Source organism: Dryobates pubescens, chromosome Z (genome assembly GCF_014839835.1).
Source record: "Dryobates pubescens isolate bDryPub1 chromosome Z, bDryPub1.pri, whole genome shotgun sequence".
NCBI lineage: Eukaryota > Metazoa > Chordata > Aves > Piciformes > Picidae > Dryobates > Dryobates pubescens.
In genome coordinates, this window is record NC_071657.1 from 40,153,036 (window position 1) to 40,297,214 (window position 144,179).

General features: G+C 44.9%; 1 protein-coding gene across 1 annotated transcript; it reads left to right on the plus strand.

Moving 5' to 3' along the window:
- Positions 1–25,569: 25,569 nt before the first annotated feature.
- Positions 25,570–118,779, plus strand: TRABD2A (TraB domain containing 2A). The gene is made up of 9 exons (XM_054178260.1): positions 25,570–25,668; positions 26,338–26,340; positions 32,510–33,070; positions 93,368–93,514; positions 95,578–95,752; positions 109,603–109,693; positions 113,763–113,767; positions 115,698–115,950; positions 118,599–118,779. The coding sequence occupies exons 1-9, from the start codon at positions 25,570–25,572 to the stop codon at positions 118,777–118,779; spliced, it is 1,515 nt and encodes a 504-aa protein (XP_054034235.1).
- Positions 118,780–144,179: the final 25,400 nt, after the last annotated feature.

Here is a 144,179-nt window from a genome sequence, read left to right on the forward strand (position 1 = left end):
GGAAGGTTCTACTTGTCATTCAGTATAAAATTACTTTGGAAACAAAAGGAGGAAACAAACAGTGTGAGGTTTATTGTCCTGTTGCAAGATGCAAATAAATGAGGAAAGAAACAGTCCTTAGTATGAAACCTTTGAGTTGTGACATAACACAAACAGAGCAAGGGGTGAGGTAAGGAGCAAAAATGGCTGTGCCCATTGAAAGAAGCATGCAGAAAGTGACCAGGCTGAAATTCAGCAGTTACCACAGGGCTGTTCACTGATCAGAAAACCTTAGGTGGGTATTGCAGTGCAGGCCCCTCAGACACAATAGGACAGACTACCCTGAAAGAGAGTGTGACTAGTACCTGCAAAGGTGGGCTTGGCACAGCTGTGACCCAAAGAGACACAGATGTGCTAGGATGGAAATGACTGACCACTGCAGGTCTCCTATAATGTGTAAGGGGGTTCTTTGAAATACAAAGGTTTGAGAAAATTCTGGCTCTGCTGGCCATTACAGAAAGTTTATACAAACTTAGAAGGCAAGAGAAGATGGGAGCAATGTCATTTTGTTCCTTGCTTTTACCAAGGTATTCTTACTGTACTGATACCTAATATAATTTCTGAGCAGGGCTCACCAGTAAGAACTATCCTGCTTACAAAATGTAGCCTAAGGTCAGGTGGGGTCTGGGAACTGATGGATGTCATTACATCCCTGTAGCAGAGAGATGGGCTCAGTCCCACCATTATTCATACAAGTGATGGGTTTGATCCTGGGCTGGTTGCTGGATGAGGTAGGTGAGCTTCCAGTGAGAGCAGTGGTGTCTCCTGTACAACAGAATCTGCCCAACTAATAGAAGTACGGACCTGAGAAAACATGTGGTATTGACACAAGCTACTGCAGATGGAAAAATGTTCACTAAGGCCCATGCAGCTCCTCACATAACTGCCCACTTCCAACACCATTCTCTCTGCTCACAATGGAATGGGAAGGGCAATCAGGAGAAAAAAAGGCATAATCCCATGGGCTGAGGCTGGTTATCTGGTGCAGCTGCAGCTGCTGTTGGGGTATGAGTAGCTGCAGTGCCAGCCAGTCTGTTTTTTGGCCCAGAGACCTTCCCTTCCCCCCGAGGGTGCTGAACAGTGATAAGAAGGGTTTGATAGGCCTAGGCCAGGTTCTGGCACATTGCAGTGGTTTGTGTCTCTTGGGAATTGCCAGGATGACAACACATTTTTTTCCAAATATTTTACTATTCATTAGCAACCTGCATGAAATGATAGAGTGTACCCTCAACAAGTTTGCTGGTGACACAAAACTGGAAAGGGTGTCTGACACACCAGAAGCCTGTGATGCCATTCAGCATGACCTGGACAGGCTGGAGATCTGAGCAGAGAATAACCTTATGAAGTTCAAGAAGGGCAAGTGTAGGGTACTGCACCTGGGGAGAAATAAGTCCATGTATCAGAACAGGTTAGGGCCTGACCTGTTGGAGACCAGCTCTGTGGAAAAAGACCTTGGAGTTCTGGTGGACAAGAGCCAGCAATCATAGAATCACAGAATCATAGAATCATAGAATTCACAGAATCAGAATCACAGAATCACCAAGGTTGGAAGAGACCTCAAAGATCATCAAGTCCAACCCATCACCACAGCCCCCATAACTAAACCATGGCACCAAGTGCCACCTCCAATCCCCTCTTGAACACCTCCAGGGATGGTGACTCCACCACCAGAATTGTTAGGGTTGGAAGGGACCTCAAGGATCAACTAGTTCCAGCCCCCTCCATCCCCCCCACCCCGGTCAGGGACATCTCACCATAGATCAGATTCTCAGAGCAACATCCAACCTGGCCTTAAAAACCTCCAGGCATGAGGCTTCTACCATCTCCCTGGGCAACCTGTCCAGTGTCTCACCACCCTCATGGGGAAAAACTTTTTCCTAACATTCAATCTGAATCTACCCATTTCTAGTTTTGTTTTATTCCCCCTAGTCCTGTCACTACCTGACACCCTAGAAAGTCCCTCACCAGCTTTCTTGTAGGCCCCCTACAGATACTGGGGGGCCACAATAAGGTCTCTTCAGAGCCTTCTCTTCTCCAGCTCCCTCAGTCTGTCCTCTAGGAGAGGTGCTCCAGCCCTCTGATCATCCTCATGGCCCTTCTCTGGACCTGTGCCAGCATGTCCAGATCCTTCCTGTAACAGGGGCTCCAGAACTGGACACGGTACTCCAGGTGGAGTCACACCACACCAGAGTAGAGAGGGAGAATCCCCTCCCTCGACCTGCTGGCTATGCTTCCCTTATGCAGCCCAGGATGTGATTGGCTCTCTGGGCTGCAAGTGCACACTGCTGGCTCATGTTGAGCTTCTCATCCACCAGCACCCCCAAGTCCTTTTCTTCAGGGCTGCTCTCCAGCCAGTCACTGCCCAGCCTATATCAGTGCTAGGGATTGCCTTGACCCAGATGCAGCACCTTGCATTTGGTCTTGTTGAACCTCATGAGGTTGGCTTGTGCCCACCTCTCCAGCCTGTCAAGGTCCCTCTGGATTTCATCCCTTCCCTCCAGTGTGTCTGCTGCACCACACAGCTTGGTGTCATCAGCAAACCTGCTGAGGGTGCAATCAATGCCACTGTCCATGTCACCAACATAGATGTTAAACAAGACTGGTCCCAGGACTGGTCCCTGAGGGACTCCACTTGTCACTGGCCTCCACTTGGACATGGGCCCATTGACAGCCATCCTTTGGGTGTGGCCATCAAGCCAGTTCTTTCTCCACTGAGTGGTCCACCCATCAAACCCATACTGCAGCAGCCCGGAGACCAGGATGTGGTGCAGGACAGGGTCAAAGGCTTTGCAGGACAGGGTCAAAGGAAAATGATGTCAGTTGCTTTGCCTTCCTCTATTAATGTTGTGACCTTGCCATAGAAGGCCACCAGGTTTGTCAGGCAGGATTTGCCCTTGCTGAAGCCACACTGATGGTGCTCAATCACCTCTTTGTTATTCTTCTGCCTCAGCAGTGCCTCCAGGAGGATCTGCTCCATGATCTTACCAGGCACAGAGGTGAGGCTGACTGGCCTATAGTTCCCTGGGTCATCCTTCTTTCCCTTTTTGAAAATGGGGGTTATGTTTCCCCTTTTCCAGTCAGTGGGGACCTCCCTGGCCTGCCATGACTTTTGGAATATAATAGAGAGTGGTTTAGCAACCTCACCCCCAGTTCCCTCAGCACCCATGGGTGTATCCCACCAGGTCCCATGGACTTGAACACTTTCAGGTTCTTCAGATGGTCACAAACCTGATCTTCACTCACAATGGGCAGTTCCTTCTTCCAGCCCCTGCCATTATCTTCCATTATTCTGGGAGTGTGGCTGGAGCCCTTGCCAGTGAAGACTGAGGTAAAGAAGTCATTGTGAACCTCAGCCTTCTCCATGTCACTTGTCACCAGCTCACCTGTTTCCTTTCTGAGGGGGCCCACACCTTCCCTAGGCTTCTTTTTACCATTCATATACCTATAGAAGTTCTTAACTGTTCCCCTTGATCTCCCTGGCTAGATTTAATTCTAACTGAGCTTTAGCTTTCCTAACCAGGTCTCTTGCTGCTCAGGCAGCTTCCTTATATGCCCCCATTCCAGCTGTCCTTTCTCCCACTCCCTGTAGAGTTTCTTTTTGTGTGACAGTGTGTCCAGGAGCTCCTTGTTCACCCAGGCAGGTCCTAGCATTCTTTCATGCTTTCCTCTTCGTGGGTATACCTTGCTCCTGGGCACAGATGTGACCATTTTAGGCTACACCTTTAAGAAGAGACAGTTACTGGAACACTCTGGCTGAATGTTTTGGTGTGAAAAGGAAAACAAAAGATAGTTCTAAATGAATTTAGAATGTCGTTGGTAGATCAGTGAGAATGCAACTTTAAATTTTAGTTTTAGTTCACTTTGTCTCAGTCAGTCTGTCTGTTTCAGTCTGCCTGGATGCTGCTTTTCTTTCTGTGCTTGGCTGACCTTGGACTAATGAGATAAGAAACTAATTCTTTTTTTTCTTCCCTTAGCATACGCTTTTAACTAACAGAATTTCCCCCTTAATAATTACTTCTCTCTCTCTAACCCTTTTTGGGATAAAAGGGAGGAAGGCAGGGAAAAGGTTTTTTTGGGGGGAACCCTCCTCACTGGAGGAGGGCAGGTTTTCTGTGTTACATTCTTTCCTGCATCATTTTGTATATACTGTGAATACTGTATATTGTGTATATATGCACTGCATTTCATCCAGCTTGTAAAATGTAGCTCTTATCCATTTTGCTTCTCTGACTGATTTAGCTGTGGTTTCTCTCTGTGTGTGTGTGGAGACCTTCTCTCACCACCACAATGGAGAAGGTGATCTTCGAACACTGACCAGCTGTCCTGGGCTGCTCTTCCCTCTACGGCTCTTTCCCACGATACTTTGGCAAGCAGATCCCCGCAGTGATCAAAGTCTGCATGCCTAAAGTCCAGGGCTGTAAGCTTGGGATACATCCTCCTAGTTTCCCTGAGGATCTTGCATTCTATTGCTTCATGGTCACTACAGCCAAGGTTATCCCTGAGCCTCCCATTGGTCACCAGCCCTTCACTATTGGTGAGAACAAGGTCCAGCATAGCACCTTTTCTTCTTGGTTCACAAAGCAGGCACTGATAACAGCTGTGACCATGAAGAAGAATGTGAAAATTGGACTCATCAAGTACTCAAACCCATGTAAAATAAATTCCAAATTTACTTATTTTTCTACCTGATATTGTTAAGCCTCTCCCATGCCTTTTCAGAAATCAGAAGTGATGGTGCATATATTGTCAATGACAAAGTTCAGTGCTTTCAGTATTGCTGTCAGGTAGTAGTTGTGCGTCATCTTAGCTGCAAGCCTAGGTGTAGATTCCCATTTTAATCCTCAGCCCCTTGGACATGCTTTCCAATAGGCTGCTTGAATCTCCCCACTGAATGAAGAAGCCAGTTTAGCAGCTGTAACTTTGATTTCAATCACAGCCCTCAGTGTTGACAGTAGACAAAGGTGTCTTTTGAACATCTAAAACAATGTTCACAGTATTTCAGAAATGGCTTCAGAGATTTTCCTTCCAAAGGAGCAACATGTACAATGCAGTTAACTGCAAAACTCCACCGTCCTAGCTGAGAGTCCTACTTTGCATTCTATAGGATACTGCTGCTGTGGCTGACCAGGAGTAAAACTTTTTTTTTTTTTTTTCCCCAGTAGAATTTATTTATTTTATGCAAATGACCAGCATCAGGAATATGTTTGACTGATGGAGAGCTACCAAATCCGAGTTGAAGCATCTGTGTGTTAGATGTCAGCATCACTGCTGATCCATCCACAAAACAGATCAGTTGTCTGTTGATTGACACACACTTGATTGGGCTGGGTAAGTGTCCTGAATGGCTCTTGAGTCAGACAATGATCCAGGTGGGTGTGCCTTTGGCCACGTTTGAAAAAGTGGTTTTCTACAGGTTGCAATACCAGGGTTTTACCCCTAGATCTGTGTTGCTACTGGCCATTATTGCCTCGGGAAAATCGATAAGTACCAGCCCAAAGAGCCAGAGGGTCGTCTTGCAGTTGTCCACCCTCTGGAAGGAAGCACGAGCTTCACCTGGAAGCTGAACTGTGTTTCAGTTTTGCCCAGACAGGACAACAAAGACCCCTTGCTGCTTCAGCGTTGTAAAGCCCAGAGGACAAACAGGCGTCTTGCTGGGCCGAGAGGCGAAACCCCAACGGAGCTGAGTCCCCGGGACAGTTTCGTTTGACTGGAGCAAGGAGCGAGCGCTACTACAAAGGATTACAGCCGAGAAACCTCCTCTCTACAAAGCTTTCAGCTACAGATCTTTTGGGAATAAAGCCTGCCTCAGCAATAAGCTGCAGACACCAACAGAAAGTGAAACGGTGCTCCTGCAGCCTCCACGTGGTCGACGTCATTTTGGTTTGTCTAGATCTTAACGTGTGCCACAAGGTATCAGAATCAGTGAGTAATTACAATATCTGATTTTTATAAGCATCTATTGAAGGTCTGTTGCCTCAGGGAATTCTGGAGGTCCCCCCCACATTGTGGTCAGTCGCCGGCTTCATTGCCGAGGTTCCTTTTCTTTGCAGTTTAAAGTGCTGTTGTTTCTGGATTTTTGTACATATTGTTTAAATTGTTACTTGTTCTTGCTGGTGAGGGATCTGTTCCACAACCAAACACCTCGAACCTGTAAATAGGTTTTAATTAGTTGCTTTTCCTTTTTCTTTTTTTTTTTTTTTTTTTTTGTATTTTTATGATTAACAAATTATTAATATTTTAATTAATCGCCCCGCTTATTGAACATTAAAATATCCTTTTATAGACCCCTTCCACAACAGTAACCAACCAGCAGGAAAAGAGAAACAGCATGGTTGGCCTTCATCCCTTTTTCTTTTTAGTTTTAAATTCTTTTTTTCTTTAAGTTTTTGAAGTTGTTTTCCTTATATGGTGCAGTTATGGTGTTGAATATAGGGAGTAAAACTCCACATTTCAATAAGAAAGGAACACAGCTGTCCCTGGCAAAAGCAACTGCATCTGTGATTACTATTGATGCCAAACCGAAAACTAAGAGCACAACATCTATTGTTTTGTATTAAACCAACCCTGTCTAGTATAAACTGTATTTAAGGACATGTAACAAAAGGTAGGTAGTTAAAAATGAAGTAAACTAATAGTGTTATAAAACCAAATAGCCAAAAGAAGTCCATATAAGGAAGAAGTGGAACAAGTTGCCTGAAGTCTTCTGTAACATTGAGGGCCATGACCACCTAAGGCCACCTGAGATGACTACAATGACTTCTGAAGATGAAAAGAGTGTGCTCATGGAAAAGGAGATTTATGCAAAGTCACTCTTGTAAATGATTTGCATAGAATAGGAAATCTAGTGAATATGTAATATTTTGATCCATATCATCAGAAGCTTGACACTTGCTACACACACAAGGTGGAGCTATTCTCCGTGCATCCTGGTGCCAGAATAAAAGAATGCCTGCTCATTAACATAAACCCAGGATTAAAGGGCTTTATTCCTGATTTCACTGACAGCAGCACAACAAATGTAAGTTAAACATGCCATAAAATCTTCCAGAAGATTTTTGGGTTCTCATCAGGAGCACTGAGAGGACTTTGGCTGTGTTTCTATAAGAGAGACTTGATTACTTCTAGGTCACTTCTCCTTTGGCTTTTAAATCACAGAGTCACAGAATGTTAGGGTTTAAAAAAGATCTGCAGAGATCACTGGGTCCAACCCCTCTGCCAAAGCAGGATCACTTAGGGTAGGCTGCAGAGGCTGCATCCGAATGGGTTTTGAAAGACTCCAGAGAAGGTGAACCCACAATCTGTCTGTTCCAGTGTTCTGTCACCCTCACCATAAAGTGTCTCCTTATGTTGAACTGGAACCTCCTGTGGTCTAGCTTGTACCCATTGTTCCTTGTCCTATCACTGGGCACGATCAAAAAGAGACCATTACTTTCAACTTGACATCTGCCCCTCAGATCTTTATAGATGGTGATGAGGTCCCCTCTCAGCCTTCTTTTCTCCAAACCAAACAGCCCCAGGTCTACCAGACTATATTTACAGGAGAGATGTTGAAGTCCTACAGTCATCCTCATAGCTGTTCATTGGACTCTTGTACTGGGGAGTCCAAAACTGGACAGAGTAATCCAGGTGTGGTCTCACCAGGAGTAGAGAGAGAGAAGAACCTCTTGACCTGCTGGACACACTTTTCTTAATACACCCCAGGATATCATTGGCCCTCATGACCACAAGGGCACATTGCTGTCCCATGGATAACTTACTGTCCACTAAGACTCCCAAGTTCTTTCTCCATTGAGCTGCTTTCCAGCAAGACAACCCCTAGCCTCTGCTGGTGCCTGGTGTTATTCCTCCTCAGATGCAGGACTCTGCATTTGTCCTTATTGAACTTCATGAGATTCACCATCGCTCAGCTCTCCAGCCTGTCCAGATCTCACTGGGTGGCTGCACAGCCTGACAGGGTGTCAGCCACCTCTCCAGTTTCATATCATCACTGAACTTGCTGAGGGTACATTCAATAACTGATACAGGTCATTGATGAAGATATCGAACAAAACTGGACCAAATACTGATCCCTGGGGAACACCGCTGTCCACAGGCTTCCAAATGGACTCTGTGACACTGATCACAGTACTATCAACTCTGTTGTTGAGCCAGTTACCAATCTACCTTATGGTCCAATCATCTAACCCACTTTTCTTGAGTTTACCTAGGACGATGTTATTGCAGATGGTATCAAAAAGCCTTGCTGAAGACAGACAGTTTCCACTGCTCTCCCTTTACCTATCTGTTTGGTCATGTCTTTGTAGAAGGCTATCAGATCGGTCAAGCAAAATTTCCCCTTAACATATCTATGCTGGCTACTCTTGATAACCCTCTTTTCTTTCATGTTAGAGATGGTTTCCTGAATGAGCTGCTCCATCACCCTTCCAGGGATGGAGGTGAAGCTGACTGGTTTGTAGTTGCCTGGGTTTTCTTTTTTGCCCTTTTTGAAGACTGGGGTGACATTGGTCCTCTTCCAGCCCTCAGACACCTCCCCTGTTCTCCATGATCTCTCAAAAATGATATAGAGAATGGTACAGCATGATGGTGAAGACAACTTATTGCTAGTTTAATGTGATGTATAAGGTGATGTGGCCTGGGTTTTTCTGTCATAGAAAGTGCTGTATCACTCAGTACTGCAAAGTCAGTCTGGACCTGAGGCTTATCTCTTGATTACCTCTACATACTTTATCACTGTGGGAAGTGATAGTAGCATGTTGCTGTGAGGTTTTCAGGCAGATGTGATCACCCAGACATGACACAAGCAGCAGATAATAAGTTAGAAGGTGCCAGCTTTATGAAGACATCTTTATGACTCTGAATTTTGTTGACATGCCAGCAGCCAAATCCTCTGCTGAGATCATGTCATGCTCTTATTCCTTATGCTGCTCTGCAAGCAATGTGAAAAGAGTCTTTCTGCACAGGCAGCAATGGTAAAAAACTGCTCAGAGAGAGAGAGAGATGAAGGCTTACTTTAACAGGACTCTGTGGCTATTATAGCTGACAAAAGAGATACATCACACAGCACCATCCCTTAATGATATTCCCTCTGCAATTCAAGGATTTCTTGTTAGCACACCAGTTCAAACTTCCTTGTATGCTTGTGATACCCGGCTAAGTGATTTGCAGACTGTGCTTTAATCCAGGTGGGAGAAGTGCCATTATTCAGCAAATGGCTGACCTAGCAGCTAAATCCTCTCTTTTATAGGCATCCCCTGTGTGAGATCACAGGTGTCAACATTGGAAATGAAATCTTCTCATCAAAGGCTGTGGCTCAGGTAAATGAGCCTGAGATGGAGGAAGAAATCTTCTTTGGAGGAAAGATCTTTCTGCATCAAAAAAACCAACAGGAAAACATAAATGGGGATCTCATCAATTTGAATAAACGCTTCAAGGGAGGATACAAATGAGTCAGAAATATTCTCTTCTCAGTGCTGTCAAGTGACAGCTCCTGAGGCAGAGGTAGTGCCAGAAGATGATTCCTTTCAGCCAAATATTTATTTCTGAAACAAAGGAATTTCTTCTCAGTTCTTGTCTCTGCTAAGTGGAATGGGCATTAGTAGCACCAGTAAAAACTGTATGAGTTCCAACAGACCTACAATCTCCACTTCCTAGGTAAGTTTTCTTGAAGAAATGCTCAGACTAGGAAAGGTGTGAAGAAAGTGTCATGTTGTCTCTGGGGAGGGAAAAACTGGTGGTCTAAATTTGCTGTGAAAATGCATTTTCTTTGAATTGGGATCAGGGATGATAAAAGGCTCTCTACTAAATATCAAAATACAGTTTCAGAGAAAGTGAACACCTAATCTGCAAGTACCTCTGCACAATGTTTCAGGTCAGTGAAAAAGTATCCAGAAGTCTGCAACCCATTTTTTGAAGCAGCCATCTCAGAAAGTGAGGTGGTAGGCAGAGAGGAACAGCCTTCTGTCTTCAAGGACTTTGAAAGAAGTTTTCCTCAGTTCCTTTGGGAAAAGACTCAGGAAAATGGAGCCATACAGGGGGTATCTGCCTTTTACCATTCCAGTATTCAATGTGCCATGAACAGCTGAGAGATTGCAACTGCCATTAGTTTTCCAATATCATTGGCCCATCTTCTTACTGTAAGCTGAAGTGTAATGTTTTAATGTAAGCTGAGCCTAATCTCTTTGTGAGAAAGACCTCAATATAGAATCAGATCCAGTAGTACCTCAGTAATGTTCATCTCAAGGGCAATGTTTGCAGGAAGAAGTGACCTCTTCTGTAACACTTGGTGATGTAACTAAGGTAAAAGGCATATGTTTAGCAGCACAGGCCTTCAAGTTGATTACCTGAGTAAATGTGGCTTGTCTACTGGAACATAAGAGGAAACTAGTATGAAGAGTTTCTGCGTATTTCTTACTATCAGTTGCAACTGGAGCATTCTCTCTTTTGCTAATATTTTAGTGAGTTTACTATAGAAATGGTAAGTTCTATAAATAGAGAAAGGTCTTGAATCTAATCCTAAAGATCCAAGGAAATATTCCTATCCTTTCTGTCAGGCTCCCCAGTTATGAAAGCAGTTTGTCCCTGCTAGGTCTGTAGGGCACCTACCATTAAGAACTCTCAGTTCTGCTTTCATAAGCACTGAATAATAACATTAGTGACAGTGGTGGCTGCCACAGATGCACCAGCACATTTGGTTCTGATGCTTTACCTTGGGGCATTTTTCATCCTCACTTAGCATAGCTCCATGACCCTGGCCACTGAAGCAGAACACTGGTCACACAGACAGGTCCAGACCTGACACAGCTACTTAAAGACAGCACCACAGGGAGATTCTACATAACCTGGTCCCTGCATATGCTGCAGTATTTTGCTTTGCAGCTCTACCAGCCTTTGAAATAATTTTCATCTGAGCACAATACTACATGCAATAGCACACACATCCCAATGTGTATCAAGAAACCTAAACTCCTGTGGCTTTCAAGCAAACTTGAACACCAATGTGTTGAGCTACATCCCTCAACTTCTCTTAAAACACAAACTGTAAACATGTGATCTGGTTTTCTTCACAGGGTGTTCTGTCAGCTACAGCAAGGTGACCATTCCCAAAAGCTGGTTAGACTTTTCTGACATATTGAGCAGTTTGCAAATACTCATTGCCTCACCTTTTCACTATTGACAATAAGACTTGCTGTCAGAAGCCAGGAGAGGCTTGTGAGGTTAGATGGGTGGGCTGGGTTCTTGTGAAATGCTGCTGGAGATCAGAGTCTGATCTGGACTGTCTAGGCACTATATTACTCTTAGAAGACAAGGGGCAAACCTACACTACCTCTCCATCCCTGCCCTGCAAAGTTTCTTGAAGGGGATCAGAGAAAGTAGGCTCACATAACTCTGATGGAATGGGGCAAGAAACTGATTTTGGGATAAGTGCTGTGGGGCTAGAAGGGTGTATTACAGTTGGGAGGATTTGACCCCTGAGCAGAAGTTGACAAGGCAATGGAGAGGAGCAATGGGGAGAATCCCAGGAAGAAGGATATAAATTATCCCATTTCCTCCACTCGGGTTTGGCCAAGGATTAATATCTCTGATTGCTTAGGAGGTACCCTGCAGTGCTTTTAATATCAGCAAGAGCCCGTGACTTGCTGTTGTCAAATTAAAAAAGCACACACTTCTAAGAGCACTTCTAAGCAAGCATCATAAATCACCACTACCCCAGGCTCAGGTCCAGGTAAATGATGTCAGTTGCTTTGCCTTCCTCTATTAATGTTGTGACCTTGCCATAGAAGGCCACCAGGTTTGCAGGCAGGATTTGCCCTTGGTGAAGCCACACTGATGGTGCTCAATCACCTCTTTGTTATTCTGCCTCAGCAGTGCCTCCAGGAGGATCTGCTCCATGATCTTACCAGGCACAGAGGTGAGGCTGACTGGCCTATAGTTCCCTGGGTCATCCTTCTTTCCCTTTTTGAAAATGAGGGTTATGTTTCCCCTTTTCCAGTCAGTGGGGACCTCCCTGGCCTGCCATGACTTTTGGAATATAATAGAGAGTGGTTTAGCAACCTCACCCCCAGTTCCCTCAGCACCCATGGGTGTATCCCACCAGGTCCCATGGACTTGAACACTTTCAGGTTCTTCAGATGGTCACAAACCTGATCTTCACTCACAATGGGCAGTTCCTTCTTCCAGCCCCTGCCATTATCTTCCATTATTCTGGGAGTGCAGCTGGAGCCCTTGCCAGTGAAGACTGAGGTAAAGAAGTCATTGAGAAAGATAATAAAAAGCATTTTTACAAATGTTTTAATGCTAAAAGAGGGGCAAGAAGAACCTTCACTCCTTATTGGACCTGGAGGCTAACACTGTAACTAAAGATAAGGAAAAGGCTGAGATCCTAAATACCTTCTTTGCCTCAATGTTTAACAGCAAGGCAGGAGTTCAGGACGAGTGGCCTCCTGAACTGGGTGATGGGGTCAGGGAGCAGTGTATTGCCCCAGAAATCCATGAGGAATTAGTTTGGGACCTGCTGAGCCACTTGGACACTCACAAATCCATGGGACAGGATGGGATCCATCCTAGGGTGCTGAGAGAGCTGGCAGATGAGCTGGCCAAGCCGCTCTCCATCATTTTCCTCCAGTCCTGGCTCACTGGAGAGGTCCCAGATGACTGGAAACTGGCCAGTGTGGTCCCCATCCACAAGAAGGGTCAGATGGAGGAACCTGGAAACTCCAGGCCAGTCAGCCTGACCTCAGTGCCAGGGAAAGTGATGGAACAGATTATCCTGGTGGCAATAACTGTGCACCTGAAGGATGGCCAAGGGCTCAGGTCCAGCCAACATGGATTTAGGAAGGGCAGGTCCTGCCTCTCCAACCTGATCTCCTTCTATGATCAGGTGACCCATCTGGTGGATGTGGGGAGGCCTGTGGATGTGGTCTACCTGGACTTCAGCAAAGCCCACCGCCCCCCACAGTAAACTGCTGTCTTAAGCTGTCAGCTCATGGTTTGGACAGCAACACTCTGTGCTGGGTTAGGAACTGGTTGGAGGGCCAAGCCCAGAGAGTGGTGGTGAATGGTGCCACATCCAGCTGGCGGCCAGTCACCAGTGGCGTCCCCCAGGGATCAGTGCTGGGCCCCATCCTCTTTAATATCTTCATTGATGATCTGGATGAGGGGATTGAGACAGTCATCAGCAAGTTTGCAGAGGACACCAAGTTGGGAGTGGATGTTGATCTGTTAGAGGGCAGAAGGGCTCTGCAGAGGGACCTCTTCTTGCTGCCCCTCTTAGCTTGACCGAATACTGAAAATTCAATTATCTCATGGTCGCTGGCCCCTAAACAGCCTCCGACCACCACATCACCCACCAGCCCTTCCCTGCTGGTGAAGAGGAGGTCAAGCATAGCCTTACCCCTGATAGGCACACGCAGCACCTGGGATAAGAAGCTGTCCTCCATGCACTCTAAGAACCTCCTAGACTGTCTCCTCTCTGCTGTGTTGAGATCCCAGCAGATGTTAGGCAGGTTGAAGTTGCCCATGAGAACTAGGTCAGGCGATGTTGAGACAGCCTTAAGCTGCCTATAGAATGATTCATCAACATCTTCATCCTGGTTGGGTGGTCTATAACAGACTCCAACCAGGATGTCAGCCCTGTTGGCCTTCCCTCTAATTCTCACCCATAGGCACTCAACCTGATGATCCCTGATCTCCATCTCAATGGCATCTAGTGCCTCCCTGATGTACAGGGCCACCCCTCCACCCCTTCTTCCTTGCCTGTCTCTCCTGAAGAGCCTGTAGCCATCAATTGCAGTGCTCCAGTCATGTGAGTCATCCCACCACATCTCTGTGATGGCAACTACATCATAACTTTCCTGATGCAGCAAGGCTTACAGCTCTTCCTGTTTGTTGCCCATACTTTGTGCATTAGTGTACATGCACTTCAACTGGGCTGCCAGTTTCACCGCTGGCTCTAGCTTATCACATGGCAGAGAAGCAGGAAACAAGCAGCATTCCTCTCGTCCAAGCAAGGCAGAAGTAAAAGATCCCAAATGGCTGCAGTGTCTTCCTTTTTATAGGTTTGCTGGACAGGGATGGGGAGTGGAACAGACTGACTCAATTCCCTGGGGGGAAAATGCCCTCCAAGGAGATCTAGGCTCTCACAAGCCCTTGCCCCCCATGTTTTCAGGATGGACGTAACCCATCACACATGGGTAACAAGGAAGAGACCAGCCTAGCAGAATATGTCCCATCCTGTAAGATGCACCTGCAGAAATCATGATGCCATCTTGTGGTCAGAATGTCTTTGTAAATTGGAAGAGCAGTGGGGGCAAAGAACAATGTATATCAAACCTGCAGAGAAAGAATACTGCAGTCAATGTTGAGTGGCCTTCAAAATTACACACACAAACTCACACTGCCTCCCTCCTCAGTACCTTGTGCAATTTGAGTCAGGAAAATAGCTCTGGTCCTTTGTGTGAAGTTTCAAAGAAGAAGATGAGATAAGCCTCTGTGTGTACTTCTGTCACTGTAAGAAAAACACCACAAACGCATGGCCTAGGGAGAATAATGGTGTAGCAACTAGCTCAACTACTTTTCAGCTGTGGGAATGAAGATATGTAGGAAATTCATGGACTCGCTGCTTTGGACCTTGCATTTTCCAGCTCTTGGAAAAGAGTCTCTGTCTGGCTGAAAGGAAGCTAGACAAGATCCACACACCTTTCCACTTCATGTTACAATTGGGCTTTTACACCAGGAAGTGTGACATGGCTCATCCTCGCGAATGCTTCTGTTTATAAAATAGGACTTTGGTTGAAAATAGTTGCAGGTAAAAATGGCAACTAGGTAGGAATCATGTCCACAACGGCAAGGCAAAGAAACAGGATGGAGTTGTTTTAGTGCATGGGCCTGAGGTTCAGGGAAGAATGACCTGGCATGCTAATGGTTTGGTACCAAGACCTGACTTGCTAATGGCATGCTACAGGTGGCTTGGTACCAGGACATTCACCTTCATATAATATTTAGTGGGGAGAAATAAAATTCCCATCTGACTGAAAGCAAAGCAAGTGCTGACCAAAAGAAAACTGCAATGAAAATAGAGCTAAAATAGAGCCTTAATTTCAGCTCTGCCACCATGATGGGCTGACAAGAAAGAAGAATCTCTGCAGCTGAGTAAAGGATAATCATTGGTTCATATACAGCTATGTGGTCTCTTGAAAGAGCTCAAGGCTAATAAAAAATGGTTTGAAACATTTTCAGTATGCTGTTTCTTTAATTTTCCTGGGACATGTTGCAGTGTGTGAAGCAAACTGCCTATGTAAATCTTTGAAGGACTTGAGACTTAAATGCCTTGAGTTAGAGGCAGTCATTTGCTGTGCACATCTACATAGCAAATAACCCAGCAGGATCACCAGTGGCTTACTGCTGTGTAAGGACACATGGAAGTGCTTCTCAAAAGTCAGGTTTGAATGGGTTGGCACAGGTACAGCAATTCTGTGGTGCCATGAATGCTTGACCTGAGCTCAACCACCCCAAGGGAAAATGCCACCCAACTGAAGTAATTATCAAAACTATGCTGTTTCCCCTCTGCTAGAGCTTCACTTCCATGGTGCATTCTATGGACCTGTTTCTGCCTTAGCAACTTCAGGAAGATGTTCACTGTGCATTTGTCTGTTACTTAAAAAAAAAAAAGTAATAAAAATCCAAAACAAAAGAGAAAGGCACCTAAGACAACACTTTGTCACAAGTTACTCTTGCCTGCACTATGTCTTCAAGCTGACAGCTGTGTTAATATTTTATATAACCAGTTAGAAAGTCAAGACAAACTGTTTTCTCTCAGAAAATTTCTCCCTCATTGTAGAAATCTTTAATTAGAGCTGCTAAAAAAAACCACCAAGATAGCTTTTCTCCCCTAAAGACATCCTGAAAAAACCCCACATGCTAATTTATTGGGTAAGCTGTATTTAAGGCATTGCCACCCCTTTAGATTTTCTTCAGTTTTTCCATAGCAAAGTTTTCCTGATGTTTTCTGGAAGACATTAGAAATATACCTATGTAAACCAAGAGATTTGCACATTGTGGATACCTCCTGGGGAATCTCAGATCTTCCAGCTATTTCCTAGATTGACACCTATGTGCAGAGGATCAGGGGCCACCTGGGTATACAGATCTGACTGCTCTTGAATCTTTCCTCCGACCCAGTGAAGAGCCTGAGAAAGAAGTGGGAAGGCAAGCTGCATCCCTTCTATTCAATGCCTAAGCGGCTATTTTACAGTCACTGGGGCTGAGGGCCATGTATAGGTTAACAATGGGGATATACTTCCCAGAGAATGAGGGGAACTAACCTTTGGGGACCTACATTTTCCTTCCTGCTCTGCAGAGCAGGTTTGGCCAACAGGCTTAATGTCTAGTATAGAATTTCAAGATGCAGCCTCGACACAGAAGGGCACCAAAATATCAGATGAGAGGGTAAGCTATGGGCTGATTGGGATGGAACATCCCTTTTCACAAAGAAAATCAGTACATCGGCCTACTTGAGCTTCATGATGGTGATGTGGCCTGTTTCTGCTTCTCCAGTTACACTATGAGGACAATGAGCTCAAGGACCTCTTTAAAATACCTACAGATATGAAGTATTTTCTATCTGCATGAGATATGGGGTCCCTACTTACCAGATTTAATTAAATAACACAGAAATCATATTTATTTGTGTTGCAGTTTGAGCTGGGTGCCCCCCTGGTGTGTTCACTTCCTGTGTCCAGAAGTCCAGCCCAGAGGGATGGACACAGGAAATTGTGTGTATTTCCTACCATAATTCTTTGCACCACTCTAAGATCCAGTGCGGGGTCTAGCGCTTTCTCTTTTCTTCCTCCTCCGCCAGCCGGTAACTGGGGGAGATGTCTGCTGGCGTTGGGCCTGCTAGGCCGTCCTGCTCAGACTGTGGCGGTGGCGGGTTCGGCCGTGCGCCCGGGACGGCGACGGCGGCCCGGCCGTGCACTCGGGCTGCGGTGGAGCCAGCCCTGTTCTCTTCCCCGACGTTTTCGGACGAGTTCCGAAAATGGCGCCTAGCACCTGGCTCCACCTCCCTTCTTCTCAGCAGGTTGTGGAGCAGCCCCTCCCCTCCCGGGGTGGGGCTGTGTACTTGGAGCTGCCACATCTGCGGTACGCGAACGCCCAGTGGAGGGGCGGTATACCTGTGGCATGCGTCTGTGGAGCCTCGGGCTGCGGCTGGAAGCGATCAGCGCTGGGCTTGGGATAGGTCCGTGCGGTTTTGAGAGAGGCTCAGCGTGCTGTTTTCCTGGAGGGGTGGAGAAGCAGCAGAGCCTGATTGTTCTGACTGGCTTGCCCCCAGGGGTGGAAATATGCCGCTGAGTAGATAGAGATGGGAATGAAGGTTTGGTTGAGAAGTTGTGAGGTTCTTTCCAGATGACCAGAATGTCCAACGGATCCATGAAGACCTTGCACCGCAGAAGAGTGAACTCTGCATCGCGGGAGGTTCCATTAGATGAGAGGAGAAGGACTGGAATGGACTGACACTTGAGCTTGAATGAGAGACTGTTTGAGTGGACACCCAGATGAAGATATGGACTTCGCCAGACATGTCATCAGAAGATTTCTGATTTGATGATGTGTTTAGGTGCAAAGATTATGGTATGAAATAAGGGGTGGCGTGTTGCAGTTTGAGCTGGGTGCCCCCCTGGTGTGTTCACTTCCTGTGTCCAGAAGTCCAGCCCAGAGGGATGGACACAGGAAATTGTGTGTATTTCCTACCATAATTCTTTGCACCACTCTAAGATCCAGTGCGGGGTCTAGCGCTTTCTCTTTTCTTCCTCCTCTGCCAGCCGGTAACTGGGGGAGATGTCTGCTGGCTTTGGGCCTGGCTAGGCCCAAGGCCACGGGGGGATGGGCAGTCTCAGGCCTGGCCAGCTGAGACTAGCCCAGCAGAGGGAGGGGGAAGAAGGAGCCCTGAGGGTCTCGGGTGTACCCTCAGGTGGGGATGGGATGCCTCTGGGTTTGTTTTGGAATCTTTCTTTGTCACTGCACTTTGAGTTTTCTGTAACATTCACTGCTTTCTGTTTAAACTTTCATCACTTTTGCAATCCGTTTGTCTGAGTGTTTTATTCCTGCCCGTGGTGGGGAGAGGGGGGGGCTGCCTCAACCCAGCACATTCTTGGTAGCAGAGGATGGTTGTTGTGGGGAGAGGGTCTCCCTCTAACCCCACCACAATTTGGATGAACATTTATTTTTTTCCTTCTAATATTATTATTTGATAGCTGAATAATTCACTTTATTTTTAGAATTTTGTTAGCATTTTGCTCTCACATTTTAAACAGTTTTGTATTTAGTTCTTACAAAGAATGCTTTTACACTGGGGAAAGGGGGTTGTAAATTGTGGGGATTGTGCCAGAAGATGAGCTGCTGGGGCAGATGGTTGGGCAGTGAACTTCTGGGTGAATTAAGGGAAAGAAAAGAGGGTGTATCATCTTTGGAAGAAAAGTGAGGTAACCCATGGAATGTTTAAGGATGTTGCTAGGTCATGCAGAAAAAAAATAGAGGGGCAAAAGCACATTTAGAGCTTAGACTGGCCACTGCTGTGAAGGACAACAAAAAATCCTTCTACAAATATATTGATAGCAAGAGGAGGGGCAAGGACAACCTCCACTCCTTGTTGGACATGGAGGGGAATGTAGCAATAAAAGATGAGGAAAAGGCAGAGGTACTTAACACCTCCTTTGCCTCAATTTTTAATAGCAGGATAGGTTTTCTTCCAGACAACTGGCCTGCAGAGCTGGCAGATGGAGTCACGGAGCAGTATAGTTCCCCTGTGATCCAGGAGGAAGTAGTTAGAGACCTCCTTAGCCGCTTGGATCCCCACAAGTCCATGGGACCAGATGGGATCCATCCTAGGGTGCTGAGAGAGCTGGCAGATGAGCTGGCCAAGCCGCTTTCCATCATTTTCCACCAGTCCTGGCTCACTGGAGACATCCCAGATGACTGGAAGGTGGCCAATGTGATGCCCATCCACAAGAAAGGCTGGAAGGAGGAGCCAGGGAATTCCAGACCTGTCAGCCTGAGCTCAGTGCCAGGCAAGATTATGGAACAGGTCATCTTGAGTGCAATAACACAGCACTTCCAGGATGGCCAAGGGATCAGGCCCAGACAGCATGGATTCAGGAAGGGCAGGTCCTGCCTGACAAACCTGATCTCCTTCTATGACCAGGTGATTGTCCCGAAGGGACAAAAAGCCTCAAAAGAGCTCTGAACCAGACAATGGGGCAGGAGCCAGCAGGTCTGATTTTTCAGGAAAATGCCCACGTTGCCCGGGCTTGTCTGAACATATCCTGGAGCCCAAGTATGGCCAGGTGTGTGTGCCTTTGGCCACCTTTGGAGAAAACCCCTTTCTATAGGTTACAGTGTAAGGGTTTTATTTCTCAGTCTGTGTTGTCACTGGCCATTATTGTCTCAGGAAATCTGTAAGTACCAGTCCAAAGAGCCAGAGCCTTGCCTTGCAATTGTCCACACTCTGGGAGAAATCACAAGCCTCGACTGGAATCCAAGCTGTGTTTCAGTGTCCCCAGACAGGACTGCAAAGACCCCTCACTGTCTTAGCATTGTAAAGCCCAGGAGCAGAGCAGAAGTGTCTTGCCAGGCCAAGAGACGGACCCCTGGAGGAGCTGAGTCCCCAGGACAGTTTCGTTTTATTGGAAGAAGGAACGAATGCTGCTGCAAAGAATTGCAGCAGAAGAACCCTTTTCCCGAAATGCTTTCAGCTACAAATCCTTTGGGAATAAATCCTGTCTCAGCAATAAGCTGCAGACGCCAACAGAAAGTGAAACTGTGCTCCTGCAGCTTCCACATAGCTGACGCCATTTTGGTTTTGTTTAAACCCCCCTGCATGCTGCAGGATACCACAAGCAGTGAATGATTATGAAATCTGATTTTTATAAGCATCTGTTGAAGGTCTGTTGCCCTGGGGAATTCTGGAGTTCTCCCCCGTTGCGGGCGATTGCCGGTTTCATTGCCGATGCTCCTTTCTCTTTACAGTTTAAAGTGCTGTTTCTCGTTTCTGCATTTTTGTACATATTGTTTAAGTTGTTACTTGTTCCTGCTGGTGAGACACCTGTTCCACAACTGAGTATTTTGAACCAGTAAATAGGTTGTATTAATATTTTCCATGAGATTTTTATGATTAATAAAGTTATTAATATTTTTATTAATAATTCCATCTATTGAATATTAATAGCCTTTCAACGATCATAACAGTGATCTGCCTGGTGGATGTGGGGAAGGCTCTGGATGTAGTCTACCTGGACTTCAGCAAGGCCTTTGACACTGCCCCCCACAGCAAACTCCTGGCCAAGCTGTCAACCTGTGGCTTGGACAGCAGCACTCTGCACTGGGTTAGGAACTGGCTGGAGGGTCGAGCCCAGAGAGTGGTGGTGAATGGTGCCACGTCCAGCTGGCAGCCAGTCACTAGTGGTGTGCCCCAAGGATCAGTGCTGGGCCCCATCCCGTTCAATAACTTTATTGATGATCTGGATGAGGGGATTGAGTCCATCATCAGTAAGTTTGCAGACAACACTAAGCTGGGGGCAGCTGTTGATCTGTTAGACAGTAGGATGGTTCTGCAGAGGGACCTTGACAGGCTGGACAGATGGGCAGAATCCAACAGGATGGCATTTAACACATCCAAGTGCCAGGTTCTACACACTGGCCATTACAACCCCATGCAGCGCTACAGGCTGGGGCCAAGGTGGCTGGAGAGCAGCCAGGCAGAAAGGGACCTGGGGGTACTGGTTGACAGCCAGCTGAACATGAGCCAGCAGTGTGCCCAGGTGGCCAAGAAGGCCAATGGTATCCTGGTCTGTATCAAGAACAGTGTGGCCAGCAGGAGCAGGGAGGTCATTCTGCCTCACAGCTGACCTGCCTGTTAATGAGGTATGAATATAATTCTGTCCTAAAGTCTGTGCAAATCTCTTTTGTGATAGCTTCTTTCACTCAGGGCTCACTGTGTTTGGCTGTATGGCGTGGCTCTCTTTTCCATTGTTAGGTAACAAATGCACATGCACAAGCTGGGGATTTGTCAGGAGCGTGTGCTGTTTGTGCACTGTCCTGCATGTCCACACAGATGCATGTTATCGAAATTAGAAAGTGCGGGAGTTCTGAACTGTGACCTTCTGCAGCTCTGTCAGCAGTAACACCCGCCTGAGGAGGAGTCTTATGCCTCTGACAGTGTCAAAGCCATTTCCACACAGTTGCTCCTATGGCCTGTGAAACTGACTCAAATTAAATAAACAAACACAAAAAGTGGCTATTTTTTACACACAGCCCAGGTCACTACTTGGGCTTCACCTGCAGGCATATCTAAAAGCGCGGGATGTGTGAATAAACTGCATGTGCGTGACATCTGCCTAAACTCTGCTGTAGTGACACTGTTGTAGATCACACGTCTTCAGTTACCTCAGATTAACTACCACCATGAGAACCCAGGTCACAGACTCTCTGAGGTCTAAGGTAATGGTTCAAAAAAGCCTTTATGTGTGTGCTTCATTTCACACTTTCTCTGCAATAAGCAAATGCTGAAGTTCTAGTGAAATAATTTTGCAAGGACTGGGATAAACGAATCCAAATCACTCTACAGACAGAATTTTATAAGATAAAAATGCTGGTTTTATCTCCTAAGTTTCGAATAGGTCTGGGATCACAGTATCACAGAATCACCAAGGTTGGAAGAGACCTCAAAGATCATCGAGTCCAACCTGTCACCACAGACCCCATGACTAGACCATGGCACCAAGTGCCATGTCCAATCCCCTCTTGAACACCTCCAGGGATGGTGACTCCACCACCTCCCTGGACAGCACATTCCAATGACGAATGACTCTCTCCATGAAGAACTTTCTCCTCACTTCGAGCCTAAACTTCCCCTGGCGCAGCTTGAGACTGTGTCCCCTTGTTCTGGTGCTGGTTGCCTGGGAGAAGAGACCAACCCCTTCCTGGCTACGACCACCTTTCAGGTAGTTGTAGAGAGCAATGAGGTCACCCCTGAGCCTCCTCTTTTCCAGGCTAAACAATCCCAGCTCCCTCAGCCTCTCCTCATAGGGCTTGCGCTCAAGGCCTCTCCCCAGCCTTGTTGCCCTTCTCTGGACACATTCAAGTATCTTGATGTCCTTCCTAAACTGAGGGGCCCAGAACTGGACACAGTACTCAAGGTGTGGCCTAACCAATGCAGAGTACAGGGGCTGTTTAGGCAGCTGTCAATCAGCAGCCCCAGGTCCCTCTCTGTTTAGCAGCTCTCCAGCCACTCTGACCCCAGCCTGTAGCTCTGCATGGGGTTGCCGTGGCCAAAGTGCAGCACCTGGCACCTGGACTTGTTGAATGCCATCCCACTGGACTCCGCCGATCTGTCCAGTGAGTTGAGGTCCCTCTGCAGAGCCATCCTACTGCCTAACAGATCAACATCTGTTCCCAACTTGGTGTCATCTGCAAGTTTGCTAATGACTGTCCCAATCCCCTCATCCAGATCACCAATGAAGATATTAAAGAGGATGGGGCCCAGCACTGATCCCTGGGGGATGCCACTGGTGACTGGCCGCCAGCTGGATGTGGCACCATTCAGCATCACTCTCTGGGCTCAGCCCTCCAGCCAGTTCCTAGCCCAGCGCAGAGTGCTGCTGTTCAAGCCACAAGCTGACAGCTTAGCCAGGAGTTTGCTGTGGGATGTGGCTTTCAACTGAAATATTGCAGTCAAATTATAAATTACTTTGAAAGTCTCTATTAAACATTCCCTTCATCCTTCCTTGTTCCCTATCTTCCATTAGCAATTCACCACAAAGAATGCATTTTGCACCAATTCGAAAGTAAAGCCAAGCAACATCTTAATCTGCAATGCCTGTATGCCTGTGACCTGCATATTTCAAAAAAGCATTATGTATTTTGCTACTTCAGAATCAAAAGCAACTAAAAATGGTCACAAAGGCTGGAATTGAGTCTGACAGCACACGTCTGTGCCATGAAGGATATTCTTATACTCTTTAGCTTGATGTATGTTACTCTATGAATGCTGTATGGCTTCCAGGTCCAGAAATAAATACAACTAAATGTGGGTGTGGTTTGATGCATTCCAGGGGAAAAACAAAACGTTGTTGATGCGTTTTATAACTGGCTGATAAAACTAACATTTGTATGCAAAAGCTGGTAAACTGACTGATTGGGAAACTCACTATTTGAACCCACACTGTCAATTCTGTGATATTTTTTTGCTGTTGTTGGTATGTTTATTGTTGTTTTGCTGTGGGTTTTGGATTTTTTTTTTTTTAATGATGAAGGAAGATGTCCCAACCTTACTTCTCTGATAGGTACAGCAGTATCTGGAGTGCTTGCCAATGTCAATGCTGTAAAACAGGAATAACTGAAATAGCTAGGGATTGTAACTGCTCTATGTAAATGCCATCTTCTTTGATAATGCTTTTTGTTGGCTTGAGCTAGCAAAAGAAGATGCATTTACTGTATTACCAGTATCTTTCTCCTCATCACAATTCACAGTATCCAGAAATACAGTAATGCACATAACAGAAGGCAAAACAATGAAGACTTTTGGCTCCAGCTACCTTCTTCTGAAGCCAGTTACTTTTGCACCACACACCCAGGCTCTCCTAGCAAAAGTGAAGAGCATCACCTTTGCTTGTTCTGAGTTGGTGAGAAGTCTGCCATTGACTTTGAATCAGAACTTAACCTCAGGAACAGAGATGTGGACGTCCAGGATTGAGAAAGATAAATTCAAAAGATACAACAAGGTAAAGCTAAAGAAACAATATCCAAGTCTTCAAAGAGCCTGAAACAGCTGGTTTGCAGCTTGCATGTTGCTTTGGCACAATATTTTCATACAAACAGGTGCAGATGGAATGGTCAACAGAATAAAAAAGTTGTAACAGGTAAAACTGAGCATCCAGTGTACCCAGCCTAGAGGCAAGGCAGGTCTAACAGCAAAATTTGCCACTGGGCTGCCTGAGGGTTTGGGAAGTTGGGGAGTTCTTTTTATCGCTGGCTTCTGCTTCTGCTTTTGCTTTTCTGTGAAACAGCTACAGTAATTGTACATTGCATTATTTCCATTAAATTCCTTATCTCAACCACAGGGCTTTTTAAAAATTATTTTTTAAAGTGTGTTACTTCTCCTGATCTTTGGGGTGGTAGGGCTTGCTTGAGACCAGACTGTGTTAAACCAGTACAATAAAGTGGCATGATTTCCAACCCCCACCCCCCCTTCATTTGCCCTCTACTGTCATTTTATTTACAGCTTCAACAGATTTTGGCTTCATCTCTGTTGAGAAGTTATTAAAACAACCACAGATAGTGCAGGAGGGAATTCACCACACAAGAGCACCATATACTGTGGTGGGCAACAGAGTTACTATTGGAATGGGCTGCCCAGGGAGGTGGTGGAGTCACCATCACTGGAGGTTTTAGGAAGAGACTTGATGGAGTACTTGGTGCCATGGTTTAGTTGATTAGATAGTGTCGGATGATAGGTTGGACTTGATCATCTCAAAGGTCTCTTCTAACCTGGTTAATTCTATTCTATTCTATTTCTATTCTATTCTATTCTATCCTATCCTATTCTATTCTATTTTATTCTAACTCAAAACCCCTAAAAGTGCTAACAATTTTGCTATATATGAATTGCACATATTAAATTAGTAGGAAAATCCTATTATGAGTATTTTCAAAGCTATTAAAAGTTTTGTTTTAATTTGCAGCTGACTAAAACCTGGCTTTGCTCATTATTTTTAAGACTGTGGTTAATAGCAGAATATACTTTTACAGAGTTTTACATTTCAGTCTCCTCAGCAAACATGGCTGAATTTGACAATGACAAACAGTAACACATTCTTCAGTGCCTTTTTGATCTTAAGCAGATCACACTGCTTGCACTGGCATCCTGAAAAAAACAAAAAGATACACGAATTAATCAAAATACTTCTTCAGTGTACAGCTGATGGGCAGTAACGAGACTTGAGTTGGGTCACAATTTTATACGCAGTCCATGAGAGCTGTAAATTGGGCAGAGACATACGGGCAGAGCAGGAATCAGGCTGGCGCAGGGAAGTAGAGGTAGCAAGAGCAGAGCAGGGCCGTCAAGGCAGAGAGCATACATGGATAGACAGGGCCGGGCGGCCTACGGCGCCCGCCGGCCCCTTCCCCGAAGGGGACGTCTCTGTTACCGCCTCATCGCCCGCCCCACCGCATGGGCTCTGCGGACTTCACGCCCTCCCCTTCCTTTCCCAGCGCCCCCGCCCGGCACAGGACCCTTTAAGAAGACGGGGCAGAAGCTGAAGGGGTTGGCTAGGGCATGGGGACCCTCCCGCAAGGGTTTCACGATCGGATCGAGCCGTAAAAAAACAACCCTAAACCAAAACGACATGTGGGGGCAAGACAAAAGGGAGGGAAATTAAAAAAAAAAAAAAGGGAGGTGTAGAAGCAGGAGAATAGAGGGGGAAAGTACGTTTAAAAAGGGAAGGCTTCAATAAATTGTGCCTAGTCTGGAAGCAAACAGGGATGGTGCATCCCGGCTGGCTTTGCCTGCTGCAGGGCTCCCTCCTCCTGCTGGCCAGAGCGCGGCACAGCCGCGACCCCGCCGGCGCCTGCCCGCCCCGCGTAAAGGTAAGCGCCGGTGCGGGTGGACTTTGTCGCCTACCGCGCCGAAATGCACAGTCCAACGCTGCTGGCAGCGCGGAAGCTGCTGCGGCCCTGCAGGTGTTGGGTACATCAGGATCACGGCGCCGGGGGCTCCCTGCCCCGTGATGAGAGGGTGGGGTGCGCGGGGCCGCCCGAGCTCCTCCCGCTTCGCGGCGAGCGCGGGGTGTGGGGTTCGGGCAGGCAGCGTCCCCGTCGGGGGTGGTGGCTGGAGAGGAGCCGGGGAAGATCATTCTTCGGATCCATGCGCCCAGTGGGACGACCTCCGCCGCGTGCTGGCGGGAGAGCGTGAAAGATCGCAGGACAAGCCCTAGCAGGACGTTTTACCTGTGCTGTGTGGGGCGAGCCGCACTGCTCGCAGCAGGACAAAGTTGCTTGGAGTGACTTGCTGCCAACATCCCTTCCTGGGGGCGTGGAGGGGTAGTGTTGGAGAGCAGAGTCAGACCGGCAAGTGGCTGTGCCCTGAAAGCGTAAGCGTGGTTCTGTTAGGACGTGCTCTGACCTTGTCATTCTGACTATAGTAACTGGGAGCAACGTGGGCTAACCTGGCTCTGCTAAGTACTACGTGAGGCTGAGGGTCTCTGCTGTAAGTTAGGGATAAGTTCTGGTCAGCGTGAAGCTTGTGACCAGGGTGTTATTTCTGTTAAAAAGAAGACATTGATAGAAAGTAGTTCTCACTGACTTTTTTAGATTAATGTACCAAAAAAAAACAACAACCATGTAGGAAAGGGCTTCCTGAACTTTGTGTTAAGGCACCTGTTGGTATTAACAGACCATCTGTGCTGTCTGTTGGCAGCTACTTGGACCTGGAAGCAGCTTGACTGGAAGAGCTGTGCATCCGAGACGTTCCTGGGACGTGTCTCACTATTTCATTTTATCTCCTGCCCCAGGCAGGATTACCTCATCCGGCACAGCTGTTAGGGAACTGGAAGCCCTGAGAAGCAAGTGCGGAAGTGCTACACTGGGGAGGTGCCAGAGCCTCAGTGGGCTGACTGCAGGGTATGTGCAAGGGTAAGTGTGAGAAAGTTCTGCACAAGTGAAATAGGTCTTTGCTGTGACCTTTTTGCTTTTTCTCACCTGCACATGCACCTCCATGTAACCCCTGGTCAAGGGGCCTTGTTGCTTTGAGCTGAGTACGCTGACCTCCCAGCAGCCATAGAGGCTAACATGTCTCCTGGGATTTAGGGCACTGTTCATTGAACCATGTAGCAAGCTACATGTGCCTCAATGGAGGTGCCTGTCTGAGCTTGGGTTAGAGTTTAATTCTGTTTTGGGAGGCTGTGCCTTACCAATTTGCTCAAGCTTTGAACCAGTTTGTCAACTGGATTTATAGGTGGCCAGCCATAAGCCTCTGATGTGGTGCCCCCTTCCCTTTGAGGGCATGAAGGGTAAAAGATGTGGGCTGTCAAGAAACTACTGCAAGCAGGTAGTGAGGAGAACAAGAAGGAAGGGAATAGCCCCTGAAAGCCTGAGCAGCAAAAGTCCTGCTTGTGAAAACAGGTAATTCACTGATTTGGTGGAACACAGACAGCTTTCCTTTGGAGCCATTGACTGGGACTTCTGCCAGTTACAAGAAAAACTGAAGGTTAAATATATTAATGGTGTCTCATTATCTGCTGATTACTCATCAAAATGTGAGACCACCTGCAATTCTAGCAATTCTAGTATTGACAGGCTGTCTTCTAGAATCGTTACAACAGTGGTAAATTTAAAGCCAGAATCCAGTGATTAACAGCAGCATTCTTATGGCTGTAACTGGTTAGTATTTTGTAATGTGTTGTTCCTGATAGGAGGCAAATTAATTGGAATAGCTACCTTCTCTGATATATATACTTCAGAAGTGTAAATAATCTATGTACTGAACTCTTGGCTTTTTAACCACTTTTTTTTCCCCCCATTTCTGACAAATGGAGACTGAATGTGTGTTATTTTAACAGTTGTAGCCAATGCAGTGTTTATCCCCAGGCAAGTTCTTACAGTCATAAGATGAGTTTAAAAGTGTCAGTAGTGTAGGTGGGCAGAAGAGAATAACTGTTGAAAATGTGCCTAGCATTTCTGTGTGCATTACCATAGAGGCATGGGGCACTTCACATTGTGAGTAAAGGCACAGTTTTTGCCTCAGCTGGGTATAAATGAACATGACAAGATATGACACCAGGATAGATAGAGGGACAGAGAAAGTCTTGCAGGGAGGGATGTAAGGCTGGAGCCACAGAGGACACCTACCTGCACAGCACGTTATGTACTTTGTGCTGGAAAATGTATAGTCTTCACAGATGAGACAGGCAGAAGGTGGAAGGAAGGAGAAGTGATATAGAAGGCAGCAGACCACATGTGGGTTTGTAGATTTCCCAGGTCTAGAGTTCACATCCAGTACCTCAGTTTTGGACAGCAGTTTTCCTTCTCCTCTGAGCCTCTGTTCCCTGTATTACCACAACCTTCTCTCTTGATTTACTCCCATGCTTTACTTCTAGATGTTTGGAGTGCTGCCATTTCTCCTGTTTTTTTCTTCCTCATTTTCTGGATGTTTACCATGATTTTATTCAACAGTAAGTAAATCATGTGGCCCAATCTGAACTAGTTTCTCAGACGAAAGGTGAAACTTTCTCTCATCGTCTTTAGGACTACTCTTCCAGCAGAATCAGCTCTTCCTGCTTCATCTGTACCCTATTGTGTATAAATATTGATGGAAAAGCAGGCTGCTCTTAAATTGAACAAAATCTGAGGCCTGGGTTATTTAACTCTTAGAAGAAGAAACCTATTGGAAAGACAATGAAAATGTCTCTTGATCTGAGCTTGTGTGCTACTGAGGCAGACAGGAGGAAGGCAGGTGCTCATGAGAGTTTCCAGCAGCCCCTGTTGGCAGCCAGTTAAGTGATTAGTGGGATGTGGCACTAACATGCTCTGTATTCAGTTACTGATGTGCAACATGTCACTTTATTCTGCCTATCTTAAAGATTTTGTTGTTGTTCTTGCCTAGCCCCTCTGTCATCTTCTGAGGAAAAAAACCCACAAACCTTGATATGTACTGTGCTTTTCCACGATTTTTACAATGCCTGACACTGTTGTCTCATCTTTTTGGGGGAGTGTTTTCTGGCTTTATGTCACCCTGTGCCTCGCATCTCATGGTGGGCAGTGGAATTTGTCCTCTGTGCAGCCCTCGTTGGAAAGGGAGGCTTTTCCAGTTTCATGGTAGGGAAAGGATCCCATAGGTCTCATAGTCTCGCACAGCTGTCACTCTGAGGACCTCCTTTTCCTTCTCTCTTATGCTACTCCTGGCTGGTGAAAGCCTTTCTCTCTCCTTTTTTGTTCCAAGCAATGTTTTTGTCTGGGCTGATACTCTGACTGGGTTCACAGCCACCTGTTTTTCACCTGGGGAGGTGAGGCAGGGCAGAAGGCACTGTACCATAGTGCTGAGCATTCAGAACCACCTTGCTCCAGGACTGCATAGTGGGAAGATAAACGTGAGGTACAGAGAAGTTGTGCTATTGGTAGTGGTGATGCTGTCTCAGGTCTTGATGTGGCAACAAATTGGGGGACCTTGTTCTCATGTGGGACTGCTCTTACACATCTCCTCCATTTTTAACCCTTCCTCTTAGTTTTTGCTATCACTAGTAATGCATTAAGTACCACCTGTAATTTGCAGACAGGAGACTGAAATGTGTGTCTTGGTCTATACATTGTTGTTGCAGTACTAAAATGAAATTCCTGGAGCTATACAACCCAGCTCTCTTAAGTCTCCAGGACACCACTTTTGACTGCAATTTACTGTTTTTAAAGCTCCCTTTTCTGAGGTAACAGCTACATAGAGAATCCTAGAACAAAGGAAGAGTGGCTTGTAGCACCTTTATCTACTGAATACTCTCAAGGGAGTGAGGTGAGAGAGAGGCACCGCCATTGACAGCATCTACTGTGATGCTGAATAAAATTGGGCACTGCTGTGCTATGTCACAGCCACACAGAGTAGTAGTGGGCTGTTTAGAGAGGTCAGGTGTGGAGCAGAGCAGTGCTGGAACTCCAGTCTCCACCTCCTGAAGGAAGAGGAGATGCTAAAGGAGTGTGAGGCCCTAGCATGTCCTGAGCAGCCATAGTGCCACCTTTTAGAGGGAACATGAGCTTTGTGACCTCCCATTGTAGCATCACCTGGTGATGATACCTAGCTGCTGGTACTGGAAACTGCTTCTGCAGAGTCTGAGGAGATTTCACATCAGTGGTGGGAAACTGAGGCCTGTTCTCTGGCCTCTCAAGACTGGCTCCAAGCAATTCTGAGAAGGGAAGCCTAAATGGTTCTTGGGGTGTATTGTCAAGTTCATGACTACTCCAGTTGAAGTGGAGGTACCAGAAAGAGTGCCCAGTTATTTTGTAAGGTCAGTCTCTAAGACTGTGAGAAGTTTTGCTAGGTCTCAGACTACTTTCTTCTGCTTGTGCTGCAGGATCTTTAAAGGATGACTTTATTTAATCTGAACCTGATGACTTGGTGTGATTTCTTTAGTGGCATCACTAATAACTGGTGGCATGGCTCTGCTTACAATATCTGATTGTGAGAGCTAGGGAGATTTGCAGAAGCAAAAAAGTGAAAATGCAATGCCAAACACCTTTGTATCAGGGCTGTGTGTAGTATTCCAGAGCAGTCCTGATCATCCATGTTAAAGCCTGGTATCAACCATCTGGACCTGAGCTTTCTGGCTGAGTTTATTTGGGAGCTGACTGGTGACCACTTGTTCCTTACAATTCCTTGGAGTTTTGGCTGTTCTTGTGCAATATCATTTGCATGACTGACTTGTAAAAGTGAGGCAGTGTTTATGTCCCAACCTTGTACCTATTGGGGGTGCCTCTTCAGTCTTTTTGCTTTCTTGTAGATAGAAAGCAGCACTTTTGGTCCATCCTCCTTGCTGGCTGACAACTACTTCCAGTTAATTTCTTGCCACAGTGGTATATCCTTCTATTTTTCTGTCCTGGTTAATGACTGGAATGTGTCGGCGTCCATCCTGCCACCTGAGCTACTGCACATTCCTCTGGATGTGGTAAATAGAATCTCTACCATGGCAGGAACCCCATTAGATTTTTCCTTCTTTCACTTGGTGTGTTCATTTTCCAGAGTTCTTCCTGGGTCTATGTCAGATTTTTATTTCCCTGTTGGCCTGCACCTTCTTTACCTCTTGGTACTGTATCATGTTTGCTTTCTCCTTTTCCCATAGTCTTCAGGAGAGTTTTTGTGGTCTGTAATGTTCCAAGGTCTGAGTTATCCTTCAGACTCTTGACATACTACAGAACTGTCTGAAGAGCTTTTTGGAATATTCTTTGTTGTGCCAGTAAGATGAGCTGGTGGCACTTTGCTGGAGTGCTGCATGATCTGTGGCCTGGGTTTGTTGGAGATTGCTGCTGCAGAAGGTTGTCTGGGATGACCCATTGCAGAACAGTCTGATCCTAAGTCTTTAGTATCAGAAATTTATAAGCAATGTGCTTCCCATAAAATCCTTCAAGCAGCCTGTTCTGCATTTAGCAGTCAGGAATTTTTGATCAGCACAGATACATGCTTAGCATCAGCTGAGGTTAGAGTTATCTGCTGATAAAGGCTTACCAGATGTTTGAGTGCATCTGGAAGCTGGTCTTATTAGACAAGTAAAGGCTACTTGTTCCTGTCTGCACAGACAGATATAAACTGTTTTTATTCATTAAGAGGTCCAGTAAGGACCACTGCACTAGCAAGCTGCATGTTGTGGATGATGGCTCTCATGCCTACTTTTGGTGTAAAGTGACTTGACAGGATCCATGCAGGATCTGTTTTTCCACATCTGCTTTCCTGTTCTGTGGGACTGCTTAGGGTTTGAGCACTGCCCTGTACTCATATTCCTAGGGGTGCTGTGATGCACATTTTTCAGTGTAACATAAAGTCTGATTCTGACTTCCTGATGGGTGTGGGGTTTGAGGATTTTTAAAGCTAGTCTGAAGGAAGACACATTTTACTCTTCCATGTTTGTGTATGCCCTGGCACTACAGGCTGAGTTTGGCCTGCAGAATCTCTTGCTGTATTTTCCAAGGTATTCCATGCACTTCTCTGCTACTTAAGATAAAAAGATGCCTGGGCAGTGAGGGATCTTGACTGTGTGTCTATCTACCATGTGCTACATCTCTGTAAAACTGTATTTCCACCTGCTCTGGCAAGTCTGCCTGCCAGCTGTGTTCTGTGTTACTCACTTATTTAGCATCCTGTTCAGTGCAGAAAGTTCTCTCGAGAGGCTGTGACTAAGTGTCACAGCAGTTTATTTGATGAAAGCTGTCCTAGTGTAGTGAAGTTAGAGGAGTAAAGATGAAGGTGATTGAAATCCTGCTGTCCTACTTTTCTTCAGAGAAGTGATGCCAGTTTCCAACCTAGTAAAAGGTAAAAGCTAGATAAGTGTCTTGCCTGTACCACAGGCTGCTTGGGCTGTTCTCTGCTGCTGGCTTTGTCAGCAAAGAGCTGGCTTATGAGCCAGGGTGTTGTTTGCCAGCAGATACCCAGCTTATGAGCCAGGGTGGTGTTTCTCTTGAGAAGACCCTAATGTTACCTTTCCTGAGGTGAAAGCCAAGGCCAATCTGCCTGTTTTTTTAATTAATAAAAATTAGATTTTGACCTCAAGACCTAAAATAAAGGATAGTTGAAGAGGAATCCCAAGCAAAGCCACTTTAGGAAAAGTCCATGCTGGCAAGCTGCTGAGCCATGTGAGCTGCTGGCTTGGCACCATGTTGTCCTTAAGCCCCATACTACAGTGGCCCAGCATAAATGTCTGTACTTACTCAGTTGTGTCTCCCTCTCTCTCAGCAAAGTGAGCTGAACTCCTTCCTATGGACCATCAAGAGAGATCCCCCGTCTTACTTCTTTGGCACCATCCACGTCCCATACACACGTGTCTGGGATTTTGTCCCAGAGAACTCCAAGAAGGCCTTTCATCAGAGCCACATCGTGTACTTTGAGCTGGACCTCACTGACCCCTACACCATCTCAGCTCTCACTAGCTGTCAGCTCCTGCCACAGGGCAAAAACCTTCAGGATGTGCTGCCCCATGACATATACCGCCGGCTCAAGAAGCACCTGGAGTATGTCAAGCTCATGATGCCATCTTGGATGACCCCGGACCAGCAGGGCAGAGGGCTGTATGCAGACTACCTCTTCAATGCCATTGCTGGCAACTGGGAACGGAAGAGGCCAGTGTGGGTGATGCTGATGGTGAACTCTCTGACAGAGGTAGACATCAAGTCGAGAGGCGTGCCTGTCCTAGATTTGTACCTGGCCCAGGAAGCAGAGCGGCTGAGGAAGCAAACAGGGGCTGTGGAGAAAGTAGAGGAGCAGTGCCACCCACTCAATGGGCTGAACTTCTCCCAGGTGAGACGGGGTGGTATGCAGGGTAACAGGCTGTCTGATTGGGTGGATATTGCAGGATCAAGAGCAGGAGCTGGGGTGTGATGTGCAGCCTTTATTTCTTGCAGACTAGTTTGAGCTTGAACACAAGAAGTTTGGACTTGTGTCTCTCCTGTGTAGGACCAAGGTTTAAGTGCATAAAGGCTGTTTAGCTGTCACCACTTGGTAGCCAGGACCCTGGCCAGATTGGCTTCTCCAAGTCTGGCTGCACCCAAAGGGTAGCTGTCCATGCGTCCATGTCCAAGAGGAGGTCAGTGAGAAGTGGAGTCCCTCAGGAATCAGTGCTGGGACCAGTCTTGTTTAAGAGCTTTGTTGGCAACATGGACAGTGGCATTGAGTGCACCCTCAGCAGGTTTGCTGATGACACCAAGCTGTGTGGTGCAGCAGACACACTGGAGGGCAGGGATCCATTCAGAGGGACCTTGACAGGCTGGAGAGGTGGGGCCCATGAGAATCTCATGAGGTTCAACAAGACCAAGTGCAAGGTCCTGCATCTGGGCCAGGGCAATCCCAGGCACTGATATAGGCTGGGCAGTGACCGGCTGGAGAGCAGCCCTGAAGAAAAGGACTTAGGGGTGCTGGTGGATGAGAAGCTCAACATGAGCCAGCAGTGTGCACTTCCAGCCCAGAAAGCCAATCACATCCTGGGCTGCATCAAGAGAAGCATAGCCAGCAGGTCGGGGGAGGGAATTCTTCCAGTCTGTTCCACTCTGGTGTGACTCCACCTGGAGTACTGTGTCCAGTTCTGGAGCCCCTGTTACAGGAAGGATCTGGAGGTGCTGGAGCGTGTCCAGAGAAGGGCTATGAGGATGATCAGAGGGCTGGAGCACCTCTCCTGTGAGGACAGACTGAAGGAGCTGGGGCTGTTCAGTCTGGAGAAGAAAAGGCTTCGAGAAGACCTTATTGTGGCCTTCCAGTATCTTAAGGGGGCCTACGAGAAAGCTGTTGAGGAACTTTTTAGGGTGTCAGTTAGTGACAGGACTAGGGGGAATGGAAAAAAAATAGAAATGGGTAGATTCAGATAGGATGTTAGGAGGATGTTTTTCACCATGAGGGCGATGAGACACTGGACGTAGTAGAAGCGCCATCCATTGAGGTTTTTAAGGCCAGGCTGAATGTGGCTCTGGGCAACCTGATCTAGTGGGAGGTGTCTCTGCTCATGTCAGCGGGGGTTGGAACTTAATGATCCTTGAGATCCCTTCCAATTCTATGATTCTATAAATAGCAGAGAACCCAAGAAAGAAAGAACAAGAGAGCTTTGCAAGGAGTAGTTCAGATCCAGACATGGAGCAAACTGAAGAGCAGTTGCTTGATGAAAGATCTGAGCAAGTTGGATGAGATGCTACTTGTAGTAACCTGATTGTGTCTTCTGCCCTGACAGTCTAACTTTGAGATGTATTTTCAGGAACAGCCCTCCCTCCTCCGGTGATGGGAACGTTAAGGTTTTCTACACATGAAGTGGAGCTGGAACAACTTTATTGATCCTATTTGCATCTTTGTCTGCTCGAATTTGTGACCCAGGTTTTTTTTGTTCTCATTCTGTGTTTGATGCACCTATAGTCTCCATGTCTAGACATCAGGAATGGGGAATGGGCTAGCTGGTGGGAACCAAAATGCCTAAGGGTTCATGTTTCTATTGTCAGAGTTTAATTAAGAACTTTTTCACTACTTGGAGAGTTCAAGCTTTTTCAGTCATTGAGTGCAGAAGGGTAGTTCACTTGCTGATCTACTGTCTCTGCATTCAGAAGGGTAGAGACTTAGTTTCAAACAGCCTGAAATCCGGGGTAGGCTTTGGAAATCCAAAGCTTCAGCTTTTGCTGTGGCACCAATTTACATTGGTCACATGTACCATTAGAAGCTCATTTTGCTCTTGTATATGCCCTTTGCTCAGCCGCCTTATATAGCAGAAACAGAAAACATCAAGCAGTAAATGTAGTTTCATCTCGCCTCCTAGCTCCCCTGGATGGTCTCTTGCCTTGCTGGCTCACAGTGTTGCAATGTGAACATGCCAATATACTTTTAAAACTATTTTTCCAGTTCAGGAGGGATGGACAGTGAGTTGAGGATGCTAGTGACTGGATTATCTGGCTGTTTTCTGATAGGTCAGCACTAGGTTGTTGGACTGGTCTGCAAATGCACTCCATGATACTTGAGATCTTTAGCTTTGGGAGAGAGTACCGTTACTGCAGAAGAGAATCACCTTGTCCTGGATTTGAACTGGCACCCTAAGACTGAATTATTTGTAGCTCACTGGGCCCATGATATCTGACATCATCATTAAAGGGATGGAACATATGGATGGGCTTGTGACTGAGGGGTGGATTTGTCCATGGACATGATTGCATAGGTTATATATATTATAAATTTGCTGACGACACCAAGCTGGGGGCAGGGGTTGATCTGCTGGAGGGTAGAGAGGCTCTGCAGAGGGACCTCGACAGGCTGGGCAGATGGGCAGAATCCAACAGCATGAGATTTAACACATCCAAGTGCCGGGTTCTGCACATTGGCCACAGCAACCCCATGCAGACCTACAGGCTGGGGTCAGAGTGGCTGGAGAGCAGTCAGGCTGAGAGGGACCTGGGGGTGCTGGTTGACGGTAGACTGAACATGAGCCTGCAGTGTGCCCAGGCAGCTAAGAGGGCCAAGGGCATCCTGGCCTGCATCAGGAACAGTGTGGCCAGCAGGAGCAGGGAGGTCATTCTGCCCCTGTACACTGCACTGGTTAGGCCGCACCACGAGTACTGTGTCCAGTTCTGGGCCCCTCAGTTTAGGAAGGATGTTGACTTGCTGGAACGAGTCCAGAGAAGAGCAACAAAGTTGGTGAGGGGTTTGGAACATAAGCCCTATGAGGAGAGGCTGAGGGAGCTGGGGTTGCTTAGCCTGAAGAAGAGGAGACTCAGGGGTGACCTTATTACTCTCTACAACTACCTGAAGGGAGGTTGTAGACAGACGGATGTTGGTCTCTTCTCCCAGGCAAGCAGTACCAGAACAAGAGGACACAGTCTCAGGCTGCGCCAGGGGAGGTTCAGGCTGGATGTTAGAAAAAAGTTCTATACAGAAAGAGTGATTGGCCATTGGAATGGGCTGCCTGGGGAGGTGGTGGAGTCGCCATCACTGGAGGTTTTTAGGAGAAGACTTGACGGGGTGCTTGGTGCCATGGGTTAGTTGCTTGGGTGGTGTTGGTTGATGGGTTGGACGCGATGATCTTGAAGGTCTCTTCCAACCTGGTTTATTCTATGTATTCTATGTATTCTATCTGTGAATGTGAAATATGTGCTGCAGTCAAACAAGCCAAGTGGTTAAAGCCTCTGTGCCATGAGGGTGATAGAATACAATGATGGCTGCCAGCTTTTCCATTGGACAGCAAGGCTGCAACCAGTCTCGACAGGCTAAAGCCTATAGCAGGACAGAAGAAGTGGATTGCATTACTATCACTCTGCCATCTAGTACTCCAAGTACTGCAACTGTAATGAGTGTAATCAGAACATTAGTGTTCTTTTTGTTAAATAAAGCAAAGGGAAGTCACTGAGCTATCCCTGTGGGGACATGCTTTCTACATATTAACTATTCCCTCATCTCCTCCCAGGCCTTGCAACATCTCTTGCATCATGGCAGTCATGCATATGCTTGGAGCACTGTCCTCATCTTTCCTTATTTATCTGAGTGTGTTTGTGGTTCTTTCATGTACAGTGGTTTTCTGAGAGCTCATACAAGGGAGATTAAGTCCTTCATGATCTCACTGCTTCTCAGGAAAGAGAGAGTGTTACCCTGTTTTTGTGGTCCAGTCCTTGTCTATGCTGTGGACAAGATGAACTGCAACTCAATAGACAATACTTGTTTTACCAAAAGATCAGATTTCACAGCACCTTTGACCTTTTCCCTGAAATATTTTGCTCCCCATCCTTTGTTTGCTCTGCAAAATCCATTAATGGTAGAGTTGGGGTTTGTTGGAGTAGTTTTGCTCTCTGTTTTGCTTATGTGTATGTTGAATGCTGTAGTGCAAGGAGCCTCCCCTGTGGAGGTTTTCAGTAACTTACCTACTTGTTTCTCTTCTGTCTTTACAATTTCAGGTCTACTAACCATCATTTGTTTCCCACGTCTTCGGTGTGTGACATATTGATTTTGTATTTCTCTAAATTCCTCCAACATTCAGAGGTCTGTGCATTGATGCTGTTACAGAGTAAACTTAAAGGTTGTAGAGCTTGTCCCAGTTTTTTCTAATACCCAATCTAAATCTTCCCTGGCATAGATTTTGGCTGTTTCCTCTTGTCCTGCCTCTTGTTACTTGGGAAAAGAGACCAACTGCCACCTTGCCACCTTTCAGTTATCTGTAGAGTGATGTCTCCCCTCAGCCTCCTTTTCTTCAGGCTAAATAACCCCTATTCCCTCAGTCATTCCTCATAAGACTTACTCTCTCCAGATTTGTTGCCCTTCTCTGGACACACTCCAGCACCTTAATGTCCATCTTGTAGTGGAGAGCTCAAAACTGAACACAGTATCCAACATACAACCTCACCAATACCAGTACAGAGGTGTTCATTCATCTGTCTTGTCCTGCTGGTCATGCTATAGAAGCCAGGATGCTGTTGATCTTCTTGGCCACCTGGGCACACTGCTCAGCTAACTGTTGGCCAATATCTCTGGTCCTTTTTTGCAGGGCAGCTTTCCAGCAACTCTTGCCCAAGTCTGTAGTGTCACACGGAGTAGTTGTGACCGAAGAACAGGACCTGGTGCTTAACCTTGTTCAACTTCCTACCATTGGCCTCAACCATGCCTGTCCAGAGCTCTTGGAAGAGATTTGCTATCCTCAACCAGATTGATACTCTTGCCCAACTTGGTGTTTTCTGCAGTCTTACTGGGGCTGCACTCAATTTCCTTGTCCAGATCATTGATGAAGATAACAAAGACATCTGGTCCCAAAAATGAGCCCTGGGGAGCATCACTTGTGATTGGCAGACAGATGGATTTAATTCCATTCACCGTAATTTTTTGGGACTGGCCATCCAGCAAAGTGTATACATATCTAAGCCATGAGCAGCCAGTTTCTCCAAGAGAGTGCTGTGGGACATGGTGTCAAAGATCTTACTGAGTGGTGGTGAATGGAGCCACATCCAGCTGGCGGCCAGTCACCAGTGGCGTCCCCCAGGGATCAGTGCTGGGCCCCATCCTCTTTAACATCTTCATTGATGATCTGGATGAGGGGATTGGGACAGTCATTAGCAAATTTGCAGATGACACCAAGTTAGGAGCAGATGTTAGTTAGAGGGTAGAAGGGCTCTGCAGAGGGACCTCGACCGACTGGACAAATGGGTGAAGTCCAATGGGATGGCATTTAACAAGTCCAAGTGCTGGGTGCTGCACTTTGGCCACGGCAACCCCATGCAGAGCTACAGGCTGGGGTCAGAGTGGCTGGAGAGCTGCCAAACAGAGAGGGACCTAGGGGTGCTGATCGACAGCCGCCTAAACATGAACCTGCAGTGTGCCCAGGTGGCCAAGAAGGCCAATGGCATCCTGGCCTGCATTAGGAATAGTGTGGCCAGCAGGAGCAGGGAGGTCATTGTGCCCCTGTACTCAGCATTGGTTAGGCCACACCTTGAGTACTGTGTCAAGTTCTGGGCCCCTCAGTTTAAGAAGGACATCGAGACACTTGAACGTGTCCAGAGAAGGGCAGCAAGGCTGGGGAGAGGCCTTGAGCACAAGCCCTATTAGGAGAGGCTGAGGGAGCTGGGATTGTTTAGCCTGGAGAAGAGGAGGCTCAGGAGTGATTGCCCTCATTGCCCTCTAAAACTACCTGAAAGGTGGTTGTAGCCAGGAAGGGGTTGGTCTCTTCTCCCAGGCAACCAGCACCAGAACAAGGGGACACAGTCTCAAGCTGTGCCAGGGGAAGTTTAGGCTCAAGGTGAGGAGAAAGTTCTTCACCGAGAGAGTCATTCGTCATTGGAATGGGCTGCCCAGGGAGGTGGTGGAGTCACCGTCCCTGGAGGTGTTCAAGAGGAGATTGGACATGGCACTCCGTGCCATGGTCTGGTCATGGGTTTTGTCGTGACAGGTTGGACTCGATGATCCTCGAGGTCTCTTCCAACCTTGGCAATACTGTGATACTGTAAATAGACAAAATCCACAGCTTCATCCACTAAGCAGGTCACCTTGTCATAGAAAGAGATCAGGTTAATCAAGCAGAACCTGCCTTTCACAAATCCATGCTGATTTTATCTGATCACCCAGTGCAATGGCACTCAGGATGCTCTGCTCCATAACCTTCCCCAGCAGGGTGACAGGCTTGCAGTTCCCCCGATCCTTCTAGCCCTCCATGTAGATGAATACCACATTTGCTAACCTCCAGTCAAGTGGGACCTTCTTGATTAGCCAGGATTGAGAATGGCTTGGTGAGCGCTTCCACCTGCTCCTGCAGTGCCCTTAGATGGAGCATATCTAGCCCCATAGACTTGTTTCTAAGTGGTGTACTAGGTCACTGACTGATTCCTCTAAGATTATGAGGGTTTCATTCTCTCCATCTCACTGGGCAGGTGGAGGAAGTATGTTCCCAAATTGGAACTGAATTGGATTTATCATAGAGGTGGCCCAAGTGAGCAGCTGAAAGAAAGCGTGTAACTTCTTTCTGAAGGTGTTGAGCTATACCAGCAGTGCTGATAGGGACAGTGTATTTATCTACCATGGCCTGGCTATGTATGCTATGCAGAACTCTCCTGGTTCCAAGCTCTGCTGAGAGCACTGGTAACTGATCGACTGCCCTCCTGACTGTCCTGCTCACTTTTGGGAGAGATGCCAGAACACTCTGGGCTGCTGAGCCAGTGTGGCTTTCATGCCTGTGTGTGCCGCACTCTCAAATTCAGCCACTCTTCCTGCCAAGCTGCCAGGTGGGATTGTGCTTCCAGGGGTGCAACAGCCCTTTTCCTTCCAAAGCCTGACCGTGGCATGCATGATAGTCCTGTATGCAGGACTGCACTTGCAGTCTGGTTCGTAGTGCATCTCCTGGTGTTGGTCTCCTGGGGCATGCAGTCTGTCTGGGTAGATGATCTGAGATTCGATCTGAAATAAATGGCAGTAAAAGTTGAAGTTCAGACACACTGGCAAGCTAGAAATAGGCTTGAAAGTTAATAAGGAGTAGGTAAGCTAACCTAAGCTTGACAGTGTCCCAGCTGGAGTACTCAGATGTTCACATTTCCTTCTTGTCCATGGAGTTTCAGGATATCCTCCAAAGTATAAACATACCAAATTCTTATGTAGGACCTGAAGTGGGTAGGTCTGGTAAAATGGTCTATAGGGAAATTTAGGGCTGATATTTCTATACTCAAGCAGCTGCAGGTGAAGTATGTCTATACATTCCTTTAGAGTGTGGTAAGTACCTGGTAGACAGTTAGTTCACCTTTCAGTCTTGCATTGGTGAAAGGTGACTAAGCAGGCACATTTCTCCTAGTCTGGCTGCTTGCTCCCAGCCTCTCACTAGTCTGTGTTCTGTGACAGTTTGTGCAAACTGTGCTGGCCCCTGCATGTCCAAAGTGCCTACAAAATGCAGCATATAAGGAGTGGTAGGAGCTGCTATGAAACATTACTGCTGAAATGTTTCATACCACACAGCCTGAGTCTGGGCTCCTGGATGGTTTCTGTTGCTCAGCCAGTGTACAGTAACTTATTAGGCTAGGGATTTCATCCTTGTATGAATTCATAAGGCCTGTTTATTAAGATAAATGGGTGGCTGTTAGAGCTGGAGTCTGGTAGGTTGAGTTGCATGTTTGGAATATTAAAAAGAAAAAACAAAATTGGCTAGAGCTGTGCTTTCTGGGAAGGATGAAATGCTTTTGGTAAGGCAAGGGAATAATATACAGAAAGCTCAAGGTTGTTGCTGATCAGCAAACAATACAAGGGACAGAAGTATTTACAATACAAGTTGCACAATACCTAGGTGAACAGATTGAAACTCTGCCAGGGTAGAAAAAAGGATGAAAATTGGATTTCCTTTTAGGTTTTTCAGTTATGTTTTTGCAGCACTGGAAGAAACCCATTCAGTAAAACACATAGGTATGTAACTCTAGACAGTATCACGGTAGGCTTGGAGAAATGTAATTTCAGACCTCATCCAGGTTAATAAAGATTGAATTGAACTGAACTGAAAACAGTGTTTGCTTAGGTTACAAGTCATTGTAACTGAACTTAATTTGCAATGTGAAAAGGGAATATAGTCCCAACCAATAACATGTATATTGGGTGCCTTAACCCAGTTTCCCCAAACTGAAATAATTACAGGTCAAATAAAGGGGGACAAAGAACTTCAGCATAAAAATGTGAATGGTAATTGAGAGTTGTTCAAGAATTGTATATTAGGTCCCTGAGAAACTACAATTCTGCGTTTGTAAAACTGAATTCTTTAGTTAAAATTCTTTGTTTAACAGAGGAGATGAAAGCAGGAATAAAAACATCAAGATACAACAAATGGAAAAATAGAGGATGTGACATGGACAAGTAATCTTCAAGGAAATGCAGGCAGTTGATGAGAGAACTGAACAATACCCATGAAGAGCTTTGGGCAATGGGTTTGGAACAATAAGAGGAGATTCTTTAATGCATTAGGGATTCATGGAATCCTACTACTGAACAGGTTTGCAAAACTGTTGCTAATGAAAAAGAAAAGGGCAGAAATAACTGGTAACTATTTCTTGATATTTGGAAAGGGAAAGACTGCATTCATAGCTTGGTCATAAGGCAATATTTTCTGCTCCCCTAAGAAATTACTTCTAATAATTAGGAAAAGTGTTAACTGTCAATGTTTTTTAAATGTACAAAACATTTAACAGTGCCTAATTAAAAGTCCAGAATATTTAGAGACTAAGTGGTAGAGCACTTTGAAGCATTAATGCAGGCACTCAAAATATGTCAGGGAAATAGAAAAAAACCTACTGTCATGCGTTGGCCGGGAAACGAAAATACAGCATAGCTGTAGTTTCTGCAGTTTTTTTTATATAAGCTTGCTTATGATACAGGCTTCTGTGCTGGTCACGTGGCTTGTTGATAACTTCTGCTTTGTTTTGGAAATACTTCATTTGTTTAGGAACATGCCGAAGCAGATAATGGCTATGTGTTTCTTTCTCCTGCTTGTAGGGCTGCTGCTTTGTGGGAGCTATGCTAGAGAGGTCATCATTTCTGTCTCCCCGCATGAAATGAATGCAGAGAATTTTATTATGCAGGCCCCCAAGATTTTGATCCATCCTTACGTGAGCTCTCTAGTATTGCTAATCAACATCACTGGCATGTTGCGGGTTTTGTAGAGCTTGATTCCATCATGGCATGAAAAGAGACAGTCTTTGGTTGGGGATATATTGAAGTGTGCCTTGAAGCTGTCAGTCCCTGGGTGGCAGGGTGTGTGGAAGGACTTGGGCAGATTTCTAGGACAGTTATCACCTCCCATAGTCTGGGACTTTACCCCAGAAGAGGCGAGCGATCCTACTAAACTGACTCGCCATCTGATACAAGGGTGCCTCACTTATCCCAGTGAGAACAAACAACTTCTGGCACTCTACTGGGGCCTGGCCTGTGCTTACCGAGCCACAGTTCAATACTCTATGAGGACTATGGCTGAGGCAGGCACCCAAACACTACCTGAGGACACCATGGTGGAGATGGGGACCCAAACAGCAACCAGAGAGATTGCCCCAGTCGTAAAAAAGAAGCAGTGGACAAGGAGGTCAACAGGTACCTCTCATTGATTGGTAGGGGATGAGGAAGATTATGATCAAGACGCTGGTCCATCAAGTGGGAAATCAGAGGAAGTGAGTGAGATTAAACAAGAAGCAGAGACTACTTGGTCCTTAACCTCAGCAGAACTGAGAGACAAATGCAAGGATTATAGTCGCCAGCCAGGAGAGCGAATTGCTGCTTGGCTGCTCTGGTGCTGGGATAATGGGGCTGACAGCCAACTGCTGGAAGGGAAAGAGGCCCAACAACTGGGACCCATTGCTAGAAACAGAGGTATTGAGAAAGGCATTGCAAAGGAGACAGGCATATGCAGCCTCTGGAGATGACTCCTGCTAAGTGTGAGGACCAGGTACCCATGCAAGGAGGACCTTACGAGTTCTCCAGGGAAGTGGAATACTGCAGATGAAGGAATCCAATACTTAAGAGAATTAGTGGTGTTGGAAGTTACCTATAGTGATTTAAATGATCAGAGTGTCTCCACAGATCCAGAAGATGTCCCATGCACATGGGACATGTGAAGGAAAATGATCCAAAGTGCTCCAGCATCGTATTCTAACAGCCTAGCAATGATGTACTATTTGGATGAGGACGCACGGTCTGTGGAGATTGTGTCAGCCTGGCTCCAGAATTTTGAAGATAACCTCTGTACTAACTCATTTCCACGCGCCAGTGCCTCATTGACCAGGTGTGCTCCAAGAAATCCGTCCCCTCCTGCCTCAGTCGGAGGGAAAGGGAGCCCCAGACGCACACCACGAGGAGTACTCTGGTTTTTCCTTCGTGACCAGGGGGAGGACATGAGGAAGCGGGATGCTGAACCCACTTATAAATTGGAAGCTCGGGTGCGTGAACTGAAAGGGAAAACAACAGCTAAAAAAGGATCATTTAAGAAAACAGCAAAGGTATCTGCTGTAAAAAGCCAAGAAAGTAATCAATGATCTCTCAGGGGTAAAAGAACTGAGGTTACACCCCTTGATCCCGATGAGGGGACCTCTGGCCAGCTACTACCCAAATCAGACAGTGAATGCTCTGATGATGACCAGGAGTAGAGGGTCCCTGCCTTTGGCCAGGAGGAGGAGAGGGATGACAGAGTGTACTGGACTGTGTGGATTTGATGGCCTGGCACATCAAAGCCACAGAAATACAAGGTGCTGGTAGACACAGGGGCACAGTGTACATTGATGCCATCAGGACACAGAGGTGCTGAATCTCTTTGGATTTCTGTAGTGACAGGAGGCTGCCAGGAGCTGTCTGTGTTAGAAGCCAATGTGAGGCTAACAGGGGACAAGTGGGAAAGACATCCCATTGTGACTGGCCCAGAGGCCCCTTGCATTCTTGGTATTGATTACCTTAAGAGAGGGTACTTCAAGGATTCAAAGGGTTATAGATGGGTTTTTGGTGTGGCCACAGTGAATACAGAGAAGATCAGACAGCTGTCTACTGTGCCTGGCCTTTCAGAAAGTCCCTTCGTTGTGGGATTGCTGCAGGTTGAAGAACAACAGGTGCCAATTGCTACTAGAACAGTGTACCGACAGCAGTATCGTACAAACCGAGACTCCCTGGGTCCCATTCATGAACTGATTCACCAGCTGGAGATCCAGCGAGTGATCAGCAAAACACACTCACCTTTTAACAGCCCCATATGGCCAGTGCCAAAATCTGATGGAGGATGGAGATTAACTGTGGACTATCGTGGCTTGAACGAAGTGATGCTACCACTGAGAGCTGCTGTACCAGGCATGCTAGAGCTCCAGTATGAGCTGGAGTCAAAGGCAGCTAAATGATATGCTACTATTGACATTGCCAACGTGTTCTTCTCAATTCCATTGGCAGCAGAGTGCAGGCCACAGTTTGCTTTCACCTGGAGAGGGGTTCAATACACATGGAATCGATTTCCCCAGGGGTGGAAGCATAGCTCCACCATTTGTCATGGACTAATCCAGAGTGAATTGGAAAAGGGTGAGGCCCCTGAACATCTACAGTACATTGATGACATCATTGTGTGGGGCAATAAAGCAAAGGAAGTGTTCAAGAAGGGAGAAAAAATCATTCAAATACTCTTAAAGGCTGGGTTTGCTATAAAGGAAAGCAAAGTCAAAGGACCTGTGCAAGAAATTCAGTTCTTGGGAATAAAGTGGCAGGATGGATGCCGTCATGTACCTATGGATGTGGTCAACAAGATAACAGCCATGTCTCCACCGTCCAACAAGAAAGAGACACAATCCTTTCTAGGCCTTGTGGGGTTCTGGAAAATGGATGTTCTAGGCTACAGTCAGCTTGTCAGCCCTCTCTATCGAGTAACTCGAAAGAAGAATCAATTTGAATGGGGTAGTGAGCAGCAACAAGCTTTTGAACAGATCAAGCAAGAGATAGCTCCTGCAGTGGCACTTGGGCCCATTCGCACAGGACCATCGGTGCAGAATATCCTTTATACCACAGCTGGGGAGCAGGGTCTCACTTGGAGTCTCTGGCAGAAGACACCAGCTGAAACCCGAGGTCGGCCATTGGGACTTTGGAGTAGAGGATATTGAGGATCAGAAGCCCTCTATACACCAACTGAGAAGGAGATCTTAGCAGCCTGTGAGGGAGTTGTTCAAGCTGCATCGGAAGTAGTGGGTACAGAAGCACCTCTTCTCTTAGCACCCAGGCTGCCTGTGGAGCATTGGATGTTCAGAAGAAACATCCCTTCTATTCATCATGCCACCAGAGCTACATGGAGTAAGTGGGTAGCACTGATTACACAGCGCGCTCAACTGGCAAAACCAAACCACCCAGGAATTCTGGAAGAGATTATGGACTGGCCAGAAGGCAGAGATTTTGGAGCATCGCCTGAGGAAGTGGTTCATGCCCAAGAGGCACCACCATACAACGAGTTACCTGAAGATGAAAGGCCTTATGCTCTGTTTACTGATGGATTGTGTCATGTAGTAGGAAACCATCAGAAGTGGAAAGCTGCTGTATGGAGTCCTACACGACAAGTTGTTGAGGCTACTGAAGGAGAAGGTGAATCGAGTCAATATGCAGAGGTGAAAGCCATCCAACTAGCTCTAGAAATTGCTGAAAGAGAAAAGTGGCCAGTAATTTATCTTTACACAGATTCTTGGATGGTGGCTAATGCCTTGTGGGGATGGCTACAGCAGTGGAAGAAGACCAATTGGCAACGCAGGGGCAAGCCTATTTGGGCTGCCTCATTGTGGCAGGACATTGCTGCTCGGGTGGAGAACATGACTCTGAGGGTACGTCATGTTGATGCTCATGTACCTAAAAGTCATGCTAATGAAGAACATCAAAACAATGAGCATGCAGACAAGGCTGCAAGGATTGATATAGCTCAAGTGGATCTAGACTGGGAACGAAAAGGTGAACTGTTTGTAGCTCGATGGGCCCATGAAACATCAGGACATCTAGGGAGAGATGCTACGTACAGGTGGGCTTGTGACTGAGGGTTGGACTTGACCATGGAAGCCATCACACAGGTCACACATGACTGTGAAACCTGTGCTGCAATCAAGAGGGCCACCAGAGCCAAGTCTCCCTGGAACAGAGGGCGGTGGCTGGGTTTTCACTATGGTGAGGCCTGGCAGATTGACTATATTGGACCGCTGCCACGAACATGCCAAGGCAAGCGTTACATCCTCACCATGGTAGAAGCAACTGCAAGCTGGTTAGAAACATACCCTGTAAATCATGCTACTGCCTGGAACACCGTCTTAGGCTTTGAAAGGCAAATCCTGTGGTGGCACGGTACCCCTGAACGGATAGAGTCTGACAACAGGACTCACTTCAGGAATAATGCCATCAGCTCCTGGGCCAAGAAACATGGCATCAAATGGGTGTATCACATTCCCTATCACCAACAAGCCTCTGGGAAGGTTGAAAGATATAATGGACTGTTACAGACTAGCTGAAAGCATTGGGTAATGGAGCATGGAGGCACTGGGAGGTAAATTTAGCAGAAGCCACTTGGTTAATTCTCAAGGACCTGCTAACCGTCCTGGTCCTGCCCAAACAGAACCCTTGCGCACTGTGGGGGGAGATAAAGTCCCTGTAGTACACATGGGAAAGTGGCTAGGAAAGGCAGTGTGGGTTGCTCCTCCCATGGGGAAAGGCAAACCCATTGTGGGATTGTCTTTGCTCAGGGGCCTGGATGTACTTGGTGGGTAATGAAAAGAAATGGGGAGACTCAGTGTGTGCCTCAAAGGGATCTAACACTGGGGGAAAGGTAATTTGAAATGTGAATAATGTGAGTTGCATGTTGCAGAAAGTAATGAAGTGAGAAGAACCCAGACTGATGAAGGTTTGAAAGGATCAAGAGTGACACAGTGGTTGAGACCAGCTGGAGTTGGTGTCCAAGAACAGAATATCCTGCTTCTCCTGTCTTGAATAATCCCAAGTGACATCTGAAGGAGCAGAAAAAATTTTCTGTAAGAGAGGACTGAGACATTGATAGAAGTCTCTATATGTTGGAGTATTGAGATAGTTTAAGTATGTAGATCAGGTTGTGAATGTAAGCAAGAATTTTTTTTTCTTTTGTTGTTTTAGTGTAAGAATCAGATGAGATGGTTAAATGTATTAAAATGTGTAGAACCTGAGCATGATGTAAATGGTATAGAATAAGGGGTGGAGATTGTATTGGGTTGAACAGAGCTGGAGTTAATTCTCCTCACAGCATCGTTCTAGTGCTGTGTTTTTTGCAGCAGTAGTTGATAACACAGCAGTGTTTTGGCTACGGCTAAATCCAGTATCCAAGCTGTGTCCTTTCAACATTTCCCTGCCCCAAGAGTACATTGAGGGGTGGGCAAAATCTTGGTAGGGGACACAGCTGAGCCAACTGACTCAGACTGGACAAAGACTGGCCATATGACATCAGCTCAGGTATAAGAAGGAAGTGAAAGAGGAAGTTTGGGGATTTGTCCATGGCGTTTATCCTCCCAAGGAACCACCAAGCTTAGAGAGCCCTGCTTCCTGAGACCGACCATCGTCCTGCTGATGGGAAGTAGAGACTAACATCTCTCTCTGTGCTTTCTTTTGCTTCCGTGTGGTCTATTTGCTGTTTGCTTATTAGTGTTATTAAATTGCTCCTATCTTATCCCCGGCTTCTGTTATGTTTTCTTTCCCTTCTTCCCCTGTTCACTTAAGAGGGGGAGTGATAGAGTGGCTTGGTGGGTATCTGGCCTCCAGGCCAGAGCCAAACCACCACAGCATTATTCCAGGATAATGAGTGCGTACCTTGTCAGGCTACCCTAACTTCAGTTTGCTCAAATTAAAATGGGCTGTTAGGCTCTGCAGCTGGTAAGGAGCTGAGAAAAGACAGGATGATGCTAACCATTTTGCCTTGCATGGGAAACTGGCCTTGTTAGACAAGCCTGATTCCACTTCTTGGTAAGAGTATGATTTTGATCAGAGTTGTTGTGTTTGTATAAATGGATATGAACCCTTCTGACTGTCCCAGTGACAGTCTGATACAGGAATACATGCTAGGCAGAATCAAAGTGGCTTATTATAAACAGCCCAGGTGGAGTCATCCTTCTCATAACTGGAGATGGAGTGTCATCCTGCACCAGAGAGGAACAAAGCTAGAGGATGCTTGTAAAGCAGTACTGAAGGTATCTGTTGCTGGTTCTAGATGACGTGGTAGCTTTGTCATGATATAAATACCAGATAATTGTTTGCACAAAAATGGAGGTCCTGCAGATTGAGATAAACAATGTGTCAGCTAGGGGAATAGAATAAACCAGGTTGGAAGAGACCTTCAAGATCATCACGTCCAACCTATCAAACAATCCAACCCACCTAATCAATTAAACCATGGCACCAAGCACCCCATCAAGTCTCCTCCTGAACACCTCCAATGATGGTGACTCCACCACCTCCTTGGGCAGCCCATTCCAATGGGCAATCACTCTCTCTGTATAGAACTTCTTCCTAACATCCAGCCTAAACCTCCCCTGGTGCAGCCTGAGACTGTGTCCTCTTGTTCTGGTGCTGGCTACCTGGGAGAGGAGACCAGCCCCTGACTGTCTACAACCTCGCTTCAGGTAGTTGTAGAGAGCAATAAGGTCACCCCTGAGCCTCCTCTTCTCCAGGCTAAGCAACCCCAGGTCCCTTAGCCTCTCCTCATAGGGCTTGTGTTCCAAACCCCTCACCAACTTCGTTGCCCTTCTCTGGACACATTCCAGCAAGTCAACATCCTTCCTAAACTGAAGGGCCCGGAACTGGACACAGGACTCAAGTTGTGGCCTAACCAGTGCAGTGTACAGGGGCAGAATGACCTCCCTGCTCCTGCTGGCCATACTGTTCCTGATACAGGCCAGGATGCCATTGGCCCTCTTGGCTGCCTGGGCACACTGTAGTCTCATGTTCAGCCTACCACCGACCAGCACCCCCAGGTCCCTCTCCACCTGGCCGCTCTCCAGCCACTCTGTACCAAGACTGATCAATTAAGTGGGTGGCAATTTTTTGGCCCATATTTAGAAGGTTAGAAGAGCTAGTGCGGTGGGAGAGGAAGTTGAAATAGCCGAGGGAAGAGGAGAAGTTGAGGGGGGTACTTTGTTTAGGGGGAGTGAGTGTGTGAGTTATGTTTGAGAGTTCTAGGGCTAGGATAATGCCCAATAGTCTGACCAGCAGAGCTGAGTCACCCGGAAAGCTGGGCTTGTCTAGTGCAAGGCTGTAAATCCCGGAGTGAAGCATGGAGGTCAAACTAGCAAGGCTAGAGGCCTTTCCTAGAATGTATAGATAGTGCAAAGGACTTGGACAATAACTAGATAACATGACTGCCAAGTCCAATACTGCACACAGTCTCAGGCTGCGCCAGGGGAGGTTTAGGCTGGATGTTAGGAGGAAGTTTTACACAGAGAGAGTGATTGCCCATTGGAATGGGCTGCCCGAGGAGGTGGTGGGGTCACTGTTGCTGGGGGTGTTCAGGGCAAGGCTTGACAGGATGCTTGGTTGCATGGTTTAGTTGATTAGGTGGTGTTGGATGATAGGTTGGACACAATGATCTTGGAGGTCTCTTCCAACCTGGTCTATTCTATTCTATTCTATTCTATTCTATTCTATTCTATTCTATTCTATTCTATTCTAGCTAAAAGGAAGTTGGCAGTCTTCAGGTGAGTGGTAGGAGCAGGGGAGAAATGTAGGCTGTGGAGCCCAGCATAGAAACATTGCTTAGTCCTGGGGTCAGCACTTCAGAGAGCATTGCAGAATTGGAGCAATGTCAGAAAAGAGCTACACAATTAATCTGAGACATAAAGACCATACCTATACATGAAGAAAGAAGTGTGATCTTCGAAGTTGTTTGTAGAGAAACCAGAAAGTCATTTTGTGAGCATACTTGGGTATCTAAGAAAGAGGGACAATGCAGGAAAACCCCCAAGTCCAGTGGCTGAGCTGCTGAGTTTGCACACTATCAGAATCAATATAATTGACTTCCAGTGAAGACAATTTGCCAGTTGAAAAGAGTTCATTAGGACCTGGTGGAATTGCCATCATTCAGGCTTTAAATTGCCACCAAATAGCTCTCTGAAACAGAAAAGATTGCTAGGTAGCATTCAAGGTCTGCTAATTCATGCATGGAATCAATGTACATTTTGTTCTGTCTTCTAAAATACCAACTTAGGGCAGTTTGAAGATGTTTTTTAATAGATGTTTTTGTGCATCAGGTTGAAGTTTCATTAAGTTTGTTGTCAGTGTCAATGTGACTTTCTTTATGCTAATCTGAAACCAGACTTGTCTTTTTTGACTATGAGGCACAGGACAAGAAAATGTTCTAAAACAAAGGTATTGTGACAGGGACAGGGAGGAGTAGGGGAGCAGCTGCAGGTCAGAGCTTTGTGCTTTCTGTTGCACATCCTTTCCAAATTATTTAGCCCTTTAGTAGTTGAGGAACACCACTACCAATTACAGGGGACTGTTGTGTACTTGAGGAGTTTCTGGAGGGGTTTGCTCGTCAGTTCCAAATGCCCTCAAGGCATCAGGCAAATGCATATATATGTGTGAGAGGGACCAAAAGACTTGTAGGACTGTATTCAGCACTGCAATACCTGCAGAGGAAGATTCCTGAGGAGTAGGTGCTAGCTCTTCTGGACTTGGTTTACCTGCTTAACAAGAAATTAAATGGAACTGTGAAGTCATAATCATGCCTGGAAGCCACATTCCTGCTCAGGCCAGTCAGGGGCTCAGTGCCTCTTTCATCTCACAAAGCCTCATGATTTAAATCTGTTCCCAGTAAAGAGCAAGGAATTGTACCCAAGACACAGCTGCTGTGGGGATGCATGGCAGGTGGGCACTGAGCACCCGGTCCTGCAAGTGTACAGTAAAGCATGTACTCACCTCATATTTACAGAAAGCCTTACTATAGCCTGTGCTGTCAAATGAAGGGCTAGGGTTTGGGTAAGTGATGACAGCCCTTGCCGTTGATTTCATCAGCTTGCTCGTGATTTGTGGTGGTGAGCACAAGGAGCATCAGGAAAATGAAGAGCAATTTACATAGCACTGTTGTGGCTAGAGCCCTTTAATCCAATGCTATCATGGAACACAAGACTCTTTCCAGTGGCAGGGAGCCTGTGATGGCACACATGTGGGAAAATGAGGCGTCAGTGATAAGTCACCCCTCTTGTTCATAGTTTCTGGGAAAGCTACAGCATGTCTGCACAGTAGCATTTGAGAATAATCCAGGTCCTTTGAGAATAATCCAGTTTCCTTTGCATAAAATTTGGTGGTTGTTACGACTTTAAGAGCTAAAATTTCCCAGGTGGATTCTGCTGTTTGCACTGGCATCCTGGCCAGCTGACCAGTGCAAGAGTTGGACCTCATTACTGCTCTTGCAAACCTGTTTTGAATGGCATTGTGGTGCCACTGTTACAGATAGCATGGTGGATGGGTGGTGATGTCTCTTGTGTCTTCCCTGTATTCAGTGGGGATTGGGAAACTGGCCAAATGCGTTGCCATGCTTGGTAATTATCAGGCTCATAGTATTTCCATATCCTTACAGTGTTTCGAAGACCAGTCTTGAAGATGTCCATTCTCTGTTGTGGTGGACTAGGGAAGCCGCATCATCTGCATAGCAGCTCATTGCCTGTGGCTTCCAGAAGTCCTAGAGAGAAGGCACTGGTTTCTTTTTGCAGTGCCGTTATGTGTGACTGTGCACTTGCAGTAGCTGAATTTGGAGGAAGCTGCATCTTTTAGTGGCTCAGGAGCCTAATTGGATTGGCTCAGGAGCCTAATTGAATCAGAGGCAGTATGACTGCATCAGGAGAGAGAGAGAGATCCAGATACTGTTGTTGTTAAGAGATGTGTTCTGGTCCATAACTGATACTTCCATATATACGTCTGGACAGAACCACCCTGCAGTATCTTTGCTGAGCTCAGTGCTGGTGATGTTTTTGGAGATGTGCTGGCATAAAGCAGGTTCACAGGCAATTCAGTGGAGTGATTATGGCATCTGCCTAGCCTATACAGCTGTGACCCCAGGTGCTGCATGTTCTTCTATTCTTGCTCTGAAGAGCTGCTGGAGATCTCTTGAGAGACTGTATATCCACATCTGTATGAAATGACCAAGTGCCAGTAGAGCTGACTCATGTTGCTAGATTTTCCTAAGCAGGCAGGTTTGCCTGTGATGTAGAGGTGGAGTGGTGGCTCCAGAACATGTCCCTCAAGTCAGAATAGGCTTAATGTAGGAAAGGTTATGAAAAGGAGTCCTACAGCTCTTGGGTATTCCTTTGCAGCCCCTGTGCAAGCCATACAGAAAGTGAGCTGCTTCAGATCTATTCTGAATTTTACAGAGAAGCTGCCCTAGCCTGTGATGCCATTTTATGTTCTTCCTTTGTGACTAGCTTTGGTGAAGCTTGGTCTGGCAAAGAGCTCTCTGTGCATACAAGCAAAGTTGGCCAAAGGTGAAGCAGGGTAGACAGTGGGAACTGGAAGGATACCCATAATCTTTTCTTAATGGATTTTATGAAAGGTCAGCTGCTGTTTTTTTTGATGCAAAGCTTGTGTAAGTCAGGAAAGAATCTCTGCAGATGTTAGTGGATTTATCCTTCAGTCTCTTTAGAAGCAATGGGAAAAGTCCTAGGAAAAGGTTCTGATGTTAATCTCTTTATATAAATATTGGGACGCACTGGCCTCATGGAGGATATCTTTCCCTGGAAAACACAGCTGGTATACACAGAATTTACAGCTGCTCCTCTGTGCAAGTGGTGGGGCTGACATTCTCTTTTTATCCTTCCCTGCACACTGCTTTCTTGAGATGTGTTCCACCAAAGAAAGCACCAAGTTCCTGTATCAAGCATGTTACATACATTTGTGTAGAGTAATATAGCAGAGTGCTCGTTCTGTAATCAAATGCCTTAGCCACTCTGGCTTATATCCTGAAGTTGCCTACTTGTTCAAATACTGAATGATTACAAATCAGCATTGATTTATTGCTTTTATTAGAAATAAACTAGTTTTTCACACCAAATTGTCTCTTTTTAGTGTTGATATGGGTATCCATGCATATAGGGCTGGCATTTAGAATGCAGACTGATTAACTGCAGTGCACTGTAACCAGCCCAGATGATCTCAGCTCAGTAGGAAACTGTTGCAAGTGGCCCTCCTGTCTTCCCGCTGTTTTAGGTCATAGAATGCTAGGGGTTGGTAGGAACATCCAGAGATCTGAGTCCAACCCTGCTTCAAAGCAGGAATGCTTAGGACAGGTCACACAGGATCAACCCCTAACCTGTCCTGGTGCATGGTGTTCTTCCTCCCCAGGTACAGGACTCTACACTAATCTGTGCTGAACTTCATCAGGTTCCACTTTGCCCAGCTCTTCAGGCTGTCCAGGTCTCACTGAATGGCAGCACAGCCTAAGGGGCTGTCAGCCATTCCTCCCAGTTTCATATCATCAGCCAATTTGCTGAGAATACGCTCTGTTCCTTCATCTAGGTCATTATTGAATATGTTGAACAAGACTGACCCAGCACTCGCCCCTGGGGAACGCCACTAGCTACAAGTCTCAATTTGGACACTGCAGCATTGACTTGTAGACACTGATGACACTTGTAGACACTCTCAGCCTTCTCTTCTCCAGACTAAACAGCCTCAGGTCTCTTAGTCTTCACAACGCTCACAATCCTCTAGGCTCTGTTGTTTAGCCAGGTCTCAATCCATCTCACCGTCCACTCTTCTAAGCCACACTTGGTGAGCTTTCTCACAAGGATGTTATGGGTTATAGTGTCAAAAGCCTTGCTAAAGTCAAGGAAGACAACATTCATTGCTCTCCCTGTGTATACCCCGTTCAGTAACACCATGTACAAGGCTATCACATTAGTCACACGTGACCTCCCCTTGGTAAATCCATATTAGCTGCTCCTGGTAAGCTTATTCTCCTCCATGTGCTTAGAGATGACCTCCAGAATGAGCTGCTCCATCCCTGCTCCAGGGATGGAATTGCATTTCCAGCTCTATCATTTTTTCCCCCTACTGTCCCTAAAACTTACTCTTTCTTCAGTTTGTGGTCAAGATCCTTGGACATGTCATTAAGAAAAATCCTCTGTGCACGGTTCTCCTTTCCTTTGGCTTGCGTTTTCTTCTTCCTCTTTCCCTATCAACATAGATGTGGTCTGGGGCAGACTGCTCATGTAGAACCTAAATGAAATTCTGCTTAGCACTCACACAGTTGTATGCACAGCACCAGCCCCCCAGTGTGTGTGTGCAGCAGGAGAAGGGGAGGGGGAAAGTGATGGGGATTTGAGTTACTCCTGGTCTCTGCTTTGGACTGTCATTCTGCACTTCATTGCACATCCCGGGCATGGTTTTCTAGAAACTTCAGGGCAATTCTGGCTTGCCTGACACCCTGATCCTGTGGCAGTATGTATGGTACTGTCACTGTCACTTTCTTTGCTGCCTCTACATTCCACAGCATCAGGAAATTCAGTCCTCCCTTTTAGGGTGAGCAGGCTTTTTTTTCCTTTTTCCTTTTTCCCCATTTCGCCCCTGTGAATACCAGGTAATACTCCATTTTGGAACAAGCACAAAGGGTCAGAGCTAGAACTGAGGTTTTAAGAGCATTCATGCCTGGCCTTTGTTTCACTTCAATATCAACACTTGGAAAGAATTTTGAGTTTTCTTCCTTTGGTTTCCTTTTTCTTGAAATACACAGATGCATTTATTCCCAAGACAGTTGGTTAGACATGTGTAATGCAAACTGTTGAAGTGCCTGAGGACTGAGTCTAGGCAAGCAAGCACTTTGGCCTCCACAAGCATTGTGTTTAAAAACAAAGGCAGCCAGTAAGAAAATGTTACTGATGCCTGGTAACAGGCCAAGACACTTCAGGGGCGTGCTGGAGGTCCACATGCTTTCTGTGGGTCACTGTCTGTTGGAGGTTTCCTCCTCCAGCATTGAGTACAAGCGTGTGTGAGGTACTAGCAGACAAGTGCAGAGCTGAGGGCAGCAGATCTCCCCAGTGTGCTCCTGCCCTCAGTCGGCATGCACCTGAGTCTGCATGCACCTGCTTGGACGTGACTGAGAAGAATGTCCAAATTCCTGCTAGTCCGCATGTCTTGGTGCACACTTCATGGAAAATGTCCTCTGGACAGGTTCATATAACTGCATACTCTGTAGGTTGCACAGCCAGAGCTTCAGGGAGTCATCAAGAGCATATGGGGGGTGGTGGAATAAGGCTTACGTTTCCACTCACTGAGGAGATGAGGTATGCCACATTGTGAGGTGAAAATTAATAGTTTTTCCTCCATCTGGGAATTAGAGAACAGAGCATATGCAAGAGAAATGCACTTACTAGGGCATGTGCTGTACAGGGACAATGCTATCCCACAGAGGGTTAAAAGAGCTTCCCAGCTTCTAGAGTGGTGGAAGCTGCACTGATACTTATCAGCTTCTAACATATAGAGAGAGCAAAAACGTAATATTGCAAGGCTGGGAGCAAGGCAGTTGCTGCATGTGCTTTTCATTTGCCTGTCCAGCTGTGGTTTCTGTGCTACCTTTCTCAAGCACTTCTCCAATGAACCAGAGGTTATTCATATGCCGTTTTTTCCCAGAACAATGCAGTGCTTCTGTTCAGAACCTGTCTATAGACTTTTGGTTAAAATAAAAAACACTTATCTTGCTTCCTTCTTCCTTGTGTCAGCCATGCCATGCAGAGGTGCTGCACTGCTGAATTAGGGGAAAATCTGCTTGGAAGTTAGAAAGTCACATTTGACTGAGCAAGATCCTGTTCCGTGCCAGATTCTGCTTTCAAATACCTGCCTCTACACTTCAGTCTGTGGACGTATGCTTTGGCACTGTTGCTGTTCTGCTTAAATTCCAGTTTGTTTCCTGTTTTCACTGCTTCTTAATCCAGCCCAGTTTCCCTAAAAGTGAGTCAGTTTATCACCTAGGGTCTGGCTACAGGTGATGTAATGAAAGTCTGGAGACCCAACAATGTTTGAGTTCACCTTAGGTACTGTAGGTTTCTGCTAAGCTTTCAAATACCTTGTAGATAACTTACTCTGTTTCTAATTTCATTTGCTCTGGCTGAGATATTTCCCTAAAGGAGAGTAATAGTACTTAAGTTAGCTGATAACAAGAGCTTTATCTTGGTCACAGAAGGTTCCAGCAGAGGATTTTAGTGATGGACTTACATAGCTGACAGCTAATGTTGGGAAAGCATCCTTCTGAAAGCTGTGCTGCATTAACATTTAATGAGGGCAGAAGCTGTACTTGCTCCAGACTGATCTGAGTAGGAGCAGTTGTCCCTTATCTATGATGTGATTTCTAATACGAGTGGTAGGGCAAAACTATTTTGTTGATAAGACTTGCATGAATGAAAATAGTTTCTAGGTCTCGTAGTAGTACCTGAAGCAAATCCATTTCTCAGCCTTGGCTCCTTCCAGGAAGACATATTTTCAGTTATGTGCCATTTTACTTACTGAGGAACAGCAGAACTCTTGTAGGAAACAGCTATGTCCCTGTTTGAGTCAAAGAGCAAAGGAATTGCTGGGTTAAGCTTCAAAATTGCACAGCATGAGCAACCATGGGAAGGTGGGTTGTGGAATGGTTTTGGAATGGAAAGTCAAAGTTGAGGTACTGGCTCCTCAGAAGTGAGGAGTGCGAGTGAGGCAGTGTGCAGGCACAAGTGACCAGTTCCTAGTTTTGGCATCACTGCTTTTCTCTCTACCACTCCAGGCTATGCCAGTGGCAGTCACTTAGACTGTAGTTTTTAGAGTGTAGAGCTCTTTGTGAATATCTGCTCATATTGTATTTATCATATTTTCAAGCAATGTGTAACCTTGCAGAGTCTCATTCTAAGGCTTTTCAGCATGGCTGATCTTGACTTACACCAGGCTTTGCCACTGAAATGTTAGAGTGCATCCCTTGTGCTGTCCATCATCTGGCAAACAGAGTGGTAACTGGAGAAGATAATCTAATCTTTAGCTGTAGAATTAAAGACATGGTACAGCTTGTGAGATAGATGCTTGATGTTCGTCATCACTCTTCATATATCCCTTAAGGTTTCAGATGTCCAGGTCTTTTCAGGGCACCCACTGGGAGCTTCAAAACTTGTGGCTTTGCTAACCACTGGCTTCCTGTGCTAATTTGTAGCTATGTAGGGCTTTTAAGATTCAGTGTATCAAGACCAGGGTGCCTTGGGAAATAGTAATGGTGTTGTGTTGAGAGACAGGGGGTACAGCAGAAACAGTCACAGAAGTAGCCCATTGTGGATTGTGCAAACATATTGCTGTACAGCAAGCTGTCTGTAGAGGTGTGCCAATGACTGGCTACTGTTGCATCAGTAATTATTAGCTGTATGGTCTAAACCAGCAGAGTCCTGTTACTCTCTAGTTGGCAAAAGTCTTTCTCACTGTTTCATTCTCTTGTTTTGTGTTGAAAGTTTGTCCAGCTGTCCTTGATTTGGCCTGCTCCTCTGCAGACTTTGCTCAATTTAATGTGCAGTTCCACTCTCCATCTAATCAGATGTGCTATCCTTGGTTTGGCTAGGTTAGTGTTTATTTTCAGAAGAAATTGTGAAGAGAGACCAAACCAACCAATGGATTATTCAGTACCATACTGTTGTCACACTGCCCTGGGTTAACACAGCCTGCTTCCACAAGCTCCCCTTCCCCAGCACAGATGTGAGGGGAAGTAACACAAAAAAAACCCCTGGGCTGAGATAATGAATTTACTAGAAATGACAAAATGTACAATTACCTTAGCTTATTTTGCAGAAAAGTACAGCAAAATTCAGAAGCTATAGCAGAACCAGTGGTAAAATGATTGTCCCCACTCCAAGCCCACAGCCAGCCCAGTGGAAAAGACCAACACCCCCATAGTGGAAGCAGCAACTGGAAACAGGAAGCCTCTCATGTTACAATCTGAACTTCAAGCCTCATGATACTGTGGTTCAGCCATCACTTGGATTTTGAAGCTGGCATGATGTCAGCATGGTATTGAATATCCATCAGCAGATTCAACTCAACCCACAACACAAAGCTGAAGCTGGCCTGGGGAAGCAGCTGTAACTTCAGGCAGTGGTGGTGACAGTTTCCAATTGGTGAGCAGTTATGTTGTATATCACTCATTTAATATATTATTTCATTACTGTTATTGATGCTACTGTTGTTTCTTCTCTCCTTGTGTTGATTAAACTCTTCTTATCTCAACACACAAGGTTTAACCTTTTCCCCCTGATTCTCCTTCCCGTTTCACCAGGGTTGGGGAAAGAGTGAGCAAATATACCCTTAGTTACCCTTAGTGCTCAGTTGCTGTCTGGGTCTAAATCATGACAGCCATTTTTGTCACCGAACAAGAGGCATGAAGAGATGAAATAATGAAAAATCTGACCAAAGCATGTTAAAAAAATGTACACAGGGGCGATGGGTGGAAGTTGAGGCATAGGAAGTTCCATGAAAACAGAAGCAAGATTTATTTCACTATGAGAGTGACAGAACATTGGAATGGGCTGCACAGGGGAGTTGTGGAGTCTCCCTCTTGGGAGATATTCAAAACCTGCCTGGATGAGTTCCTGTATGGCCTGGTAAGGTGATTCTGCTCTGGAAGGGGGGTTGGACTAGATGATCTCTCAAGGTACTTTCCAGCCCCTAACATTCTGTGATTCTGTGATAAATAGTCCACAGTCACCATGTCAATCCTTTTGTTCACATGGTGGTGTTATATTAAGTCTTATGTGGAGTATATATTCCCTGTAGTGATATTTACCATCTCTGGAATCGGGACAACTATGTTGCTTTATTGGATAATGTTGAATTATGATATGATTATACCACTGGTCATGAGGTTAAGGTGATACCTGTGTGCAGCATTGTCATTTATTGCTAATCTCACTCAGGCTGTGGGTGAGACAGAATAGGACACTTAGTCAACTTTTGAGAATTTTTAATATCCTTGGGATGGACAGCTGGCATGCTCTTGTTGCTGTTAGGGTTTTTTAGGGTTACACTTTCTCCCTCCTCCCCAAGAATACCACCCAGAGATCTGCCACGAGGCTAGAAAACTATGAGTGGCAGGGTGAGGCGGAGAGTATGGGCATGTGCCTAGAACGGTGGTCATCTCCAGTGTTTTGGAATTCTGCCTCTGAACAGGTGCAGAATGAAATATTTGGAAATAAATCTGTTGTCAGCTTGGCATTTCCTGAGAGACACAGATCACTGCAATGTGCTGGGACCTTGCTCATGCCTGTGCAGTCCACAGTATGCAGTGCCTTCAAGGGGAAGAAATGGTCTCTGGGCCTAGATACAGCCCAGCAGGTGATGCTGCTGAGCAAGAGAACCAACCTGTACTGGTGTCAGTTGCCCCTATATGGAAAAAGAAATATTAAAAGAAAATCTGTTTGCTTAGTGAAGGTGAATGGGGGCCTTCATAAGAAAAGGAGGAAAGGCCAGGAGTAATCATCAAACCCTACCTTAACTGAAAATTGAGATATGCAAAAGGATTTTGGCCTCCATCCAGGCAAGCACTTTATCATCTGGCTGATCTGATGCTGGGACAATGGGACCAGTGGTTTGGAATTAGAGGGCAGGGAAACCAAGCCGCTGGGATACCTGTCTAGGGAAGGGGCCATTGACCAGGTGACTGGAAAACAGACACATACTCTCAGCCTGTGGAAGTGACTTCTGTCAGGTGTGAAGGAAAGGTACCCCTTCAAGGTATGTTTTGGTGCTTGGCAAGCATACACAGCATCACTTTCATTGATATTCCTGTTGTTTCTTTGTTCTTTTTATTGTTTTGTTGCACTCTCCTTATCTCAACCCATGGGATTTTGCATTTTCGCTCCCAATTTTCCTTCCCATCCAACTGGGGGTTTGCATGTGTGAGTGGCTGCATGGGACTTGGCTGCTGATGGGGCCTATTCTGTGACATCCTCCTTCTAGAGCCCCAACCCATGGGATTCCTCCAAGCAGGTTTTTGAAGAGGCCAAACTTAGCTCTGCTGAAGTCCAGGGTTCTGATACTAGTTACTGCTCTGCTTCTTCCATGCAGGATGCTGAACTGCACTCTCTTATAGTCACTGCAGCCCAGACTGCTGTCAGCCTTCATATCCTCAACCAGTGCTCCTTTGTTTGTTAGTTCAAGGCTCAGCAGCACATGTCTCCTCATTGGCTCCTCCACCACTTGTGTCAGAAAGCTGTCATCAAGACACTGCAGGAACTTTCTGGACTTTGTGTGCCTTGCTGTGTTACCTTTCCTGACAATATCAGGGTGGTTAAAGTCTTCTATGAAAGCCAGGGCCTGCGACTGTGAGACTACTTTCAGCTGTCTGTACAAGGCCTTGCTGACTTCCTCTTTCTCGGGTGATGTCCCTGGTCTGAGCCTACCCCTTAATTCTTGCCTATAAGCTCCTGACTTGCTCTTCATCCACCTTGAGGAAGAGATGGATGCCTTCTGGTTGCCCTCTCACATAAAGAGCAACTCCACCACTTCACATTGCTGGCCTGTCTTTCCTAAAAGGCATGTAGACATCCAGTCATAGAATCATGGAATTGTCAGGGTTGGAAGGGACCTCAAGGATCATCTAGTTCCAACTCCCCTGCCATAGCCAGGGACACTTCACACTAGATCAGGTTGCTCAGAGCCACATCCAGCCTGGTCTTAAAAACCTCCATGGACAGGGCTTCTACCAGCTCCCTGAGCAACCTGTTCCAGAGTCTCACCACCCTCGTGGGGAAGAGCTTCTTCCTAACATCCAATCTGAATCTACCCATTTCTAGTTTTGTTCCTTTCCCCCTAGTCCTGTCACTATCTGACACCCTAAAAAGTCCCACACCAGCTTTCTTGTAGGCCCCCTTCAGATACTGAAAGGCCACAGTAATGTCCCCTCAGAGCCTTCTCCTCTCCAAACTGAATAGCCCTAACTCCTTCAGGCCTGTCCTCACAGGAGAGGTGCTCCAGCCCTCTGATCATCCTTGTGTCCATTCTCTGGACATGTGCCAGCACCTCCAGATACTTCCTGTAATAGGGGCTCCAGCACTAGATAGAATAGAATACATACATAGAATACATACATAGAATAAACCAGGTTGGAAGAGACCTTCAAGATCATCGCGTCCAACCCATCACCAATCCAACACCGCCCAAGCAACTAACCCACAGCACCAAGCACCCTGTCAAGTCTTCTCCTAAAAACCTCCAGTGATGGCGACTCCACCACCTCCCCAGGCAGCCCATTCCAATGGGCAATCACTCTTTCTGTATAGAACTTTTTTCTAACATCCAGCCTGAACCTCCCCTGGCGCAGCCTGAGACTGTGTCCTCTTGTTCTGGTACTGCTTGCCTGGGAGAAGAGACCAACATCCGTCTGTCTACAACCTTCCTTCAGGTAGTTGTAGAGAGTAATAAGGTCACCCCTGAGTCTCCTCTTCTCCAGGCTAAGCAACCCCAGCTCCCTCAGCCTCTCCTCGTAGGGCTTATGTTCCAAACCCCTCACCAACTTTGTTGCTCTTCTCTGGACTCGTTCCAGCAAGTCAACATCCTTCCTAAACTGAGGGGCCCAGAACTGGACACAGTACTCAAGGTGTGGCCTAACCAGTGCAGTGTACAGGGGCAGAATGACCTCCCTGCTCCTGCTGGCCACACTGTTCCTGATGCAGGCCAGGATGCCATTGGCCCTCTTAGCTGCCTGGGCACACTGCAGGCTCATGTTCAGTCTACCGTCGACCAGCACCCCCAGGTCCCTCTCAGCCTGACTGCTCTCCAGCCACTCTGACCCCAGCCTGTAGCTCTGCATGGGGTTGCTGTGGCCAATGTGCAGAACCCGGCACTTGGATGTGTTAAATCTCATGCCGTTGGACTCTGCCCATCTGTCCAGCCTGTCAAGGTCCCTCTGCAGAGCCTCTCTACCCTCCAGCAGATCAACTCCTGCGCCTAGCTTGGTGTCGTCAGCAAATTTACTGATGATGGACTCGATGCCCTCGTCCAGATCATCAATAAAGATGTTAAAGAGCATGGGGCCCAGCACTGATCCCTGGGGCACACCACTGGTGACTGGCTGCCAGCTGGATGTGGCACCATTCACTACCACTCTCTGGGCTCGGCCCTCCAGCCAGTTCCTAACCCATCGCAGTGTGGTCCCATCCAAGCCATGGGCTGACAGCTTGGCCAGGAGCTTGCTATGGGGAACGGTGTCAAAGGCCTTGCTGAGGTCCAGGTAGACTACATCCACAGGCCTCCCCACATCCACCAGGCGGGTCACCTGATCATAGAAGGAGATCAGGTTGGTCAGGCAGGACCTGCCCTTCCTAAACCCATGCTGGCTGGGCCTGATCCCTTGGCCATCCTCTAAGTGTTGTGTGATTGCACTCAGGATGACCTGCTCCATAATCTTTCCTGGTACTGAGGTCAGGCTGACAGGCCTGTAATTCCCTGGCTCATCCAACCGGCCCTTCTTGTGGATGGGCACCACGTTGGCCAGCTTCCAGTCAGCTGGGATCTCTCCAGTGAGCCAGGACTGATGAAAAATAATGGAGAGTGGTTTGGCCAGCTCATCTGCCAGCTCTCTCAGCACCCTAGGATGGATCCCATCTGGTCCCATGGACTTGTGGGGGTCCAAGCTGCTGAGGAGAGCTCCTATCACTTGCTCATGGAACAAAGGGAAACCATGCAGCTCCCTGGCTCCCTCTGCCAGTTCTGCAGGCCAGCTGTCTGGTAGACGTTCTTTCCAGGTAGTAAAAACTGAGGTAAAGAAGGTGTTAAGTACCTCTGCCTTTTCCTCATCCTGTGTTACAACATTTCCTTCCATGTCAACCAAGGAGTGGAGGTTGTCCCTGCCCTTCCTCTTGCTATTAATATATTTATAGAAGGACTTTTTGTTGTCCTTCACATCAGAGGCCAGTTTAAGTTCCAAATATGCTTTTGCCTCCCTAATTTTCCTCCTACATGCCCTAGCAACCTCTTTAAACATTCCATGGGTTGCCTCACCTTTCTTCCAAAGATGATACACCCTCTTTTTTTCCCTTAGTTCAATTAAAAGTTCATTACACAGCCAGGCTGGCCGTCTGCCCCGGCGGCTCCTCTTCCGGCACACTGGCACAGCCTGCTCCTGAGCCTTCATCAGCTCTTTCTTGAAGCAGGTCCAGCCCTCCTGGACCCCTTTATTTTTAAGGGCTTTCTCCCAAGGAACCCTTTGAATTATTTCCTTGAGCAACCTGAAGTCCGCCCTCTGGAAGTCCAGAGTGGAGGTCTTCTTGCTGCCCCTCTTAGTTTGACCAAATACCGAAAATTCAATTATTTCATGGTCGCTGGCCCCTAAACAGCCTCCAACCACCACATCACCCACCAGCCCTTCCCTGTTGGTGAAGAGGAGGTCAAGCAAAGCCTTGCCCCTGGTAGGCTCACGCAGCACCTGGGATAAGAAGCTGTCCTCCATGCAGTCTAAGAACCTCCTAGACTGCCTCCTCTCTGCTGTGTTGAGATCCCAGCAGATGTCAGGCAGGTTGAAGTCGCCCATAAGGACAAGGTCAGGAGATCTTGAGACAGCCTTAAGCTGTCTATAGAATGCTTCGTCGACATCATCCTCCTGGTTGGGTGGTCTATAACAGACTCCAACCAGGATGTCTGCCCTACCGGTCTTCCCTCTAATTCTTGCCCACAAGCATTCAACCTGATGCAGTACTTCAGGTGGAGTCTCACCAGAGCTGAGTAGAGGGGGAGAATCACCTCCCTCAACCTGCTGGCTATGTTTCTCTTGATGCAGCCCAGGATGTGATTGGCTTTCTGGGCTGCAAGTGCACACTGCTGGCTCATGTTGATTATTTTGGCAAGAGAGCTGCCTCGGGACTGGCACCAGGACCGGCATGCTTGAGCTGAGAGGTCTGTATTTTGGTTACTTTTTGGAGCTTTTTGGGGCGGGAGGACCTCGGCAGACAGTGAGGACCAGCAGGGTCATCCTCTTACGTGCCTGCTGGAGGAAATTTACGTGCAGGAGAGCTGAGCCGCACGATGCCATTTGGCAAGAGAGCCTCCTGGATGGATTGCACTGAGTGGCCCAGCTGACAGAGTGCAGAAGTCTCTGTGGTAGCTTGGACAAAATATAGTAGTCAGGTGTATATTTAACAACTAACATTAAAAGCCCTGAAACTTAATTTCACCTGCCTGAAGAGGTTGAGCCACGGTAACAACTCAGCCAAAGGCTATTAGAAAAACGGTTGGTACCCAGACAGAGCTGGTGCACAAGCACGCAGGTGTCTGCTAGCTGCAGAGAGTGCTGGAGCCTGGCACTTGGAATGGAAGGTGAAGGAGACAACACCTGTGTGAGACTGAGCTGAAGGATGAAGTATTAAGGCTCAGAACTATAAGGCAATGCAAAAGGGAGTTAGATATATGGGTGCAGGCTTTACAGACCTCCCGTGTTGAGGGAGGTGACCTCAGACACACTGGGGGGATGGGTACAGGTCCCTGCTAGGAGAAGCATGGGGAATCCATCCCAGCCCTCTTTGCCTCCCCTGTTGCCCCTGCACAGTAATTATGAGGCCCTGCAGGTTGAGGGCAATGTGGATGGGAAGACAGGAAAGGAACTATCCAAGGAGATGCTCAAAGCAAATCCGTCCCCACCAACCATCAGGACTAGCACCATAAAGAGAAAAAGGAGGTAATTGTTGTTGGTGACTCTCTCCTGAGGGGAACAAAGGGTCCTATATGTCATCCTGACACATCCCACAGGGAAGTCTGCTGCCTACCTGGGGCCCAGGTAAGGGACATCACCAGGAGACTCCCAAAGCTAATCCAGCCCTCTGAATTACCCATTGCTGGTAATCCAAGCTGGAAGTGATGAGATTCATAAGAAGGGCACCAAGACAATCAAAAAGGAATTCAAGGCCCTTGGACAATTGATTGATGGGGCAGGAGCTCAAGTGGTGTTCTGCTCAGTTCCCTCAGTGGCAGGGCTACACACTGAGAGGAACAGGAGAACTTATGCTATCAACAGTTAGCTCAGGGGATGGTGCCAGCAGCAGAATTTTGGGTTCTTTGATTAAGGGGCAACTTTTCCTGCACCTGACCTGCTGGACCTAGATGGGATGAATCTATCTAGAAAGGGCAAGAGGGCACTAGAGCACTAGAATTGGCAGGGATCATTGGGAGGGCTTTAAACTAGGTCTGAAGGGGGTGAGTGAGGAAACCAGTCTCTCCAGAGAGGAGAGAGTGGGACATAAATTAGGGTTAGTTGAGAAATCAAGAGCCCAGCTGAAGTGCATGTACACCAACGCATGCAGTGTGGGTAACAAACAAGAGGAACTGGAAGTCTTGGTTCACCAGGAAAACCATGATGTAGCTGCCATAACAGAAACGTGGTGGGATGATTCACACAATTGGAGTATGGCACTGGGTGGTTACAAGCTCTTTAGGAGAGACAGGCAAGGGAGAAGAGGAGGAGGTGTGGCTCTGAATATTAGGGAATCTCTTGATGCCACAGAACTTGAGGTGGAGGATGAAAGGAGTGAGTGCCTGTGGGTTAAAATCAGAGAGAGGGCTAACAAAACAGACATCCTGATTGGAGTCTCTTACAGACCACCCAACAAGGATGAGGAGGCAGATGAAATATTCTATAAGCAACTGGAGGCTGTCTCAAGATCGTCAGATCTTGTCCTTGTGGGTGACTTTAACCTGCCAGATATCTGCTGGGAACTTAACTCAGCAGAGAGGAGGCAGTCCAGAAGGTTCCTAGAGTGTATGGAGGACAGCTTCCTGATGCAGCTGTTAAGTAGCCTACCAGGGGACAGGCCCTGCTTGATCTGCTGTTCTCCAATAGAGAAGGGCTGGTGGGAGACATGATGGTAGGAGGCTGTCTAGGGTGCAGCGACCATGAGAGAGTGAAGTTTTCAATATGCAGGGAAATAATGAGGAGCAATAACAAAAGTCTTACCTTGGATTTCCAGAGAGCAGACTTCATCTTATTTCAGCAACTAATTTGGAGAGTGCCCTGGGTAGCAGCCCTTAAGAACAAAGGGGTCCAGGAGGGTTGGACCTACTTCAAGCAGGAGCTCTAAAAGGCACAGGAACAGTCTGTGCCCACATGCCAAAAGATGAGCCAGCAGGGAAGGTGACCAGCCTGGATGGGCAAGTGGCTCTTGAAGGAATTAAGGGCAAAAAAGAGGCTGTATTGCCTTTGGAAAGGGGAGAAGGCAACTCATGATACATTTAAGGATGTTGTGAGATCATGTAGAAGAATAATTAGAGAGGCAAAAGCCCAGTTAGAACTCAAGCTGGCCACCACTGTGAAGGATAATAAAAAGCATTTTTACAAATATATTAATGCTAAAAGGAGGGGCAAGAAGAACCTGCACTCCTTATTGGACCTGGCGAGGAGCTTTGTAACTAAAGATGAAGAAAGGGCTGAGATACTAAATACTTTCTTTGCCTCCATTTTCAACAATAAGGCAGGAGGACTTCAGGATAACTGGCCTCCTGAACTGGTAGATGGGGTCAGGGAGCAGTGTAGTACCCCTGAAATCCATGAGGAAGGTTTTAGGGACTTGCTGAGCCACTTGCATGGTCACAAGTCCATGGGACCAGATGGGATCCATACTAGAGTACTGAGAAAGCTGGCAGATGATCTGGCCAAGCCACTATCCATCACTTTCCACCAGTCCTGGCTCACTGGAGAGGTCCCAGAGGACTGTCAAGTGGCCAACGTGATGCCCATCCACAAGAAGGGCCAGTTGGATGAGCCAGGGAATTCCAGACCTGTCAGCCTGACCTCAGTGCCAGGAGCAGATCATACTGGGGGCAATCACAGTGGTGGGGAGGGGACCTGCCCCAACCCATTACACACACCTGCAGGATGGCCAAGGGATCACATCCAGCCTGCATGGACTTAGGAAGGGCAGGTCCTGCGTGACCAACCTGATTTCCTATGATCAGGTGACTGCCTGGTGGATGTGGGGCAGGCCGTGGATGTGGTCTACCTGGATTTCAGCAGTGCCTTTGACACTGCCCCCCACAGCAAACTGCTGGCCAAGCTGTCAGCTTGTGGCTTGGACAGCAGCACTCTGTGCTGGGTTAGGAACTGGCTGGAGTGCCGAGCCCAGAGAGTGGCGGTGAATGGTGCCACATCCAGCTGGCAGCCAGTCACTAGTGGTGTACCCCAGGGATCAGTGCTGGGCCCCATCCTGTTCATTGATGATTTGGATGAGGGGATTGAGTCCATCACCAGTAAATTTGCAGATGACACCAAGTTGGGAGCAGGTGTTGATCTGCTAGAGGATGGAAGGGCTCTGCAGAGGGACCTTGACAGGCTGGACAGATGGGCAGAGTCCAACATGATGGCATTCAACAAGTCCAAGTGCTGGATGCTGCACTTTGGTCACAACAACCCCATGCAGCGCTCTAGGCTGGGGTCAGAATGGCTGGAGAGCAGCCAGGCAGAAAGGGACCTGGGGGTACTGGTTGACAGCCACCTAAACATGAGCCAGCAGTGTGCCCAGCTGGCCAAGAAGGCCAATGGCAACCAGGCCTGCATCAGAAATAGTGTGGCCAGCAGGAGCTGGGAGGTCATTCTGCCCCTGTACTCTGCACTGGTTAGGCCACACTTTGAGTCCTGTGTCCAGTTCTGGGCCCTTCAGTTTAGGAAAGATGTTGACTTGCTGGAATGTGTCCAGAAAATGGCAACAAGGCTGGTGAGGTGTTTGGAGCACAAGGCCTCTGAGGAGAGGCTGAGGGAGCTGGGGTTGTTCAGCCTGGAGAAGAGAAGGCTCAGGGGAGACCTTATTGCTCTCTACAGCTACCTGAATGGAGGTTGTAGACAAGTGGGGGCTGGTCTCTTCTGCCAGGCAATCAGCACCAGAACAAGAGGACACAGTCTCAAGCTGTGGAAGGGGAAGTTTAGGCTCGAGGTGAGGAGAAAGTTCTTCATGGAAAAAGTTATTGGCCATTGGAATGGGCTACCCAGGAAGTCAGTGCTGGAGTCAGCATCCCTGGAGGTGTTCAAGAGGGCATTGGATGTGGTACTTGAAGCCATGGCTTAGTTAGTCACGAGGTGTTGAGTGATAGTTGGACTTGATGATCTCTGAGCTCTTTTCCAACCTTATTGATTCTGTGATTGATTCTCATCTACCAGCACCCCCAGGTCCTTTTCTTTAGTGCTGCTCTCAAGCCAGTCACTGCCCAGCCTATATCACTGCTTGAGATTGCTCTGACCCAGATGCAGCACCTTGCACTTGGGCTTGTTGAACCTCAGGAGGTTGTCATGGGCCCACCTCTCCAGCCTGTCAAGGTCCTTCTAGATGGTATCCCTTCCCTCCAGCACGTCTGCTGCACCACACAGCTTGGTGTCATCAGCAAACCTGCTGAGGGTGCAATCAATGCCACTGTCCATGTCACCAACAAAGATGTTAAACAAGACTGGTCCCAGGACTGGTCCCTGAGGAACTCCACTTGTCCCTGCCCTCCACTTGGACATGGGCCCATTGACTGCCGTCCTTTGGGTGTGGCCATCAAGCCAGTTCTTTCTCCACTGAATGGTCCATCCATCAAACCCATACTGCAGCAGCCTGGAGACCAGGATGTGGTGCAGGACAGGGTCAAAGGCTTTACTCAGGTCCAGGAAAATTATGTCAGTTGCTTGGCCTTCATCTATTAATGTTGTGACCTTGTCATAGAAAGCCACCAGGTTTGTCAGGCAGGATTTGCCCTTGGTGAAGTCATGCAGACTGTACCAAATGACCTTTTTGTTATTCTTCTGCCTCAGCAGTGCCTCCAGGAGGATCTGCTCCATGATCTTACCAGGCACAGAGGTGAGGCTGACTGGCCTATAGTTTCCCCTTTTCCAGTCAATGGGGACCTCCGTGGACTGCCGGGACTTATTGGAATATGACGAAGAGTGGCCTAGCCACCTCATCCACCAGTTTCCTGGTGCCTGTGGGTGTATCTCATTGGGTCCCGTGGACTTGTACACTTCCAGTAGTTGCATACCATCCCACCATGTCTCTGTAACTTCAATGATTTCCTGGCCTTGTGACTACACCTGCACCTCTAGTTCTTTCTATTTATTCCCCATTCTGCTTGTGTTGGTGTACAGGCATTTCAAAATGAGAGGTAATAGAGCAAGGATGTTCCCCTGGGGGCATGCAAGAGGATCCCCTCGAGCCATACATACCCTTGAAGTGATTTGCCTTCTGGCTATCATCTTGGAAGGCAGGTAAGGAGCATTTGTCACTGCATCAGGAGAAGGAGGTGCAGAGCCTTACTTGCAAGTGGTAGCTGAAGGCAAGTTTCTGTCCCTAGACTACATAAAAAAGCAGATGTCATCATGCTCCTGAGATTTCCATATGACTTATGCAGGATTACCATGTGATGTAGTACCTTATATACTTCACCTGTATCTGGTTATTTTTGACCAGCTCTGTGGCAGCACTGTGATTCCTTATTGGCAATTGTGTAGAATTGACTAGATTTGCACTGAGGATTTGAGGCAAACTTTTAAACAAAAGTTTTGTCAGCAGGTTAGGGAGTCTTTGGCTGAAATGTACTCAAATGTAGTCTTGATTGTGTTTTGAAATAGATTTTTTTTTGCAAAATAATAATTTTCTGTTGACATGATATGCCACAGAAAAAAAGATCCTGGGGCCTACTGGCTGAACCACTATAATAGGAAGACCAGAGTTTAATTCTTATCCCTGCCTTTTCCTTCCTGCCTCTTCTTTATGTAACATCAGGATTAACAGTGCAGTCAAGAGCTGTAACAAAGATGTTGGAATGAATAGACTCCTGCAGTACTTAGAAACAGCAGTAGCAAAGGTCTTCACGAGAATAGAGAGAGTGGTAGCACACTGTTTCTGCTGTTGGCTTTCCAAAATGAGCATGACCTTCCACGAGCTTTAGTCATACTTAAGGTTCAGTTTTTTAGGGTCTTCTGAGAAGCTGATCCTTTCCTAGCCTGAGAATCTCTTTTCCAAGCCATTTCAGTAGCCTTTGGGGAGTCAAGCGGGGTTGTTGCGGCAAAGCAAGCAAAGGAGATGTGTACTAGTGTGACTGCTTTGAATGAAGGTGGATATAGCCCCTTTAGCAAGTCCAAAGTTTTCACATGCAGTGAAGCTATGTTAATAAATAGATTTTTAATGTTTGCTTTCTGAATATAATGTCCTGTTGGAATGGCAAAAGGTGGAAAGCATGCATCAAGATTACAACATACATGTTTTTGTGATCATGTACAATATCTATTCTGTAAGCAACAACCAAGTAATTGCCGAGTAGAGAAGAAAGTACCAGAATAGGGTTGTCTTGCTTACTCTTTCCACTGTTCTGTTAATGTGTCTGTTAACCTCAGGTGAGGCTGCTTTTATTTGTGATGTTTTCTGTTACAAAAAAAAAAAGTCTTTCTGTTAAGTGATTTGGTGAAGGTGGATTTTGTTAATTTGCGTTAGCAGACATTTTATTAGGGTTGACAGTGGTGTAGCATTGCAGAGGTCCAGCTGTAGCATGTATTTATTGTTTCTTGCCTCTAAGTAGATCTCTGTTCCTCTAGCAAGGATTATATTGTTGTGTTTGAGAAGATTATCTTCTAAACTATGTTTATTTTAGAGCATAGCGCTGCACCAATGACGACAGCGGTTGGAATGAATACAGCTGACCAATATGATCGAGTATGTTCCAGTATTGCAGGCCTATGGCACAGGTGTAAGGTGTGAGCATAGCACAGTAAAGCATGGAAGAAGAGGGGATAGGACAGGCAGAAGTGCCTAGCAAGGGAACTTCTACAACTTATATAAACTCGGAGTGCCTTGTTGGCATGGACTCATTGGTTCCCTGTGAGTGACCACACATCACACTATTATAGATTATTGGTCCAACTACCGATGACACGCGAGGTTTGTTGATGCAGGTGCATGTCCTGTTGTCCCAAGATAACTTGCTGTGTTTATAGCTACCAGTGTCTTGTTTTAGTTACATGCTGCAAGACAGCACTGTTTTGGTACACTGCTAGCTGGCTCTGCACTGATGCTGAGCATGGCCTACCACCATGTCAGGCTCTAGGCCTGCCCTGCCAGATTGCTCACACTGCTCGTCGCTGGCATTGCCACACACCAGAAGGATTCTCTACATACTTTTGGGAGTGGAGAGCAGGTGATGTCTCAGGATTTCTCTCTTTTCAGGGCTCATACCAGTGTAAATTTAATTATTTTCGAGTCTGGAACAGTATGTCATGCTTCTGTCACCAATAGACATGTTGAAAAATACCAGGAGGGCAAGTCCCTTTAGATGATAGTGTATTTAGCAGACGCTCTTATATGGTCTGAACCTAATGTTTCCAAGTGCTTTGTCTCCTTGGTTAAATAAATGACAGTAGGTCGTGGTAACTTTTAGATCATGCCTTTAAGTCATGTTCATGGGATTCTGCTTAGTACAGGGAGCAATGCCCAGTGAGTGCTGTAGCAGATGCAAAGCATTTGACAATGTGTGCTGAACACCAGCTCATAAATCACCACAGAAGTCTTTTGAGAAGTAACTTGAATGTGCTTCATAAATTCCTGTACATTTTCCTATACATTTCTTGCACTGTGAAGGCCAAACTCACCCTTAGCTCCTGGATGTGATGCTTGCCAGATAAGTAAATATGTGATGCCTGAAACAGATTTTGGAAAGTGCTAAATGGATTAGAAGAGCAGGTTCTATTAATCCCAATGAGTCTGGGGGCATGTGCCCTCTGTCAGTATCTGAAAATCTTTGTTCATTAGAGATGTCTGGGACAGAGCAATATAGTACTAGATTTTGAAGAATCTATTTAAAGCCCACTTGTTCTTTTCAGTGACACTGTTTATAAGAGGATGTTAGGCCTGAATCTTCTCACAGTTACTTCACCTACATTGTCACAGCCCCATATTCAGAGTCACTGCAGATGTTGCTGTGAGCAAGTGCTTTTTCCATCTGGCAGGAAAGTGTAATGCATTTGCTCAGATTTCTGAGGTTGAGAAGGCTCTGCTTTTTGTGGTTTGGCTTTGCTCTCAGCTGTGTTGCTATGTTACAAGAATGCAAAGGAAAAGTGTCAGCATACTTTTTGGCCTGACTTCCTGGGCTTGTTCTGCTACTCTAATTTGGACTGACATCACTGCTAAGTGCATTGCCTACCCTGTCTCAGTGTCAGAAGGAAAGTGAATGTGCAATATACATCTCTGCTGGAGCCATCCTGCCCTAGAGAGTGGCCCCAGCTGCTTCATAACAGTGCTCTGAAACAGCATTTGGACTTCCCTTGGTGGTAGGTGTTCATGTGAGAGTGTGTATGCACAGCAGAGAGAATTTGTAAAGGGCACAGTGTTTGGCAGATAAATGATTTCTCAAGAACAGTTGGAGCACTGGGAAATCATGATTTTTCTTGAAAGACTTTTTTAGTTTTTCTTTCTTTGTTTTTCCCTCTGCCATAAATACTTGTGGATGGGATCCCTGTGTGGCAGAGACCTATGTAGTCCCTTGGCTGTGGTCACACTTTCAGCAACCTTTTTGATTGCTAGAAATATGTTGTGAATCTGTCTTTGCTATAGAAGCAAGTTGAGCGATCTGTGAGTTCTGTGGATATGCATGAATGGTTTCTGTTCAGTAACTAAATTAACAGCAAATTTAACAATAACACTTGGTATGTTAAGTAGGTTTATAAATAAACTGGTTTATTTAATTAATTGAATACATTTGAAATTAAAGGACCAAGTAACTGTCTCCAGTTGCCAGTGACTAGAATTTCTGATTGAGCTGTCACTTGCAGATCACTTCCATGCATTCTGAGCTGATACGGTGTGGATAATTCTACTGTCATCAGGTGTCATGATCCAGAGGAAATGCTAACCACCACTATATGGACAGTCTCTAAGATGAAATTATTCTGTTGTATAACAAAAATAAACATTTCTGATCTTATGGATCTGCACAATGTAAGGAATTTATCAATGCCAAGTATGCTTTTTCATAGATTGTCTTATCAGAAATTAATCATCGAGAAATTTGCTTTATTGCTTTGGACACTGAATTTCTCTCTGCACAGTGACCCTGGAGAGTCCATCCCTGCTTCATTTGTTCCCATCTTATCTTCCCCCTATACCTAAAACCAGCTGCTGTTTCAAGATGATGTCTTCTTGTGGTCCACAGCTTGGGGATGACACTTGATGACCTCTTCCTTTGTTAATGACCTTTTGTAGGCAGAGTGAGCTGCGGTGATGCCTGTCTCATTCCTCTGGCTTCTCATTTCTGAATAGAGACATTTTTTTCATCCTTTCCTGTAGTTTGTATTTCCAAGCCTCTGAACAGTCTTCTCTGGATTCTCAGTTTGTTTCTGTCACAGCAGTGTTGCAAACTTTATGCAAGAGTCTGGTAGAAGCCTTTGCAGGGCTGGATAGTACAGGTTAATTACTTCCTGGTGTTTGCGCATTACTCTGTTGGAAACTGCCTTTTATAAAAGCAACATGTTTCTGATTGAACAGTGAGTCCCTCAACTGAACGTAAGTCAGCAGTATACCCAGGTGGGCAAGAAAGTTGAAGGCATCCTGGCTTGTATTAGAAACACTGTGGCCAGCAGGAACTGGGAGGTGATCATCTCTCTGTACTGAGCACTGATGAGGCCACACCTTGAGTACTGTGTTCAGTTTTGGGCCCCTGGCTATACAAAGGGTATGAGGTGCTGGAGTGTGTCCAGAGAAGGGCAGTGGGGCTTGTGAAGGGCTGGAGCACAAGACCTATGGGGAATGGCTGAGGGAGCTGGGGTTGTTCAGTCTGGAGAATAAGAGGCTGACGGGAGACCTCACTGCTGTCTACAACTACCTGAAGGGAGGTTGGAGCAAGGAGGAGTCCAGCCTCGTCTTGATTACAAGTAACAAGACTAGAGGAAATGGTTTGAAGCTGTGCCAGGGGATGTTTAGGCTGGATGCTAGGAAATATTTCTTCAGTATTTCACTGTGCTTCTTCTGCAAATAGGCTTAGCTAAGGTAATCATACATTGTATTATTAGATTAATTAGATTATTAGGGGAGGTAATTATGCATTTTGATTATGATATTGTATGTTATATTAAACTCTTAGGTCTTTCTCTCAACCCTGAATTGTGTATGTTAATTTTCCCTCGCTGCTGTGCTAGGGGAGCAGGCAGGTTAGCCCTTGTGCTAAACTATTACAGAGATATAGGAGCTCACATCCAATTGTGCTGTTTGGTGCTCCTTAGCATTTTACAGACACTCACTTTGCAGTGAGAGCTTGCTTAAACGTATTGCCTGTTTGTAATGATGAAAAGTACTTTGATTTCAGTGCCCTCTTTCTGTTTAGAGCAGTGAGATAGATTGACACACAAATTTATCAGACATGTTTCAAATGAGTTGTAATTACACATTCATTCCATTAATGTAGTAAAACCCATAAGCTTCTGCTGTATAGGAAGTACTTATCAAATAGTGTTAGAACTTATGAAGAATAAAATAAAATTGTAAGGACTATGATGGTTTAGTGCACTCAGCTCTACTAATTTTTGCAGTGACCCTGAACAGGGTGCTCAGATTGTGGTAGCTGACTTTTTGCTGCCATTTTTTTTGCATGGGCCATACATTGCTATGAACTCCTCAAGCTGTGGTGTAGTCATGGCTAGCAGGACACGGAGGTACATGCAGTCTAGCTACAGTGCTGTGTTTTGCCATATGGGAAGAGGAGCAGAAAATGTTTTGGGAGATCTGTCCTAAAGAGCTGTAGCAATATAACTGTAGCTTTACCACTCAGGCTCCAGAAGACAAAGATAGGGGATGGGAAAGGGAATATCCACCCACTATAAACAAAGATCAGTTCTGGAACCATCTGAAGAATCTCAAGGTGCACAAGTCCATGGGGCCTGACAAGATTCACACACTTGTCTTAAGGGAACTGACAGATGAAGTTACCAAACCCCTGTCCATTATATTTGAAAAGTCATGGCAATCTGGTGAAGTTCCTGCTGACTGGAAAAAGGGAAACATAACCCCCATCTTTAAAAAAGGGAAAAAAGAAGACCCCCGGAAACTGCAGGCCAGTCAGTTTTGCCTCTGTGCCTAGCAAGATCATGGTTCAGATCCTCCTGAAGGCTTTATTAAGGTATATGAAATATGAAAAGAGGTGATTGGTGGTAACCAGGATAGCTTCATCAAGGGAGGCATAGTGGCTTCCTATGATGGAGTTACAGCATAAGTGGATAAGGGAAGAGCAACTGACGTCATCTGCCGGGCTTGTGTAAAGCATTTCACACTGTCCTGTGTGACATCCTGGTCACCATATTGGAAAAGCATGGACTTGAGGTCTGGACTACTTGCTGGATAAAGAATTGGCTGGATGGCTACACTCAGAGTGTTGTGTTCTGTGGCTCAATGTCCAAATGGAGACCAGTAATGTGGAGTCCCTCAAGGGTTTGTACTGGGACCAGTGCTGTTTAACATCTTTGTCAGGGACATGGACTGTGGCATTGTGTGCACCCTCAGCAAGTTTGCAGATGACACCAAGTTATGTGGTGCAGCAGACATGCTGGAGGGAGGGGAGGCCATCCAGAGGGACTGAGCCAGGCTTGAGAGGTGGGCCCAGGGAAACCTCATAAGATTCAACAAGGCCAAATGCAAGGTCCTCCACCTTGGCCTTTGCAAACCAAAGCACAAATATAGGCTGGGTAAGTAGTGGCTCAAGAGCAGTCTTGAAGAGAAGTAATAGGGGGTGCTGGTTAATGAAAAACTGAACATTATCCAGCAATGTGTGCTTGCTGCCCAGAAGCCCGACTGTATCCTGGACTGCATCAAAAGAAGTGTGACCAGCAGGGCAAGGGAGTTGATTCTACCCCTCTACTCTGCTCTTGTGAGACTCTATCTGGAGTACTGTATCTAATTATGGTGTCTCCAGAGTGACATCAAACTGCTGGAGTGGTCCAGAGGAGGACCATGAAGATGATAATATGGCTGGAGCACCTTCCCTATGAGGACAGGCTACAAGAGTTGGGGCTGTTGAGTCCGAAGAAAAGTAAGCTTTGGGAACACCTTATAGCAATATTCCAGTACCCAAAATGGGCCTACAGGATGGCTGGGGAAGGATTGTTTAGAAGGGCTTGTAGTAAGAGGACAAGGGGTAATGGTTTTAAAGTGAAGCAGGGTAGATTTGGGTTGGACATAAAGTTTTTTTCTATGAGAGTGATAAAATACTTGAAAAAGTTGCCAGGGGAGGTTATGGATGCCCCTTTTTTGTAGGTGTTCAATGCCATGTTGGATGAGACCTGGAGTGACCTGGGCTAGTGCAAGGTGTTCCCTTCCATGGCAAGGCTGTTGGAACTAAATGATCTTTAAGGTCCCTTCCAACCCAAACCATTCTATGAATCTATGAATCTGTGTTAGAAGAATCTGATACATCACCACCACAACTTGAATTTGATACTGAAACCTTGATAGCTATTGCCATTGAGTCTAGAAGATATGGACATCCTGTGATTATAAAAAGCAAATGTGATGTCAGCTAACATATGAGATCAAGAACTGAGTTTGGAACTATCCGGAATGAATCTTACCCTTCTTTCCACCTCCAGAGCAGCAAAAAACTGGGAGTGGGAGTGAGTTGTGGCTGAGCTTGTGAGGTCTTCAGCCCACCAAGGGTACTTTCACTGAGTCTGAGGCTTATTTAGATAGTCACAAAATCAAACTACATGCCAACAGGTCACACAGTAGGGGAAGATTAGATTTGGAAGAGGGGTCTTGGAATGGTAAAAGAAAGGAATTTATGTAGAGCTTAGGTTTATGCAGTATATAGAGGGGTTTCAGCCAATGTATCAGAACTAGTTCAATGTGCTGCTGTGGTGTGAAGTGCTACTTCTGAGTGCAAGAAGAGAAGCAGGAGCAATCAAGTAGGACACTAGCAGGAGTGTTACACTTAATTTGCAGTACTGCTCAGCTGAAAGACTGTAAGTGGTTAAAACTTAACTTTTTGGACAGTAGTGTGTATGCACTTGACAGAAGGCTTTATTGTCGTTGTGATGATTTAACCCCAGATGGCATCTAAGCACCACACAGCCATTTACTCACTTTTCCTTTGCTCTTCCATCTTAGGAAGAAAATCTAAACCAAATAAAACTCACACTGAGTAGTTTAAGAATTGAAATTAATTTAAAATATAATGATGACAACAACAATAACAATAGTAATAGTAATGAAAAGGAAGATAACAAAAAGGGAGTGAAGTAAAGCCAAGAGACAAGTGATGCATAATACAGTTGCTCACCACCCTGTGACCAAAGCTCAGTCAGTCACTGAGCAGCGATCAGTCCCCCTCAGCGAACTGGACATGATGTCATACGATATGACATATCCCTCTGGACAGTTGGGGTCAGCTGTCCTGGATATTCTCCCTCCCAGCTTCCTGTCCCACTCTGACCTTCTTGCTAGAAGGGCATGAGAAGCTGAAAAATCGCTGATGGCATAAATACTACTTAGCAACAGCTAAAAAGATCAGAGTGTTATCAACATTATTTTCATACTAAATCCAAAATCATGTATGTGAATATTTTAAAATAACACATAGGAGCTTTTTGAGGAAGGTATGTAGTGTGTCTGAATGGATGGATAGTTTCTTTTCATAATATTCGGTGTCTTAATCCAGAGTGAGGTAATCAGAACTCTCTTATCCTTAATCCAGTGTTAACAATGCAACACATGGCTTGTGGGCCAGTGTGGTAGTTTTAGGCTGTGCCTTTAAAATTTTCTGCAGATCTTGAGCAGAAAATAGTAAAAATGTAAATAAATTGCTATTTGGCATAAAAAAGGAAAATAATGATAATTCTAAACAATCCCATTGGAAGAGATATGGGACTAAAACTAGTTGTACCAAAACAATTTCCTCTCTTCTCACTTCACTCTAGGAGAGATATTAATTTGCTTCTGCTAGACCTTGGCTGCACTGCTTTTGTTGGGACTGGTATTAACTTCTCTGCTTCTGTCTCTTCTCCCTTTTGTACAGGGGGGCATGGGAGAGGCAGAGAGGGAGAAGCTAGTATTTTCCCCTGGTCTTTGACCAGGAGGGTCCTTGTGCTGTTTATTAATTGTGAATGCCTGTAGATATTGTAAATACTGTATATTTTGTACATATTCATTGCACTCCAATGTAGATTGTATTTTTTCTTGTAAATACAGCTTTCATTTGCTTCCAACTGAGCTGGTCTGGCAAATTTAATGTTGGGAGAAAATTTCAACCCACCATAGCCAGCATCTCAGATTTTAACTGAAGACACAATTGAAAGAATTCCAGTAGATCTTCCTTAATGCAGGGAAGATACACATTAATATTGTAATGTAAGGATGCCAGAGGAAGATGATCTTCTTAGATGTTTGAATGGTATTAATGTAGCTTAACCTGAGACTATTTATATGGTGTGTTCTCATTCAAACTTCAGTTTTCAAAGTTGACTTTTTGAAGTGCAGACCTCATGCCTATGCTCTGAAGGTTTGGCATCCAAAACATAGAATTAAGGCACTTGGCACTCCCTGGGAAAGATCTCATTGGTCTAAAAGTACAGCTTGTCAAAATTTAGCAAGTTTGGGGAGGGTGAACAGTTCAGCCACTTGAATTTTGTTGTCCTGATTTCCTCCTTATCGTTACATTTCTGTCACAGTTTTAACAGACATTTACCAAGCAACTGATGCTGTACAATATAGTTTGCTATTTCCAAAACTGTGTTTGAAGAATGATGATTCACATCCCAGTATGCCTTTAAAACCTTTTGCACAATTCTGAGTGCACCAAAGCTTTTTGCTGAAAGTTACAGACTGAGGCCAATATATTCTTCCATTTTTCTGTACAGGGAGTTGCTGGTTGATTTGCTACCAGTTCCACTGCAGCTTTCCCACATAACTACTGAAAAAGCATTGTGCTTCCTTAGCCCAGGAAGACTACCTACACATTTTTTTCCAAGGCCAAAGTGCACTGAGACAAGTCGTGCCATTCCCTGTCCTTGTTTTAACCTCACATTTCATCACACTCTACAGGCTTCCTGCTTATCTCAGGCCATTTTAGTTGTAACTGTGAGACTTCTGTAATCCTGGTGACTTTGTGAAACTTACATGCTCTTGGCAGATGCTTCCACTTTTCTCGGGGGTCCTTGAGCAAATATTTATCCAGGACACTTAACTTGACAGTGAGTATGTGTGATCATGTGCTGAAACTGCTGTGGTGCCATGCCTTGGTGTGGAAGGTGCCTTGTCCTTGGTCTTCAGAACAATTTTTTGACTATCCAGGGCTGAAAAGCCCTAAAGCAAACCAGGTTAGCTTATTGCTGGGACTTGTGTCTACACCACTGGCTGAGCTGATTAAGAAATCTGTTAGTTGTCTGAAGGGTATGGATTCCGAAACACTTCCTGGCCTTCTTGCCTGACAAAATGTTCAGATAACTGTTCTGTGACAATTTTTTTTTCTTTCAGTCCTTTGCAAGTGGCAGTGTTGGCATATGTCTGCTACAAAGCTACTGTAATGCTATTTGAGCTAGCACCTTTCTGAATGCATGTTTTGGTGGTCCACAGCTACTTTTTGGTGATTTGATATTTTCTTTTAAAATGTAATTATCAGAGGAAATAAAATTATAAAGACCTATTGCACAGAATTGTAAATATTGGGATTCAGAAGGGAAAAAAATCCTTTCTTCTGGCTTTGGATGTTTTGAAACTGTCACGGAAGTCCACAGGTTAAAAATTTCCATACTTTAAGAGTGACATTTTATCTGATCTGTGAGATTTCTTGCATATCAGGTGAACTTGGTCACTTAAAATTCCTTAAGGGTCCTTGTTGGCTTACAGCAAACCCATTCAAGAAGAAGACAGAAAATCAAACCAACCCCCAAAAAAATCACACTTTTTTTTAGCAATAAACTGTCTTTCAGAAATGGCAAATGCCCAACAGCACACTGATTGTGTTGGCATCAGGTAAGCCTTCATGGGCCTGAAAGTCAGACTATTTTAGATTTTTTCCACAAACACATCTTGGTGGGATATGACCTAATGTAGACAACCAGGTAAGTGAGGAGAGATGGTATCTGGCAGTGAAGTCAGCTGGCTCATTCAAAAAATACCCTCTTGTGGGGTTCACACAACACATCTGATGGCATATAAATTGCCAGCCAGCCTTGGGTTACACTAGTTTTTCAATGTGGTTGTTACTATAAATAGTGCAGCTTTAGGCCCATGTTTCACTATATGAACATTTTGTCAGCTAGTTCTTTTGGAAAGCTTTAGCATTGAGAACCTCCAGCTTCTGATCTGTCTGAGGCCAGCTAGGGACCATTTCAGCTGTTCTTACTTGAGATTTTTATTTTGGTTGTCTACTGCTGATGTAAATTCTCCCTTTCACCTCTGTACGCTGAAAAGGTTATATTGCTCTGCTGTGCTCCATTTGAAAACCAGAAGCTTCTCTTATAGTTGCTCTGAGTTAAACACTTGTTCTAAATTGTTGTTGTGTTAGAACAGTAGCCAGAGTCCTGAATTAATTGTTCAGTTGAGCAGACAATGTTTTATAAGTGTTAGGTGCTTTATATGAACCACGCTTTCCCAGATGGCAGAACTTCAAGGAAATCCAAAGTATCTCATTGCATGTCTACTGAAAGGCATACAATAACTGTCTGAGCTTGTTCATCACATTGCAAGGCTAAATTTTTCACTCTGTTAGCTTTATAGTCTTGATTATATGAATTATACAAGTAAAGTACATCAGTTTGTTAGAGAGGGAAAGACTCAAACCAATGAATTTTTTCTTTTTTGAATTACTGTGTTGCACTGGAAAAGGTGCACAAGAACTGCTGGGAATTGTTTCAAACTTCAGCACTCTGCATTTCTAAGATAGGCTACTTCTAACAATCTTTCCAGCTGCTGTCAGATTAAGTACTAAGCTTTGCATAGCCTGTGATAGAGAGGACTGAGTGGAAAAGTAATCACTGCAGGCAAGAGAGCACCTGTAACACTTAGTCTTTCATCTAACAGCACTCCAAAGAACATTGTGGTTGAGTGAAAGAAAACTGGAGGCTGAATCCCCAGGTCATCAGTACTGTGTTTGGTTTCAATTATTCTGTTTCAGGAAGATAAAAGGTACTGCTAAATGTTGTCCTTGAAGCTATGGAGCTAGATTGGGCTTTGGCTGTGTTACTATCTTACTCCTTGCAGTGGCAGAACAGAACAGAACAGAACAGAATAGAATAGAATAGAATAGAATAGAATAGAATAGAATAGAATAGAATAGAATAGAATAGAATAGAATAGAATAGACCAGGCTGGAAGAGGCCTTCAAGATCATTGTGTCCAACTCATCATCCAACACCATCTAATCAACTAAACCATGGCACCAAGCACCCCATCAAGTCTCCTCCTGATACAGTGATGTCTTAACCATTCCTGCATTTTTTGCAGAATTTCTGCAGTATGGAAAGCCAAATTATTTCCTTTCCATGCAATTTTTTCTGTAAAGCTGTTTAAAAGTAAACCAACCAACCAAAAAAATCCACTTTGTCATTTTAACCTCAATATTTTAGTTTTACTAAATTTAAGAGTATCCAGTGAAAAAGAAGGAAGAGAAGGTGGAGTAAAGGAACTCTTACTTTAGTAGAAGGTTTTATAAAAAAAATCAGCCAGACCAAACAAATAAAGCACTAATTGCAAGCAATGAGTTTTAGAAGTACAACCAGTTTCAGGCAAGGGACCCTACTTTCAGATTTTTCACTTTGCATCTGTTACAGTTTTATGACAGTTTTGAGGTGGTTGTGTTAAAAGTCTTGTAAAATAAACAATTATGCAAAATAAATAAACCCTTACTACTAGCATGCTGTTTAGACAGTCCTGTAAATTGGAAAATGGGCATACTCTAAGGGAAGCCTGGATTGCTCATAACACTTTTTCATTTGTTTAATTGTTCATAAGTCAGATCTTGGTCTGAGTTTAGGAGCTACATGGCAATACTAATCCAAAGCTATCTGGAGGCTCAGGGGTGACCTCATTGCCCTCTGCAACTACCTGAAAGGTGGTTGTAGCCAGGAAGGGGTTGGTCTCTTCTCCCAGGCAACCAGCACCAGAACAAGGGGACACAGTCTCAAGCTGTGCCAGGGGAAGTTTAGGCTTGAGGTGAGGAGAAAGTTCTTCATGGAGAGAGTCATTCATCATTGGAATGGGCTGCCCAGGGAGGTGGTGGAGTCACTGTCCCTGGAGGTGTTCAAGAGGAGATTGGACATGGCACTTGGTGCCATGGTCTAGTCATGAGGTTTGTGGTGACAGGTTGGACTCAATGATCCTCGAGGTCTCTTCCAACCTTGGTGATACTGTGATACTGTGATACTGTGAACTAGAGAAATGCTGAGCAGGAGATAGGCAGGACCTCTACACACAATGTGTTAAAAGTCCATTGCTTTGCTCTGAACTTTGGCTCTGGACTGTAGAAACCTGAAAATCACAGAAAGGCTGGTCCCTAGTTCTATTTGACGAGGTAAAATGGTATTTGATCAAAGTTTGATTTGCAACAGATTTAAAACCAAACTTTGCTAATGTTTACACAAAATCCTTAGCAAAGAGGGAATCAAAATTTTTAAAAGTTTGATTCTTCTCTAGTGACATAAAAAAATGCATCACCAATTCATTTCCAGCACAGAGCAAAGGCTTTCTGCACAAGGATGAACTTTGTGAAAGGTTAAGGTATTCTTGCAGAATTAGGAGGAACCTCAGTGAGCACTGATCTTGAGAGCTCTCAGAGGAGGGGTGAAACAGCAGTTTCACACAACTAGCCCTACAGAAAGATGGGTGCAAGTCCTGCCAAGGTTGTAGAGCTGTCCCGCTGTGAGCTTCAAGCTAACGTGTGAAATGGTAACAATCTGTTTCGCTGCTGGTCTTACTCTGCATTCAGCGTGTTTGTTTCTGCTGCTGTCAGTGGAAATCACAGTTGTAGAGGGCAATGAGGTCACGCCTGATCCTTCTCTTCTCCAGGCTAAACAATCCCAGCTCCCTCAGCCTCTCCTCATAGGGCTTGTGCTCAAGGCCTCTCCCCAGCCTTGTTGCCCTTCTCTGGACACGTTCAAGTGTCTCGATGTCCTTCTTAAACTGAAGGGCCCAGAACTGGACACAGTACTCAAGGTGTGGCCTAACCAATGCAGAGTACAGGGGCACAATGACCTCCCTGCTCCTGCTGGCCACACTATTCCTAATGCAGATCAGGATGCCGTTGGCCCTCTTGACCTGGGCACACTGCTGGCTCATGTTTAGGTGGCTGTCAATCAGTACCCCCAGGTCCCTCTCTGTTTGGCAGCTCTCCACCCACTCTGACCCCAGCCTGTAGCTCTGCCTGGGGTTGTTGTGGCCAAAGTGCAGCACCCAGCACTTGGACTTGTTAAATGCCATCCCATAGGACTCTGCCCATCTGTATAACAGCCTGTAAATTATCCTAGATTATTCAGACAGAAGGCTATGTATTGGTTTGGTCTCATACAAGTTGATGAGTTGCACTTCTTCCAGCAGTGCTATAAGCAGTGTTCCTCTGATTCAGCATTATCTACCCTCCTTCTGCATCAAGAGGAGGATGATAAATTGATCCAGTGCTTCAAAAGTACCTAATAAATTGCTGAAAGTCCCTTGTATTTATAGCTCCAAGATGAAGAATTGTTAGCTTGTGTTTTCCCATATAAATTGCGGATAACAACCAAAAACTTTGGAGTGTCTTTTTGTTCAGTTCTTGAAAAACACAGATGTGCCAGGACAGGTTTGCTGTCAACATACCAAAGATCAAATTCTTCACTGCTTTAAGCTCTGTCAGCATGGGTGGGTCTGATTTGAGGCAAACACAGTGTCATCTAAGTGCCTTGAATGATCATGTAAGCTGTCTTTGAAAGAGGCAATGGCAATGGCCAGAGGTAATGGCAAATGCCATGAATAAAACCAAACCTGGTACCTTATAGGTAACCTAGAACAGTTTCTGTTTCCTTTGGCTTCAGTGGCTTGCTTGTCTCTTGTCCTCTGGGTGAGTCCCTCAGATAACTTGTCTCTTAGAATCATAGAATAGTTGAGGTTAAAAGAGACCTTTTAGATCTTCAAGTACAATAACTCACCTTGAGCTCACAATTTCCCCACTCTTGCTAAGCCACTATCACTAAACTGTGTCCCTAATTGCCACATCCATGAATTCACATCCTGAATCCAGGGTTGGGGATTCTACCACATCCCTGGGCTTCCTGTTTCAATGCTCAATATCACTTTCTGCGAAGAAATTGTTCCTAATATCCAACCTGAATGTACCCTGGCACAATCTGACACCATTTCCTCTTGTCCTGTCACTTACTGCATCCAAGAGACTAACCCCCCACCTTACTACACTCTTCTTTGAGGTATTTGTAGAGGGCAATGAGGTCTCCTCTCAGCCTCCTCTTCTGAAGGCTAAACAACTAATTTGTTCCTCATAAGGTTTGTGTTTGAGGCCCTTCAGCATCATTGTTTCTCTTCCTTGGACACACTCCAGCAATGTTCTTTTTGTAGTGAGTGGCCCAAAACTGAACAGAGTACTCAAAGTATGGCCTCACCGACGCTGAGTACACGGGCACAGTCATTTCCTTAGACCTGTTGGCCACACAACTCCTGATACACGCCAGGATGCCATCTACCAGGCAGGTCACCTAGTCATGGAAAGAGATCAGATTGGTAAAACAATTCTTGCCCTTCATAAACCCATGTTGACTGGGCCAAATCATCTTCTTGTTCTGTGCATGATGCATCATGTCACTCAGGATGATCTGTTCCATAACATTCCCTGGCACCAAAGTTGGGGTGACAGGCCTGTGGTTCCTAGATCCTCCTTCTGGCCCTTCTCGTGGATGGGTGTCACATTTGCTAACATTCAGTACCTAACCAGTTAGGCAGGACTCCTGAAAAATCATGCTAGTGCTTCTGCCAGCTCCTTCAGCACCACTGAGTGGATCCCACCCAGTCCCATGGACCTATATGTAGCAGGTCACAAACCATTTCTCCTTGGAGCTTGGGGAGCCTCATTCCTCTGTCCTTCCCTGTCTACCAGCTCAAGCGGGTGGGTACCCTACTCCTGCTACTAAAGACCAAGGCAAAAAAGGCACTGAGTACCTCAGCCTTTTCTTCATCCTTTGTCATTTTGCTTCCTCTTGCATCCATTAAAGGATGGAGGTTCTCGTCTGCTCTCCTTCTGCTGTTGACATATTTATAGAAACATTTTTCATGATCCTTCACAGCAGTAACCAGATGAAGTGTAAACTGGGCTTTAGCTCTTCTAATTTTCTCCCTATAGTTTCACCACATCTTTATAGTCTTTGCCTCCTTTTCCACAGTTGATAAACTCAGCTCCTGTTCCTGCACTCCAGCTGAGACTCTATTCTTCTAGCCACCTGAATCTATTCTTTGCAAAGACCACAAGGAGCATGTCATCTGGTGCAACAACCCTGAAAGTCATGTAGGTTCCTCTGAAGATTGCAGATAGTGGGTAAATTTACTGTTGGTTTCCTCAGCTCCTGCCAAAATCAGGCTTCTCTCTGCATGTGCAGGCTGGTGTTTGCAGGCCTTCTCAAAGCAGTAGTGTTCAGGTTTCCTGTCACAATTTTCTGCCTTGAAGGCAGCTGAGGGAGGCATGGGCAACAGACATCTAAGAAGCTGCATCAGATTGGAGTGGGAATTCTGCTTTTTTCTCAGGACTTGGCCTAATGGACCATTACCATGACAAAGGAGGATTATTGACTTTCATAGTAACAATGCCTTTGTGATTTGGGGCAGTAGTGTTTGCTGGGCCAGGGAAGCAATTATCTCCTCCAGGTGAAGAGCAAGGATAGGAGCACACTTTGGAAAAGGGCAAGGAAGAATTGACTGAAGAGTCTGCATGGAAGCTGTAATAGATGTAGTTAGACCATGGAAGGGACTGAAAAAGCAGCCCTTGATCCGTTAGTACAATCCATTAACAAAAGCAAATTGTCTGGCTGAACAATCCCAGAGCAAGGAAGATGCTCCACCAGCTATAATTCAAGGGGTGAATGGCCCTCAAAAAATGAGAGGGGAGAGAAAAAAAGTAGAAGATGAGGCAAATGATGGAACAGATGTGAGTGCTTTTGTTGAGAAGACTTGGAGGCTAGCGGGATGAAGATAGGCTAATTTGAGGCAGATAATGCCAAGTTCCTTTCATATGCAGAATAGCACTTTGATCCAATGTGCATGAAAGTGCTAAAAAGTGGAGAGGATGGCAGGGGGTCTTTTGTATTTGACAAAAAAAAGGCATCTGCTAGGCTCTACCCTCCTCTTCCCCACCCCCTTAGCGTCGGAGGCCATTCCAACAATGCTAGCAAAGGGGAAAAGTGTCTCCTGACAGCTGAAGAACCCTCCAGGAGGAGAATGAGCCTTGCAGCAATGTATGTGTCACAGAGCTTAATCGATTTTTTCCACAGTACAAAGAGGGAGAAGGTTGAGGGAATACAGAGACATCACAGTGGAAATGGCACATGGGTCAACAAAAAAATCCCTTTCTAATAAACTTGTTACTTTTGTTCTCTGAATACGTCTTTTCAGGAGATGCTTTGATGTTAGTATGAATACACTTAATAAAGCAGAGTAGGGTGGAGTTGCTAGCAGTTGCTAGGGGGAGTTGCGACAAAAGGAAGAATAGTTTTGCAAGGAGGGTGAATGTGAAGTTATTTACATGGATTGCAACACGGGAAAGATTTCGGAATTAGTAAAACAGTGCAATGCAAGAGATACCTGGAAGAGATATATATATGCTCTTCAGTATCTTTATTGATAATCTGGATGAGGGCATAGAGTCCATCATCAGTAAATTTGCAGATGACACCAGGCTGGGGGCAGGAGTTGATCTGCTGGAGGGTAGAGAGGCTCTGCAGAGGGACCTCGACAGGCTGGACAGATGGGCAGAGTCCAACGGCATGAGATTTAACACATCCAAGTGCCGGGTTCTGCACATTGGCCACAACAACCCCATGCAGAGCTACAGGCTGGGGTCAGAGTGGCTGGAGAGCAGTCAGGTGGAGAGGGACCTGAGGCTACTGGTTGATGGTAGGCTGAACATGAGACTACAGTGTGCCCAGGCAGCCAAGAGGGCCAATGGAATCCTGGCCTGCATCAGGAACAGTGTGGCCAGCAGGAGCAGGGAGGTCATTCTCCAGCTGTATGCTGCACTGGTTAGGCCACACCTTGAGTAGTGTGTCCAGTTCTGGGCCCTTCAGTTTAGGAAAGATGTTGACTTGCTGGAATGTGTCCAGAGAAGGGCAACGAAGTTGGTGAGGGGCTTGGAACACAAGCCCGATGAGGAGAGGCTGAGGGAACTGGGGTTCCTTAGCCTGGAGGAGAGGAGGCTCAGGGGAGACCTTAATGCTCTCTACAACTACCTGAAGGGAGATTGTAGACAGGTGGGGACTGGTCTCTTCTCCCAGGCAACCAGCACCAGAACAAGAGGACACAGTCTCAAGCTGTGCCAGGCGAGGTTCAGACTGGATGTTAGGAAGAAGTTCTATACAGAGAGAGTGATTGCCCATTGGAATGGGCTGCCTGGGGAGTTGGTGGAGTCACCATCATTGTGTTTAGGAGGAGACTTGATAGGGTGCTTGGTTGCATGGTTTAGTTGATTAGGTGGTGTTGGATGATGGGTTGGACATGATGATCTTGAAGGTCTCTTCCAACCTGGTCTGGTCTGGTCTATTCTATTCTATTCTATTCTATACTATACTATACTATACTATACTATACTATTCTATTCTATATATACTTTCTATACCGCCTCTTTAAGGAGCACAGCTTAACACAAATTCATAGGTTTCATTTCCAAGGAAAACTGAAAATTTCTCTTTAACTTGTCCTTCTCTTTTATCTTCTTAACTCCTTGCACTTATTAGAAATGCAACTGGCAAAGGAAGTAAAAGGGAACAAGAAGGGCTTCTTCAAATATATTAGGAGGAAAAGGAAGAACAGGGAAGCTGTAGGCCCACTGCTGAATGAGGAGGCAGCCCTGATAACTGAGCATGCAGAGAAGGCAGAGTTGCTGAATGCCTTCTTTATTTCAGTCTTTACTCCTGAGACTGAACTCTCCTATGAACTCCAGAACCTGAATGAAGGAGAGAAAGCCTGGGGGAGGAAAGACTCTCCACTAGTCAATGAAGAGTGGGTTAGGAATCAGTTACATAAATTGAATATTTACAAGTCCATGGGACCTGATGAGATGCACCCAAGAGTGTCAAGAGAGCTGTCTGATGTTGCTCTACCACGCTCCATCATCTTTGCAAAATCCTGGCAGATGAGAGGTGCCTGAGGACTGGAGGAAAGCCAGTATCACTGCAGACTTCAAAAAGGGAAAGAATGAAGTTCCAGGAAACTGTAGACCAGTGAGTCTCAACTCCACACCTGGAAAAATGGTGGAGCTGCTCATTCTGGAGGTTATCTCTAGACACTTGGAAGAGAAGAAGATGATCATGAGTAGTCAGCATGGATTTACCAATGGGTAGATGTGGTTTTCCTGAACAAATCAAGCAGTATGTTGATCCTGGACCAGTCTCAACATGGAGAGCAGAAATGCAAACTGATGGACCAGTTGCAAGGAGGTGATCACTGCCCACAGGGTGGGTAGGGTTTCCCAAATGGAGAAAGGTGTTTGTCATGGGAAATTCTCAGCTGTAGTCTTCCATGCCAGTGCCACACAAATCTGCCATTTGGGCTGTGGGGTCTGTGGTAGCCTGCAGGATGCTCTGTCCCCAGGCAGTTTTGGTCATAATGGAGTGTCAGAATCCTGGGCAATGAGCTTGTTCGTTGTTTGAACCACATCATTGTAAAGGTCTTTTGTGCTTTCCCAGCTGGGCAGGCAAGCCCTTCAGCTGCTGCCATCATGAGTTTTCTTAACGTGTTCAATGTAAATTCTCCTACTTCCACACCAGAAAGATGTATTCCTAGCAAAGATTGGAGAGCTGTCAAATCTGCCTCAACAGGATGCATTGTGCCATGTCAGTGGTAAGTTCAGAGGTATGAAGGGAGGCAAGATGGGTTGTGTCTCCAGGAGGTAGTCATTGCAGTTTTAGACCATACTCCTGAGACAGATTTAATTGTTGGAAGTTCATTGTGTGCTAGTTTCATGAGGGCATGAGGAAAGAAGATGCTCTTGTGGCTAAACCTGTGTGCTGGGGTGGTGGCCAGGTGTGTTATGAGGAGAGACTGCATATGTTTCACCCAGAGCACACTGCAGGGGAAGGAGGGAAGCAATGTGCATTGAGGAGAGGACAGCATACAGATCAAGGGACAGCAAGAGTGCAGGCTGTGAAAGTACAACAGACAGACAAATATTTGCTTTGTTCTCATGTCTTACTGTTTTCTGTACAGAAGCTACTTTGTGTTCAGGTGAAAATCAAACAGTAAAGATTGGAAACCCTTTCTTGATGTGCTTGCTGTATATTTGAGACACAGCTACCTGAGCAGATCAGGAGACTGACACAGGTTTTATTCCAACTCTGTGGACAGAAACTGTCTAGTCACTGTTTCAGAGGGTGCAGAGTCTAGAAAGGGCCATATCACATCAATGGTAAATTGATCAAGTGGATGCTACTGTGGTAGTAAAATAACTTACAAAAGAAGCCATTCCCATGGAAGTGCTTTTGTTTGGACCAATTGTACATACAAGAATTTCCTGGCATGGCCTAGCAGTCCTGGCTATAGAAATCCCTCATTTTCAGCATAGATTTGGCTTGTCTCTCAGTCAGTCTCATCTGGTCATTAATAACCATTCAGGCTTCTCTGTGTGAAGACCATCAAATATAAATCAATGGCTTCAGAGTGTAATGCACACTTTTGTTCAGACATATAGTGGTTTTGCTTGCTTTTGTTTAATTTACTTCCAAATTAAACAGAGGTTCTATGCAAGGTAGCTATTGGTTAGTGTGATGTAACTTTCTTGAGGGTCAGCCTGCAGGTATTCTTTTAATCAGGTGTAGTTTATACCAAAAAAAAGTGACTCCTGCCCTTCAAAACATAAGATGGGAGTGAATGTTACTATTCAGGAATGCCCTTCCAGAACTGATGCTAAATTATATGTTCACATACTTAGTGAAACTTACAGGGCTTTGGACCCAGATGGGCAGCTGTAGCTGTAGTGGGGACAGTGTGATTTCAAGTTTGGTGGGATCTGCAACTTTCTGTAGGAGATGGATTGTTGCGTTAGAGGAAGGCAAATTGCACCTGTTTGTTTCCACATCTGTCCTGTAATCCCAAGATTTGGTTCATGTAATCATTAAGAGTGTGCTTACTCCTGTGTGAGTTCCATGGTTTGGTGGTACGTTCAGTTCCAGAGTGTAAAAGCACTCTTCAGGATAACAAAGGGGTTAGTTAGGAGAAGACTGAATTTGAGAAACAGTGTCTTATAAAAATAAATTGTGAAACTCATCTCTGTATGCAGTTTCATCTCTGCATGAAGCTCTGAATGCCTCAGCATGCCTGATGCTTTATTTGTTTATGTACTGCTTTATTGTCCCAAGTTACCTAATGGTGGTGGGTTGGAAGACAGAGCCTCCCTTGCTTCCCACTGGGGCAGAAAAAAAAAACAAGACTCAAACAAACGGGTTGCAGGAGTGATGGAAAGTTTAAATGGTAAAGCAGTGAATATTTTACAGAGAACCACAAGAACAGTGACAAAAGAGATCTCAAAGCATACCCAGAAGCATCCCAACACTCCCCTCTGCCCATCTGAGTCTACACTCAAAACCCCCAAGGCTCGCTCTTTCCCCTCTCCATTGTTAGGCTAATCTCAGCTGGCCAGATCTGAGATTGCCCTTCCCCCTTCTCCTCTTGGCACTAGGCCTAGGCAGACCCCAAGAGGCTGCAAGATGACTCCCCCTCCATTACCAGATAGGGACCATCTCCACAGGAGCAGTGGGGGAAGAAAGAGAAAGTGTATGACCTTGCTGGTGGTTTTATAGGGAGCAGGACATTATGGGATGAAATATGCAGCTTCCCGTGTCCACCCACTGGGCTGGACACCTGGACACCAGGGTTGTGTTTTATGTGGCTGCAGCAGAGGGCACCCAGCCCAAACAACCACACCTAAACTTCAGAAAATTTTAGCTGCAAGTGTGAATCGTGTTACTTCTGTTAGTGGAAACAAAAGATCTGTAACGGTTGACCTCCTTTCTATTTCTAAATTATGCTAGAATCAAACCAATTGTTTAAAGAAGAAAAAAAACGTTTTAAATGATGCCCCTGTGTTCGAGGTAAGTATCCAGGAGGAATTAATTACATGCAGCCCTCATCTGACTGCAGAGTCACAACAGTTTTAAAAATAGACCTCTGAAAACTAACTTCTGAAATGTTTTCAAGACCTCAGCAATATCCCTCAGCTTACTTCCTTTAGAAATAAATAATAATATTAAATTGAAAGAAAGCAAGAAAGAAAGAAACCAAGAAAGAAAGAAACCAAGAAAGAAAGAAAGAAAGAAAGAGCAAGACAGTAGGTAGTAGGAAAGTTTGTTACATTTGTCCAGTCTTGGTGTGCAAACCAGCAGTAGCTTGAGTAAGTGCTGTGTTCATGAGGGATGGCAGTGTTTTTATTCTTATATGCTGATGGAGTGCTGCTGTCTGTGTGGACAAGTAGCCAGCTCTACACTCCTCTAGTGTGCCCACTGACATCCCATGCTTAGCTCGGGAGTTTCTGACCTAAGTGCTTCCTTGACTCCCTGCCTTTCCAGGGCTCTGTGCCTGCCTGCTGCAGCATATGAAGCAGTGAGGGAGAGGTACAGAGGGCATCTGTTTTGGCTCCAAACTGCTGTCTTGTGCCTTTTAAGTGGCAGTCATCCTCATGTGGCATGCATTCCCCCAGGTGAGAAGCAGCTTTCTGGCCAGGCCCTGAGGCCAGCACCCTGGAACAGCCATACTGTGCTGAAGGTGTGCAACACCTGGAGTGTCCTCTGCTGATCTTCCCTCTTTCCTGTCATGGAAGAGGTTCACTGGGAGTAGAAATGTGGATGAGAAAGAAAGGTCAAACAAGGAGAAGCCATGCTTAATTTAAGTAGGTGACGGAGTAGCTGTAGAGATAGAAACCAATCAGGCCCTAGGACTCTATAGTGGTCAGGCAAACTGTTACTTAGGACAGCAAGATTTGCCCTATTTGAGTTTGCACCTTTCTGTCTTCTGTATTATTAACTTCATGGGCAAAGCCTCCGAAGTTATGTGTGGTGAATCAGTTCCCTATGAACCAGCCTGTGGAACCTGAGGCAGACCTGGTGCAAGCATGGGTTGGTGACATGTGGACTGGGGTACTTGGAGCTGGAGCAGCTTCAGAGAGCCCTCAGCAAGTAGAATAGAATAGAATAGAATAGAATAGAATAGAATAGAATAGAATAGAATAGAATAGAATAGAATAGAATAGAATAAACCAGGTTGGAAGAGACCTTCAAGATCATCGTGTCCAACCTATCATCCAACACTACCCAATCAACTAAACCATGCAACCAAGCATCCTGTCAAGTCTCGCCCTGAACACCCCCAGCAATGGCGACCCCACCACCTCCTCAGGCAGCCCATTCCAGTGGGCAATCACTCTCTCTGTGTAAAACTTCCTCCTAACCTCCAGCCTAAACCTCCCCTGACGCAGCCTGAGACTGTGCCCTCTTGTTCTGGTACTGGTTGCCTGGGAGAAGAGACCAACATCCACCTCACTACAACCCCCCTTCAGGTAGTTGTAGAGAGCAATAAGGTCACCCCTGAGTCTCCTCCTCTCCAGGCTAAGCAACCCCAGCTCCCTCAATCTCTCCTCACAGGGCTTGTGCTCCAAGCCCCTCACCAACCTTGTTGCCCTTTTCTGGACACGCTCCAGCAAGTCAACATCCTTCCTAAACTGAGGGGCCCAGAACTGGACACAGTACTCGAGGTGCGGCCTAACCAGTGCAGTGTACAGGGGCAGAATGACCTCCCTGCTCCTGCTGGCCACACTGTTCCTGATGCAGGCCAGGATGCCATTGGCCCTCCTGGCTGCCTGGGCACACTGCAGGCTCATGTTCAGCCTACCATCAACCAGCACCCAAGTAACTGTATGTCTGTGTACTTCTCAAGGGGCAAGATGAGAACTCACAGGGAACTCTGGTTTTTCCTCCCTCTCCCCCTCCCTCAGGTGGTCTTTGCTTTGAATCAGACTCTCTTGCAGCAGGAGAGCCTCCGGGCAGGCAGTCTCCAGATCCCCTATACGACAGAAGACCTTATCAAGCATTACAACTGTGGGAACCTCAGCTCCATCATCTTCAACCATGATACTGCTCAAGTGAGTCTTGCCACTGTAGCCCTTGCACTATGTACATATCCCTATAGCACTAACCTCTGTCTTGCTTGTGCTTGTTGCTCCTCAGGCAGGGTCTTTGCAGGTGATGGCCAAAGACATGCTGCTGGCTCTCTGGCACGTCTGCTTTCCTGTGCTTCCTGTCCCAAGAGTCTGTACCTCCTCAGCCCTGTCTGGCTGCACACAAGCAGCAAAGGTGCACCTGACTTAGCCTTTTCACAAATGCCATGTTTGCTTTAGCGTCAAAGCTGTATGACTTAATCCTTTATTTTCCTGTGGAATTATGCTATCTTAGGAATTTAGCATGAACAGAAAGCCGCAGCAGGCTCTTTTGTGCAGTAGCAGCAACACCACAGTGAAATGCACTTGTGACTTGGATGGTTGTGTGAGGCTGGGCAAGTTTCAAGCTTTTTAATGTTCACTCTCGGTATGACTGTGTGCTGTGGGCAAGGCCCAAAGAAGAGAAGTGGACTGAAACAAAGAAAATACAGATTTAGACAAATATTAAGGAAAAGAAAACCTTCTGAGCCCTCAGAGTCATGGGTTATGGAAATGGTTTCCTAAGCAGCAGAGTGGAATGCAATGTTCTGATCTTTAAACATGGAGAAAATGCCCATCGGGAGCCTGTTTGGTCTGTTAGATTAGCTACCCACAGACTGAGACATCAGGCCTATCTATTTTTGTCTGTGCCTCGCAATGTGGTACATCAGTGAGAACCTAGGCTCTGGCTTTACTGTGCTGAACAAATGGGTGTATTGGTACCTGGGCTTTCCCTGATGAATAACCATTTTCCCGTGGCCTTTTGGTGCAGTGCTGCAGGGTATTTCCAAACACTGTCATACTAACCCTTACTTCTCTGGCACTGACCTTTGTGCACATGTTGTTACCTTCCTGTCCTGCACACACTCTAGCCTGCGGATGCAGGCAACCTGGTTGTTAACACTGCTTTGCTTTTGCACAGTGGACTTCATCTTCAAAGGGCTTCTCGAAGGAGGCCTGCGCTGTAAGAGCATACAGATACTGCATCATTAGTCTGCTGAGGTCCTTGGAGAGAACAGCTTTTGCCAAAGCATGCATATCACCCAGGGAGCAACTACCCTTTACTTACATGTCAGGCTCCACTGCAAGGCAAAGTGCAACAGGATCAGTTTCTGGTTTTAAGCACCTGAGAACTTCTCTGTAAATTCTGTTTGCCCCCTGTGCTTGCCTGGCAATGTCCCACTGTGGTCTAAGAACCCTTTCAATACAATTGCTAATAGTCTCTGAGTGGCTTCAAAACTTTTTCTGTTGAGCCTGGCAAAGGAAAGCATCTGGCTTAGTGGCTGTGCTTCCACAAAGCAACCACTTGAGGACTCTCTCCTTAGCAGTCCCCATAGCTGCAACGCCCAGTATTACTTGTCAAGCATATGGGATGGCTGCAACTCCAGTCCCATATTTCTCTCCACTAACAAGAGGTCAGAGTATTGTGCAGCCATGGTTGCCCTGGAGGTCCTCCTGGGAGGAGGCTAATATTTGAAAAGGTACCTTGAGGACAAGGGAGCCAGACATAGTAATACTTTCTTTCAATGACAAAATCTGTCCCTCTTTCTTTTGGGAGGCTTGGGGATGATTTTGTTAATTAGTTCAAACTGCACAGTTGTCCTGAGGGCTTTGATAGCAATCAAACTCTTGCAGAAGAGTGTAGTTATGTCATACCTATGGCAATTTAAGGAAGAGGTGTATAGCTAAAGATATTTTCTTCAGCCAAGCAATCAGGATCTAGAATATATTGTTTGGCCTTTTGAAATTATTTGATGGCTGTACATGAGAGAAAAAAAAAAAAAATCACCTGGCTGGCTTATGGAATTACCTGTTGAGAAAAATGAAGCACTATGCACAAAGTTTGCTGAGCAATTTTTTAGCTTCCTTCAGGTTTTGTCCTACTGGATGTGCCTTGAGGGACAAGGTGATTGCCACATTCAGTGATGAAGCAAAATACCTGTCCATAATGGTTGCCGTGAAATAAATTCCCATTTCATGAAGACCTTTTTTTTGTTTTCCTTCCTTAGGTCCCAAATTTCATTAATACTACACTTCTAGCTCATGAACTGGTTACTGCCCAAGAGATAGACAGATACTTCCGCCAGGAGCTCATCTACAAGCGAAATGAGCGAATGGGCAGGAGGGTGAAGCACCTGCTGGAAGAGTATCCCAACAAGAGTTTCTTCTTTGCATTTGGAGCTGGTATGTGACTGAGGTACCTCTCAACCTGAACACATTTATCCTTTGTCTATTAGAAGCTCTTTACAAGTGCTCGCCTCAGTTTAAAGTAGCATCAGTACTTCTACGATGATAAACAAAGAATACAGCTTTGCCCTGACAGCTGTACCCTAATAAGGAAACTTTTTCAGTGTAGGAAATTGTTGCAGGATGCAAAGAGCTCACAGTGTGTACATTGACTGCAACATCATGGCATCCTGAAATCCTGGCTTGCATCAGAAGTAGTGTGGCCAGCAGGAGCAGGGAAGTCATTGTGCCCCTGTACTCAGCACTGGTTAGGCCACACCTCCAGTATTGTGTCCACTTCTGGGCCCCTCAGTTTAAGAAGGACATTGAGACTCTTGAACGTGTCCAGAGAAGGGCAACGAGGCTGGGGAGAGGCCTCAAGCACAAGCCCTACAAAGAGAGGCTGAGGGAGCTGGGGTTATTTAGCCTAGTGAAGAGGAGGCTCAGGGGAGACCTTATTGCTGTCTGTAACTACCTGAATGGAGGTTGTAGCCAGGTGAGGGTTGGTCTCTTCTCCCAGACAATCAGCACCAGAACAAGAGGACACAGTCTCAAGCTGTGCCAGGGGAAGTTTAGGCTCAAGGTGAAGAGAAAGCTCTTCACAGAGAGAGTTGTTAGCCATTGGAATGTGCTGCCCAGGGAGGTGGTGGAGTCAGTGTCCCTGGAGGTGTTCAAAAAGGAATTGGATGTAGCACTTGGAGCCATGGTTTAGTTGTCAGGAGGTGTTAGGTATTAGGTAATAGGTTGGACTTGATGATCTCTGAGGTCTTTTCCAATCTGGCCGATTCTGTGATTTATTAGTTACAGACTTAACTTTTTATGTGCATAGCCAAAGACACTGAACCAACTATAGTGCACCACAGAAGAGGACAAGCTGTTTGTGTTTATGGTATAACCAACCAAGGAAGCAAGGTAGGAGAAATAGAGACCTGAAATGAAAGGCAGCAAGTAAAAAGTGGCACCTGTACTTGAATAAACCTTTCAAGCACACATCCAAAAGAATAACATGCCGCATTGTGTCAATCTAAGGGTCTTGATAACTGTAAGGGGAGAGATAAGACATGCTTTTCACCTTGATTTTTCTGCTGCATCTCCTCACCTCTTTCACTCTGCTTCCACAACTACAAGGAAATCGTGTCTGTCACTATTTCATGTGGGCTCAATTGGGGAAAATGTTCTGTCTCTTGGTAGTCAGCAGGTATATAGGCACACCCAGAAGCAAATCCAACTCAGTGAGGTTAGCATTCATACTTTAGACTGGGACTACATGGAAAGTATAAACAAGATTGGTGTGCCATGACTCCCATCCTTTGTTTTAGATCCAGGGAAGGGAACAAGTGAGGACTGGTGTTTGAGAAGACAGGTGGCAATTCCCGGAGAAGTATTACATCCCCTCCACCATAAACAATATGGGCCCTGGGAAAGGGAAAGAACTGAAATTAATGTCAGGTAGTAAATGGTCACTGATCATGTGTGTTCAGGAATGTGTAAAGATTGTAACATGGTATCTTCCTGCAGTAACAGTGCTCTGTGCAACTCCCTGTCATAATGGACAGAGGTTATGTAGATTCTGGTCATTTCTGTCTGTAAGCTAAGACAAGGTCCCGTTGCTGATGCTCTGATTGCACTAATCCCTACTAAACTGATGTTCCTGACCAACATATAAGTCAGCCCTCAGTGTCACTTGCATCAGTTGATCTCCAAGCACTGGGCATGCTCTTCTGGTGCTTTTCCATCATATTTTGGAATCCAGACAGGTTTCTGGTCATATCTGGGGATGATTGACTTTGAATATGTCTCTAAGTATATTCTGCCTTTGATGCCAGTTCAGCCTCTGTCTCATCTGCTCTTCCAAAAGTTCTTCTCAACAAACAGTGCCTGCCTCCCACTTTTAGCCATTGTTTGCTTGAGGATTTCTTTTATAACATCACAAGACACAATACAGAAAACATATCCATTTTTACAGAGACTCATTTCTGAGTCCACATTACAAATGTGTTTGCAGTCTTTTATAGTTTTCCAGCAAGCTAATTTAGAATTTGCTTATCCAGATCACTGTATGTGACAATAATTATGTGAAAGATTTTATTTATGCCAGCAAGCAGCAAAGGTAGACAAATATCTTGTGTTCAGTTCTGAACATTGTTTGAATATTGTACTGTTGTTAATTACTGGTTCCAGGAGAGTGCTTGTACAGGGTGGGTTAGAATGAGCTGTAGAAGAAGATAAAAAGAAGGGCTATAGAACTGGGACAAAGTCACAAATATATATGATTGGAAGAAACCTCAAAGGTCATCCAGTCCAACCCTCAACCCAGCACTGAAGGGTCAACACTAAACCATGTGCTCAAGCACCAGGTCTATATGCCACTTAAATGCCTCAGGGATGGTGACTCCACCAATGTCCTGGGCAGACCATTCCAATGTTTGATAACCCTTTCAGTGAAGAAATATTTCCTAATATCCCACTAAACCCACCCTAGTGCATTCTGCCCCTGTACACTGCACTGGTTAGGCCGCACCTTGAGTACTGTGTCCAGTTCTGGGCCCCTCAGTTTAGGAAGGATGTTGACTTGCTGGAGCATGTCCAGAGAAGGGCAGCAAGGTTGGTGAGGGGCTTGGAGCACAAGCCCTGTGAGGAGGGACTGAGGGAGCTGGGGTTGCTTAGCCTGCAGAAGAGGAGACTCAACCTCTCCGGGCAGCCTGTTCCAGTGCTCAGTCACTCTTACTGTGAAGAAGTTTCTCCTCATGTTGAGGTGAAATCTTCAAGCTTGTACCTGTTGTTTATTGTCTTGTTATATTCCATAACTTGATCCTTTTTCACCCAGGGTGAATCTTCTTTGTTCTGAGCTTTTCCTCTAGTTATAGGAATGTATGATTCCTGAGGGCTGGTTTTACCAGTAAAGAAAGTGGCAATGGCACTGACTACCTTGTGCTTTGTCATGTTGTCTTGTGAACCTTTCAGCAGCATCAAGATGACATTTATCTAGTCAACATTTTACTGCTGAAGTATCAGTAGAAGCATTCCTTATTAGATGGATGATCACTTATACTCCAGGCTTACTTATGGTTTCTGCTGAAGAGGTCTAAATAATAAGAGAGGGAAGTGGTGGCTTTTTTTATGCAGGAGGAAGCATACTTATTGTCTTGAGATCCTGACTTTATTATGACAGACAAGGCCTCAGGTGAAGCCAGAGTTTCTAGGAGCCAAATTTTACTTCCCTCCAGTCTTTCCTGCTTCTTTGAACAGCTGAGAAACCCAAGAGTCAGCTCATGAATAAGAAATACATAGGGATCTAAGATGCCCTGTGTCCCGGTGGATGAAATGATTGACATCAGTGAGAGATGCTGACTGATGTGACAACTTCAGAAGTTGGTCTTCTTAATCTTGTAAACACTAGGAAATTCCTTTTTTTCTCAGAGCTCTTTTTTCTTTTCAGCTCCTGAAGGGGGCTTTAAAGTAGATGTTAGCAACCCACCATTAACACTAAGAAAAGAAGATGATGGTGAAAACTTCAGCAACCATTTCTTTTATTTACTAAAGGAAACAATGAATGTGTCAATTTAGTATTACTCAGGCTGCCATCCCTCACAGGAAAAAAAAAAAAAAGAAAAAAGAATTGTTATGAGTAGATGGATGAATGAATATCCAGATTATCAGTACAGCTCCAGGTCTTCCCTGAGCAGCTGAATCAACTAATACTCCTTAAACTAAAATTCACTCCTGGATGGTGATCCAAACCCACACAGAACAATTTGGGCATCATTGTAGAAGTGTAAGTGACTCTGTCTGAGTGTGTAACCTATCTTCTTAGCCAGCTGAATGAGAAAAAGAGAGATCAGCCACTGATGGTTCTCCAAAGTGAGTCTACTGAAGTCCATTAAATCCCAGAGTGTCTTTGTCTAGGTTTTGATGAGGTTCTTTCGATGTGAGGGGCTGATCAGTTATCTGTCAGGTGCTGAGTGCATTGGACCCAATTAGACAGAGAACGGTCTGATGTTCTTTGTTTTTTCCCCTTATGTCATAAACTTCCAGGGGAAACTAAGTTGTGGTGAGACTGTCCAGAGCAGTGTATTAGATAGTGGTGTTTCCATGTAGACCTGTTTGCTATTACTTCTAAGTTTACTGTTCCTCCTCATATTTTTGGATAGGTAATTATTCAGGAGGAATAAGATTTACTTTCTCTGGAAAAGAATAGAGAAAGGGCCTGTCACCATTGTTTGTAAAAATAATCAGCATCATTAAGCCCAGGATGTCTGCCCATCTTGCATAGATGTTTATACCTGTAAAACCAAAGTAAGCAAAAATCAAAAATCTGCTATAGGAATATGAAAGTTGCCCAGGAGGAATTCAGGACCCATCATGGAAACTTTGAACCTGCCACCCATTTGGGACTGGAAATGTTAGTGCGCAAGAAAAGTAATTTTATGCATGCCTTATACAAAAGATTCAAAATGTATAATGAGGAAGTTCATGAAAAATCCACAAGAATCTGAATGTTGCCAGATCCTGAAAGAGGGCAAAAATTGGGGGAGGGCAGGAAAATAGCATAATGATTAACAGATTAAATGAGTCTTGTGGGGCTACCTCACTTCTGCCTGGGCACAAAGGGTTTGCTGATTTCCTGCTTTGCTTCTGTCCCTGGAAAGCAGCATCGTTTTAGCCTCTTCAGTGGGAAGAAAGGCTGAGTCTCTGAAGAGGTGCCTATATCTCTGAAATTGGAGAATGCCAGATAAAACCCATCAGTTTTGAGGTTGTTTTCCTTAGTAGTCTTTTTGAGTCTTCTGAATGCTAATGAGAGAGTTTATTAGAACAAACCCTCAAGGGGATAGATAATGTTGTTTGGAGGCAGGACCCACATCCAAACCCTCAAGGTTCACATGAAGGACACTCCTCCTAGCATCTCTGGCAGCTGGAATCAGGAAACCTTTGCATTTCAGCATTAGAGGCAGAAACCTCTGTTCCGATGTATTAGTGCAACTGTAAAAATCAGCAAATCAGCCTATTTCTGTACTACTTCTGCTTAGGTACTGACAATCTGGTGACTGTTAGCTTACTATCAGTGCTACCTTTATTGAGCAATTACAGTAGGAAATTTTTTATCTTGTAGTTTATATTAAGCTTTTTTTTTTTTTTTTAAGTAAGAAGTGCTATGGAATGGGAGAAGGTCCAGCAGCAGAGGTGGCTGTGAATCCTGTAGCTCAGACATAGCACTGTTATTTCCTTCCCTTACTGGTAACATAAGTCTGGGTGCTAGCATAGTCAGCTGTGTGAGTCTTCTTGTCTAATGAACGGAATTCTTCAATAGGGGAAAACTCTCAGTAAATTCCAGTCTAGAGGCAGCTCCACTTGTGTGGTAGGTTGAGAGAGGGCCTAGCTCTCCCTCCCCCACAGAGAAAGAAACCACAGCTAAACTCAGTTGGAGAAGCAAAAGCTATATTTACAAGCATATATAGAAAGCAGGTTATATATAACACAATATATACAGATATTTACAATATATATACAGAAATATACAGCAAAGAAAAATAACACAACAAAATTACCTCCTCAGGGAGGAGGGTTTCCCTCCCTGTAACCCACTCTCTCTCCCCCCCCACCTCCATTTTTTCCCAAAAAGGGGCTAGAGAGAGAAAGAAAGGGAGTTATTAAGGAAAAGAGGTGTTATTAAGCTTCAAAAGCACATGCAGGATTAGTTTTGCTTATCTCAAGGTCAGCTCCGCTTAGTTTGCTGAGAAGCAGGCAGGCAGAACAGGCTGAAACCCAAACTGAGAAAAAATTCCAACTGCCCTACAACTTAAAGTTGCATTCTGCCCATCTACCAATGAAATTTGTTTAGAATATCAGAGTGTTTTCGTTCTGATACCAAAACATTCAGCCAGAGTGTTCCCAACACTGTCTCTCTCTTAAAGGCACAGCCTCAAACGGTCACAGTCCACCCCTTCTAAACAATTTCATTGGCTGTTCGTACTGTCCATCCAATCCAAAACAATATTTACAGTTCATAAGAAAAGCTCATAGTCCATTCCAACTATACTCAGATGTAGATGATTCGGAAGTCCAAGAAAATCAGAAAACAAGAAAACGGAAAACAGTTTGTCTCTCCGCAGACAAAGTGAAGAAAAGGGAAAGAGGGACACAGGGACTCTCAGTTGACTCAGGGCTCTCAGGGTTCTCAGGGCTCATGCACCATAGATTCCTCATGGATTCTTCCTTTGGATGCAATGTATCTGTACAACAGTCTGAAATTAAACTCTCTCAGCTAAAGTTAAATTTCTTTGTGGAATACACTGAATTTCACCATTCTCTTGCATTACCCAATAAGTGTGACCCGGACCTTCAGCTGAAACCACCCCTCGGACAGCTTTAGCCTCTCCTGAGGGTGAAAATACCCAAACAGTTTTACCTAACAGATTCTTTTCTCTAACAACAGGACTCTATCACCTTCTACTCTCCGTAGCAGATCTGCATGTGCCGGTCCAGCTCGGTTCGCTGAACCTCTACTATTCACCAGCCAGGTTGCTTGTGCTAAATGTTTCTCGCAGTTTTTCAAAGATCCACCCCCCATGGCTTTAAGAGTAGTCTTCAACAAACAGTTGTAGCGTTCAGTCTTCCCTGCAGCTGGTGCATAGTAGGGAATATGGAAAATCCACTCAATGCCATGCTCTTTGGCCCAGCTCTTTACAAGGTTGTTTTTGAAATGAGTTCCGTTGTCTGACTCAATCCTCTCTGGAGTTCCGTGTCTCCACAGGATCTGTCTCTCCAGATCAAGAATGGTGTTGCATGCAGTTGCATGTGGAACTGGGTAAGTTTCCAGCCATCCGGTGTTTGCCTCTACCGTAGTAAGCACGTATTGCTTACCAGAACGAGAACGTGGTAGAGTGATGTAGTCAATCTGCCAGGCTTCACCATATCTGTACTTGGACCATCTGTCACCATACCACAAGGGCTTAATTCGCTTTGGCTGCTTAATAGCAGCACAAATGTCACAGTCATGGATGACTTGTGTGATAGCATCCATAGAAATGTCTATGGATCAGTCACGAGCCCATTGGTATGTTGCATCTCTGCCTTGATGCCCTGATGAATCGTGAGCCCACCGAGCTAAGAATATCTCACCTCGGTGTTTCCAGTCAAGATCAAGTTCAGAGTCCTTGTCTACTTGAGAAACTCTTGCAGCTAGATCTACCTGATGGTTGTGTTGCTGTTCCTCAGTAGCTTTGCTCTTAGGAATGTGAGCATCAATGTGTCTCACTTTCACTGGAATTCTCTCGATTCGATCAGCAATGTCTTGCCACAGGTCAGCTGCCCAGATGGGTTTTCCTTTCCTCTGCCAACCATTCTTTTTCCAGTTCTTTAGCCAACCCCACAGAGCATTGGTCACCATCCATGAGTCAGTGTAGAGATAAAGCTTTGGCCATCTCTCACATTCAGCTACATTGAGAGCTAGCTGGACAGCTTTTACCTCTGCAAACTGACTGGATTCTCCTTCTCCATCCTTTGCCTCTGCATCTCGGCATGTTGGACTCCATACTGCAGACTTCCACCTTTGCTTGTTTCCGTCAAGACGACAGGAACGACAGGAACAAAGCATATTTCTTCATCATCAGAAAGGTCATTGTAAGGAGGAGCTTCCTCAGCACGAGTTACTCTCTCCTCTGGAGGTTTAGTACAGTTGGTACCTTCAGGCCAACTTGTGATCACCTCCACCAGACCAGGTCTTTCAAGATTTCCCATTCGAGCTCTCTGTGTTATCAGAGCCATCCACTTAGACCAGGTGGAATCTGTAGCATGATGTGGTGTGGAACCCTTGCCTTTGAACATCCAATTCAAAACTGGCAATCTGGGAGCTAAGAGAAGTTGTGATTCAGTTCCAATCACTTCAGAAGCTGCTTTTCCTCCTTCATAGGCAGCTAGAATCTCTTTCTCTGTTGGAGTGTAATGAGCCTCTGAACCTCGACTCCAGAAACCAAGAGGTCGTCCATGTGTCTCACCTGGAGCTCTTTGCCACAAGCACCAGGTTGGACCATTGTCACTTGCAGCCGTGTACAAAATGTTCTTAATGTCTGGACCATCTCGGACAGGTCCCAGACACATTGCTTGAACTACTTCTTGCTTTATCTGGTCAAAGGCTGCTTGTTGTTCAGGTCCCCAGTGGAAACCGTTCCTCTTTCAAGTCACATCACACAGAGGTTTCACAATCTGACTGTATCCAGGGATGTGCAGTCTCCAAAATCCCACTATCCCCAAGAAACGTAGAGTTTCTTGCTTGTTTGTGGGATTTGCCATGGTAGAGACTCTATTTACCACATCCACTGGAATGTGTCGGCGTCCATCCTGCCACTGCACTCCCAGAAACTGGATCTCTGTGGTAGGACCTTTCACCTTGTCTCTCTTGATGGCAAAACCTGCATTCAGAAGAATGTCAATGACTTTGTTACCTTTCTCAAAGACTTCTTCAGCAGTTTTACCCCAGACGATGATATCATCAATGAACTGGATGTGTTCTGGAGCACCACCTTCCTCCAGAGCATCATGGATTACTGCATGACAGATGCTGGAGCTGTGGATCCAGCCCATTGGCAATCTGCTGAAAGTGTACTGGATTTCTCTCCAGGTGAAAGCAAACTGAGGCCTGCATTCCTCTGCTATGGGAATACAGAAGAATGCATTAGCAATGTCTGTGGTAGCATACCATTTGGCCTCTTTGGATTCCAGCTCATACTGGAGTTCCATCATGTCTGGTACTGCTGCACTCATAGGTGGAGTTACTTCATTCAGGGCTCGGTAGTCCACTGTCAGACGCCAGTCTCCATTCGGCTTTCGCACAGGCCACACTGGACTGGTGAAAGGTGAAGGAGTTTTGCTGATGACTTTCTGACTCTCCAGCTGACGAATCAGATTCTGAATGGGCACCAAAGAGTCACGGTTGGTTCTGTATTGTCTGTGATGCACAGTCTGAGAAGCAATTTAATGTCCTGAATCTTGTGCTGTACCACAACTGCAGATTCATCAGAAAGTTCAGGTCTAACAGACAGCTTCAGTTTTTGTCCTTCAATTTTTACAGAAGCTACTCCAAAAGCCCATTTGTAACCTCTAGGGTCTTTGAAACGCCCTTCTCTCAGAAAATCAATTCCCAAAATACAAGGTGCATCAGGTCCGGTCACAACAGTATGCTTCTTCCACTGTTTACCAGTTAAACTTATAGCAACTTATATCTTAGTCAACTCTTGAGATCCACCAGTGACTCCCAGAATAGTTATAGGCTCTGATCCCTGACAATTTGATGGCATTATGGTGCACTGAGCTCCTGTGTCAACCAAGGCCCTGTACTTCCGAAAGTGTGAAGTGCCAGGCCACTGGATGTACACATCCCAATAGATTCTGTTATCTCTATTACCCCTCTCCTCCTCCTGTCCGCCTGAACAGAAACTGTTTTTTCTAAACTCAGCTTTTACAAAGTAAGCAATACAGAGTAGTTAACTTTTCCCTTATGTTAACTTTGCTGTAAGTCTAGCTTTCTAACCAGTGGAATACCATTTTTCTAACTTCATTTTTTGTAGTTCTCAGGACATATGACTTTGCTCAAATGTAAAAATTGGAATCCCTGTTACTATAAATACTCAGGTCATGCATTTAAGAGACCTAGTTTTTGACAGAACCTGGTAGATAAGAGTGTGTTGTCTTTCTCCTGAGTGAATGCAGTTTTAAGACACTTTCTTCAAGTCTCTCCATGTCTAGTGAAAATACTTTCTTGAGCATAGAAAATTCCAGTGTTCCACAGCCCTGCCCACCAGATTTTATATTAAAAAGAGATTTTAAGGAAATAATGGGTTTTGCCTCCATGAAGTAAAAACCTCAAATTCCGTGTTCATGGAGTAATATTTCATTAATATTTCTTCTTTCAGGTAATCATAGGAAGGAGAATGTTGGGAAGTCTTCACTATGAAAAAGACTGAATGGCATGGGAGGGCTACTTGCATAAGTATTGTAATGCTTGTACTTACTGTATTACTGCTAGTAGTAGTACTACTACTAGTACTGCTTATTGTAATCCTTCTGCTCCTGTACTTAAGGTGAATTGGGGAAATCTAAGTTGACTTTCAGTACCCCTTGATTTTTTGTCATTTCCTTCTCCTGGCAACATTAAATCTGGAAGAGTACCATGCTCTTGGGCCTTACATTTGTGTTCTGGTCCCTGAGTTTTTCATGACTTGGAAATACTGGTAGAAGCAAGAATATTTTATTAGATTTAGTGGTCCATATTTTCTGTTTGAAAAACTGTTTCAGCCTGGGTGGCAATCAGGAATCCCAGGTACTTTATCAATAACCCCTATTTCCATGTGTTGTTCAGTTTATCTAGTGCAGCTGTGCAGGACTTTGTCTCATTCTGGGAGAAGTGAAGTGCAGTCTCACCTCATCTGGGAGCACAGTGTTCATACTTGAATGCAATGTCTTCCTCTTGAGCAGTGTGTACAGAAAGCATGCATCTAAGAGAAACTTATCTGTAACTTAGTTGATCACATCACCAACTTTCCTCTTTTCCTATGAATCACATTAAATATTTTATTTTAAAAAATGTTTTAATTTTACTTAACAGAGTTAAAATGCCTCCATGTTCTGCATCCCAACATGTGCTTAAAAAGTACAACTGTTCTTGCATGAGGCAGTCATGACATTTGCACCTGGATTTCTGAGCAGCAACTACAGGTTTTTTCAAGAGTGCTTAGCTTGGGCTGTTTGGCACTGCTGATATCGTCAAACCATATAGGAAGTCTCCTGCAGTTTTGTACAAGCACTTTTACAAACAAAGTTTGATGTGTGATGTGAGCAGCTGTTTAATGGCTCACTCTTGAAATACATGACTCTGAGCTCTTAAATTGGCACAAGGGATATTATTTTATTGCTGCCTTTATGCCTTGTCCTTTGGACTTAGAATAGGAAACCATGAGTTCAGAGACTGCTTCTTGCTGCTAGGGATGGGATTCAGCTCATCTAGTGTTGCCTGCATGAGATGGATACCTTGTCTGAACTTGCTATATACACTGCCACTGTCCTCATCAACAGAAAGGCACTTCTCTGATAGTCTTAAGTTGTCCTATGTCACTCTCACAAGAGGTGAGTCATCCTTTGGAAGTGCTCCCTTTCTCTGCTACCTGGAAGCTCTTTGGCTTTCCACATACCTCTCTGTGTTAAAGGTGAGAGATGGAAACTAAGTCAGCACATTCTATGCTGTCCTTCAAGTGACTAAGTTTATTCAGTTACAGTGTTTAATTATAGTAATTCCTGTTTCCTGCAGTATCTGATCTTCTTGCTGACATGAAATTCTCATTTAACTGTATCTGAGGCTGAACCAGTGGCAAGCAACAGATAACAGCAGGATTAGGTTATGTCCATGTAATGACACATCAGCTGTACTTATCATAGAATCGTAGAATCAATAGGGTTGGAAAAGACATGAGAGATCATCAAGTCCAATCTGTCACCCAAGACCTCATGACTACTAAACCACGGCACCAAGTGCCATGTCCAGTCCCCTCTTGAACAACGCCAGGGACAGTGACTCCACCACCTCCTTGGGCAGCCCATTCCAATGGCTTAACAACTCTCTCTGTGAAGAACTTTCTCCTCACCTTGAGCCTAAACTTCCCCTGGTGCAGCTTGAGACTGTGTCCTCTTGTTCTGGTGCTGATTGCCTGGGAGAAGAGACCAACCCCCTCCTGGCGACAACCTCCATTCAGGTAGTTATAGAGAGCAATAAGGTCACCCCTGAGCCTCCTCTTCTCCAGGCTAAACAATCCCAGCTCCCTCAGCCTCTCCTCATAGAGCTTGTACTCCAAGCCCCTCACCAGCCTCGTTGCCCTTCTCTGGACACATTCAAGTGTCTCGATGTACTTCTTAAACTGAGGGGCCCAGAACTGGACACAGTACTCAAGGTGTGGCCTAACCAGTGCTGAGTACAGGGGCACAATGACTTCCCTGCTCCTGCTGGCCACACTATTCTTGATGCAGGCAAGGATGCCATTGGCCTTCTTGGACATCTGGGCACACTGCGGGCTCATGTTCAGCCAGCTGTCAATCAGTACCCCCAGGTCCCTTTCTGTCTGGCTGCACTCCAGCCACTCTGACCCCAGCCTGTAGCACTGCATGGGGTTGTTGTGACCAAAGTGCAGCACCCAGCACTTGGACTTGTTGAATGCCATTGTGTTGGACTCTGCCCATCTGTCCAGTCGGTCGAGGTCCCTCTGCAGAGCCCTTCAACCCTCTAGCAGATCAACATCTGCTCCCAACATGGTGTCATCTGCAAATTTACTGGTGATGGACTCAACCCCCTCATCTAGATCATCAAAAAAGATATTGAATGTCCCCCAGCACTGATCCCTGGGGGACACCACTGGTGACTAGCCGCCAGCTGGATGTGGCACCATTCACCACCACTCTCTGGGCATGGCCCTCCAGCCAGTTCTTAACCCATGTTCTGAAGGCAAAACCTTGTTCTGAAGGTAAAAGTTACGCTGAGGAGCTAGGCAAAACTCCAATGACTAGGTGAGAAAATACGGTACCAATGGGTTTGCACCACAGTGTTTGACTAAGAAGTTTCATTTGACCTATAGATCTGTTTGTGCTCTTAGCCTCCAAGAGAAAATTTTGTCTTGATAAATACCTGTGTTCAAATTATACCATCCAACCGTCATGCTTTAAGATGGTAGTTCATGAGACCTTCACTGTTGTGATATGAAAAACCAAATTTGTTCTTCAATTCAGTGAATCCATTTTGCAGTGATAAATCATAAATCTCTTGGGTTTAGTCCCCTGTTAATCTCATCACTGTTGGATTCCCTTTCTATCTCCTTGCTTTTTCTGGCTACTGGAATAATTCTAATGGTTTTAGTGCCATGTATTTATGAAGAATATTAGCAGAAAACAGTTTTTCTGAAGTTATCCATCTGAATAATGCATATATCTGCAGAAGCAAGGGAGCACTCTAGTAAGTCAGTTGCTTAAGCCTAATTTTAGTTAATACAGGGTGTTGAATGAAAAATATTTTCAAGAAAGCTAGGTCTGTGAGGGATTGTGCAAGGCCTCTGTTGCTTCTTGGCAACCTTATCTAATGAGGTGTTAAAGTGATGATGTCAGCATACAGAGTGTACAGTCCTTCAGAAAAAACTCCTGCATGAATTAAATACTCATTTATTCAATGTGATGCCAAACTATGGGCTAACCAGCCACCACATCTATCTGAAAATAGAATGAAGGCATAAATCACAGAATTAGGGCAGAGTTACTGAAGTCAATTTAAGTCACTGGCTTTTAGAGCTATTTTCTGTTCTGTGGAGTTGGATGATTCTTAATCATTACAAAATTGTGTTGACTGACACCTCAAACAGGGCCTTTATGATGCCACAGGATGCTTAAAATGATGTACACGCTGCCACCAGCACTGACCTGCATTGCACCACCACTAGCTGTAGATTTGGTGCTGCTCCTGAACAGGTGTTTCCCAGCTTCAACTCTCATTCCCCCACGAAATTCACCATGGCCTAATAATGCAACAGCCTGTGAGACTAGAGCCATTTAAATCACATCTGCATTATAGAAATGCAGAATGTGGTAACTGAAATGACCTTGGGAAACTCAACAATCATTCATTAGAGATCCTGTGTTTCTGGTGCATGCTGATGGGGAGTGATAAAGCACTGCCTGCTCTGAGTATGGCACACCTCCTGTCATAAGGAAGGACTTTGTTGTTGTTCTCTTTCTTTGCTTGTGCTCATTGAGTAGCCATGTCATTTTTCTCTTAACTGCAGGTCACTTCATGGGCAACAACACAGTGATTGATGTTTTGAGGAGAGAAGGGTACGAGGTAGAGCACACTCCAGCTGGAGAAGCCATCAACAAGTAATACATGCTTTTATATAGCTGAGCAGCCCCATTGGGAGGGTGTGTTTGTAAACAATCATGAACAGGTACTGGCAGCTGAAAATACATCTAACAGTGAGCTGGGCTTCCTCTCTCCTTCCCAGATGTTTGCTTTTGTCTTCCATCAGCCAGTTTGGAAACAAGATTTTATTTGGTTTGGTTTTGTTTGGAAATTTGTTGTTGTTATTTGTTTGTCTGGGTGGGGTTTTTTTGTTTGTTTGTTTTGGGTTTTTAAAATAAAACAAATATATTCCTTCCCCCCTGAGTCTTTAACTCTTAAACTGACAGCCATAATAAGCACACTTGATTCATCAGATCTGGATACTACCTTATACCACATGAGCTTTCAGGTTCCTCCTTCCTCCCTTTAAATGTTTGACTTCCCTGTCTTTTAACACCCTCCTTCTCTTACACTGCTATTTTTGATTCTTTCTCTTTATCTCAGCCTGGAATCTGACTGCCCAGATTTCATGAAACCTCTTTGCAAGCTGTCTTCATGACTGATTGCTTTCCTGTTCCTTTCTCTCACTGGCATTTTTAAGCTAAGGTACTTGCTGTTCTGGTTCATCTTGCAGCTGTCCTTCAGGATATACTCTACCTACCTCTTTTTATCTCTCACATGGTGCCTTTATCCATCTCTATGATTTCAGTAACTGCAGAATGCCAAATAATCTCCTCCTTCACACTCTGCCAAGAGTTACTTATGTTCTTGGCTCACCTCTTTTTGCACTTTGTGCCACCAGCTTAGGGTCTACAGTCTTATCTGTCCCTTCTCCAGACTTCTGCCAAACATGGACTCTTATGTCTCTCAGATATCCTTACTCTTCCTTATAGTCAGTGCTAAAAGACCACAGTGGAAAAAGGCTCTGAATCAAATTATGGTACTGTTTTATGCTCTGTGCCAGGCATGTTGTCCCTCAGCACTTAAATCTCTGTTCCTCCTCCCCCAACATTTCTGGGGTGGAGCTTTCAGGAAGGATGGTCACCTTTTGTGCAGGGAACACAGTGCAGAGTCTTGATCTGTGCCATGGGCTTTGCAGATGTGGTACAAATTAACAACAGGTGTATTCCTCATACTCTGGTTGCTTCACCTTTGCCTTTGCACCACTTTTTTCTTAATAAGTTTGCAGACAACAGCAAGCTGGGTGGAAGTGTTAATCTGCTTGAGAGTAGGGAGGCTCTGCAGAGAGATCTAGGCAGGCTAGCTCAATGGGCCAAGACCAGTTGTATGACTTTCAGAAAGGTGAGATGTTAGGGTCTGCACTTTGGACATAACAACCCCTGACAGCACTACAGGCATGACTAAGAGTGCCTGGAAAGCTTCTCAGCAGAGGGACCTGGGGATGCTGATCAGCAGCCAGGTGAATGTGAGCCAGCAGTGTGCCCCAGTGGCCAAGACGGCCAATGGCAACCTGGCCTGTATCAGGAATAGTGTGTCCAGTAGGACCAAGGAAATTATTTTATCCCTGAATTCAGTATCTTGTTCAGTTTTGGGCCCTTCACTACAAGAAAGAGGTTGAAGTACTATAGTAGGTCCAAAGAAGGGCAACAAAGGTGGTGAGGGGTCTAGAGAACAACTTTTATGAGAAGTAGCTGAGGGAACTAGTCTTGTTTAGTCTGAAGAAAAAGAGACTAAGGCAAGACCTTATCACTCCCTACAGAGGAGTGGGGTTCCATCTGATCAACTGAGTAACATGAATGAGACAAAATGGTCACAAGTGGCACCAAGGGAAGTTTGTCTTGGGATTTGAAAACATAGAATCATAGAATCAATAAGGTTGGAAAAGACATGAGAGATCATCAAGTCCAACCTGTCACCCAAGACCTCATGACTACTAAACCATGGCACGAAGTGCCATGTCCAATCCCCTCTTGAACAACTCCAGGGACAGTGACTCTACCACCTCACCTCTCCTCATAGGGCTTGTGCTCAAGGCCTCTCCCCAGCCTCATTGCCCTTCTCTGGACACGTCCAAGAGTCTCAATGTCCTTCTTAAACTGAGGGGCCCAGAACTGGACACAGGACTCAAGTTGTGGCCAAACCAGTGCGAGTACAGGGGCACAATGACCTCCCAGCTCCTGCTGGCCATGCTATTTCTGATGCAGGCCAGGATGCCATTGGCCTTCTTGGCTACCTGGGACACTGCTGGCTCATGTTCAGCCAGCTGTCAATCAGTACCCCCAGGTCCCTTTCTGTCTGGCTGCTCTCCAGCCATTCTGACCCCAGCCTGTAGCACTGCATGGGGTTGTTGTGACCAAAGTGCAGCACCCAGCACTTGGACTTGTTGAATGCCATTGTGTTGGACTCTGCCCATCTGTCCAGTCAGTCGAGGTCCCTCTGCAGAGCCCTTCAACCCTCTAGCAGATCAACATCTGCTCCCAACATGGTGTCATCTGCAAATTTACTGGTGATGGACTCAACCCCCTCATCTAGATCATCAAAAAAGATATTGAACAGGATGGGGCCCAGCACTGATCCCTGGGGACACCACTAGTGACTGGCCACCAGCTAGATGTGGCACCATTCACCACCACTCTCTGGGCTCAGCCCTCCAGCCAGTTCCTAACTCAGCACAGTGTGTTGCTGCTGTCCAAGCCATGGGCTGACAGCTTGGCCAGGAGTTTGCTGTGGGGAACAGTGTCAAAGCCTTGCTGAAGTCCAGACAGACCACATCCACAGCCTTTTCCACAACCACCAGGGGGTCACCTGATCATAGAAAAATATAAGTTCCAAGAAAAGTGTGAATTCTGAAGGAGAAGAGCATTTGAGATGAGGGAAAAGCCTATTGCAAGAGTATGTCAGATAGGGCAGGCTGTATCAATAAACCTTAGTCTAGCCCACATATATGTAGAACCATATCCTAGATAGCAGTGCTGTACGTATTCCAGTTGTGGACTATTTCACAGGACAAAACTGAGAGAGGAAAAAACTGGCAAGCAGTTGAACTGAAACAGAGCATTCAAATGGTTGTTCTACTGTTAGATGGAGAAGACTGGTTCTAAAACAAGAGAATGAGGAAGTCTGCAGTTGACTGCCTTTCCTGCAACATGACTTTGTACAGTAGCAGCACTCTTCTGCTTCCTGTGTTCTGACTAAACAAAAAGTCTCTTCTGAAGTACCTTGTGGATGTCTGTGTAGGAACAGAGAAAGACATGAGATTGTTCTTGCAACCGGCAAACTAGTGGGTGCAGTCAAACAATTTCACCTGCAGACAGGACTGCCTGAGGTGTCTTCCTATATACAGGGTTTAAGAGATGAATGCCTGTAGTGGAGCATGAAGGCAGGAGAGCTCCTTGTTCACGATGCCACCAAAGTGAGGAAGGCAAAAAAGGTGCTCCAACCACACATCAGCACAAAGGACATTGTATAAATAGTTCCACAATTTCAATCAAGCTCCTACCATCTTATTTTGAGCTTTAACTGTCTGTCTTGATTATAGAATGCATATCTATATATGCATATATGTATAAATATTCATCACATAATCACAGCTGTAATTAAAGTGCTTCCTGACTTCTCCCTTAGCTGCTGTGATGGGAGAGGGAGCTGGCCTTGGGGAGGAAGGATGTGCTTTTGTACATGTGCCTTTTCCAGTGGTGGTTTTAATTGGTTCCTGGAAGAATTACCTTCAGGAAGTGTTGCAAAGGACATTATGTGCCTGTTGTTAATTGTGTTCTTGAGGCTGCAGGTATCAGAAAAATGGCTGGCCCATGTGGGATGGAGATCATCCTGGCTCTGTCAGCTGTGCTGACCTCTAGCATGTTATAGTCATGAGTTTGGTAGGGGAGGCTGCAGGCAGTAAGGCTGGCAGCCTCCCCTAATCTACAGGGAAGGCTGGTGCTCACTCCATGACTTTCACCATTTCACCAGAGAAGAGAAATTCGGGGAAAGAGAGGCAGAAGCAGAAGACTTTCAGAAAGATCAAATCAGGTCACTGGAGGCAGCTGAGGGAAGCATCACTTTGTATGGTTCAGTTAAAGAATGGGTGATATGAAGATGTTATGGAGAAGAATCAAAGGGACTGTGATGCTTCAAGAAGTGCTAAAGTGGCAGTGTGACAATTAGAATTTTGAAAGAGATAGATAGCAGGTGTTCTGCACCAGTCTCTATCACATAAAGTGCATCACATGATCAGTCTCTGATTTTTCCTTGCAGGAAACAAGATCAAATTCTCTTCATTTCCCATCTACTCTTTCCCTCATGTTTTAGTTGACAATTTAATTTCTGCTTCTGCAGGATGAACCCTCTTTGTTCTCTGTCAGTCATTTGCCCATAGTGATGGGCTAGCTGCAAAACTGCAGCCACATCAACACGTCTCCTTCTGCACCTCTTCTTTTTGATGCCATTGCAAGGCAGAAAAGAAACACTACAGTTCTCTGGAGAAGTTTTACTGTTTGAGACTTGTTTCTGCATAGTGATCCGTGTGCTTCTTTTACCTTTCTCAATTCCAGCACAAGCCAGTCTCCAGTTTTGTCCTGTTACAGAGGACTGTTGCATCTCTTCATGAAGTATTCATAAAGATATGTGTGTTGTGCTCTGTGTACCCACAGAGCGGACTGAGTTCATCCAAGATGCTCATGAACAAGTAAAAATGGGGAATTGCTTTATTTCAAACAACAAAGAGAAGTGTGGGCCTGCAATGCCGTGAGTGGATAGGACACTGTAGATTGCCTACCTTAGTGTATGGGGAGGGGTTGCATGCTTTATTTATAATGAAAAGAAACAGAGATTGAGTATTCTGGGGTGAGCAGCTGGCTTGATTCTTCAGTGTAACACCTTCATGGGAAGCTGAGTAAAAGTAGCCCTCAGCAGGCCTCCAGATAAACCTTTGGGCTTCCAGGATTTGCCTGGTAAGAGGATTTGTGCATGTACATAGTCTCACTGCAGTGTCTCACTTGCTGGAGCTGCTTTGAAATTCCAGATAATAAGGCCAAGCCAAATACTGCAGCCAGACAACTGAAGACCTGACTCTGCTCCCTCATTAATTGCTACAAATGTGAGCAAAGCTCACTTCTGCAGTTTAGGATAGCTGTGATTGCCCAGCCTCCTCCCCTCCATGCAGTCTACTATACTTGTCTCATGCGATCCTTTGAGGCCGCTATTTCATGCTCCGTGGTGTGCTTATCTGAGCAGTAGGACACCATTATCTCCGTTTGCAGATCATTATGGAAATGATAAATTCTCACACTAGAGTTCAGTGCTGCAGTAGTGAGTTGAACTCTGGTCTCTTACATGTCATGTATGTCCCCTGACCAGGTGTTTTATAAATGCAGTGCAGCTTGCACTCAGTGCAAGCTGGCTTCATGAAAGACAAAAAGAGATGAGGATGAGGTTGCCACTGTTGCAGCTTGCCTGCTTCCAATTGCTGAGAATAGATGGCCCAAATGTTTGCTTATTGGTGCACATGACGGTGATTTGCAGGATGTATTTCTGCAGCCAAGACCCGTCTGTGGAATAATTCATTACCTGCCTTCTCCAGCAGGAGGAGTTGTTGATCTAGGACAGGCTTCTTCAGCTAGCATACATTAGTCATCCTAACCCTGCCCCTTTCCCCTACTGCTAGTTAGTGGGTTCTGGGCAGGAACTGCTGAAAGGAATAACCTAGTCTGTGTTCTGCAGTAGTTAGATTAGAGGAGTGTGGTTTGACCTTATCTTACTTTGAAGACAATTCTTTCTTCATCACTTCCTAGATACACAAGGTTGTTTCCAGGAGACCTTCCACTTGGGGCAGACTGAATTCTTTTCTTGGTTCTAGGTGGCCTCTTTTCCAAAGCTTCTTTTCATTAAAGAGAACTGTTTTGATCAGAATATTGACTTAAAGAAGAAGGAGTAGAAATACAAGGCAGAGAAATTCACCAAATTCATCCATCAAATATGTCAGGGAGTAATACCACTTTTCTATGTGCCTTGGTAGTATCTGTGTCAGGATTCTGCCTGAAAGCCCTTTCAACTATTATCTGTGTTCCCTCCTTCTTCTGCCAGAACTTCCACCCAAAACTTTGTTAGCCTTTTCATCATCATCACTGGCACACAGCTTCTCTGTCTCATCTCAGGAACTCCAGTTGCCATTGCACTCCCAGAAGGAGAAGAAAGAAGAGCTCTTGCCTCACCTGCTACTCCCTTACAGCATCAGTATACTGGAGAAAGTAGACAGGAAGTATAAAAAGAAACAGCAGCAGCAGAAGAAGCAAAGACTGCGGCAGTTTAATGACCTCTGGGTTCGTCTTGAAGAAAGGTAGCTAATGCTTTGGGTGGGAGGAGGGTTTGTCATGCAGTTTGGACTTAAACTTTGACTGATTAATCCAGCACACGAAACTTCTGCAGGGGCTGAGAATAGGACCTGACTTGGTCCCTCACTGTGGCTCTTGCTGAAATTTTGACTCAGGATTGCATGTGTTGGGTTTGTGGAAAATTAGGCATCATACAAGTGGACACCTTGTCCAGACCATTTTGCATTTAATCTTGATTGTGAACATGTGCTAGTCCTTCTTATCACACAAGGCTGAGCCCAGTGGTAGATGATACAGATCAAAGCCTTGGACTTTTATCTAAGAGCTACTACATATGTGGAAACTGTTGTATCTGGCATTTGGCACTCCTTGCATTTGGACATTATTTATGCAGAATTTTTGCTCTCTGTATTCTCCCAGTCTTTAAAACTGCCTGAGCTCCATGACATTAGTGGAGATCTGGAAAGAAGGATGACAGCCTAATGGATGATGGATTTAATATAAAAAATGGAGTGTATTGTGGGGCAAAGGTTCACACGTGTCCTCCATTTTTCATCCAGAAGAGATTACTCACCTACAAGAGCTACAACAGCCTGTAAAAAAGCCTCAGTTTTTTTCCCTGACAAGCTACAATGTGGCTTGTGGCTAAATGTCTACCTTAATGTTCCCTTCCTGTCAGGTAACACAAAGACCTGGGTCTGCTGTCTTTTGTACTGCAAGCAGGTGCAGCAGCTGTTGCACTGTTCCAAGCATTTAGCCATTGTGATACTTCTAGACCAGACTCCTTTTTCCTCTTTTCTAGAACAGTCAGTGAGCAGGTTTTTGGAGCTTCTGTTGACAGTCTGTTTAGTTGAAATGTTAAGGAACTGATTTGGAGTCTTGTGATCCTAAGCTCCCACCTTGCCTGCATGCTGACTTGTTCAATTTCTCACACACATTTGTTCCTGTCAAGCTCAGGGAATTCAGTGGGTATACAGATGTGAGATGCACCTGCAGCATCAGTGCCATCAGAAGAGGGATGGTGAGAAGATGTGCTACTGTGACTAAACTGGAGGTACATTAGGGCAACATACTGGATTGAAGATACTGTAAGGCAATAGTGAGCTAAAAGCAAAGTTAATGATAACAGCTTAGGAAACTTCTGCATAAATATCGAAGCAGAAAACGCCTCCTTTCCTTTTCTTCTTTTGTTAGGTTTCCTTTCTTCCCCTACTAATTAAGTCATCCTTTTTGATAAAAATCTATGCAGGTGCTAGGTGACAAATTCTTTGTAGGTGTGAGTCTTTAGTAGCAAAGAACCTAAGCATGCAGCAATAGAGCTGTAGCACTGGGAAAGGCTACTGACACTTACTGTTGCCTGGGAGACTGCAGTGCCCTTGCTGCAGAGGGAAAGCCACAAGTGCCACAGAGGCAGCTGTTATTCAAGCACTGCCCACCACCATGCTTAGCCCCCAACCACACTCTGAGTTTAGTCTGTGTAAAGAAGAGGGAATCTCCACCCTCTCTGCCACAGTACATGCCTATGCAAGTACTTCATGCCTCTGTGGCCTGCCTAAGCACACATGGTCTGAGCTGACAGCCCCACCTCGTGGCACAGCCACTATGTGTCCCCACTGAAATCCAGCCCCTTTGGGCTCAAGCTCACATGTGAGCAAGGCACATTTCCCTGGGAGCCTCAGACCTTGCTATAAGGATTCTTCAGGGTGCTCAGACACAGGTTTCTTATTAAAGCTATCAGGTTTCATATGCACAGGCCTTTCACAGCTTTCCTCCCATGAGCCTGTAGATATGAAAGATAGAGCTCAAGTGATCTAATACAGTCTTGTAGTCAACATAGTGGAATTGCTTTGTTTGGTGCTCCTGTGTTATGCTAGCAGCCTGGAGCACACAAATTTCTCTCCTCCATCATGTGTTACCATAATATGAATTCAGCACCATGTAGGCTCTTACTCAGCTCTTTTTCACCACCTCAGAGTCCTTAATACCACTGGCAGTATTGTCTTTTCCCAGTGATTCTCAGACACATTTCTGAAGTGGCTCTTCTCCTGTAAACCCTGTGTAATTCCTGACCTGTGGGAGGGAACATGCAGTATAGGAACACGATTGACCCATGTTAAGATGGATGTCCAGAAGCATGGCTGAGGAAGGTGGATTCAGCTGAATTGCCTTGCTCCTGCGGTGCTCACTGTGGTGTCACTGTAGTGACGCTCCTCTACAAGAAAGCCAGCTTTGTTCTTTTTGCATATTTTTCTGCTTGTCTGTAAGTTCAAGGAATATGGACATCTTACCCTCCTGACTAACTGTGCTGGAGCAATGGGTAGGCTGGCTGAGTAGATCTTAGTACAGGGCAGGTTTTTTTGGTGCTGTCTCCATCTGTCTCAATCTTTTCTCTGTTCCCACTCAAGACTGCATTGCAGTTCATCTGGGCAGTTCCATCATCCTTGGGAGCTGCCCACACCTGTGAGGAAGGGACAAAGCAGTGCTCTGCTGTTAAGAGACACAGTCCTTTGGTGAGCATGGAATCAGTACTGGAGGCCCTACCTAGAAGCCTGGGAGACTGACAGTGGGCTACAGAGGCTGATCACTTCCTGCTTTGTGGGCATCAGGCAGTTCTGGGCTGGGTCTGGACTGACATTCTTCTTTTGCCTTGCAGTGCTACTGACCTTCCTCCCCAGAGCCGCATCGTTAATGGCTACTTCACAGTCGAACCCCACCCCCTGGGCCAAGGATGGGTCAATCGCACTCGTGCGGACACTGGCAATGCTCACCACCTCTCCTGTTCTCTCTCCCTCCCACTGCTGACTTTGACTTTGTTTATTATAAGACTGCACTGAAACACAAGGACAACCACACTGCAGGACCCAAAAAAGAAGATTATGTGAAAAAAAAACAGGCAACAAAAATAGAGGACTGAGTGGGACTTCTGTTCTTTGGGGTGTTTTTAAACTGCCTCCTTTTCCTGGGTCTGGATCATTAACCCTATTGACTAGTTTGACCCACCCAATACAGGAGAAGATATTTTTATCAAGGTGTTATTTATCCTTCTATTGCAGAAGAAAGATTTGTTGTTATCCCATAATGCTTTGGGGAGATGATAATGTTGCCATAACATAATTGTTATTTAACTGTATGACGCTAACTAAATTATACTTTATTCACCTTCAGTGCCTTGTAAAATAATTACACACCACTAACTTGTTTATTAGAACAGAATAATTTGGTCAACTAAACACATCTGGGAAAGAGAGGTTAGTATTTTATGTCTACATTGGTAATGCCTTTAACTGTTGCCTGTAAGGGCTTCAGGTTACATATAAAGATTCATTACAATACCTTCTACAATAGAACAAAGCAGTAAAGGCTTGTAAACAGAATGTTTCTACCCTCCGTTTGATGCTATTTAAGATGGGTACACTTGAATATCCAGTGGTCAGACAGGTCTTGTAAACACAAACTAAGGTACATTTAGGAAATTAAAGTATCTGAGGAGCTTCACAATCGTACTGTTGGATGCTTCCAAAATAAGAAGTTCCCAAATGGTGATTTGAGAAGACCAGATTCAGCTTCTTTTTCTAAATCACAAATATATTGTTATCCTTTAGCTATATTCACTTCCAGGGAGAAAGGTCTTTCTTTTCCTTTCCTGCACAGGAAATCCTGGCAATTTTTCAACTGATTTCAGTGGAATTTCTCATGCATTTTAAACTGTTTCAAGTTCTTCACTGCCTACTTCAAATGGATGTGGTATTGACTGTTGTATGTAGGAAGCACTGGAGTAGTGATGAATGAGTTTCTGTGTTTGCACAGGGCATCCTCTTATGGTTACAGTGACTCTTTTTGTGATCGGCATACCCCTCTCTCCATTTAGGAGGGATGCATTGCATGGGAAAGTCTAATAGAATTCATCCATGAGAGGGATTGGAGCCAGTGTGCTGAGCCAGGTATCTGGGAAAGACAGCAGTCACCTGTCCCCTTGAGTGTCAGAATGTCCTGCCACTTGCTATTTTATGCATTGGTATTGCTTCTCCTCCCCATGTCCTCTGTCCTTCAGAAATGCATGACTCATCGTGTGTATGACAAACCTGTGTGTGGCACAGGTCCAGAGGGCTCTGGAAGATCTGGGAGAAGGAACTGAGACAGACATTCCATTTCTTTTTCTATTACAAGCCAAAGACTGCTGTGTAAAATAATCCCAGGATGACTCTTCTTTTGTTTCCTCCTCTATGGTTGTTCCTGAGGTTCCTTTCTTGTCAAGGGAGATGAGTCAATTGGAACAACCACCAATATTTTTCTTAGGCTGGTATAAGGGAAGAATAATTACAAAACACTCAGGAAAAACAGAGAAGACCTGAAGTAGCACTATGACTAATTCAGTTCTGGTGGTGTAACTCATTATGCAGCCGCTTCCAACTGCCTGATGGTGTCAGGGAAACAGAGATGTCCTTAAACTCTGATGGATTGTGTGCCTACAGAAGCTGCATCCTGGGAGTCTTTGTGAAAAGCAGTCAAATTATTTCAAGGTATTTTTGAGGATTTCATGGGCTTGGCTTGATACCTGTGAACTCAATTAGTGGTTCTTACCATTCACTTCTTCCAGACTCATCATATCTGACCAGCCATGGGACACCAAATCTTTCGAATTATGACTGGTATGGAGAGCAGAGCTTTACTCCAGCTGCACATGCTACTCAGCTGTTTACAGAGGCCACTGCAGGGTGCTTGGTTTGGATCTAGCTGTTTCTCCCTCGTTCCAGAACAAGAAATGTTTGTCAGAATTGGAACAGCCCAAGGAGCTATTCTAATAGCAAAGATTTGCTCAGGAACCACACTTCTCTGTGCCAGAGATCACCATGAAAGCAGGCATTCCCACCATGTGCCTGTAAGACTTCATTGTCCCTCCCAAACAGCTGAGGTAGCTTTAGTTGCCCTCCAGCTGAGATTCAGTCAGGCTGACATCCCTGAAGGTGCTGGTACTTATTTCTTCAGTGCGGAGGCTGAAATCTCCTGAGCTAGGTGCCTCCATGTCCTTTTAAGTGTTGTAACAAAGCGTTCTTTGTCATATCCGAGGAACCTGATCTCCCTTCTCCCTTTCTTTCCTATATATTAATTGACTTGTGCACTTTGCTGTTCCCCTCTTGGCCAAAGTTGTTGTCATAAATCATCTCTCCAACGTTGTCTGTGAACAGAAGCATTTTGAGATGAGAGGGACTTTTACCATGGTTACTGTCATCAAGATTCCTCTTTATCTGTTGGGAGGCTGATAACTGAAAAGTTATTCACAGTAATTAAAAACCTACCTTCTTTAAAATGAACTGGTTTGGTAACGTCACACACACTTGGATTAAATCACAACGTTGGACAACATAGGTTCGGCAGTAGATTGTGAATTCTTGTGAGTATTTGTTGTTTGACTAAGCTTGGCTAATGGACTACTGGTCTGATATATGTGCTTTTTAAGTATTATGATACTTCACATTTATGTATACAGCTAGGAAAAGAAAAAGACAGCAAACATCCTCCTTGGGAAAAGGGCTTGCTCCTAGATTTATTTATTTTTTTTAAACAGTGAGCACTTGCACTTTATTTCTACTTGCTGATCAAATGACATCATTTACCTTCAATTTACCTTCAATTACAATGACCTTCTAACAGCTGCCTCCTGTAATTTTACAGCTTTTCCTTTCTGCTGTTGATGTCTTTTAATGCATTGAAGTTTTACTTTCTGAGATAATACTGGGTTAGAAACTGGGGTTTCTGTTGAAGCATTGAAGGAGGCATGATTTCACTCAATGTGCTTTCATATACAGTAATGTGCTCTTACCTGACTCAGCTTTTCTGAGAAATGCAAACACCTGTTAGCAAGATGGTGATCCAGAGCTGTCTTACTTTCAAACCTTTTCAGATTAAGATGTGAAAAGTGAAAATACTGAACGAAAAAGATAATTCTGATTCTTCAGATGAAGCCTAAAAAAGTACACTTCCCCCCTAGGAAATAATTACAACAACATGAAAGGGGAAGCATAAACCAAATGGATTAGCTCACTCCAGCCTCTGACATCCCTTAAGGACCTAGCATGCTTTTGTTATTTTAAGAGCAACATAGCATAAAAGGATGCAGAGTAATACACAATGTGATTCACAATTCTTTCTTTTCACTTTGAAACTTTGGAAAGAAGGTTACTTTTCTGTTTTTAACCATATAGCAAAATTATAATTCTGAAACACATAAGAGAGAAAAAGTGGAGTTACAGAAGGCAGGTAAATAAACAGAAATCAATAAATCTAAGCATTTTTTTTTCCTCTGTGGTCCTTTTGGACACTCTGCTAGAAGGCTCCAGGGAAAAATATAGTGCTCTTCAACTGAGGAAAAAAGAGCCAGGCACTGAAAGAGCAGAGCCCTTTCTTCAAACACTAGAGTAATCTTGTGGCTGTTCTTTTTCTCTTCCTGGTAGAGCTGAAGCTGCAGTTACTTCATAAGTAAGATAACAAGCTGATTTAGTTTGGTGAATTATTATGACTCGTTTTGATCACCTATATGAAATACTGTGACACAGTCAGTATGTAAAAATCAGGATAAAATCACTTAGGTAAGGAAGGAATGTGCTTTAGAAGATGTATTTTTCCAGTGCCTTACTATGTGAAAAATGTGGACAAACCATGTCATTTACCCTTTATTACAAAAATAAAATCTAAGGCATGAAAATTAATAAAAGGTGGCCTAGCTGTGTCTGTGTTGCAACTGATGATTGTTTTCTACTGTTCTATTCTGAGCCATCCAGAGTGCTGTCCCATAATCACCAAGGAATGCGTATGATGTTTATTCAGGGCAGCTCTCACACTGAAATTAATTTCTCTTTCTAGAGTACAGTCCTGTTATGCTCTAAGTTTATCCTTATTGAGAGGACCATATGTATCAGTTAAGGCTAGAAACAGTCTTTATCACAACAAATAAATACTTCTGCCTGCAAACATGTCACAGCTAAACTGTGGCTTACGTGAAATAAAATCAGAAGCACACAGTATGCAAGGGTTTTCAGTGCTGCTTCAAGACAGTTAATGGCCAACCAGCATTCACACTCCAAAGGCTGCTCTGAAGATACCTATTGTTGAGTCAGAGAATTGAGGCACCTGCCTTTGGACCGCTGAATCCTTTTCCATATGGATATTTCCATCAGTGTTCAGCTATTCTTTATTCAAGATCTCTGTTTTCCAGTTCTCAAACAGCCAGCTATTTTCTATTGATGTCCAGGGATCTGGCCATCAAACAGTTCAGATAACCTCCACCCCTCAAACATTCTATTTGACCATGGCTAAGTTATCACTGATTATACAACTCTTCACAGCCCCCTGGTAAGCTACAGACTTGTGTGGTTGGAAAGCTGCAACTTGGAGAGGGACTCAGCAGTACTGGTTAATGGTTGCCTGAAGATAAGTCAGCAGTGTGCCCAGGTGCCAAAAAAGCCAATGGCATCCTGGCTTGTACTGGAAAGACTGTGGCCAGCAGAAACAGGAAGGTGATCATCCCTCAGCACTAGTTAGGCCACACCTTGAGTACTGTGTTCAGTTGTGGGCCCCTCACTACAGGAAGGATATTGAGGTGCTGGTGTGTGTCCAGAGAAGGGCAACAAGGCTTGTAAAGTGCCTGGAGCACATGGCCTGTGAGGATTGTCTGAGGGAGCTGGGGTCATTCAGTCTGGAGAAGAGGAGACTGAGGGGAGACCTCATTGCTCTCTACAACTACCTGGAGAGAGGTTGGAGTGAGGAGGGGGTAACCTCTTCTCCTTAGTAACCAGCGACAGGACTAGAGGAAATGGTTATAAGCTGTGCCAGGGGAGGTTTAATCTGGTTATTAAGAAATATTGCTTTACAGAGAGGATTATCAAGCACTGGAATGGTCTGTCCATGGCAGTGGTGGAGTCACCATCCTTGGAGGTGTTTAAGCAGTGTGTGGATCTGGCGCTCAGGGACATGATTTAGTGTTGACCCTTCAGTGCTGGGTCAAGGGTTGGACTGGATGATCTTTGAGGTCTCTTCCAAATGGGTATGTTCTGTTATTCTGTGACATTTATAAACATTAATGTGGTCACCCCTCATTCTCCTCCTCTCCAAGCTAAAGAGACACAGCTCCCTCAGTCTTTCACAGAATCACACAGAATCACAGAACTTGTGCTCTGGACCCTTTGTCAGCTTTATTGCTCTTCTTTGGACATGCTCCAACACCTCAATGTCTTTCCTGTAATGAGAGGCTGAAACTGCACAGCGTTTAACATGCTTACAGGTGCTGGCATCTGAGATACAGGGATAATTATCTCTAGTGACAGGAAGTGAGTTTTTACCCTGTCAAAAAAAAAGCAGAGGGATTTCCCCCAGCACCTCCTACACTTACGGTTTGCCACACAAGTAATGGCTGTGTTGGTCTGAAGTCACCTCAAGATGTATACTAACTAACTTGCTGTTAGTCTCAGACCATAACACATTTTATTGTTTATTGGAAATTATGCCCAGCTGATCATATCCTGGTTTCTCCCTCCTCACCAAATTTTCTCTTGGAAATAAATGGCAAGGTAAAGATTACATTCTTCATGTAACTTTGTAGAGAGCTGTGATGTAAACTAAAACTAGTGAATATGGTGTCCGAACAGATTGCTGGAGTTCAAGCACTGTCACTGTAATGCGCTGCTTAAAGACCAGTTTCTAAGCCTAGTATTGAGGTCTGGATGAGCATGAAGTCCCAAATATCTCTCCAGATTTTAGTACTTGGTCCCTGTCCAGGGCAAGGGAAATATTCTCACCAGCTTAAACAACTAATTGTTCTGGAGTATCATGTAAAGGTAGAACACACACCGGAGAAAGGAAGAAACATCCCTTTGAGACACAGCTTGATTGTGATCTGACCAATATTAACCCTCTCTGGAGAATTTGTAGACATTTGCTAATCCTATGGCCTTGATGTCATATTGTAGAAGGAAGATGGTCATTAGAGAAGCTGGATCACAGATGATGGTTGGGGAAAAGGGGAGAAAGTGGGCTTGACTGGTGCCTCACCAAACAGGGTAAAGGCTCCCGCAGGAGCAGAAAGGTCTGAGTTGTGTTGGCCTCTTCATGCCATCTGCAGGTGACTTTGGAATTATCTCCTCTGCAACACATCCTACTCCGATTCTCCATCATCCTGAAGAGCTTGTCTGGGGCATGCACAGCATACCCTATGTTCTTTTCATTCCCTGCTTGAACATCTGAGTACACTCTCTTCATGCCTTGCTTTCTGAAGTTTCTCCTACTTAATCAAGCCATCCATCCATTTCTATTCAGTAACATCCTTGTTTCCCAGGGCAGTAATTCTGCTCTCTGGTAGGACCAGCACATTTCTAATTTCCTGGACGGTGGTCATCATCACAGACTGATACTTGAGGAGGAAACCCTGCAAGCCTCCAAGCAGGCTTTCTAGCATTTTCAGGTTAAATTACAGTGGGACCTTTGCAATTAATTTTACCTAGTTCAACCTAGTCCATATCCACCCATATGTTTAAGAAACTTGTTCTTGTAAAACACATAACTTCAGAGTAGATACTGTTCCTTTAACCTGCTTTCCCAAGGCTCCAAACTGTTTTATTTATGAGTAAGCCTAAACAGGATTTCAACAGAACACATTCACTAACAGCATTCAGGCACAGAGAAAAAGCAAGCAAATTCATGATGTGGGCCTTTTGTTGTAATGCCTGCCTGACCTCTGGGATACATCATCATGAGCTGAGGTAAGAAGACCTGTTTTTCATAGAAACTTGTATAGTCACCAATTCACAATGCTGGACTATGCAATATTCCTTAGCTAACACTAGATGTTGCCCATGCACTGTAGAAAAGATACCATGAAAAGGGAGCAAAACATGCTTGAGGGCTTTAGAACAGCTAAGGTGGGTACAAGCTATGGGCATCTTGTTGCAATACAAATACATCTCTGCCTCAATTTATCTGACAGTTATTTCTTCTTATTTTCTCAGTACTCTTCAGGCCTGGCTAGTCTACTTAGAGGTAAGTTCTTAACTGCCTTAATATATCCCACTCTGGTCTTTGTTGCCTCTGTAGAAACAGTACTACCCTGGGTGAAAAAATGTGCACTTCAGGTGAACATGCCAAAGTTGTTACTAAGCCTGCAAAATATCATCACTATTTTCTATACCATGCAGAGCATCTTTGTGCTAAGCCTGTTGTTCCATTTGACATGTTATTCCCTCTGGGACAAGAAAATGTGTGTGATTAAAGCACTGAAATGGAATTGGAAGACTGTTCAGATCCCTTGCTCAAGTACAAGCCTTCTAACTGTTTTGAATGAGTAATTTACTATGTGTGCACCTTGCTGTCCCTTTCCATTAAGAGCAGACTTAGTGGTTCTTCCTTCTCAAATGAAAGTGTTATGTTCCTGAATATGTATCTAAGTGCTTGTATGTACAAAGTAATAAAATGGAAGAAAGTACATTTAGAAACTTAAACTGTTAGAGGTATCATCTGTACTAATGATAGGAAGTCTGTCTCAGTATATGCATCTCCCCAGAGTATCGGGCATCTGGGGGAATTAATGGCCCAAGGTAGTCTTGGCAGTCATTTCTTCTGAATCCTGGCCAGACCACTGTGCTTCTTATGAGGGATACCTTAAAGTGAAGTCTTTCCATCTGCAAACCATTCATTGCTCTTTCATAGAAAATCAAGTCACACATGCTGTGAATTCAAACCTGATCATAAAGATGCACCAGACTGGTTGCATACTCATCAGCCTACTTTAGGAGACCTCAAGTGATTTGGCCTGCTGAAGAAAGTCAGAAGATCCCCTCTTTGCCTTTAATTCTGCAGAACAAACAAACACAGTCCTCTCACATTTCCCTAATGTGTCATGAGTGTTCCAGTCCCATCATGCCATTGGCCTCCACTGAGCTATCTCCAATATGTAGAATTTATCTTGTATTGAGGAGCCCCAAACTGGAAACTGTTGTCCAGATCTGGTCCCACCAGCATTAATGGGACAGAAATGTCTTCGCTTGCAGAGCTTCCTGTACTTTTGCTAACACGGGCAGCATACAGTTAATTTTTACTGCTTGAAGGGCACATAGCTGATTCATGGACAATTATTTGTTCACCAAGACCCTTAGACTCTTTTCTGAAAATACTCTTTTTTATAACTTACTGCACAGCCACTCCTTTAGTGTGGGATATTCTGTCCTATTAGCAAGACTTAGCATTTGCATTTGTTGAACTTCAGAGATTGTTGTCCACCTGTCCAGCATGTCAGGATTCCTTTAAAATGCAGATGAGCATCCCAGTGTATCAAGAAATCACAAAATATAAGAGAATGTCTTTGGTTTGAAGTGACCTTCAATATCATCCAGCAAAACCCTCAACCCAGTGCCGCAACCGTTTCCCCAGGCACCAGGTCCACATGCCATTTAAACATCTCCAGGCATGGCAACTCCACACATTCCAATGTTTGATAACTCTTTCAGTAAAGAAATATTTCCTAACATCCAGCCTATGCCTCCCCTGAACCAGTTTGTGTCCATTTCTCCTAGTACTGTCACTTTTCACCAGGGACAACAGGCCTGCTCACTCCAACCTCCAAGGTCTCTGGAGCCTCAGCCTCCTTCCCTTCAGACTGAACTACCCCACTTCCCTGGGATGGGACCTATAGGACATGTGTTCTAGGTCCTTCATAAGCCTCGTTGCCCTTCTCTGGACATGCTCCAGTACTTCTATGTCCTTATAGTGATGATCCCAGAATGAACACTATTACAGGTGTGGCCTCACCTGTGCTGAGTACAGGGGGATGGTCACGTCCCTGTTCCTGCTGGCCACAGCCTTTCCAGTACAAGCCAGGATGCCATTGGCTCTTTTGGCCACCTGGGTATGTATTTATTTGACTATCAACCACTACCCCCAGGTCCCACTCCAAGCTGCAGCTTCCCAACCACACATCCCCAAGTCTGTAGCTTACCAAGGGGTTGTTGTGACCCAGGTGGAGAACCTGGCACTTGGCCTTATTGAACTGCATACAATTAGCCTTGGCACATCAATCTAGCCTATTCAGATCCTGTTGCAAAGCTTCCCGACTCTTAAGCACATCAACACAACCACCTGGCTTGGTGTCATCTGCAAACTTACTGAGGGTGCACTCAATCCAGATCATCAATAAAGGTATTAAAGGGCCAGTAAAGGCCAAGTGTTAGAAGGATGGAACCAGGCTCTTCTTAGTGATGTCCAGTGATAGCACAAGGGGCAATGGGTGCAAGCTGGGCACAGGAGGTTCAATGTGAAACTTTCACTGTGCAGGTGCACTCAATCCCCTCATCCAAATTATTAACAATGATATTGGAGAGGACTGGTCCTTGTACTAAACTCTGGGGAACATCGCTTGTGACGATATGCCAGCCAGATTTACCTCCATTCACCACCACTCTTTGGGCCTGGCCATTGTCACGATCCACTTTGTGGACTCATGATGGCTCATCTGCTGTGATTTTGAGGTGCAAAAACCTAAGGCAACTACACTAGGAGGATTTGATTCAATCAACTGTAAAACTTTAATGTTTGCCCATAAAAGTGGCACATGATAGGTAGAAAAGTGTGAGAGAAGAAAGATGTGAGGTGTGAGGAACAATAAAGAGGCTTATAGCTACTACCAATATGAGAGTCCAAAGACGTCCCTCTGGTCCCAGGTTCAGTCCTGCTGGTCCTTCTGATCCTTCTTGATCCTGGTGAGCAAAGCTTACAAAGTCTCATTGCTAGGGAGACCTCTTTTATAGTTAATCTCACACCTGCCCATGGCCAATCTCTGCCTCTCTCTGCCTTTCACAAGTGAGGCTTCCATGAATGCCCAAGAAGGAGTGCCAAGGTATGGTCTATGCCCAAGGAGGAGTGTTGAAGGAGTGGTGTGCCTTGAAGGCAGGTAGCTTTTGTCCCAGAGGTTTTGTATTATAATGACATTATAATTAGCAAAGTTTGCCTAAGGTTCACTATTTCCTCATCAATGCTGAGGTATCAATCTTTTTTGACATCTGTTATCCTTTTTGCTGGGGCAGTGGAGCAATCCAACTTTGTGACTCTCACTAAGGCAATGGAAGTGGTTTGGTGCTCTTGATAACAAGCAGTTCCCTTACTCTGATATAGTTTTACAACTATACACTGCATTTTAAGAAACTCTTTTGTCTGGGGAAAGTAGATCATCATTTAAAGCATGTCATTGGCTTTGTATGAAATAATTATGAGATTATTTGGGGCTAATTTTATCCTAAGGTGCCCTACCTGGCAAGCAAGTGCCTCTGGAAACTTGGAAGATGCACTTACTGTAAAGGCAGAGACATACGACTGCAGTTGTTTTGGAGGCTGGAATTGATAGACATGTTTGCCTGCTGTGCTGAGTTACAACCATCTCCCCTTCCTGTCAAGCAAGCCTATAAAAAGGGGTACATTTGCTGCTGTTTCTCTCTTTCTTGCTTCGTGTGCTTGAAAGAACATTGACTGCTACTGGTTTCCTGTGCTGGCCATGTGGTCAGGCCTGGCTCTCTCCAAGCTGCATCCACACTCTCCAAAGCATTTGAATCCACTTACATCCAGGGAAATACAAGGCCATCCAGGTCTGGTTTTGTATATTTTCCTATTTATCCTTATCCCTTACCCTTGTGAACCCTCCCTGTTATTGCTATATATATGTATTTTGTTAAAAAATTTGCTTCCCCTTCCAAACCGATTCCAGACTATTTCTTTTGTATAGTCACCTCCTTCCCCTTTTCCCTACCCTCTTTTTTTCCCCTTTTCTTTCCCTTTCCTTACTAGGGAAGTGGGGAGAGGGGGGAAGGGGAAAGAATTCTCAATCAAAGGAAAACAAAAGGAAGATAATTCTAAATTAATTTCATTGGTAGATGAGTGGGATGTAGTTTTACGATCTTACATTCTGTCTCAGTCTGTCTTCTGTTTCTTGGCCAGACTGCATGCATACTGACCCTAGTCTGAAACTGATAAGATAAGCAGCTAACTTCTTAACAACTGCTTTGAGCTAACTGAAATTCCCCTAACATCCTTTTTCCTACTCTTCTCTTTTCTTCTAATTAACTAGAGGGAAAGGGAAGAGGGTGAGAGGTTGGGGGGAACCCGAGATGGGATCTGAGGAGGAGGAGGATTTCTGTGTGGCTTTCTTTCCAGTAAATTCTTGTGTAGTATTGTAAATACTGTATATTTTGTATATATTCGTTGCATTTCATTATTGCTTGTAAAATACAGCTTTCATTCGCTTCTCCGGCTGAGTTCAGCTGTGCTTTTTGTTGGTGTGTGTGGGCTAGAGCATCACACCGCTACATCCCTGTTGTTAGTATTCTTTACTTTTAATGAACAAAGAAAGTACAACATTCACAAGGCATTAAAAAGGCAGAAATATGTTTCTTTATAACCAACTTGGAAATTAATTTTAAGTCAGCTTACTCAAGGGACCAGTGGCCTGAGGAAATACAAAAGGCTCACAGAAGTGGAAGAAGTAATGCACACTTCTTCCACATGCCTAACAAATGGTCCTGATGTTGATAATTAGACCAGAACGCAAAGAGAATGGTTTGTACATGGCCATTCATCTCAGCTGAAACTTAACACTTCTCCTGTACAAACTTGTCTTTTAAATTCTGAACTTAGTCTTTGATCTTTCAAGAACAGGCATAAATGTTTAAACATACCAGCAACTGAATTTAAAGTGATGCATTGCTAGCGGCATAATGACCTCACTCAGCTGAAAAAAAAACCAAACCAAAACAACAAACCCCAAACAAAAAACACAAAACAAAACACCAAAACATTAGGAAAATGCAAGGAATCAAGAGGGAGAAATTAGGTAGGGGCAAGATTCATTTAATGGGAAAACATATCTGCGTGAAAGGACCTGTGCAGTACAATCAGGGTTTTCATGAGTTTTGTTTCAAACAAGTGGTTTGTAGCAGTTTAAGCAGAATTGAATTGAGTTATGCATATAGCCCAGTATCAAAACTGTAATGAATGTATCATTCTGCCGCAAGAAGGGGTCGACACAGATCAATATGATCAACGAAATCCAACTTTATTGTTCCACACTTCCTTATTTATAGTCTTATACATAGTTAATTCTATTCTAATTTAACACACACTATTGATTACTTTCTAAAAGGTTACATCATGGTTCCACTACTCTGTGGAATTTCCTAATTGCTCTTTTTCCCAGCTCTTGCCCACTCCTTATCTTGTTTGCCTTCCTTCTCAGGGGCAGCTTGACTTCATCATACCAAGCATCAGACTTTTCCACAACTCCTACTCCATTGCTATATTAATAACAGAAAGTTCTTCAAGGCCTAATTTGCACAGATGTTCAAACCATTTCCCAACATCATTCTTCTGTATCTACAAAGTATTTCAAATGTGAAGAATTCTATGTGTATCTAGATCAATAAAAAGAGAAGAGAAGAGAAGAGAAGAGAAGAGAAGAGAAGAGAAGAGAAGAGAAGAGAAGAGAAGAGAAGAGAAGAGAAGAGAAGAGAAGAGAAGAGAAGAGAAGAGAAGAGAAGAGAAGAGAGAAGAGAAGAGAAAAGAGAAGAGAAAAGAGAAAAGAGAAAAGAGAAAAGAGAAAAGAGAAAAGAGAAAAGAGAAAAGAGAAAAGAGAAAAGAGAAGAGAAGAGAAGAGAAGAGAAGAGAAGAGAAGAGAAGAGAAGAGAAGAGAAGAGAAGAGAAGAGAAGAGAAGAGAAGAGAAGAGAAGAGAAGAGAAGAGAAGAGAAGAGAAGAGAAGAGAAGAGAAGAGAAGAGAAGAGAAGAGAAGAGAAGAGAAGAGAAGAGAAGAGAAGAGAAGAGAAGAGAATAAACCGGGTTGGAAGAGACCTTCAAGATCATCATGTCCAACCTATCATCCAACACTACCCAATCAACTAAACCATGCAACCAAGCATCCTGTCAAGCCTTGCCCTGAACACCCCCAGCAACGGCGACCCCACCACCTCCTCAGGCAGCCCATTCCAGTGGGCAATCACTCTCTCTGTGTAAAACTTCCTCCTAACCTCCAGCCTAAACCTCCCCTGACGCAGCCTGAGACTGTGCCCTCTTGTTCTGGTACTGGTTGCCTGGGAGAAGAGACCAAAAATCAGATCAGAATGAAGAATAAGAGTTTTAAGAGATTACAAATTTAAAAGTTTCTTGCAGATAATACACCATTGTTGATTTAAAAAAAAAAAAAAAAAAAGTAATAAAATGTTTCTTATTGCATAATCATGCTACCAGAGTAAAATACTACTACTCCTGTCACTCTTAACTTCAGTTTAATCTGTAGCATAGCTCACAGTTACATTGAGAAAATACATCCAGTCCTTTCGGTCTTTATTTTTTCAAGTTAGGATTTTGATATCTATTTTATTGTTTCAGCAACCTTGAATAAAACAAGAATAAATTTTTGTATTTCAGTTTTTCAGAAGGCTTGATACTGTTCCATTATTTTTTCAATATCAGATTTATTACTTTTGATTGGAATTTTGAAATTCAGACTATATATAGACCTGTGACAGGGAGGTATCATTTGAAAAATATAATTCAAATTATTCACACTGCAATTTTTTCTATTTCTGTTTTTAATGGAATATCCTTCTATTTAGAATACAGTGCTATATGGAAACAGGATGACTTTTTAGTTCTTCTTCTTTTCATTGGATGCTAATAATTGAATGCCATTTATTAGTCTTATTGGTAATGTCTGTTTCATCTCTGTGTTGTTAAAGGAAGAAATACCTGATCCTCCCTCTCTCATCTTCATTCAGGAACTGATTGAGAGCTTTGGTTTTTTCTAACATGGTGGGAAGGAGCATTCATTTTGATGTGTATCAGCTTTGAGTCTGAGTATCATAATAAATTTGATGCATCTGTTTAAGTGCTTGACAGTATTGTTCACAGGCTGGGGTTGGAATGGCTGGAGAGCAGCCAGACAGAAAGGAACCTAAGGGTACTGATTGACAGTAGGCTGACCATGAGCCAGCAGTGTGCCCAGGTGGCCAAGAAGGCCAATGGCATCCTGGCCTGCATCAAGAATAGTGTGGCCAGCAGGAGCAGGGAAGTCATTGTGCCCCTGTACTCAGCACTAGTTAGACCACACCTTGAGTACTGTGTCCAGTTCTGGGCCCCTCAATGTAAGAAGGATATTGAGACTCTTGAATGTGTCCAGAGAAGGGCAATGAGGCTGGTGAGAGGCCTCAAGCACAAGCCCTGTGAGGAGAGGCTGAGGGAGCTGGGGTTGTTTAGCCTGGAGAAGAGGAGGTTCAGGGGAGAACTTACTGCTCTCTAGAACTACCTGAATGGAGGTTGTAGACAGAAGGGGGTTGGTCTCTTCTCCCAGGTAATCAGCACCAGAATAAGAGGACACAGTCTCAAACTGCAAGTTTAGGCTTGAGATGAGGAGAAAGTTCTTCCCAGAAAGAGTTGTTGGCTGTTGGAATGGGCTGCCCAGGGAGGTGGTGAAGTCACCATCCCTGGAAGTGTTCATAAAGGGATTGGACTTGGCATTTGGTGCCATGGTTTAGTTAATTAGATGGTGTTGGGTGATAGGTTGGACTTGATGATCTCTGAGGTCTTTTCCAACCTTATTGATTCTATGATTCATACAGTTAAACTCATAAGTAAGCAGTTTGGTGCTTCATAATCATGCCTCTCTTAACCACATCATAAGAATTTACTGCTGGCATGTTATCTAAAGGACAGAAATTTCACAATTGCACTTGATTTCTAACATTCTATTTTAAAAGCATGCACATGCTTTGCGGTACAAAAATAAGACAAAAGACATTGGGAGAACTAACCTAAACTCCGAGAAAATACCAATGGACCTAGTCAGAATAATTAGTTTTGGTTTTTAATTTTGACCACATTTTCTTGTGCAAAATCATAGAACCATAAAATTGTTAGGGTTGGAAGAGACCTCAAGGATCATCTAGTTCCAACCCTACTGCCATGGGCAGGGACACCTCACACTAGATCAGGTTGCTCAGAGTCACATCCAGTCTGACCTTAAAAACCTCTATGGATGGGTCTTCTATCGCCTCTCTGGGCAACCTGTTCCAGTGTCTCACCACCCTCACGGTGAAGAATTTCTTCCTAACATCCAATCTGAATCTACCCATTTCTATTTTTGTTCCATTCCCCCTAGTCCTGTCACTACCTGACACCCTAAAAAGTCCCTCCCCAGCTTTCTTGTAGGCCCTTTAAGATACTGGAAGGCCACAATAAAATCTCCTTGAAGCCTTCTCTTCTCCAGACTGAATAGCCTCAACTCTCTCTCTCTTCATAGGAGAGGTGCTCTAGCCCTCAATTCATCATCATGGCCCTTCTCTGGACATGTTCCAGCACCTCCAGATCCTTCTTGTAATAGGGGCTCCAGAACTGGATGCAGTACTCCAGGTGGGGTCTCAGCAGAGCAGAGCAGCAGAATCAGCTGTCTTGACCTGCTGGCCATGCTCCTTTTGATGCAGGCCAGGACATCATTTCCTGTCTGAAGTCTAGCTTCTCATCCACCAGTGGCCCAGATTCCTTTTCTGCAGGGCTGCTCTCAATTTCATTATGCCCCAGCCTGTATTGATATCGAGATTTGCCCCAACCTAGGTGCAGGACCTTGCAGTAATCAGGAGCTTAGAACTGTTTACAACTCCTAGGAAGATGATGGCAGAGGAAATTCAGTGTTGATACATGCAAAGCGGTGGTCTCATGGACAATTGTTTCTTCTGTTCATGTGTCTTACCCTGTGTTAGTCTGACTGTTCAAGATACAGGCCTGGGCATCATGTGGCCAAACATGATTTTAAGATGCATCATGAATTAAAAATGGTAAAGTAGAAGTAGCAACCAACCTCAATTTACTTTTAAGGAGAAAATACAAGTAGAGCAAGGTATTCTGTTGATCATTCTCAGCTTTATTTCCTCTGGAATATGTGGTTTTGGTAAAAAAAAAATTGTTACATCTATATGGTAATTCATTGTTCTTTGGCAACAGGCATTGGAAGTGCAATGTGAAATACCCTGCATGCATTGGTTTCTGCTGCTGTGTCTTTGCATGTCAAGATGAATAACAAAAGAGCCTGTTGTGAGGTGAACCAGAAAGCTGAAGGGCTGGCATCAGTTTCACTCTTCCTGTTGAAGTGTCTAGCTTATTGCATAGTGAGGCATAAAATGGATGTATGCAACTGTGCAGCTGGAAATGTGCTGTAGTTGTTACTAATAATTTTACATTTCTTTCTGATGTATGTAGTTGCAGCAGGACATCTTAAAACAGATTCAGGATAAACCCGCTACATCCCAATTTATTGACATTTCTGTGCTCAGACATGATCAAGAATCCAAACTGGAGAAGAAAGCAAGATATTTGATGTATTTTATTAATTATTTATTTACTTTAATGTCAGCATTTTGAAATAATTTCTCTGTGGATTTGCACATAGTAGAGTAAGGTCCTGTGGGAGGCCACCTGGATATTCAAGGGGCTGGAACACTTGACATACTAACAAAGACTGAGAGAATAGGATTTGTAGTTTCTCTTGGAGAAGAGAAGACTCAGGATTCAGAGATTCATAGAACACCAGGTTGGAATGGATATCAAGGGTCATCTAGTCCAAACTTTCAGGGTAAGAATATAGTTTAAATGAGATGGCTCAGCACCATGTCAAGCTGGGCCTTGAAGCTGTCTAATGTAGGGGACTCCAACACCTCCCTTAAGAATTTATTCCAATGTCTAAAAGTGCTTGGGTTTTTTGTTGTTTTTTTTTACCATACAGATGAGCAAATACTGGAATGGTTTGCTCGTGAAGATTGTTGAGTATCCAACTTTGGAAGTGTTCAACACTGTACTGGACAAGTAGAGAGAAATGCTTTACTGGACAAGAAATCTAATTTGAGGAGAAACCTGCTTTGAGCAGGAGGTTGAACTACAACATCCGTGAGGGTCCCTTTGGCCTATGTTATTTTTCTGATTCTATGTTTCAGTGATTCCAGCAACATGTTATGGTTCATGGCGACTTCGAAAATTAGCTTCACAGGGAAGTTATTATTAAATTTTAACACAGTAAATGAAATTTCAGTTTTATAATGACAGATGTAGTTATTTTAGTTTTCTAGCTGAGCATAAAATTGAGATATCTCACACTTCAAATTAATTTTAACACAGAGCTAGTTATGTGAAAAAGTTTTCAAAATTATTAACAATATTATCTATAATGCAGTGTTCAATCATACTCATATAGTCTGACGTGCAAAACTTATTTTAGAATTATACTAGTAGGATGTTGCCTTTCAGCCAGCTTACTAACAGTGACAGAAATAAATAACAGCCATATTTAATTCATATCTAGGCTTAGCCCCTGCCAGTACAACAACACAGCCACAGACCTTTCTACTGAGGTATAAACTGGCTTTTAATATAAATATTTTTGACTGCAAGGCAAACAGCCCTTTCTTCACAAAGTATATTCACTCCTTAATACTAACAGCAAATACCTACTCATTAAAAAATATGTTTGTGTAAAATAAACAATAGATAAGTGACATTTTGTGGAACACTCCTGGAAAGACATAAAACTATATACTTTCTTTAAGGAGCTATTCAAAATCTTCCACTGGTCAGCTTGCTAAGATTTGGCAGTTCTTCTTCCTTTATGTATTATTCCTCCTTTGCCAACCCTGGTGGCAAAATACTGAACCATAGCAATGGATAAACTACATACTCACTCAATGTATTTGAGTTTTCTCTTTCAGAAAAAAAAAAAAATTACCTTTTTGAAGTGTTGTTTGCTTGACTTTACAGACAATGGTTAAGATATCTGGTGTAATAAAATGTCTTACCATGATTTACGAAGACTGTAAACTAGAGAATGTAAGAAATATTGATAAAATTTGTATTCATCTTGAAGTTATCTGTGATTAAGAGTGATGTATATAAATTGCTTACCGAAGTTCTTATTCAGCTTTTTCAGTTTGTAGATGAAATCCATGAAAACCTGATTCTTTCTCCTTTTTGTCCTTAATTTACTCTTTCTTTCAGGTCCATTCCTGCCATTTATTTCCTGATTTATTTTTTTTTTTCCTACTGAATTGGTAGGCTTTGCTCTGAAGTTTCATAGCATGAGGGTGGGAATAAAAGTGTTACTTAGATACCTGCATCATGACAAGATTTGTGGGCTGGTATTATTTTGAGCTAAAACTATACCCTGCTGAGTAATGGAAAATTCAGAGGTCATAAAAAGTTAAGCAACAATAATAAAGCTTTGGTTATCTTTTTTTTTTTTTTTAAACAAACAATATGGGGACAAAATATTAAAGATGTTACTTTTAATCAGCAATTTTAATTTCTTAAATTGAAACTATAAGCAATTACATGTCCATCTATTAACTCTACTTTTGTTTATTTCCTAAGTGCAAAAGGAAATAAAATATGTATTATTTCTGTGGATTCTTTAAACATGCATAAATTGGGATATCATGAACTGGTTTAACAGACTTTGGAGGTGTCTGTCACAGGGATCAGCTCTTCTGGAGGAAACAAAAGGAACATGGTTTCAGTTGGAGTCCCTGGCAGGAAGCATCAGGTGAAACCTGAGGTTTTAGAGTAGGGATATCAAAATGAAGAAGCCCAGTACATCCCAACTTAAAAGGAGATACTAGCATCATAAGGAGATACTAGCAGCATATTTAGGAGTTTGAGCTGCTACAGAAGTAGTAGGTACAGAAGCACCTCTCCTCCTAGCACCCTGATTGCTTGTGCTGCAGTGGATGTTCAGAGGGAATATCCTTTCTACATCTACAAACAGGGCTACAAGGAGTAAGTGCTGATTAGGCAACCAGCTCATCTGGGGAAACCCAACCACTCAGCAGTTCTAGAAGAGATTATGGACTGGCCAGAAGGCAGAGATTTCAGAGCACTGCCTGAGGATGTGGTTCATGCCCAGGAGGCACCATCATATAATGAGTTATCCAAAGATGAACAGCTTTATGCTTTGTTTACTGATGGATCCTGTTGTATGCTAGGAAACCATTGGAAGTGGAAAGCTGCTGCATGGAATCCAGTCAGTATGCAGAAACGAGAGCCATCCAACTGGCCCTAAAGATCACTGAGCAAGAAAAGTGGCCAGTGCTCAGTAGCTGATTCCTGGATGATGGATAATGCCCTGTAGGATTTGCTAAAGCAGTGGAAGAAGATCAGCTGGCAACACAGGAGTAACCTCTCTGTGCTGCTTCATTGTGGCAAAACATAGCTGCTCAAGTAGAAAACATGACTCTAAAGGTACATTATGTTGATGCACCTAAGAGTTGTGCTAATGAAGAACACCGAAACAATAAGCAGGTAGATATGGCTATCAAAACTGATGTAGCTCAGGTGGACCTGGACTGGGAGCATAAAGGTGAGCTTTTTGTAGCTTGATGGGACCATGAAATACCAGGACATGGAGGGAGAGATGGAACATACCAATGGGTTTGTGATCAAGGGGTAGACCTGACTGTAGAGGCCATCACACTCATACTCACAGAATAACAGCATCAACCAGGTTGGAAAAGACCTCAGAGATAATCAAGTTCAACCTATCACCTAACACCACCTGACAACTAAACCATGGCTCCAAGTGCCACATCCAATCTTTAATACCTCCAGGGGTGGTGACTCCACCACTTCCCTGGGCAGAACATTCCACTGTCCAGTTCCTCTTTTTGTGAAGAACTTTCTCTTCACCTGGAGCCTAAACTTCCACTGGTACAGCTTGAGACTGTGTCCTCTTGTTCTGTTGGTGGTCATCTGGGAGAACACAAGTCACACATGACTGTGAAACACAGAATCACGTGTTGCAATTGAGCAAGTCACCAGAATTGTCAAGACCAGTGCTACATACTCAGCATGGCAGAAGCAACTACAGGCTGATTAGAGACATACCCTGTAAACCATGCCACTGCCCAGAACACCATCTTAGGCTTTGAAAGACAAATCTTGTCGTGACATGGTACCTTAGAAAGGCTCAATTTAGACAATGGGACTCCCTTCTGAAATAATGCCATCAGTTCCTGGGCCAAGAGGAGTGACACTGAGTGGGTGTATCGTATTCCCTGTCACCCACAAGCCCCTGGGAAGATTGAAAGATTTCATGAACTGTTTAAGGTCATGTTGAGATCAGAAGCCACTGGGCTGCTTAACCCTAGAGGATCTGCTAACTGTCCTAGTTCTGCCCAAACAGAACATCTATACACTGAAGGAGATAAGGTTCCTGTAATGGATGTTGGGAAGTGGCTGGGGAAGTTAGTGTGAGTTACTCCTCCAATGGTGAAGGGCAAACCCATTCATGGGATTGTCTTTGCTCAAAGACCTGGATGTACTTGGTGGGTAATGAGGAAGGGTGGGAGGACTCAGTGTGTACCTCAAGGAGATTTAACTCTAGGAGGAAAATAACCTGGGATGTGAGTTATATGTTTCAAGAAGGGACACAGAATGATCAGAACTGAGGAAGTTTGCAAAGAATAAGAATGCAACAGTGACTGAAACCAAGCTGGTGTTGGTGCCCAACAGCAGAATATCCTGCTTCTCCTGTCCTGAACAGTACAAGCGGGTCCCCAGGTAGAGTGGAAGAAGCCCATGTAATGGAAGAGTAACATCTCTCTATTAAGATAGTAGTTGATCAAAATGTATAAATCTGTACATCTGGTATTAAGATGGTTTAAGTATGGTTTAGGTTGGGAGTGTTAACAAGAAGGAATTTCAGTATGAGAATCAAGTGAGATGGAGATGAATTATGTGGAACCTAAGCATGATGCTAGTGGTATGGAGATTGCATTTGGTTTGGCTGAACTGGAGTTGATTCTCCCCAGAGCATCTTTCTAGTGCTATGTCTTGTGGTGGTAGCTGGGTGTCGATAAGACACCACTGTTTTGGCTACTGCTGAGCTGAACACCCAGGCTGTGCTTCTCCAACATTTTCACCCCCTGCAACAGTAGGCTGAAGGATGGGCAACATCTTGGGAGGGGATACAGCTGGGGCAGGTGACTCAAATTGACCAAAGGGGCCATATGATGTCAGCTCAGATATAAAAAGTAACTGGAAGAAGGAAATGTGGCAACATTCATTAATGATGTCTGTTCTCCAGAGCAACTGCTACACGAATGGAGCCCTGCTTTCCCAGGAATGACCAAACATCATCTACTGATGGGAAGGAGAGAATAACTTCTTTCTTTGCTTTTGCTCCCAAGCATGGCCTTTGCTTTTGCTTTTCATCCTATGAAACTTCTTCTGTCTTGACTCATGGGCCTTTGGTGCTATTTTCCCCCTTCCCTGTCCCATCTAAGAAGGGGAATGAATAGAGTGGCTTTGGTGGGTAGCTGGACCCTAGCCAGGGCCAAACCACCACAGCAAACTAAAACTGTTCCACTCTTCAGTAATTTTCACACAGCAGCAGTTTAGCTTGCAAAAATGCTCAACTTGAGCTGGTTTCCTCGTTTCTTTGTGCTTTCAAGCATAGAGGAGAACTTTGTACTCATTACAATAACAGTGCTCCAAAATCATTTGTTCCATCATTTGTACAGATACCATTTTGGGGAGCTAAAATTTCATAGAAATCCTCATGTAATGTTTGAAGCCTTCATTATAAAGCTCTTAAATCTGTAATTCTTGTAGTATATGTGTACTGTTTGTTTAGTAAATCTCTTCTCTATGGATATTCAGATTTTATTCCATACATCATACTAAAATGAATATGCTAGATCTGTAGTGTAACTATGAAGGCTGATAAAACAATATTGTAACCATTTTAAGGACCAAAAGCTGGAGTTGTGTAGGATGTCAGTGAAGTGATAATTCTTCATAAGACACTGCTGATAAGAATCAAGGTAAAGTACAGGAATCCTCTTTTTCAGAGTTTTCCTCTAGCAAGAAAGTTTAATTTAATCATAGAATTAACCAGGTTGGAAAAGACCTTTGAGATCATCGAGTCCAACCTATCACCCAACACCATCTAATCAACTAAACCATGGCACCAAGTGCCCCATCCAGTCTCTTCCTAAACACCTCCAGTGATGGTGACTCCACCACCTCTCTGGACAGTCCATTCCAATGGCCAATCACACTTTCTGTGAAGAACTTCCTAACATTCAGCCTGAACCTACCCTGTCACAGCTTGAGACTGTGTCCTCTTGTTCTGGTGCTGGTTGCCTGGGAGAAGAGACCAACCCCCTCCTGGCTACAACCTCCCTTAAGGTAATTGTAGACAGCAATAAGGTCACCCCTGAGCCTCCTCCTCACCAGGCTAAGAAACCCCAGCTCCCTCAGCCTCTCCTCACAGGGCTTGTGCTCCAAAGCCCTCCCCAGCTTTGTTGCCCTTCTCTGGACACATTCCAGCAAGTCAACATCTTTCCTAAACTGAGGGACCCAGAACTGGACACAGTACTCAAGGTGTGGCCTAACCAGTGCTGAGCACAGGGGCACAATGACCTCCCTGCTCCTGCTGGCCACACTATTCTTGATACAGGCCAGGATGCCATTGGCCTTCTTGGCCACTTGGGCATACTGCTGGCTCATGTTCAGCTGGATGTCAATGAGTACCCCCAGGTCCCTTTCTGCCTGGATACTCTCCAGCCACCCTGACCCCAGACTGTAGCACTGCATGAGGTTGCTGTGGCCAGTCATGATGTAGAGAAAAGCTAAACTTCAATTTTTAAGAGAGGATAACCTTGTCATTTCTAAACTGAGAGCTGAAGTGTATAATTAAGGGGGTTTGTCTTTCTTTTATGTCTCATTCTTCTTGCAAATTAGTAGCCAGTTGTCTTTCTGCTTGTGTAGTCATTCATTGTGGGCATTAATTCAGTAAGCTATAACTGAATCATATTGTAAGAGCACTGAGAGCAAAGAGTAGATTGTTCTGAAAAATGAGGAAAATCCTTATGCAATTTTATCTGCCCTTGAATGAAAACATGTGATGACACAACTTTTGCTGTGCTTTTCTGTAAGAAAGGCTAAGGAAATCGTGCATTGTATCCTCTCATTAAACTCATTATCTCATTCCAGCAATTTCTGTGTTTCTTTCCCTCACAACCTTGCAGGGTGGGGAGGGGTGGGCTTGCTTGTAAAAGTGGGCTGTGTTACACAAGGGCCAAGATAAATCTGTATTTAACTTGATGCCTGAAAACCAAATGAAGCCAAATGATTCATCTTTCCCTCACTTACTTTAACACAAATATCTGAATACTTCCCACAGTGAATACTCTAAAGAAAAGACAGGCTTGTATCTTCCTTCTTTTTTTTTTTTAATTCTGTCTTCTCTTTGCCTTCTCAATTCTGCCTCTGTAATTTGTTCCCACCAAATGTAAAATACTTTTTCAAAGGAATATGGTCCAGATTTGTAAAAGTTAGAGACAAGTGATGAATCTGGCAAGTGATATGATTGGACTTCTCCCAGCTAAACTAATCAAACTAATCTAGCTGTGTTCATGGCACTAAAAGACCATTTGCAGAAGGTAAGAATGGCATGTTTCATAAAGTAACAAACAAACAGACCAGGAACTTACTTCTCCTTTGAATCAATTGTCCCTAATCAGTATTAAAAGAAGAAAAAATTTAATAGATGTCCACTCTATACAAACAAATGTCATCAGGGAGATAAAAAAAAACCCACAATCCTGGGTTTTATACAAAATGTATTTTGTAAACATCACAAGCATTTCTTGAGAGGTAAACTGAGAACATTAGTCAATAATATGTGCACACTGTCATGGTGAAATGAATAGTGTTAGTGTCTCAAATATCAACACTCTCTTCCCCCCCCCCCTTTTTTTTTTTTTGTTAACTTTTAACAGACCATTCCATCTCAGTTCTTAATTTCATTCCATGGAATGGAGAAATGGTAAAGGAGAATTAAACATTTCACTGCCAGGCAAGATTATGGAACAGGTCATCTTGAGTGCAGTCACACAGAACTTGGAGGATGGCCAAGGGATCAGGTCCAGCCAGCATGGGTTTAGGAAGGGCAGGTCCTGCCTGACCAACCTGATCTCCTTCTATGATCAGGTGACCAGCCTGGTGGATGTGGGGAGGCCTGTGGATGTAGTCTACCTGGACCTCAGCAAGGCCTTTGACACCGTCCCCCACAGCAAACTCCTGGCCAAGCTGTCAGCCCATGGCTTGGATGGGAGCACACTGCGATGGGTTAGGAACTGGCTGGAGGGCCCAGCCCAGAGAGTGGTGGTGAATGGTGCCACATCCAGATGGCAGCCAGTCACCAGTGGTGTGCCCCAAGGATCAGTGCTGAGCCCCATGCTCTTTAACATCTTTATTGATGATCTGGACGAGGGCATCGAGTCCATCATCAGTAAATTTGCTGATGACACCAAGCTGGGGGCAGGAGTTGATCTGCTGGAGGGTAGAGAGGCTCTGCAGAGGGACCTCGACAGGCTGGACAGATGGGCAGAGTCCAACGGCATGAGATTGAACACATCCAAGTGCCGGGTTCTGCACATTGGCCACAACAACCCCATGCAGAGCTACAGGCTGGGGTCAGAGTGGCTGGAGAGCAGCCAGGCTGAGAGAGACCTGGGGGTGCTGGTTGACGGTAGACTGAACATGAGCCTGCAGTGTGCCCAGGCAGCCAGGAGGGCCAATGGCATCCTGGCCTGCATCAGGAACAGTGTGGCCAGCAGGAGCAGGGAGGTCATTCTGCCCCTGTACACTGCACTGGTTAGGCCGCACCTCGAGTCCTGTGTCCAGTTCTGGGCCCCTCAGTTTAGGAAGGATGTTGACTTGCTGGAGCATGTCCAGAAAAGGGTAACAAGGTTGGTGAGGGGCTTGGAGCACAAGCCCTATGAGGAGAGATTGAGGGAGCTGGGGTTGCTTAGTCTGGAGAAGAGGAGACTCAGGGGTGACCTTATTGCTCTCTACAACTACCTGAAGGGGGGTTGTAGTGAGGCGGAGGTTGGTCTCTTCTCGTAGGCACCCAGTACCAGAACAAGAGGGCACAGTCTCAGGCTGCATCAGGGGAGGTTTAGGCTGGAGGTTAGGAGGAAGTTTTACACAGAGAGAGTGATTGCCCACTGGAATGGGCTGCCTGAGGAGGTGGTGGGGTCGCCGTTGCTGGGGGTGTTCAGGGCGAGGCTTGACAGGATGCTTGGTTGTATGGTTTAGTTGATTGGGTGGTGTTGGATGATAGGTTGGACATGATGATCTCGAAGGTCTCTTCCAACCTGGTTAATTCTATTC

Bases quoted from the DNA above. Each gene is read 5' to 3' on its own strand.
- TRABD2A (XM_054178260.1), top strand. From the start codon at position 25,570: ATGGTGCATCCCGGCTGGCTTTGCCTGCTGCAGGGCTCCCTCCTCCTG. The intron at 95,753-109,602 runs GTATGTGACTGA...TCTTAACTGCAG, and splicing joins CTTCTTTGCATTTGGAGCTG to GTCACTTCATGGGCAACAAC. The intron at 115,951-118,598 runs GTAGCTAATGCT...TTTGCCTTGCAG, and splicing joins TGGGTTCGTCTTGAAGAAAG to TGCTACTGACCTTCCTCCCC.